The sequence below is a fragment of the Callospermophilus lateralis genome, chromosome 4, assembly GCF_048772815.1.
Source record: "Callospermophilus lateralis isolate mCalLat2 chromosome 4, mCalLat2.hap1, whole genome shotgun sequence".
Classification (NCBI taxonomy): Eukaryota; Metazoa; Chordata; class Mammalia; order Rodentia; family Sciuridae; genus Callospermophilus; species Callospermophilus lateralis.
In genome coordinates this window covers 150657699-150796372 of record NC_135308.1, presented here as the reverse complement: position 1 = coordinate 150796372, position 138674 = coordinate 150657699, and the positions used below count along the sequence as shown (strand labels likewise).

Sequence of the window (138674 nt, the reverse complement as noted above, 5' to 3'; positions counted from 1 at the left end):
GCCAAAGCAATAGGAAGAAAGGCCACATGGATGAGGAGAGCTGAAGAGCATACGCTAGCTCTCCTTCTAGGAAGGAACTTGTGCTAAAGCCTCATTGGCAGAACTTCGTCTCCTGACTGTGCCATTGAACCGTAAGAGAGGCTGGGAAATGAGGTCTTTATCCCAGGCACCATGTAAAAGTTGGGGACTTTACACTATGGAAGGACAGACCAGATACAGGGGGGTGTGAACAGCAATTTCTGCTTGTAAACCCTGGTGTTGCCCCTCCTCCTCTGTGACCTCTCGCTGACCTTGCTCAACACAGGGCCACAGGACTGGCCTTTTCTAACGTTCTGTGACTGCCCTGTGCCGGCCCATTGCTCCCCTGGGACGTGTCCTCTGTGAAGAGCAAGACTATTTTTTCAGCCTCTGCTAGTGCCCCCTGACCACCCTTTCTACGGCAGTGTCCCCCACCAGCCACTGTCAATCACATGCCCCTATTTTATCTTCTTCAAAGCAGTTGTCACCCCGACAATGTCTCACTTATTGTTCCCTGTGCGTCTCCCGCCTCCCCAGGGCAGGGCTCTGGAGCGTCTGAGTTCATGGGCACACAGGAGATCGGCCGCTAATATTTGTTCAATGAATGGATGAACTTATCCATTCATTTTATCACCCGCAAATGTGAACTTGAATTTATCAATTCAATTTATCATCAATATTCTCTGAGCTCGGCGCGCAGATGAGCTGCTGCTGTCTTTGGACAGTTGTTCCTTTGCTGCCGAGATAAGGAAATAATTCATTTTCCCTGAGGCCCCATCGGGAGAGACAGAGAATAGAATCTGGACTTCAAAGGAAGCTGAGTTTGGCTTTGACTTTCTACCGGAAGCAGGAACTAGCCCTCAAGGAGCGGCGGGGGAGGAAGATGAGCCGGGGCTTTGCAGCCCAAGGGGAAGTCTCCTGTCCCGACCTCCAGGGTGGCTGTGGTCCCCCCGGGGCAGGTTGCGGGGAGTGGTCAAGAGCAGACCCCTCTCTAGTTCTGCCACAGACGGGCTGTGCCAGGGGTGCCTTAGGCGGGTTCCTTAAACCCAAGGGGCCTCAGTTTCCCCATCTGTACGCTGGTGATAAGAACAGCCCTCCCTCCTGGGGTGTTGTGAGGATTCATTTAGTTAAAATAGGAAAGTCCCTTTAAAACTGGACACAGAGTAAGCATGTGATGTGGCATTGTTATTAGAGGCGGTGCACTTCACAGGTTTTTTCTTTTATTCTTTTTTTCCAAAGCCTTCTAAATAATCCTGGGGAGGCAGTTATTGCTGTTCCTGTTTAACTGATGAGAAAACAGTCTTGGAGCCGGGCTCGATGGTACAGGCCTGGAACCCCAGCTCATCGGGAGGCTGAGGCAGGAGGATGGTAGATTTGAAAACCAGCCTGGGCATTTAAAGACGGTCTCAAAAATAAAGTGAAAAAGGCTCGGGATGTGGCTCAGCAACAAGCCCTGGGTTCAGTCCCAGGTCTGCAAGGAGGAAAGAAAATTGAGGCTCGGGGAGGGCCAGGCGGCTCCGGGCGCTTTCTTTCTCAAAACCCCCATCATGTGGCCGAGCCCCTGGCAAACCAGGTGGGACAAGGACGGGCTTCAAGGCAGGGCTGACCTCTGCAGACGTGGCCTGAGTGGCCGTCACAGCAGCTTATTTGGTCACGTGCACTACCCAAGCTCTCTTGAACTGTTTGTTGAGAATCTACCCCGAGCTGAGCCCAGAGACAGGTGCTGAGCCCAGAGACAGGCGCTGAGGATTCGGGGATTCGAGGCAGGAAACGGGGCCCTTGCTCCAGGCTGCTCACAGGGAGGGAGGGAGGCAGGTGTGCAGACAGGGCCCCCAGCGCGTCTGTGAACCAAGCCCCTCTCCACGGGAGCCATGGAAGGTTCCCTTGAGATTAGCAGGACAAGCAGGCACAGCCAAGCGTGGGTGAGGTGAGGAGGACGAGGAGGAGGGGCTGGGTGGAAAGAGCTTCCCAAAGGGAGGGAGAGGACGAGACAAGAAGACAACAAGTGGGGCCGGGATCCCTGTGCTGGTCGCTGCTGACCCCTCTGGAAAACGTCTGGCACACAGTAGGTGCTTAGGAAACACTTGCTCATCGAGTGGGAAACAGGGAGGTGGGCATTGTTACTTCTAGGGATGAGGAGCCCTGGAGAGGCTAAGTCGCTTCCCAGAGTCCAAGCAGTGTGCTCAGGACCGGGCTCCAGCATGTCAGATGGTGAGTTGAACAGGGACATGAGGTAATAGTCCCTGAACCCAGACTATAGAAAGTGGAGTCACCCAAACCGGGAAAAAAAAAATGACTAAAGCTGGGGGGCAATGCCTCTACCAATAGCAGAGTGGATCAATGAAATGTGGTATCATCACAGTGGAATAGCAGACAGCCCAGAACAGGGAGGAGACGCTGTCACATACAACCACGGATCCATCTCCCAAGCATTATGGCAAGGCGACGAGGCCAGCCACGCGTCTGCAGCGTGCTCAGTTCATGCACATCCTGGAATAAGCCCGTGGCAGAAGAGGTCCAGAGGGCAGTCAGCTTAGGGAAGGAGAAGGGGCTTCCTGGGGCCGGTCGCACACCTGTGTTCGCTTGTGGTAACTCCGCGGCCGACCTGTGCCTTGTGCATTTTGCTATGGTATATCTTGATTTAAAGGATTTGTTTTAAGTGGCGTTATCTGTTCTATGCTAAACATTCGCTTCAGCATCAGTATTCCAGAAAAATCCTGGGATCACCCAAGTTGAAATTAGACGAGCTAAGGCCCCCAAATCTCTCAGCCTGGAGTTGGAACAGAGGACCCTGCTCCGTCCACACATCTGATCATCACCACGTCACTCACTTTCCAAGGGGAAGTGGGGCACCTTGAAAGACGCCCCCTGACCAGGACCCGGGTGGAGTGCCAGGAGTCCCCTTTAAGAGGGGCCAAGGCCAAGGCCGGCCCCCCAACACGGCCAAGGGTGAGCCAAGCCGCCTGCCAAGCGCCCGCGCAGCCCAGCGCTCTCCCCCGTCCATATGGCTGCTGGTTGTCCTTTTCCTCGTTACCCACACACGACACCTTTTTATAAATCGAGGCTTCTGGACTCCGCCCGGGCACAGGCACATGTGTTCTGGGGGAAGCAGAGCAGCTGCTCCGAGCGGCGGGCCACAGAGTCAGGGTGTGTCCCACAATGCCCGCTGTGTCCCACACCCAAGCCCTGGCCAGCGGTGTGTCAGGGTGTGTCCCACAATGCCTGCTGTGTCCCACACCCAAGCCCTGGCCAGCGGTGTGTCAGGGTGTGTCCCACAATGCCCGCTGTGTCCCACACCCAAGCCCTGGCCAGCGGTGCCACTCTCCCCCCCTCCTCCTCACAGGGCACCTTCCCTGCGTGGGTCTTCCTCCAGTGCCACCCAACCCAGGGCCCTGCCCCAGGCCCAGCACCCACCCCTGCCCACAGACTTGCTGCTCACACTCATGGGCAACGACTCAGCTCCAGCCAATGCACCCGTCCACCTGGACAGGCTCATGCACCTGGGCAGCTTCTCAAGCCTGGCCCCATCATTGCCCTGCGTAACGATCATCTGCTGTGCAAAGCTCTGCGACCCCCTCACCTTGGACCCCTGGAGCAGTCTGTGGCAGCCTGGCAGGACCCTGCATTTGAACATGTCCCCACGGACTTTATTCCCAAGCCTGGGAGCCAGCGACCACTCAGGAGGAGTCAGGAAGGGGCGGCGTGTGGAGGGAAGCTGCCCCTGTGGGTGCGGGGCCCATGCGAGTCCTTACCCAGATTGCCCCTCACAGGCACGTTATCTGGACACAGAGGAGGTTGGGGACAAGTTTCTCCTCTTCAGTAATGGGGACACCACCACCAAAGACCAGAAGAGAGCAGATGCACACTCTGCCATCAGGTTCTTTCCAGTATCTGGGAGCTTCTGGAGGGCGTTGGTACTAGATTGCTGGATCATCTATTCCTCCATCCCAAAATTTAAGGTTAAACTGACAACCACTGTGTGTCGTCATCTTGCAGTTCTGCAGGTTGACCAGCTGGCTCACTTCCCTGGGTCGACCAGCTGGCTCACTTCTGCGGGTCTTTCTTAGAGTCTCTCCTGTGGCTTCAGTAAAATAGCAGCTGGGGTTGGAAGGTTCAAATTGGCTTCACTCACCTGTCTGTCCCGGCTGTGGGGAGGGCTGGGCGGCTGGGCTCTCTCTCCACCAGGTCTCTCCACACAGCTGGCTTGGGCTTCTTTACATAGCAACTGGTCTCAAGGGCAGGCACCCCACCAGAATAGAAGGTCGCCTTTTTACCCCAACACAAATGAACACATTCCGTAGGACTCCATTGTAAAAAATTCTAGAAAACGCAAACTCATCTACAGCAGCAGAAGGCAGATCAATGACTGCCTGGTACAGGGTGGGGAGAGGAGAGCCGTGGATCCTCAAGGGCATGAGGTACCTTTTGGAGGTGATGTGTGGATTCATTATCTTGATTGTGGTGATGATTTCACAAATGTACAGATATATCAAAACTATCAAATTAGGCAGGTATTGCACACCCATCATACCTCAATAAAGCCATAATGGAAAATAAAATAGTATGTAGAAAATATGTATTGACTTTGTTTGTTTGCGGCTGCTCTTTGCAGCAGAAAAAAAAAAAAATATATATATATATATATATATTATTAACTTCATTATTTACAAATCTTACAAATGCTCCATCATGACACGTATTGGCAAAATCTGTGACACACCAACCCAAAGAGAAGCTGTGGATTTCAGCTTATTTATTGCACAAGTGTCTTCAGCCTCAGGGGACAGGTCACCAATATGTGGCCACATTGTATTCTCTGGGAGTGAAACCTTTTCCATTGCTCACACCAAATCCTCCCCGTTTTCTTCAGTACAGTCTGACTGGCATGATTAGATCCTCACCCACTGGGTGACCTTTCCTTTTCCAGGTGACAAGTTCTGCTACTAGGTAACTTGCTTCCTGTGACTCTTTATTTTTCTTTTTTTGTTTGTTTTGAGACAGGGTCTTGCGAAGTTGCCCAGGCTGACCCCATCACAACCTCCCATAGCACCGGGATTTCAGTGTGCACCACAGAGCCTGGCTCTTCCTGTGACTTTTTAACAAATGCTTGATACCTTTTGAGCTTCCAATAGCCATTAAACAAACAAACAAACAACAAGAACAACCACCACCCAACAACTTTCCTTATCAAGTGACCGTGGCCTGTCCTCCCGTGTCTCTCAGTGGCTGGGCATCTGCGAGGTGTTTGCCATGGAGACCTGCAGCGGGGTAGGGCCGTGTGGATCACCAGCCGGGCGAAGCTCAGGGATGAGGGGCTTCATTACAAGGAACAGCGTCTGTGCCCTGCAGCTTGGGACCTTAGTTCAGGCTACTGTAACAAGGTAGACCAGATGACTTAAACAGCACCTATTTCTCACAGTCCTGGAGGCTAGCAATCCAAAATCGGGGGCCAGCTTGGTGGGTTCCTGGGGAGGGTCCTTCTCCTGGTTTGTAGATGGCCACCTTCTTGCTGCATCCTCACGTAAGAGAGCCAGAGACAGGGTCAGAGACCATCTCCCTCCTGTCTCTTCTCATGAGGACACTAACCTCATTCTGAGGACTCCACCCTCAGCCTCACCACCAAGATTGCTCCTCCAAACACCATGGCATGGGGCCAGGGCTCCAACACATCCATGCGGGTGGGGCCTAGGCACTGAGCTCATCCTTCACTTCTGGTTCCTGTCTGATTCTTCATCATGAATCTGTCAGCACGGCCCAGAGGTCTAGATCCAGAACCTTCCACTACATACTCATCTTCAAAATTCACCACGTGATCCCCAAAGAGTTCACACAACAGAAACGTTAATAAAACAGAGGGCACAAGCAGCTGAACAAGAAAACCGAACAAAGAGAAAACCTTGCAGTGTGCTTGTCTTCTAACCTCCATTTTGCACTATTGTATCACAATGGCGAAGGCAGCGGGGGGCAGCTGAGTCACAGTGGGAAAACACGCCTTTCTTAGTCTAACCCATTTCTCTGGTTTCATATTAGACTAGTCAACTTGCTACCGCAGCAGTGAGGGGAGGTTGGGCGGAAAAGCTTAAGTCATCACCTGATATCCTTCCCTCCGGTGGGTGAGAACACGAGTTATCTACGGCCACTACCCTGCGTCAGGGGACCAGCACAGGGGCCGTGATGCTGAGCTCTCTGTCAACCTAGCTACGTGCGGGTCCCCAGTCATTCATGCTAACACCAATCTAGTGACATCAAGAAGGTGATTGTCCCGGGGATTAACGTTTCTTAATCAGTTTACTTGAACGAAGCAAGATTATGGCAGACAATTTGGATGGGCCGGATTCAAAGGCTGAGAGCAGAACCGTGGCCTCCCCCGGGGGAACCAGCTTCCGCAGCTGCCCTGGCTCCCACCTGCCTCTCCCCGGGCCTCCTGTGTGGACTTCAGGCTGCCTGGCAGGCCCCACCTCCAGGCTCAGCCAAGTCCTCACAATGAGTCTCTTGATAACCTGCTGGTTCTGCCTCTCCAGGGCTACAGGACCTTAACAAAACTGCAACCAAGGCTTCTCTGTCACAGTCCTTTACTGCCGGTGCTCGCCAGGCCCAGCCCCTAACATGTAAAATATGACATGGGCTTTTCTCCAGTTACAAATGTCCTGTTGAACGGGGTTCTATAGAACACTTGTTGACACTCTGGCCCCAGGTGGGTTCTAAACACTCCCTGACCTCTCTCCTGTGGGCGCCTGTTCTCCCTGCATGCCCACCCTTCTCCGCCTTAGTCCTTGATCTGAGCCCTGGTTGGCAGACTGTCTTAAAGGAGCCTCCCTCCCCGTTCTATGGGTTCCGGGGGCCCACCTCCCCCTCACCCCGCCCTGCTCCCCCACCCTTGAAAGTCATCCCCTGCAAAGCCACCCACACGCCCAAGTAGAAAATCCTTTCCTTGTGTGGAAAATGAAGATAATGATCCTTCTCCTCTCCAACTTCATAAAACTATTATGAGCCAAATGTGATAAAGAATGACTTTGGAACTTAAAGTCATAAAGATAGATGGAGCCTCATTGGATTTGCAATTATCTTAATTATTATTATTACTGTCCTAAACCCACCAATTATTCTCTTCCTGTTCACATCCCTCTTCTAAGAGAATCTGCCTTTCCACAAACCAAAGTGGTGTTCAGTCAACTCCATTTGGATCAAGCGGTATAGACAAGATAGATGACTGAAAATTTGAATTCCTTCAAGAACTGGCTGTAGTTCCACACTTGGAATCTTCAAAGAAGTTGCTACGTTTATATATAAGGGTTCTATGAAATTTCAGAAAAACCCAACCACATTGACTTAAAAAAAAAATAACTGTCCACAAAGAAAGTTCAAGTTGACTCTCACCACTAATGTTCACATAGTATTAGGGGTCATAGCCAAGAAGGGGAAAAAATTGGAAGGGAAGAAACTAACCTGCCATCATTTACCTATGAGAACTAAGAGCCAACAAACCAGATACAAGATTAGCCCATACAGATCAATAGTGTTTCTCTTAACCAGCAATAAATCCACAGGAAAAAAAAATAGCTGTAAGACACACATTGTTTGCAAATTTTTTTTAAATTTTATTTTTCAGTTTTCGGTGGACATAACATCTTTATTTCTTTATTTTATTTTTATGTGGTGCTGAGGATCGAAACCAAGCGCCCCACGCATGCCAGGCGAGCGCGTTACCGCTTGAGCCACATCCCCAGCCCTGTTTGCAAATTTTAATGTCTCTAAAATTAGGACACGTCTTACATTGATGGCATCCTAGATTTGAATAAATACAGGGAGAAAAAAAAATACGGTTCACAATAGTCACAGATACTTGAAAATAACAAAAGAATATATAAACCCCTCTGTGGAGGGAATTTTAAAACTCCAATAAAGACAGCAGAAGATGATTCCAACCAGTGATGTGACTTTCTCTGTTTTTGATGGGATGACTATATTAATATTTATATTAATATTATAAAGTTCTCAATTCTTTTCAAGTCAGCCTATAAATCCAATGCAATCTCAATTTTTAAAAAAATTCATAAAGGGCTGGGGATGTGGCTCAAGTGGTAGCACGCTCGCCTGGCATGCGTGCGGCCCGGGTTCGATTCTCAGCACCACGTACAAAGATGTTGTGTCCGCCGATAACTAAAAAATAAATATCAAAAAATTCTCTCTCTCTCTCTCTCTCTCTCTCTCTCTCCTCTCTCACTCTCTCTTTAAAAAAAAATTCATATGGATTTTTTAGGGGACCTTAATAAACTAAAATTCTATATAGATTTAAAACTTCCATATGAAAGACAAAATGTAAAATTAATCAAAGAAAAATACAGAAGAATATCATTGTGATCTGGGCCAGTGTTTTGTGACTTTTTAAAAAATTATCAGTATCACCTCCTAAGATTTTTAGGGTTTTTTTTTTTTTTTTTTTTCCTAATTGTAACCAGCCCGGGAGAGAGGTCACAATTAGAATCAACGTCCTAAAACTCTTAGGAGGTGAGAGTAATAGTTGCAGCCAGTTGTACACCATCGTAATTGCAGACTGTAACACCAGCTGTGCTGATTTTCTTTCTGTATACTGTATGTAGATCTGAACTGGATCCATAAAAACAGATGAGTTTTTGTCCCTTGCCAAGACTCCATTTCACCCTCTTGGGGGTGACATCCCCTCCCCACCCACCAGCAGAAAACGCCTGCAGCACGGAGTGAAAGGAGAAGTTTAAAAGCATCCTAAAGGGTCAACCAAGGGCAGAGGCCTGACAGATGGGATCCCTGACCGTCTCCTTTTGCTGTGGTGACATCCGTGGGTCATCAGTGCACGTCCACTGCCTGGTGTCCTAGGTCACGAGTCTCCTGGGTGTAGCAGGGTCTCTGCTTCCATCTCACTAGGTCAGATTGGGGGTTAGTTGGCCTGGGCTCTTCTCTGGAGGATTTGGGGGAGAACTGCTTTAGGCTCAAGTTGTGGCCCAAATCAGTCCAAGGCACAGTTGTGGGAGGGAGGTCCCCATTTCCTGGCTGGCTGCCTGCCTAGGGGTCCTCAATGCTTTCAAGGCTGCACCTATTCCTTGGTCCATGGGCTCCTTCTTCAGTCTCTCTCTCTCTCTCTCTCTCTCTCTTTTTTTTTTTTTTTGTACTGAGGATTGAACCCAGGGATGCCTGACCACTGAGCCACATCCCAGTCCTTTGTTTAGATTCTATTAGAGACAGGGTCTTGCTGAGTTGCTAAGAGCTTCACTAAATTGCTGAGGCTGGCTTTGAACTCATGATCCTCCTGCCTCAGCCCCGCAAGCCGCTGGGATTACAGGCACGCACCACTGAGCCTGGCCTTTCCTCGGTCTTTTAAGCAAGAAAGATCCGGTCCAGGCCTCCTCATGATTGCAGTCTCTGGGTCCTTTTCTTTCTTGTTTCCTCCTTCATTTCTCTGATGCCAGCCGCAGAAATCTGTCTGCTTTTAAAGACTCCAGTGATGAAATTGGGCCCACCCAGATAATCCACGAGAATCTCCCGTTTCAAAGACCAGAGCCTGACTTATGTCTGCAAAGCCCCTAAGGTTTGGTTGGATCACCAGGAGATGGGAGTCCCCAGATGTCTTCAGAACGCTACAGACCAGAAGTGCATCACATTAAGGATCTTTGATCCACAAAGGCCACTGTGGACAAACGTAGAGCTGAAGGGGACACATTTTCAATATCTCAGACCTGCAAGGGGTTAACTCTCATTCTACATAGAAACCCTTACAAACCACCAAGAAGAAAGCACCCAGCAGGAAAATGGTGAGAAATATGAACAAGCGGTTTATGAAAGTGGTAGCTCAAAAATACAGGTGTAGGGACTGGATGGTGGCTCAGAGGAAGAGCGCTCGCCTAGCATGCGTGGGGCACTGGGTTTGATCCTCAGCACCACATAAAAATAAAATAAATGTATTGTGTCCACCTACAACTGAAAGATAAATGTTTAAAAAATACAGGTGTAGGAAAAAAGGTTCGAACCATAAGTCATGAGAAAACACCAGTTTTATTTTATTTTGTTATTTAAAAAAATTTTTTTTTAGTTGTTGATGGACCTTTATTTTATTTATTTATTTATCTGTAGTGCTGAGACTCGAACCCAGTCCCTCACACATGCTAGGCGCTCAAGCACTCTACTACGGAGCTACGACCCCAGCCCTAAATGTCAGTTTTAAAAACACAAGCTTTTACCTTATTCTTATTTGATTGGGATAAATTAAAAAGTGGGATAATGCTAGATGCTGGTGGGGAAATACAGAGAGGAGACCCCAGGGTGCTGTGGCTGGAGCACAGACTGGGTCGTCTGCTACCTGGAGAGAGCAGTCACCTCTCGGACCATCCAAGTACCCCTGGGGCTTGGCACCTTCAACAGCGGTGGTCACTCTTCTCAAAACCAATAGTGCACATGCTAAAGCCCATGCCACGAGAGACCCCCTGCCTGCGGTCACACTTCGTGGACAGACCTGAGCAACTGTTTTGGAGAAGCACAGGACGAAGGTGGGCGACACGGGGCTGGAGCTTCGTCAGATTCAAGCTCTAACCACGGCTTTGCTCCACGGTGGGGTTTACTATGGGGGAGTCTGGAGAAACGGCTTCTCCTGTGAATGAGCTGCTTTCCACCTCCCTCCTGGCCCCTGCAGAAGGGAGCGGGTCCCCAGGGAGTTGGGCGAGGACAAGGTCATCCCCACATCTGTCCTTCCCTGTGTCTTTCACTCGGTAGATGCTCACGTCACCATTGTTCTCGATGATTCATCAGGGCCTGGAGCTCCAAAAAAATGACCACAAAGTAGGTGACTTGAAACAGCAGACATGTTCCTCTCACTGTCCTGGAGCCCGACGGCCACAGCCAGGGTGGTTGGCAGCGATGGCTCCTCCCAGGGAGAATTGTCCCCTGCCTCCCGGCAGCTTCTGGTGGCTGCTGGCCACCTTGGCTTTGCTCAGCTTGTCGATGCCATCCCAACCCCCGCATCTGCTTCTGTCTCCACCTGGCCTCCCTGTCTGTCTGTCTGTCTGTGTCACTCCTCTTCCTGCAAGGACCCGGTCATTGAACTTGAGGCCCGTCTGGATCCAAACTGACCACATCTCAACTAATAATCGCTACAAAGATTGTGTTTCCAAATAAAGCCACCCTTGGAGGTCCTGGGTGGGCATGAATTGGGGGCCAGGGGTCTACACCCCAAGACCGCAGTCTCCCCCAGGCCTGGGCAGGTGGGTGGGCCTCTTGCAGAACAAGGCCAGGCCCACGGAGACAGCGAGCCGTCTGGTCAGATCTAGGCCACGGCCACGTCTCCATCAGTAAGAAAAGTGTGAAGAGGACCCTGGGAGCTGCCTCCTGCACCCAGCAAGCCCCTGGGCTCTGGTGGGAAGGAACTCAAAGGCCAGAGGCCCGCTCTGAGCCTCTTTAGGCCCCGAGACTCTCGGGCGTCTCCCCAGCCAACCTGCTATGGTCCCCAGCCTCCCTGGTGGCTGTTGCTGTTTAATTCTGCAGCTTCCAGGCCTGACGTGAGCAGAATCCAGACCAAAGCCCCACACTGCCATGGCGAGGCGTATCTAAGGCGACGGCAGGTACGCAGGTGCGTGTGAGCCTTACAAACCAGGGTCTTCTTGCTGCATTCTTAATGCCTTTCTCCTCCGGAGGGGATTCTGTGTTCTCCTCTCTGCAGACATCCCCCTTGTTAGGGATGTCATTGACCTGGGTGGCACCTGAATGAGAATGTCACTTCATGTGACTCCAGAATTGGGTGGGAAATAATCCTCACTCTGGAAACCCAAATGCAGCTGCCTGGCTGGGCCGGGCTGGGCCGGGCTGGCGACCGATGCTGCTGTGGCTCTGTCTGGAATCTTCCTTTCTATGCAGTTCACAGTCAATACCTGCAGGCAACCGGGCCGTCCAACGTGAAGCGGCCATTCCATCTGGAATATCTTACTTTCCAACTGGTTGTTGCAACATCATGCAAAGGCAGCTTAGGTGGCACATAGACCTTCATAGTTTGACCCGCTACTCGGCCTGTGAAGCTGCTTCGTAGGCTCTAGCGTGATCCCCGAGTGACAGGTTCCAGGCTCCCAGTGGGGCGTCCTCTGTCCCTCAAGAGGTGTTTGTGTTGTGGGTTTTTGACCTGGGGATTGAACCCTGGGGCACTCTACCACTGAGCTACATCCTCAGCCTTTTCTATTTTTTAATTGGAAACAGGGTCTCACTAAGTTGCTGCCCTTGAACTTATGATCCTCCTGCCTCAGCTTTCCCAGTAGCTGGAATTACAGGCACATGTCACCTCACCAGGTGTCCTAATGGCATCCTTACTTTTGTCATACTGGGCCCCCCGGCTGGGCTCTGCTCCTCTCAGTACCGACCAGGTTGGCTCTCCCAGGGCCAGGGGCCACCTCTCACTGTCCAGTCAGTGAGAGTCTCCCTCGCCAGGTCGGCCTCTCCGCGGGACAGCTGGGTTCAAGAGCAGTAGCCACACAGAGAGGAGGCAGAGCCTGCCAGGTTCCTAAGGCCTGGGTTAGGGTTAGGGTTAGGGTTAGGGTTAGGGTTAGGGTTAGGGTTAGGGTTAGTACACTGTTTGGACGGTGTACTGTCCCGTCTTATTAGCTGCATACACCCACCTAGTTCATTTCTCTTCCTTCTGAGCTACCTGAAGGAACGGGGTGTAATCAGTTTTGTTTTTTTTTTTTCTGGGTATTAAAGAGAAAAACCATAAGGGATGTTTTCCAAGTCTTGTAGGGTATTTCTTTTCAACTCATGCAAAGCAAAAAGTATTTTTTTTTAAGAGGATGAAGTCACGAAAGCCCAACCATACACACAGGACCCTGTGGAAGCAGTTACAGAATCATCTTTTGCTAAATGGAAATGAATACAACCCTAGACGTGGCCCACCTTTCTGACAACCTGTGGGTTTCGACGTCACAGGAGGCTGAGCGTGGCTTTGTTTGCTGGGGTGTCGTTCTTTAAATCATCACTCGGGGCTTCTTCACTCCTAACAGCCATCGTGAGAAGGATGTGCGGGGTGGCTGGGGCTTCCAACGCCTCACCCTGTTGGACATTCACACACATCCTGGGAGATGGCTGTCATTGTGAGCCCCGAGCCCAGATGGAGGAGGCAGCCTGAAGACACTAAGTAACTTGACCAAGGTCACACGGCTCCTGAGGACAGATGGGGGACGATTGTTAAGAGTTCAGGAATTTTCTGGGTCCTTTTATAAGCAGGGAGAGCTTGAAATCAGGGTGTTGGTAATATTAATGCTGCAGAAACAGGTGATTGCTACAGATCGGGGCTCCCCACCCCACTGACCAGCTCACCCCTCGCATAGCAAATAACTGGCACAATTGATGAGCTCGCAGTCAACCAAAACAATTAATTATAGGAGGCTGTTGATGGGAAAGGGTAAACCAGACGGGTTATTGATAGAAGGGAAACTCAATGGGGTTAGGGAATATTCTAGAAAGAATAAATGCCCAGACAGCTCGGGGTAAGGTAGTAGTCTGTAACAGGGGGATTTTCAAGAGACAACCAGAATCGCCTGAGTTTCCTGCCATCTCCAAATAGAAAAATGTAAATTCCTCAAAGTTTAATCAGTGTCGTGGTCCCCAGCTCAGACTTCTGAGCTATGTAAATATCAGACACCTCGGGATTGGGTAGCGCAGAAGGCATTTGCAAGAATATAACTGTTTTGAAGATATTTGCACATGCACGGCCTCGCTTCAGGGTCATTGAAAAGTTTCCACCCAGCCAAGCGCAAGAATTTAGTCTAATTGCAAACCCGGAAAACACTTGGGATGGCAATATTTTTACAGTGTTTAAAGTCAGAAGATTGGAGCTGAGTGTGTCTGTAATGCAGAGGAAATCCACACTTGAACGAACAGTAAAATAAATAAAAGCCGAACATCCTCGTCTCTCAGCTCGCTCTGTGGGTCTCGGATCACCCCTCCTCTGGCTCGGACACCAAGACTGTCACGGTTTCTCTCTCTTTGAGTTCCCACCTGGCCCTGGCACTGAAGTGTGGTGCAGGAGGGGATCCTTACAATGTACCACTGCTCTGCTGCTGGGAGTTGGTCCTGCTGGCCTTTGTGGAAGTGAAGAACCAGGATTCCCAGGGTGCGCTCTGACCCTCCCAGGGGACCACAGGCTGGTGTCTTGAGTCATGAAAACCCGTAATAGGACAATATTGCTAGTTCTATTGGAATTAGATTATTTTTCCCAGGTGTCTTAAAACAAAAAAACAAAGCAGCCTTGGCTGGTATCTAATGAAAATCAGTCTGCCTGCTGTGCGTTCTGGAGAATTCTACGGAGAAGAAATGCAAGAGCACGTCCATGGCATGGGATCCAGGCTCAGTCAACACAACCGGCCCTCTCACTGGGGAAAATGACAAATCTCAGTGAACACCGTGGCGAGCCCTGGAACTGAGGGCTGGCTCTACAGCCCAAGCCTGGGGGTGGGCGGGATCAAAATCACCTTGAAACTCCCTATTAAACGCTCACTGAATACTGTCCACACAGCATTGGGTATTAAAGTCCTCACTCCATACGAGGGGCCAGGATTTCCCGCTCGTTTAGGGACAGACTCCTGAAGCAGCAGCGCCCTCCGTTGTGCACCATGAAGCCTCTGCGGGCACCTGGGGTGCAGGGCCAGGGCGCGAACACTGTGCCAGTGTGTGGAAGGGAGACCCGGGGAGAGGAGCGCCCTCTGTCTGCAGGATGCTGCGTCCAGGGCTGCTCAGGTCCACCTGGAGCGGACTGCTTCTTCACGTGTCAGCTGGATCCAGGAGACCTTCCTCCACCTCTTCACCGTCTCCCTCTCCTCCGCCCTCCACCGACCCTCCCAGCCAACCCACCTGGTAATAGCACCCCCTCCCTGATGCGCAGGAGCCCGGGGTTCCTCCTCGTGTGTCCTATCTCAGCCGAGTTTACGCCTCTGTCCCCTTAGACGGTGAGCCCCTGAGGACATGCTGTGACTGACTCCACCCCGTGTTGCCACGTGTGTTGACCCCTAGCAAGTGCAGAGTGAATACTTGTCTCTACATAATCACTTCTCAACAACGCAGCTAAAATGATCCTTTTAAGACCTAGCAGATCACATTTCTCCTCTGCACAAAATCCTCTACGTCTTTCCAATTCAGAGGAAGATCCCGGGTCTTCACGCTGGTCTACAGGTTCTGGGATTAAGCCCTCACCTCACTGTACCTACTTCCCAGTGTTCACACGGCCAACAGATGGCTGGGTCAACGGGTGGCAGAGCCCACTCAGGCTGGTAGGGACAGGTGGGCATCTGGGGGCCCTGGCGACGTTGCATACCTTGGTTGGAGTGGTGCTTCTGGGTTGCATACATTTATCACAGCTTGCTGAAGTGTGAGCCCATAGGGTGCATTTTGTGGTGTGTAAGTTGAACATCAATAAAGCTGATTTTAAAAAAAACTTAAAACACAAAAAGGTCGTAGGCTCCCCCCAATTTGGTGGACCTGGGGCAAGGCCCAGGAGAAAAACTTCCTTCTGAACTAAGCACCCTGGGACGCTCACGCAGATGGCCGCAGTCCCCACTTAGAGATCATGACCTTGGAAGGTCAAAGGAAAACCAGCTGCAGAGTCCTCAGGGAGAGAGTCGTGCCCCGTTGACAACCTTTCCCTTCTCACAGCCGCCACAAGGAGTTCTTGACTGTTGAGAGGCCCAGGGACATGCTCAACTCCGTGGGCAGAAAGACAGACAAGAGACAGACCAGCTAAGAGGCACGGCACCTCGTGGAGAGAGCAATGAGAATTCCAGCCCCTGTCCTAGTTGCTAATTTTGTTTTTTCCTCCACTTCGAGGGCCCAGAGTCTTTTGTGTATGACACCCTGTCAACATTGATCCGTGCCAGGGCCTTTTTTATTTATTTTAGTATTAAGACTTTGAATGTAAAAAAAAAAAAAAAAAAGACTTGGAAACTTTTAGGGAAAAATAATAGGCTAACAACTTCCTAATTTCAGGATCAGAGAACATTTTTCTTTTTTTAATTTAAAAAAATATACCGATTCTTAGTTGTTGACGGACATTTATTTTATTCATTCATTTATGTGTGGTGCTGAGAATCCAACCCAGTGCCTCACACATGCTGGGCGGGTGCTCTGCCCCTGAGCCACCATCCCAGCCCAGAAAAGATTTTTCTTAAACAAGAAAGCATGGAACATAAATGAGAAGTGCCGCAGTCTGGCTGGGCACAAATCACAAGCCACTGAAGCAGGAACAAACTTTATTTCTGAACTCCACCAGCACACTCCACATACGCTCCCCGGGAATTCTCCCGAACCACGCGGCTCGTCCAGGAACCAGCAACCGGAAATATCCCTCCTCTGGCTCTTCCCCAACCAATGGGAGCTCTCCGGGAATCCTCGCGAGAGCTCAACTGGAACTCAACGGGAACTCCGCCAGAACTCGCTGGCGTCACCTCTCAACCACTACTTCTGGCAAAAATGCCATGCGTCATCCCGACTCGGCTGTGGCCCTCAGCAGAGAAGGTTGATAATTTTGATCACATTAGAATGAAGAGATTCTAGAGTTTAAAGAAAGGGAAAGCACTCCCTACGGACTGGTGGAGACAGTGTGTGCATCTGACAGAGGGGACTAGTCCTAAGAGCACACAGAGAACTCCTGTGTATGACGGTTCCATCTATACATCAGCTGTCCACTTGCCGTCTTCATTTGACATCTTAAAATTCTTTTTTTTATTAGTTGCTCAAGACAATACAATGATCCTGACATATCATACATTTGATTCAAATGGGGTATCCTGCTAGACTCTATTTTTGAAATATATTCAAATACTTCTCACCATCTTTAAAGATGCATCGAGTCAACCCTCGCCTCTGCCTCGGATTACTGCGATAGATGCCCTGGTGCCCTTCTGCTTCTGTCCTGTCTCAACAAAGCAGCTAAAACCATCCTTTTAAGACCTAACAGGTCTCATTTCTCCTCTGCACAAAATCCTCTACATCTTTCCAATTCAGAGGAAGATCCCAGGTCTTAACGCTGGTCTACAGGTTCTCCAGAATTAAGCCCCCACCTCACTGTACCTACTTCCTAGTGTTCACACTGGTTACCCTGCACCAACCACATGGACCTTCTTGTTGTCTTGAACAGTTTAGACATTTTCCCACCTCAGGACCTTTGCACTTGCCATTCCCTTTGTTTGAAGGCTCTTCCCTCAAATATCTGCTTACATCTCCCTTACCTCCTTCAGATCTTTACTCCAAATTCTACTTCTCAGTAAATCTTCCCTGACCGTTCAAATATCACATTGGAAATGTTCCTACATGGCCGTACTTCTGTCCCTATTTCCAACTTTACTGGTCTTTTTAGAGCTTAACTATTATTTGGAATATATATATATATATATATATATATATATATATATATATATATATATATATTGTACTTAAAAATATATATATATATGCTGAACAGAGGTTGCGGCTCCGTGGCAGAGCACTTGCCTAGCATGTGTGAGGCACTGGGTTCAATTCTCAGCACCACAGATATATTAATAAATAAATAAAGGTCCTTCAACAACTAAAAAAAATATTTTAAAAATATTTGACTCTCCCCCGCCTGAGTAGAATGTGAGCTGTATGTGGGCAGCAAACTCTGTCTTGCTGATGGCTGTGTCGAGTGCCTAAGATAGAGCAAGCTCTCAGATGGCGATGGATGGATGAACTCATTAGAACACCACTACCCACCTCGGCTCCCCTCAATTCCCCGTGATCCCCAGAGCACCCAGTCCACTTCATTCACTCTTATTGCTCACATGGCTTCACCTAAGCTTTTCCCGCTTTTTTTCAGCTTAACAATCTCCTGTGCAGCCTTCAAGACCCAGCTCAAACGTCACCTCCTCTGGACAGCCTCCCCTGCTGGCTCCAGGCAGATCAGCCACTCTGTCCTCTGAGGTCCCTCAGGCCCCTCCTGGGAGACGCCTCTATTTGGCTGTTTCACGCAGTCACTTGTTGGGGAGCCCCCAAAGACGGCAGTTGTGTCTATTCACTCTGCCTCTCCTGTCAGTCTGCCCTGAGCCTCACCCCAGCCGCACGGCATGCTGTTTCTCCAACTTGACTGGCCTCTTCCTACCTGAAGGCTTCTCGTGAGCCGTGTGCAGCAGGCCCTGGATGCCCCTGCCCGCCCTGGCCTCCCCTGGCCTCCCCTGGCCTCCCCTGGCCTCCCCTGCCCACCCCTGGCCTCCCCTGGCCTCCCCTGGCCTCCCCTGGCCTCCATGGCCTCCCCTGGCCTCCCCTGGCCTCCCCTGGCCTCCCCTGGCCTCCATGGCCTCCCCTGGCCTCCCCTGGCCTCCCCTGTTGGGGGCCAGGTCTGATGTTTGACCCAGTCCTCAGGCCTCAGCTCAAACATCAGCCCCTGGGGGGCCGTCCCTGGTCCCCCAGGCTGGGTTGCATCCCCTCCCTCATTTCCTATTCTTCTATAACCCCACCTTCTTCCTTACTGCTTCTTATCATGACAGTGATTAGAAGTCTATGCTAGTTTGTGGAGGTCTGACGTCCCTCCCTCCTACCAGTCCCACGTCCGACCCTCACTCTGCCCACGCCAGGTGGACTGGAGCGAGGCGGGCGCTCAGGACCAGCGAGTGCCATGGATCCTCTTGGAGGGACCTTCCCGGGCCGGTGAGAGGCGGTCCAGGGTGGGCGGGCTGGGTTCCTGCTCCCTCCTCTCCTTCCTGTAGCTCAACAGTGAACCTGGGTTTGGTTCCTTCCTCCGGTTTTGGGATTGCCCACTTGATCTTCCATAAAGGGATCCCGGGCAAAGGGAAGGACTAGTGGGACTGGGCTGCGTCCTGGTACCCCCTGCGTTTTTTCCAAACGTGAGATTTTTCTTCTTCTCCTGTCAACATGAGGGGCTCAGCATGCAGCCGACGACATGGGGAGCACTCCCCTCCCTCCTCAGGATCCGTGTCTTTTGGGGGCCGTTTGCAGGGCCCTGTGGGCCGTCCAGGCTGGAACGCCCGTGAAGCAGGAAGCACTGTCCACTTCAGCCAGAGACAAGGCTCAGAGTCACAGACACCCTCCCAGGGGCCACGGGAGTGAGCATCGTTGGCCTCCTTTGATCCCCTGAAGGCTAATGAGCCAAACGTTCATTAGGCAATTAACTGGCAAATCTCCACCCACTTTTTAGAGGATATGATAGTAAGTCCTTTTTTTAATTAATATTTCTTTTCTATTATCATTTTAAAAATTTTTAGTGTTTTATTTTAATGAGTTATACATGACAGTAGAATGCATCTATGCATTTTGGTATATCATACACAGATGGGACATAATTTCTCATTTTTTGGAGTGTACATGTTGCAGAATCACATTGGTCATATAGTCACATAATCCATACAGTCATAATGTCTGTTTCATACTACTGTCTTTCCTATCCTCACATCCCCTCCCCTCCCCTCCCATCACTTCTCTCTACCTAATCTAAGGCAACACTATTCTTCTCTAGTGCCCCCCGCCTTATTGTGAATTAGCACCCGCATATTAGAGAAAACATCTGGCCTTTTGTTTTGTGGGATTGGCTTATTTCATTTGGTATGATATTCTCCAGCTCCAGCCATTTATCAGCAAATACCATAATTTCACTCTTCTTTAAAGTTAATATTCCATTGAAAAATATATATATATATATATACACACACACACACCATATTTTCTTTATCCATCATCTATTGAAGGACACCTAGGTTGGTTCCATAGTTTAACTATTGTGAATTGAGCTGCTATAAACACTGATGTGATTGTGTCCCTGTAATATGCTGTTTTGAAGTCCTTTGAGTATAACCTGAGGAGTGGGATAGCTGGGTCAAATGGTGGTTCCATTCCCAGTTTTCTGAGGTATCTCCATACTGCTTTCCATAGTGATTGCACCAATTTGCAGTCGAACCAGCAATGAATGAGTGTACCCATTTCCCCTCATCCTCACCAACATTTATTGTTGCTTGTATTCTTTTTTATATATTTTTTAAGAGAGAAAGAGAGAGAAAAGAGAGAGAGAGAGAGAGAGAGAGAGAGAGAGAGAGAGAGAGAGAGAATGTTTTAGTATTTATTTTTCAGTTTTCAGGGGACACAACATCTTTATTTTATTTTTATGTGGTGCTGAGGATTGAACCCAGTGCCCAGCGCATGCCAGGCGAGCGCGCTACCACTTAAGCCGCATCCCCACCCCTGCTGCCTGTATTCTTGATGATCACCATTCTGACTGAAATGGGATGAAATCTTAGAGTAGTTTTGATTTGCATTTCTCTAATTGCTAGAGATGTTGAACACTTTTTCGTTTATTTGTTGATTGATTATATTTCTTTTGTAAAGTGTCTGTTCATTTCCTTGACCCATTTATTGATTGGGTTATTTGTTTTTTTGGTGTTAAATTTTTTGAGTTCTTTATATATCCCGAAGATTAATGCTTTTTTGGAGGTGCATGTGGTAAAGATTTTCTCCCAATCTGTAGGCTCTCTCCTCACCTTATTGATCGTTTCCATTGCTGAGAAGAAGCTTTTCAATTTGAATCCATCCCATTTATTGATAGATTTAGGGGAGAGAAGGAGACAGAATATCTTTCCTAAATTATAGGTGATAATACAGATGATTTTGGATTGACAGAAGTGTTTTGGAAATTTAACTGTCATTCTTACCAACTGCCCTAAGCCAATATGGTCAGGCACAATCTCCTGGTTGTTCCCACCATCACCACCCAGGTGAAAGAAGTTTCCAGAATGTTGGAGGTGGGCGAGGGCTAGCTCCTTTTCTGCAACCTACTATCATTATGTGGAGAGCAAGCCTCAGACCAGAGCTGCTGCACCTACAGACTTCCATTTATTGACAAGCACGCAGTTAATTAATGGTTCCCAACGTATAATTACAAACTTGGTAAAGTTTCAGTTCCCTAAGTTTTTAGGTGACCTGCTCCCACATTTCTTGAGGACTAGACAGAAATATTTCAGAGGCAGGATTTGTTTTGCATGGGGTTGATGTTAGGCCCTCAGATTTCCTCCAACCCCCCGGGCTGGTCCCAGGCAGAAGGGGTACCCCCTGGCACCAGTCAGCGGGAGGAGGTCAAGCCTTGGATTCTCACACCCGTCATCCAAGCACACAGCCCCTCGGCTGGAATATCATTTCTGTGATGTGTTTATTTATTTATTTATCTGTCTATCTATCTATCTGTTTTTTGTGCTGGGAATTAAAGCCAGGGGTGCTTTACCATTGAGTTACCGTCACAGCCCTTTTTATTTTTTATCTTGTTTTATTATTTATTTATTTATTTGGATTGGGGGGGCGGGCGGGTACCAGGGATTGAGTTAAGGACACCTGGCCACTGAGCCACATCCCCAGCCCTATTTTGTATTTTATTTAGAGCCAGGGTCTCACTGAGTTTCTTAGCACCTCGCTTTTGCTGAGGCTGGCTTTGAACTCACCATCCTCCTGCCTCCGCCTCCAGAGCTGCGGGAATTACGGGCATTCACAGTTTCTTATTTGCTGAGACTGACCTCAAACTTTCCATCCTCCTGCCTCAGCCTCCTGAGTAGCTGAGAAAGCGTGCACCGCAAGAATCCATTTCTGACACCCGCTAGGTCATCAGCCACCAATTCGCCGACAAAACACACACCTCTGCCATTCTCTGTGCTAACCAGACACCTGGTGCTAGCAGATCGGCACGTGGAAGAGGAACGGCCCGCAGTGTCTTCAGGTGTGGCCCCTCTGGTCTGATGTTAATCAGTCGCCCCTGGAGTGTGGGTTCCCAACTGGCTTAGTTCAGCCACCATAGCAGAGACCGTGAGCTGGTGGCTTACACAACAAACATGGATCACTCACAGTTCTGGAGGCTGGAAGTCCAAGATCAGGGCGCGGACAGATCCTGTGTCACGTGAAAGCTGCTTTCTGCCTTTCTCTCCTATTCCCCTGAAAGAGAGTGAAGGAGCTCTGGGGTCTCTCCTGAGGAAGGCACTAACCCCACCCGCAAGGCCCCACCCTTGTAACCTACCACCTCACAAGGGCCCCATCTCCTGGCAGTGTCACACTGGGGATTGCGTCAATTGGGGATTTCAGAGGGACGCTCGGTTCCTTTTATAGCACCAGCTCATTTACCCCATCTAGAACCAGTGCCTCACAGCAGCTCATAGGTCCCATGACCCCCTACCCTGGAGACCATGCCTAGAATCCAGGGCCCAGGGTTTCCAGTGGGGAAAACGAGATCTTTTCTCTTCATTGACCTCAGTATTTGCAAAACCCCTGACTTGATCATCAGCAGAAATCATGTTTCCCTATCACATGGCAGCTGCTGTGTATCTGGAAATATCATTACTATTCGTTGCTTCTAGATTATTAGACCCACAGATCCATCTTTCATTAACTATATTAATGTGTCACAACGATTTCTGTATTCCTGTGTCATAAATTACTGTGTCATAGTTTGCTTTACAATAGCTCCATAACTGGGCTGGGGTTGCATCTCGGCCTTCGAGCACTCGCCTAGCACATTCAAGACCCTGGGTTCCAGCCTCAGCACCACATAAAAATAAATAAATAGCATAATAGCTCCATAACTGTGCTTCAATAGACTTGGCTTCCTTTACAGTCCCACATATTTTATTTGGGGCAGGGACGCAGCCTCTGAGCCAGAGATTCGTGTGCAGGAAGTGTACTGGGGACCTGTCCTGCAGGGGACCAAGGATGCAGGACTGGACAGGGGAAGTTGGGCTTCCGTGTGGTCACAGCAGAGTTCTTGGCTGACCCCAGGGGAGAAGGTGTTCTGGGCAAAGCTCTGCGGGGATTCAGCGCTCAGCTACCAAGGAGCCCAACAACAGGGACAAGTGCTTGGGCCTGGAGGGGACTGGACGGCAAAACACACGGCGACACCACCTCTCCACAGCCTGCCACGAATCCCCCACGTGCACTAGCTCTCCAACCCCCGGGCTCTTCAAGGGACACCGTCACCCATTGCCTGACAGAGAAGCTGCAGCTGGGAATGCAGAGACACTCAGCTAAGCCAGCTGGGCGGGGCTCCGGGGGGCGCTGGGCTCTGGGGACTCCTGGGTGGCCTTCCCCTCCCCCACGCTGCCCACTGCTGAGCGCTGTGGACCTGAGTCTGAGATTTGGGCTTCCACGGCCCCAGCAGCCCTCCTAATGGGAACCAGAGAACCAGAATCCCCACCCCACTCCCAGTTCCTCTGAACCTGCTCCCTGCTCTCTCCACCCCTCTCTGCTGGGAGCATCTCCCTGTTTGGGGCCACACCCCTGGTCCCCTGCACCCACTGTCACCAAATCATGTTCCCCCATCCCCCCTGTCACTGCCCTTTCACCTGCCATCACATCTGCTCTTCCTTTCCACTGCCACCTCCACTTCACCAGTGTCCCATTCTCAGCCCACCCTGTCCCTGCTGGCCAGGCGGGTCCCTCCACCCTGCACTCGGCTCCTACCTCCCGTCACCTGCCAACCCTCTGTGCCATCTCCCAGCTCCAACACACACAGCAATCCCCTCCTGTTCACAGTTTCATTTTCTGGACTTTCAGTTATCTGCGGTCAGCTATGGTCTGAAAATATTAAATGAAAATTCCAGAAATAAACAATTTATGGATTCTGAATTGGCCACTGCTCTGAGTGTTCTGTTGAAACCTCGAGCCAGCCTGCTGCATTCCACACAGGATGGGACTCCTCCCTTGGTCTAGTGGATCCACACTGTATATGCTACCTTCCCGTCAGTCATTAGTAGCCACCTCTTTCATCAGATTGCTATCCAGCATCATGTGCATGTGCTCCAGTGACCCTCACACAGTCACTTACACACGTCACAGTGTCTGTGTCACCCCACTCCATCTCATCACACAGACATTGTGTCATCCCACATCACCAAAGGGTGAGTACAGTATGGTGAGATACTTTGAGGGCGAGAGACCACATTCAGAGGACTTTCATTGCAGTATGTTGTTGTTATTGTTCTGTTTTATTACTAGTTACTATGGTTAACCTCTTAGTGTGACTAACTTATAAATTAAGCTTAATCAGAAGTGTGTAAGCACAGGGACAAGACGGCATTGTAGGGTTCAGCACCACTGGGATCCCGGGATGTTCTCAGGGGGAGGAGGGGACGGCTATATCAGGTGCCAGCTGAGCAGAGTGCCTCCCTTTGTTCCCCTCGTTCTGTCATGATCTTTCCTTTGCAGAAAGTCCCCTCCTGCTCTCTACTCGCTGCACCCCCACCCGTGCAGAGGGGTCCATTCTGTCCACACCAGGAATGGTTGCTGAGCACCTGCCGTCAGCCGGACGCTGCTGAGGCAAAGCAGTGGCCCAGATGAGCAGGCTCTGCTTCAGGGCTTTGCACCTTGTCCTGGGAGAGGAGCGACCACGTGCTGGAGGGAGACCAAGACGGCGCGCTCTGGAGCCCGGGCGTCTCCCCGCCACCTCTGCCTCCCTGGTCAGTCCTGCGAGTGCCCTTTCCTGTCTCGGCCAAGACCAGAGAAAACCTTGAGGATAATGAGTGCTGGGAGGTCCCGTGGGAAGCAGGGGTGTCCGTGGCCCCCCTGAGTTTTGCCATTGGAGCTGAGATGGGGGGAGCCCTGCAGGAGCAGCCCTCCTTCAGCCAGGCCGGGAAGGACTGTCCACTCAGAGTCCTGCAGGTTCCAGGACCTCGAGGCCAGGGCTGCAGGTGCTGTGGGACACTGAGGGTGAGCCGCGGGACCAGGAGGGGAGAGGGTGGGGCAAGCAGCAGAGGGCAAGGGCCCCCTCCCGCTCACAGGTGGCCCCCCACCTCTGTCCGGTCGCCTGGGAACTCACTCTCACCGTGACCTAGGGAACCCGGAGATGTCTTTAATAAGATCCCCAGGCACTTCAGTGGCCTGTAAATCCGTGGCTTAGGACCAGGCCAAAGAGGACCTTGCAGAACATGGAAAGGAATTTGGAACTGGTTTCTCTCTCCATCAGGGTCAATGTCAAGGGCTCATTCTGCCTTGAACCCCAGATGCTGCTGGAATGTGTACCCTTGAGGATAACTAAAGTACGCTTGGCTCTAATTACTGAATCCCAGACGCCTTGAGGTCAGGGAATATGTCTTAGTTATCGGTGGAATCTCCAAATCCTCTTGCAATTTGCCACCTAGTTACCCATCAGAAAACAAAACAGCAGCAGTTATAAACTGGTGTTTATTAAATGGAAGGATGGTTATATCAGATAGAAATCTGGACTCTCTTAGGAGAAAGTAACAAAATCTAACTCTACTGGCTGAAGCAAAAAAAGAGGGGATTTATTACATATATATTATATATATTACTTATTATTATATAGGAGGGTAGCTTCAGGCATGACTGGATCCAGGTGTTCCAATCCAATCAGGAATCCACTTCTCTCCATTTCTCTCCTAGCTTTCCTCTGTACTGGTATCATTTTTTAAATCAAGTCCAGGTATTAACAAAAATGACCTCCAGCAGTCCCTGACCTATGGAGTACAACACCATCAACCTGGAGAAAGGAAAACCCCTTTCCTGTTATCCACAGCTTTGGTCCCAAGTCAATCCTTTGGGTCAAAAGGAAGCCCCAGCAGCCCCTAAGCCAAACAGACTGGAAGTGGGGAGGGGAAGGTCTCATCAGAGAGCTCTGTGCCAACGAAACATCAGGATGTAGAAGAATATTACTAACCTGGGGAGAAATTCTTAGTCTTGCTAAGTGAAAAAAAAAAAAAAAAACAGACTGCAAAGCATTATTGTGAAATGGTACCATTTGGGGTGTGGAAATATACTCCTAGGGTGTTTATATGCCTAGAATTAAGATAATAAGGATGGTAATGGAATTTTCTAATGTCTCTATTGCATTTACTATTATTTAGAAAGCATTTTTAAATTAACATGCATGTAGTGGTTAATCTGATGTGTCAACCTGGCTGGGCCATGTTGCCTAGATATTACTCTGGATGTTTCTGTGAAGGTGTATTTTGTATGAAATCAATTATTTATTTATCTATCTATTTATTTATATGCAGGACCAGGGATCGAACCCAGGATCCTGAGCATGCTAGGGGTGCACTTTCCCACTGAGCCATACCCCCAACCTGAGATACTTAAATATTTAAATTGGTGAACTCAGGAAAGCAATTGCCTTCCAAAATGTGGGTGGCCGCATCCAGTCTCTGGAGGCCTGAGGAGAACAAAGACTGATTCCTCTGAGCGCGGAGGCATTCTGCTGCCTTTGAACTTCACACGGTAATCCTCCCCTGAGCCTCCATCAGATTTTGGGCTTGCCAAGCGCCACAGTCACATAAGCCAGTTCTTAATCTCTCCCCGTCTTCCTCTACCGCCACCCCTCTGTCTGTGTGTCTGTCTGTCTGTCTCTCTCTCTCTCTCCACACACCCAGGCACACACACGCCCTGTCAGCTCTGTGTCTCCGGACAGGCCTGTGGAGCCCAGTACCTCCCCCATCACAGGTTCAGCAACCTTGGAGCCAGAAGGCCTGGGTTCGAGCCCCAGGCTGCCCCTAACCAAAGGCTCACCTCAGGCAAACCCATCACCCCCCCAAGCCTGGCTCCCTTGTCTCTGACACGGGGACCTCGGCCACCATCTCAGGAAGTAGCTGAAGGAGCCAATGACGTCCGATGGGACAGTCCCCGGGATGATTCCCCACCGCCATTCCTGAAGATAGGCACTGCCGTGAGTTTCTGGAGAGGAGCTGTCGGGGTGAAGAGATCAGACAAGGCTGCTGCCTTCCAGAGCTGGGAGGCTGTCCTCACTGGGGTCTTTACGGGACCCTCACTCCAGTTGCCTCTGGCTCTGCACTTTCTTGGCGCTGAACATCAAAGAGGCCACGCAGCCAGGAACGGGCCCCAACGTCCACTCTCGGACCCGCTGAACAGGTTCTAAAAACCCGGCAGACCAAACACCGTCTCTCCTGACTCAGCCTGAGCTCCTTGGGCACCTTGGAGAGATAGCCCACCTCTGAGCTTCCTGTCCCCAGCGCTGCCCGTGGCCAGCTGCCCACGTCCTCTCTAGCAGCCTCAGAGATGCCCACGGAGACCCAAGGGCCTGTTGGACCAGGAGAGAACCTGAGAGCCACCCTGCCCACCCACAGGCCTCACACCTCTGGGTCTTGGCATTCTCTCTATAAAACAAGAGACGAGAGGCTTCTTCATGGTGTTGACGTGAAGTTCATGGCGATCTCACCTCCCTGAACACACAATTTAAAAACTAAGAGTGGAAGCTCCTCTCTGTAATAAAGGGGAGGAAGAAAACTCATCTAGGGTGAAAACCACAGTGATTTAGAATAAAACGATATCCAGACTTCAAATCACCCCACCAGTGTCGATGTGCACCCCGGGGGCTGCTGTGGGTGCTGAACTGCCAACAGGACCAGCAGGAAGAGGGGTGTGGCTGCGGGGGTCCTGGGCTAACAGCTCAAGACCTTTCCAGAAGTCCTGATGAAATAACCAGGAGCTCGCCTCTCCTGAGTGGACGAGCTCAACAGGCAGGAACTGGCGTCGACCCAGCCGGTCCCTGATCTAGGGTGGGGGTCAGGAGCCAGCGATCCCTGTGGAGTGGCCTCCCCCAGCTGCCCAGAAGTGTGAATGGGCACAGGAGCAACAGCGGGGTTTCACATCCCCACACTAGTGGAGAGGGAGAGTGTGGTGGCCTCGTTGGGGCCTGGGTGCTCCCCTGGTGCAGGACCAGACGCTCCTGTGTCCTAACAGACACCCCACTCGATGCTGATCTTTCCGAAACCAAGATGGAAAACAGCCCCTGGCATTGGCAACTTCCATGTCCTGTGCTAGAATGTTCTTTGCCCAGGCACCCTCATGGGCTCACTCCTTCACTGCAATCACCTGGTGCCCAGGGTGGCCCTCAGAGATGCCAGCCTGCCCCCACCCTGACGCCACGCCCTCCTCCTCCCCCATCCAGTCACCTCGATTGGTCGCTGTCTGTCCACTACTAAAGCTAAACACCAGTAGCGAGGGGCCCTATGTGCTTGGTTTTCACTGCTGTGATTGGGACAGTGTCGGCACATAGTAGGCCTTCAATAGTGTTTAAGATAAAAATTTCTATCGGGTGATGGGCTGCTGGAGCCAGGTCGTGAGAAGCGGCAGCACGTGTCTGGCCCCACGTGTGTGCTCCATGCTGTGGTGTTGGAGTCTGCACATCTCCCAGGACCCAGTATTTACACCTCAGGAATGGGCCACGGCTCTTCCAGGGTGCTCGTCCGCCCTGGGGAGTCGGATTTAAATATTTACCAGCAACTCACGGGATATAGATGAGCTACTCTGTGTCTCCTTTGTTAACACAGGTGGTTCCTACACAGCTCTGAGGAAAATGAACTCACCTGAGGAATCCAGAGACAGGCTGTTTGAACTCCAAGTGGCTCCTCCTGGGTAGGCCTGGCAGATGGCTGCACGGCACCCGGCCCAACCACACACCTTCTGTGTATTCTCGGCACACTCAGTCCTGATATTAATATGCAAGCGCTTTCCTAATGACACTAGAGTCATCTCATCTAAGGGATACCAATTTTTTTGGCCCTGGTAATTAAAAAATGGCAATTGCTAGTCATTAAAACAGGGAAGTAGATAAATCGCTATGATAATTGCCCCATTTTTCTCTTCAGAGAAAACAGCAATACTGTATGGAGTCATTTCCGATAAATATAGAAAATAAGCAATTATTGCCAGAGCTACTCATTATGAATCTATTCCCAGTCCCTCTTCTGCAAACACCACTCATTGTTTAAAATAATCATTCAAAAGGGCAAGCTCAACCCACTGCCGGCCAGCAGGCACCCTGGGATGGAGAGGCGCAGACACACGGGTCTGGCCGGGGAGCTGGTCATCTTGGTGCCAATTTGTGAAAACAAGTCTGAAAAGATTATCTTCCTCAACATGGAAAAAGCCAGAAAGAGCAGGAGAAAGCTAGCTGGTCTGTCTGCGCGCCAGCCAAGGGCGGCTGTAGCTTTGGAGATCTAATTAAGAAATGTCCAGCGGGTGAGAGCAGGGGGTGCGCTCTGTCCACTGGGCCACAGTGCTTCTTTCATGTCTAACCTTGATTGAACCACGCTTCTCTGGAAGTCCAGCCCTAATGGAAAATAAATTCCACTGGATTCCAATGGAGCCATTAACGTCTCCCTTCTCGGGTCCTGAAACATTTATTTGCTTTAAAATACAGACACTCATCTCAGTTCTATTAGGAGTCAGAGCCAGCTCTGGCCTGGGACGCAGATTTATTCTGCTCACGCCCTCCCTCTCCTGAACTGCTCTCCCCCTCTCCCCCTGCAAGCAGGGCTGAGCTGCTGGGGAGAAGGGATGGGGAACAGGAGATGGGCACTCACAAGGGCTGCTTCATGGACTAGTGGGAGAAGACTTACCACCGTCTTGGGGTGCTAAGACTGACCAGCCCCAAACTCCTGCTCCCTGCTGGACCCATCCCCCAACCAAAATGTTTGGGACCAGAGGCACTTCCCATTTGGGATTTTTTCCGAATCTTGCAATATTTGCATATGCATATGAGCTATCTTGGGGACGGAACCAAGTCGAAATGTGAAATTATATTTCATACACACTTTAAACCCATAGGATGCAATTTTTCAATTACAGTGGGCATGGAAGAAAGCTTTGGAGTGTGGAAGTTCTCACTGGTACCATCACATTTGCACTCAAAACTTTTGGATTTGGGAGCATTTCAGATTTTGGATCAGGGATGCGCCAGCTACATCAATAATTAGAGAGAGATTACTGTGACAATTTCAGAGATTTGTGCCTAAGCCCCGACTCTGGATGCAGGCAAATCTTCCTCCCACCCGGGTCTTGGTTTCTTAGCCCCTTTGGGAGGGTGGGTTGGGCCAGCTATTTCCAGATGGGTACCATTCCCCAGGGGATGTTGTGGATGCGAGCACATCTTTGATGACCACAGTGATTAGGGGCACTGCTGGCATCAGTGGGCACTGCTGGCATCGGTGGGCACTGGTAACACGCAGGACAGTCTTGCACAACAAATTATTTCGCTTCTCAGGAGAATTTCAAAGGTCCCACTGCCCATTCCTGTACCTGGGCCACCTTTTGAAGTCACCTTGCTTCTTTAGACTTAACTTGCTTCATCTTTAGCTGAAAGTACTGTTCTTGAGCTTCAAGCCAGTTTAGACGGTGTAGAAGCCTCTAAAGGACTAAAATAAACACGTTCATACACGTGCCAGGTTCCCAGATGGCCATGTGCCAGGTGCTGGGACTGGGGATGCCGCACAGAAGCCACACATCTCTTGCCTACAAGGGGCTGCACCTAGTGTGTTGGAATCTGTGGTCTAGCTGGGCACAGTGGTGCACGCGTGTAATTCCAGGTGCTCAGGAGGCTGAAACAGGAGGACCACGAGTTCAAAGCCAGCCTCAGCGACAGTGAGGTGCTAAGAAACTCAGTGAGACCCTGTCTCTAAATAAAATACAAAACAGGGCTGTGATGTGGCTTAGTGGTCGAGTACCCCTGAGTTCAATCCCTGGAATCTCCCCCCTCCAAAAAAGAAAAAGAAATCCGTGGCGCCTGGCCCCCACTAGAGGACCGACACTCAGCCTCCAGTATGGGAGCCTGAGGTGCCAGGCACGGAGCTATGACCAGAGACTCGGGAAGAAGGCAGCTCCCACCCCTGCAGCTCTCAGGGTCAGCCAGGGTGATAAGCAGGGAAAGAGCGGCAGTCGTGACGACAGACTGTGATAAATTCCATGATGCAGGATCCTGTACTGCAAGATGAGAGCCGCCATCCATCACAGGCTTCCAAGGTGCCAGGCCCAGAAGAGGTGTTTTGCATACATTATGTCCCTTCAACCTCACAGCCTCGTCGGCAAGCCAGCGCGTGTGCCACCGTTACATTTTTTGCCATTCCTGCCTAACACCTGTTCTTTTGTTTACTTGAAATCTTTGTTTCTCCAATTCATATCATTAAGGCGGTCTTTGCACTAGATAATAATCTCTCTGAAATCATAAGACTGAGGAGGTGGTCGTGTGTATGTGCACACATTTTAATGCCTCTTACTGGACTGAATGTTTGTGTGCCCCCAAACCTCATAAGTTGAAACCAGCATACTGCAGTGAAGCAGCCACATCAATGTTTATAGCAGCTCAGTTCATGATAGATAAACGATGGAACCAACCAGATGCCCTTCAATAGATGAACGGATTAAAAAAAATGTGGTATATAGACACAGTGGAATATTACTCAGCCTTTAAAAAGAATGATATTATGGCATATGCTGGATGCCATAATGGATGGAGCTGGAGATTATCATGCTAAGTGAAATAAGCCAGTCCCCCCAAAACCAAAGGCCCAGTGTTTTCTCTGATATGTGGATGCTAATTCACAATGGGTAAGGAAGGCCCTAGGGAAGAATAGAGGTACTTTGGACTAGACAGAGGTGAGCAAAGGGAGGGGAGGGGGCATGGGGAAGGAATTGGAGTAGAATGAACTGAACATCATCACCCTATGTGCATGTATGACCACACGACCAATGTCACTCTACACCACATACAACCAGAAGAATGAGAAGTCATACTCCATTTATGTATGATGTATCAAAGTGCATTCTACTGCCACGTATAACTAATTAGGACCAATAAAACAATTTCAAAAAATTTTAAAAAGTGGAATAGTAATCTGAGGAGAGGAAAAAAAAGAAAGAAAGAAAGAAAGAAATCCTAACCCCAATCTGCCGGTATTAGGTTGGGCCTTTTGGGTGGAGCCCTCATGAATGAGATTAGTGCCCTCATAAGTGAAGTTAGTCAATCCCCAAAAACCAAATACTGAATGTTTTCTCTGGAATAAGGAGGCTGATTCTTAGTGGGGTAGGGAGGGGAACATGGGAGGAAAGCGGAACTCTAGATAGGGCAGAGGGGTGGGGGAGGGAGGGGCATGAGATGGACCGCATCACCTTAAGCACATGTAGGAAGACACGAGTGGGGCGAACACACTTCGTATACAACTAGAGATACGAAAGATCATGCTATTTGTGTAATATGAATCGTAATGCATTCTGCTGTCGTATATTACAAATTAGAATAAACAATTTTAAAAATAGGAAAAAAAAAAAAAACAGGCACAGGAGACTTCTAGCTCTTTTTTCTTTACCAAAGAGAAGATGTCAGGGTGCTTCCTGGAAGAGGACCCTCAACAAACCCCACCATGCTGGCACCCTGACTTTAGACTTGTAGCCCCCAGACCGATGAGAAAAAAAAAAAAATCTGCTGTTTAAAGCACCCAGTCCTGGTACTGTGTCACGGCAGCTCAAGCTGACTAAGATGCCCTTATAAAACAACCAAGAAACAAGTCAAAATTGAAATCTGTGGGGACACTACCCAAGTCATTTTGTATACCAGACATCGTTAAATCCCGGTTAAAAGATTCAGGGTGAAGAATGCCAGCTACCAACACAAGGTCAAGGCTTATTTTTTGCCCACGTCAAACCTATAGTAGGTGATTGATTAGGAAGCACAGTTCTCCACCAAGTCAACCTGGACCAACTGCCGTCATCCCAAAGGTTCCTTCCGTCTGGAGCCTTAGAGGCTGTCTGGATTCACTGTGTCCAGCTGACATGTGAGGGAGGGGACAGCAGTGTAGCCCATTGGTCACACTCCATCCACCTGACCCCAGCTAAGAACAGGGACACTAGATGGGCACAGTGGGGCACGCCTATAATTCCAGTGGCTTAGGAGGCTGAGGCAGGAGGATCGTGAGTTCAAAGTCAGCCTCAGTGACAGTGAGGTGCTAAGCAACTCAGTGAGACCCTGTCTCTAAATAAAATACAAAATAGGGCTGGGATGTGGCTCAGTGGTCCAGCTCCCCCGAGTTTAATCCCTGGTTACAAAAAAACAAACAACCCAGAACAGGGACACTGACACTGTGGTGTGTCCATGGGCCCTGAGGAAGGAGAAGCAAGGCTTGGTGAGGACCAGCACTGGGGTGGGCTGGTCCTGGGGCAGAGCGCCTGCCTAGCACTCACTCACAGGGCTGCAGTTCAAGGCCCAGCATGTGGGGGACAAAAGCATTCCTACTCTGGTGACACTAGAACAAGAATTGCCACTTTATGGATGAGGAAAAGGAGACCTAAAAAAAGTTAAGAGTCCTGCCCCAGGTGACAGAGTACTAAGAGGTGAGGTTCAGATCAAGCCCAGGTCCAAGGCCAGACTGCAGCCCCCCCTCAGTGGGGACTCCCCCAGCTCCATTCCCAGCACTGTTCTCGCTTCTGGTCGCCAGGTCTCCACCTCAAACCTTCAACAGCCGCCCTCATGCAGGGGTCCTTCGGACACTACCTAAACCTGTCCTGAGCTGAGGTCATCATTTCGCCCCACTTTCCTAGATACATCACCTTCTCCTTTAGAATTTTGTTATAGAAAATGAGTCCACCGACTAAGTCAGAAAGCTAGACCCTCTCCTAGAATTTTCCTGTTTCACTTAGAATGTTTTTAGCTGCAAGTAAAGGAAAGTCCAACTCAAAACGGCTCGAGCCACTAGGAAACGTCCAGCTCCTGTACAAACACCCCCAGACACTCTGTGGCTGCTTCACGTGGTGGTTCAAGTGCAGCATCACAGACCAGGTCTTTCTGTCTTTCCTTGACCACCCTCAGCCCAGATGGACATCCTGGCTCCAGGTGACACATGTAGAAGGCAATGTCCAGAGGCAAAAAAGGAAGGTTTCCACCCAACAGTCTCCCTCCCAGAGTGGACAGTGGAGATCTCTTTCACGTCTCCTGGCCAGGGTGTCACATACCATTCCTAAACCAGCCGTGGGCAAGAACACCCCATGGAATTATCAGAGTGGTTGAGATTGATAATGACACTGTGCCTTCTAGAGTTGGTCGGGGACTTGGCTGTTCTTGTTACACTGGACACCAGGCATCAAAACCAAAATGGCGCTCTCTTGGCAGGAAAGATGGGAGATGTGCATCTCCTCGTTGTTCCTCTTCTCGGTGGCCTGCCAATGTGGTCTCCCTTCTCTTGGTTCCATGCATTACTTTTGATCCTTGTTAAACTTTAGGCTGCGATAATCCAAAACCTCAGTAGACTGGACAGGGAATGCCTCTCCCAACACAAGCCAATCTCTGTCAAGGGTAAAATTGAAACATTTTCCCTCTCAAATTGTTTGTATTATCGGGTTCTCCAAAGTCTTTTCCATATACATACATAAAGGTCTTTTTCATATAGATACATAAAGATCCATTGTATCCTGGTTTTGTTGCAACCTGTAAAACATAAAATTAAAAAATTCTAAAAGTGAGGCATCAGAATTCATGGGTTGGTACTGTATCTGATGATGTCCCTGGCTTCCAGAAACAATTATAACTCAAATTATTATAGAATCTGATTTCTGAAAATGCCTTAATTTGTTTTAAAGTGGTTCATAGGAGATACAGAGCACATAGTAGTTAAATGCCATTTGAAAAATTCATGAGAAGCATTATTGCAAAAACAGAAATATATGTGTGTTGTATATATATCAGAAACTAAACCTGAAATCTTCCTACAAAAAAAATAGAAAACCTTCTACTTGTAGATATAGGTGCTGATTTCATTCTTCCTGTTGCCCAAACCCCAAACTTGGTGTATTCGTTATGCTATAGCCGTGTAACAAATTATCCCCAAACTTAACAGCTTAAAACAAAACTGCCTTATATCCCAGTTTCTGGGGTAAAGAATCTGAACTGGCTTAGCTGCCCCTGTGCCCTGGGGTCCCTCTCAGGCTGCAGTCACGATGGGCTGGTTCTGCTCTCTCATATCAAGTCTTAAATGGGGGGGCGGGAACCTGCTCCAGGCTCTTGTGGCTGTTGGGGTGTTGGACTGAGAGCCTCCGTTCCTCCCCGGCTGCTGGCCAAGGGCCGCCCTCAGTTCCTGGCCACGTGGACCACTCCAACAGGCAGCTGGCTTCATTGAGGCGGGCGAGCCAAGAAACTAATAGACTCTCTTGGCAAGAACAAAGTCATAATCTTTTGTGTTAGAAACAAGATCCCATCCACCTCACCAGAATCAGTTCATTAGAAGCAAGTCACTAACTCAAGAGGAGGAGAGCTACCAAGGACGTGAGTACAGCAAGCCGGGACCACGCAGTGCCATGTCGACTAGGCCCGGGGTCACTCCTGCGTCCTCTCTTTCTCTCATACCCCACATCCAATCCACTGCCTCCAAGGCCACTGAGCCAGCGTCCCCCAGATGTCTGCTCCAATGTCACCTGTGGCATTTGGCCATCCTACCTAAAATCACAACACGCACACTAACATGCATACTCCCATTCCTTGTCCAGGTTCTCAGAGCACCGATCCCCATCAGCTAGTCTAGATATTTTAATCTTTTTTTTTGTACCAGGGTTTAGACCCAGGGGGCACTCAACCACTAAACCACATCCCAGGCCTCTTTGTTTTTTTATTATTTTATTTTATTTTTTAATATTTATTTTTTAGGTGTAGATGGACACAACACAATGCCTGTATTTTTTTATGTGGTGCTGAGGATCGAACCCGGATCCCGCCCGTGTCCCACTAAGTTGCTCAGGCCTCACCCAGTTGCTGAGACTGGCTGTGAGCTTGTGATCCTCCTGCCTCAGCCTCCTGAGCTGCTGGGATTATAGGTGTGCACCACCGCACCTGGCCTTGATCATCTTTTAAATGAGCTATCTCCCCACCTTAGTGTGCAAGCTCTATGACGACACAAATCCTTACCTGCTTTGTTTGTGGTTGTATTTCACACACACTGGAACAACCCCCAAAATATGGTTGAATGAATGAATAGGAAAACACATGGAAATGTACCTTCTTCTGAAAGCCTAATACAACATGGAAAATTTTATTCAAAGATTCGCACAGATTCCATCATCTATGTCCACAGGAGTATGGTCTCTGCTGGCTCCACTGGGCTCCGGAATGGAGCCCATCACGGCCCCGAACGCCTCCCCTACTCCCCTACTGTCCCTAGACCAGGTGAGATTGGGCGCAGGAAGGACTCCATTTCAACCTCAAAATTCTAGGGTGGTCCCTGATTTATCCTTGAAGACCACACTACATGGTCCTCCTTGGCTAAAACCACAGGGGACATTCTGCCCAGAAAACCTTCGGCTCCAAAGACCCTGCCCAGCCCAGGGCAGACCATGGTCATGGGTGGACAGCAATGGAAGGTAGCCAGGACAGAAGGCACTGCGCATATTTCTCTGCTTGATGACCAATGGCCAAGAGGCTCAAGGGACTCTTTGTCAAGTTGAGCTACTCAAACTTTTCCACATCAGTGTCTCTTGGAGCAGCTGAACATGACTGTCTCAACCCCAGGGGCTTGAAGGTTGGGACCGAAATTGACCTCGAAGCCATTTTATTTTAAAATTCACTTAGATTTCACATATCCTTGGTCATTTTGCTGCATTTGGTTTACTACAAAAATAATACTTTGAACTTCTTACAAAAGTTTTCTAAAAATTTCTACTTTATTTTTTCAATGACTACAACACTAAAAATACAAGAAATTCCAGAAAATTTTGGCTGAGTTGATGAGACTACGTGCTTTTTCATAGTAGATTCAGGGCCCGGACAATTTCTTTTCATGGTATTTCAAGAATTCAGATGCCAGAGAGGATATACCACGTACCTTTTTGAGTCTCCTGCTGTGGACATTCCCTAAGCATCTTTTTACCGAGAAAGCAGAAGCAGGTGTTAGATGGTGAATTGTAACCATCTCTGATCACCTCTTCCCATTCCCCCCTCCTCTCCCCTCCCCACTCCTCTCCTCTTTCTGTCTTAGAAAAAAAGTTTTCAAAGAAAGTCGGGTGTGGTAGCACATACTTGCAATCCCAGCGGCTCAGGAGGCTGAGGCAGGAGGCTAGCAAGTTCAAGGCCAGCCTCAGCAACTTAGTGAGCCCTAGGCAATTTACCAAGACCCTGTCTCTAAAATATAAAAAGGGCTGGGGATGTGGCTCAGTGGTTAAGTGCTCTTGGGTTCAATCCCTGGTACCAAAAAAAAAAAAAAAAACAGTTTCCAAAAAGGTATTTTCCTTGAACAAAGATGACCAATTCTTTTGTTCCTATTTCATCACTAAGGCTATAACTTTTGTCACCTATAAATGAGCTAAGCTCCAAAAGACAGCCTCCATAATCAACTTGAGCCACTGATACCTCAAATTCCATTTCAGGTCAATTTTATCATGCATGAAAAAGCGATAAAATAAAATCCACACAAATTTAGTCTTTTAGAAAAATCTGCTCCATAAGTACCTTCACCATTGAGTCAAACGCTGACCCTGCAGTTCTGCCCTTTGTCCTAACACCTGACAACAGACACTGGGCTCTTTCCCCAAGGAAGGCTGCAAACACGGCGTGGGTGTCATCCTTCCAAGTCCCTCTCTGGATCAAGATGAGGCCGGGGGAAGGTGCGGGTCCAAATCACTCTGGCTTCTCCTCTTCTCCCCTGAGCACAACAAGCACCCATAGACAAACCTGGTAGCACCTCTGGGGCGTTCTGAGTGAATGTGCCCACGCAGGCTGCCTCCCTCTGCTGCCAGTCTACAGTCACAAAACTCGTTGTCTTTATAACTTATTTGCACTTTTTCTAATCGACACTATGCTTGCTAACATGCAAATCTGGTTGCCAGCCCTTCCCCAGTTACCTAACGCACTGTGGCTTCACATGCCTCTGTGTGACACAGGACAGTAGAGAGACCTGCAGCTGGCTTCCTGGTTGGGATCCCATGCAGCCCCATCTCTCTGCCTGGGGACTTTGTCTCCTATGTGCCTGTTTCTTCATCTGTAAAATGGGGTTAATGATAATTCGGATTTGAATGAATTCATGTGCCCATGACTATAGGACAGATGTGCTACCTGTGTGAGCTGTTTCTGGGATCATTGTATCTAAGATGCCACTGATTGTAACATGCACCATTATTTGCCACTAAGAAGGAAAAAACGTCGCTAGTTAAATTATGATGTAATACTTCCTTATCACTTGAAATTTGTATTTCAGACAAACTGAAAGTACTCATTAAGATTTATTTAGACATGTCACTTTTGGGTACATCTAAAGAGGAAATTATGAATGAAATAAATTGATTAAGTGATTCCCAGAACTTCTTAATACAGTTCAAATTGTCTAGTGATTTTAACTCAGTCTTGTTAATGTTCATAGTTTTTAACACAAAGCTGTGCTCTGGACGTTTGTAGAACGATGAGGAAGTGTTTCTTACAACATTCTCCCAGGTTCCTGATGCTCATTCGAAAATTTTGTTGCTGGAGATTTCTGGAGTTCTTGAGAAATGCCAGGAAATGACAAATGCGTGATGACCTTGTGTCAATGACCATAAGACATGGATCCTCAGACATATCCTGGTGTTGGGACGTAGCTCAGTGGTAGAGGGTTTGGCTGACACTAGAGAGGCCCTGGGTTCCATCCGTGGGTGGCGGGGGGAGGGGGGCATATCCTCTCTATATCACTGCTATAAATGTGTGTGTCTCAGAATCAAGGGACTATGTTCCTATTGTCACGTTTTCCTTATGAATAGAGCAGACAAAGCTTTGCTGCTACAGAGTCGAAATCTTTGATGCCCGTGCCCAGCGCCAACTGTGAAGAACTTCAGTCTTGGTCAGCATCTGAAGCCGCTGTTCAAATGCATCTTTGGAGCATGTTCCACTCATCTCTCCACAAGGGCCCATTTTCAGTGTGATGCTTAATTTTGACCCAAATCAGGTTCATGTAAGTTTTCACCAAAGCCGCTCCTGGAGTCACCGTTGCAGCAGTTCAGGGAGGAAACCTGAGCCCATTTCCACCTGTGTGATCCGGCCCTTGAAGGAGGAGGGGGCAGGCGCAGTGCCACTCCCTCCTGTCCTTACCCTCTCTGGGCCGCCCTTGCCTCTGTCCATGATCCCAGGCACCCCTGCCTACATGGGCTGGCACCTGGTGGCCCGGGAATCAGGTGGCAGCACAGTCACCTGAAGAGCGCGGTGAAAAGGTGGAAAGGACCAGGCCAGGCTCTGGGAGTGAGCCCGGGGCTCTGCATTTTAAAGACCAGGCCCTTCCTATGATCGTGACAAAGTTCGGGAGTCACAGCCCTAGGGGACAAAAGGGTAGGAAAGATGGAATAAGGGACATGGAGGGGAGCAAAAGGACGGGTCGCGTCTACAGAAGACCTTCTCTAAAAGGGGCTCCTTCCCATCAGCCTTTAAAGGTAACGTGCTGAGCACGTGGCCGCTGCTCAAGTGCGATGGCAGCTGTGGCGGAAGCTGCCGGAAGGCCCGGGTGACAATGCTCGGCCAGATGTCCGGTCCCTGCCCATGCAGAGATGGCCAGCACCTTCCAGATCACGAGAGACCTTGTCCCTTTCTGTCCCTCTGCCCTGCTGCCCGCTCAGCATCAGCTTTACGGTTAGACTGGAGCCCTCAGGACCGGGGGTAACTGCCCAGGAAAAGGGACCAATGGCTCCAAGGGGACCGTGGAAATGGAGACCGTGGTTCACCTGCTCAGGGTCACCGAGGTCCGCAGAAGAAAAGAACCGTAGAGGCCGCTGTGAGATCCTGTAAAGGTGTTTTTACCTACCCGGAATCCCAGCGGTCCTACTAGTCACTGTTTCACTTATTGATTATGGCCTTCCAGTTTTAATTTTTATAAACCCACATAACGTTTACAGAGTCATAATCACTACATATATATAGTCCTATGAACATTTTTTCCTCTTAGTATTATTCTACAACCTTTCTTCACATTTTACGGTCGCTATATTATTTTAAATAACAGCACAGCGCAGCTTTTTATTGATGGAGCGCAGCTCACCGACAAGACTCTACGATGTCTTCCAGTTACTCGCTGCTGTGGGCAATGCTGCAGTGAGCCTTTTGCATACGGCATTTTTACTTATCTGCCCTTAAAACTAGCTTTTCTTTTCTTTGCTGCCCTGTGGAAGAACTTTTCCAAGAGCCTCCAGCAACACTTGCTCAGGAGCATCAGGCCACACGTCCATTCCTGAGCCAATCAGAGAAGGGGGCGGGAGTGTCCTCCAGCCAACCAGCACCCCCACCCCCAGAGCTGTGCTGAACAATGCAGGGCCCTTAGCAGGGGCTCCTTAGATACCGGGTGGGTGAGTGAGGGAATGAATGAATTAATGAATGAATGAATGAACGAACGAACGAATGCCCACCCAGCCCCAGTGAGCAAGTACATCAGAGACGCCTCCTCTTGGCATCCCAAAACTGTCACCTGGATTTCTGACATGCTCATTGTATTTATGGGCTAAAATCATGACAGAGAAGCCAGTCTTTCAGGAAAATCACTGAACTCACCCAAGAAAGAATTCCAGCCAGACACAAATCTAAAGAGGTAGAAGGAGGAGAGGAGGATGAAGAGGAGGAGGAGGAGGAGAAGAAAATCTTGCTGATTCCAGGGGAAGAAACGGTCACTCTTCAAATTAATTTCTACTGGCTTCCTTCATTACCACGAGATTGCTATTATAGCATTTATCTTTATCAAACTGGATCAATCAGTTCTCCAGTTTGCACACTGGATTTCTCCCTTCTTCTGCTGAGGAGGAGGAGGAGGATGGGCAGCAGACACTTGGAGACTTACCTTGGAGACACTTGGAGATAGACCCAAACCCTTTATATGCACGGACTCAATCTCCCACAACCTTATCAGGTAGGAATTGCTCTTCTCCTGATTTTGCAGATAAGGAAACTGATCTTGGAGAGGCTACACACATTTAGACGTTGAACAAGACCTTGAAGCAGAGGGAACCGTCCACCCGCTTGGGCATGCCAGAGACCACTGGCCAGGCGTGTGGTATAATTCTTCTACACATAACCTAGTTTGGGTTTGGACCTCTAAGAGTGGTACTTCCAGGAGCCAGGTGGCTAGGCTATGCCGCCGGGACAAGCATTCCCCCAGACTTGCCAGCTTCTTTGTTGCTCTAACAGTAGGTGGTTCCAGGTGACATCCGGGGCAGCTTCCTCCATGGGTGACTCACAACCCAGGCTACTTCCATCCATCACAAAGGGAAAGACAGGGGCTGACGCTCACAGGGGCCTCCCGCCTCCACCAATAAGTAACACTCCCAGCTTCTGCTCACTCCTCATTGGTCAGCACTGGTTACTAGTCCTGTCCCCGACTCAAAGTACGGAAGAACTGGGGACTTATAGGCACCAGTAAAGTCTATGTGTTAGACCCATCTGTTCATTCAAAAGTCCCTCTAGGCAAAAAAAAAAAAGGTAATATTTTAGACACTGGGTGTCTTAGGTCCACTTGGGCTGCCATAAAAATCCCACAGACTACATGGCTTTTAAAAAACAGAAATTTATTGCTCCCAGTTTGCAAGGTGGAAGTCCTAAATCAACACGACAGCCTATCTGGTGTCTGGTGAGGACCTGTTTTGGGTTCATGTGGCACTTTAATTGCAGGGTCCTCACACAACCCAAGGTGTGAGGGTCTCTCTGGGGCTGCTTTTACAAGGGCACACATTCCACCCATGGTCCACCTGTGACTTCACCTAAACTAATGTCCCCCTGAGGTCCCCCCTGCAAATGCCACTGTCTTGGAGGTTAGGATCTCCACATGTGAATGGGGGTGGGGAAGGGACAAACACTCAGATGCTAGGGAAAGAAAGATAAAAGCCCTTCCCCAATCCTTCTCCTTTATAAAAATCACCTTTTCCCCAGCTGTAGGCTGAATAATGGCCCCTGACAATGTCCAGGTGGGAATCTTTGAAACCTGTGGCTAGGTCACCTTGTATGGTAAAAGGGAATTTGCAGATGCTGTTAAGGATATTGAGATGGGAACGTAATCCTGGATTATGTGGATGGGCCAAGCTGACCGTGAGGATCCTTAGAGAAGGCCAGGGGTAGAGCTGGCTGTAGGAGAGGTGAGAGGAGCCACAGCTGGGTGAGCTTGGGAGGGGAGGCAAGGCCAGGAAATGGATCCCCGCCCTGCGTCTCCTGGAAGAGCACAGCTCTGCCCACACCTTGATGCTCCACTCCTGACCTCTGGGACGGTAAGAGAACACACTGGTGCTGTTTTAATTTGTTACAGCAGCAACAGGAGACAGATACAGCTACTGCCAGGGCTGGGAGAGAAGAGAACAAACAGCGATAACAGGGGGGGTCATGTGACTGCACCACCCTCAGCTGCCTCCCTGGATTGCAACCGCTCAGCACCCGGAGATGAGCTCCATTCCTATCTTCCTCTGACAGATGGGAACCTAAGGCTTCACCAAGGTTAAGGCTTGGCACTGAGAGGCACTGCAGTGTCAGGAGTTGGACTCAGGTCAGACCAGCGAGGATGCTGTACAAATCTGGTCCAAGGCACACTGAGTGGCAGAGGCTGGAAAGCCTGAAAGGATACCCAGTGGGGGAGGTCACTGGGGCTGGAGCTGGTGGACAGTGTGGCTTTGAGGAGCCAGGCCCGGAGAAGATTGCAGCCCCGGATTGATTCTTCAGGATTCCACTCCAGGCCTGGCAGGGGGTGTGGCTGCTTCCTGGCCAGAGCCAGTGTGGGCATTCGCATCTGAGCAGCGCCCTTTGGTGCTTCTGACATCTTGCAGGAGTCTCCAGGTGGCATGGCCTCTACAGCCTCCTTGCCTCTATCTACAGGGAAGTCTGAGAAAATATTTCCAAGTCCACCATCTCAGAACCCAGGGGTCCTTGCAAAATCCAAACTCCAAAGAGCAACTAAGAATTTAAGAATGAGATGCTCCCCAGGCCCATCTCACTGAACTGAACCTCTGGGAGCAAATGTTTGTCCTGAGTGCCACCTAGTGGTACCCAAGCCCCCGGCATTTTTGACTTCTTGAGGAAGGTGGTCCTACCACTCTTACTTTGAGGTCTCTCCAGGGACATATTGGTGACTTAGAGGGCCACTAGCCCTCTCTGGTTTCAAGATACCTCCGAGGGACCCCCGTTGATTGTTAACCCCAAACTCCATGAACTTACACTGGGACTCTGCCATCCAGGATGCTGCCCGAGAGTTCAGGATCTTCCTCTGGGTTAAGGCACAGATGAATGTCTTTTGTCATTTATCAGCCGAGGGAGGGCAGGAAGGCAGGTTGGGGAATCGGCATCACACTGCAGCATGAGAGGAGCTGATACAGGAAGGGAATTTAAAAAGCTTCCTGAGAACACACATGTGTTGACAACTCGTATAAAACAGATCAATTCCTTGAAAAATACAAGTGACTACAACTCACCCAATATGAACTAGATGATTTGAATATAGCTACAACTGTTAAGAAAATGGAATTTGTAATTTTAAAATTCACAAAAGAGAAATCTCCAGACCAGATGGTTTCACTGGAGAATTCCACCAAGTGTTTAGAGAAGAATTAACACCATCTCTGTACACTCTCTTTCAGAAGAGGAGGAAATGCTTCTCAATTCGTTTTATAAAACCAGCATTACCCTGTTAACAAAACCAAAGACGGCACAGAAAAGAAACATACAGCTCAATACTCCTCTCAAATGTGGGCATGGACATCCTTAATAAGACATTAGCAAATAGGATTCAGCAATATATGCAAAGAATCATACACCATGACCAAGTGGAGTTTATTCCATGGATTCGAGGTTGGATAAATACCCCGGAATCAATGCAAATACCATATTGACAGGCTAAAAAAGAAATCACACCATCATATAAATTAATGCAGCAACAGCATTTGGCAAAATGCAATGCCCATTCGTGACAAAAACTCTTAGAAAAATGAGAACAGAGGAGCACTTTCTTAATTTAATAAAGAACATCTACAAAAACTACAGCTAACATACTGAAGGGTGAGAGGCTGAATGCTTTCCCCACAAAATTGTACACATGGCCAAAATGTCCACTCTCCCCACTCTTACTCAGCATGGTGCTGCAGTCCCATCAGTGAAACAAGTCAAGAAAGGAACGGAAAAGATACAAGCAAATATATATATATATATATTTTAATTTTTAAAAAAGTATACAGAGTGAAAGGTGTGTTTGCAAATGAGATGCTTGCAGATGACATGAGAGTCACTGTTGAAAATCACCAGTGAATCTACACACACACACACACACACACACACACACACAGTCCTCAAACTAATAAGTAATTTTAGCAAGGACCCGGGAGACAAGATAAATACACAAAAATAAATTATGTTTCTATATTTAATCAGTGAATACAATGAACACCAAAAATTTTAAATATAACTGTAGTTACTCACAAAAGATAAAATACTTAGGTGTAAACTATGAAAATATCTACAGATCTTTTTTAAATGCTGAAAGCTGGGGCTGGGGTTGCAGCTCAGTGGTGAGTGCTTGCCTAGCCTGTGTGAGGCACTGGGTTCGATTCTCAGCACACATACAAATAAATAAAATAAAGGTCCATCAACCACTAAAAATATTTTTTTAATGCTGAAAACTACAAAATATTTATGAAAGGAATCCAAGATCTAAGTACCTAAAGAGACCTACCATGTTCGTGAGTCAGCAGATTCAACATAGTAAAGATGTCAGTTCAAGGCTAAATTGATATATGGGTTTAATCTTGTTCCCATCAAGATTTTTTATAGATAAAGATTATTCTAAATTTTACATGGAAAGAAAAAGGAATAAAGATAGCTTAAACAACTTTGAAAGAGAAAAAATAAGTAGAAGGAATGACTCTACTCAGGGGCACCCCACCACTGAGCTTTATTTTGTATTTTATGTAGAGACAGGGTCTCACTCAGTTGTTTAATGCCTCACTTTTGCTGAGGCAGGTTTTGAACTCCCGATCCTCCTGCGTCAGCCTCCCAAGCCTCTGGGATTACAGGTGTGCACCATGGCACCCAACTAAATTTATTATGAAGGCAAAGTAACCAAGAATGTGTGGTATTAGCAGAGGAAAAGACACACAGGTCAGTGTAACAGAGAAGAGAACCCAAAGAGACTCATACAAATAATCTACTGATTTATGAAAGGTTCAAAAGTAACTCAATGCATAAATAAATAAATATATGTATAATATGGACTATTTGAATTTGTATAAATAAAAAATAGATAGATAAATAAATAAATAAAAATTTTTAAAAAGTCACTCAATGGCGCTGGGGTTGTGGCTCAGCGGTAGAGCACTTGCCTTGCATGCGTGAGGCACTGGGTTCAACCCTCAGCACCATATAAAAATAAATAAATAAATAAATAAAATATATTATGTCCATCTACAACTAAAGAAATTTTTTTTAAGTAATTCAATGGAGGAAAGACAGTCTTTTCAAGAAATGGTGCTATCAAAATTGGATGTTCATAGTCACAAAGTAAACAAATACCTAAAACTCTCAACCTAAACCACATATTGTGTTCAAGCATTAACTAAATGAGTCATGGGCTTAAACACAAAAATGCAAAACTTTTAGCAAAAGAGAAGAGAGAAATCTTTGGGATCTAGAGCTAGGCAAAGAGTTCTTAGACTTGACTCCAAAAGGAAGTCGCTTGACTTGACTTCCTTTTATGTCTATAAAAGGAAAAACTAATACATTGGACTTCATCAAAATGAAAAGCTTTTTCTCTGCAAAGGATCCTGTTAAGAGGATGAAGAGTCAGCTGGGGAGTGGTGGAGAACCCCCGCGGGCTGCCTGTACAACCAAGGACTAGTGTCCACGCTGTATCAAGAATCTCAGCGCCCAGTGAAAAGACAATCCAACCAGAAAGTGAGCCAAAGACACCGAAGATTCATCAGAGAAAATATGAATAACCAGCCCATAAAAAGGTATTCAAATGGTTAGCCATTTGGGAAATGTCACTGGAAACCACATTGAGATATCATTACACCGCCCCCTATCCAGATGACTAAAGTAAAAAATGGTGACACTAAATGCAGACAAGGAGCAGAGGAATTCAACCACTTGTACGTTGCTGGTGGAAATGGAAAGCGGTAGAGCCACCCTGGAAAAGGGCTCGGCAGTCACTTTTAAAAGACAGCTTTCTTGAAATAAATTAAACGTGCAGCAACCACACGACCCAGACCAATGCACACCAGAGCATTTATCTCAGAGAAGCAAGAACTTTGGTTCACACAAAAAATTATATGTGACTATTTGCATCAACTTTATTGGTACAAGTGGAAACATCCAGATGTCGACCTTCAACAGGGGAAGCTAAGCAGCTGTGGTTCTGTACACCGCCAAAGTAATAACGGATCCCCAGAGAAGTATGCTGGAGGATGGAAAAGACCAGTCCCCCAAACTTACCGTGCTTTCTGACTGCGTTTGTATAACACGCTTGAAATGCAAACTTTCAGAAATGAAGACCCCATCGGTGGCACCTTGATTGAAGGGGCTGGGTTTGGTTACAGGACTGGGCATCCTTGCGGGGATGGAAATGCCCTGGATCCTGACTGCGTCAATGTCATAGGTCACGACATAGGGTTCCCACAGCTTCGCGCTGCGCTATGATCGTGGGCGAGGACCAGGTGCAGGGGACGTGGGGTGTTCCTATGTTATTTCATACAACTGTATTCGAATCTGTAATCATCTCGAGATCAGAAGCTTACAGAATGACAGCGTACACACCCCCTAAGTTACGTGGGCAGAAGAGGGAGGAAGCGTGTCTCTCCTTCACCTCCCCATTTACTGCCCATTCCTTCTGGCAAAAAAAGTAAACTGAGGCACAGCGTCTACTTGAGCCGACAGTGACTCCTGACTCGGGCAGTGCCAAGTCAGAAGTGGCTGGGGAAGGCCCAAGTGCAGGGCGTTACAGGATGCTCACAGACGGAAAGCAAAGAAAATAGTGGATCTGCCGCAGTGACACTTTCTATTATTTATTTATTGGTAACCAGGGATGGAACTCAGGGGCTCTCGACCACTGAGCCACATCTCCGGCTTTTTCTGTATTTTATTTAGAGACAGAGTCTCACTGAGTTGCTTAGTGACTCGCTTTTGCTGAGGCTGGCTTTGAAATTGGGATCCTCCTGCCTCAGCCTCCTGAGCTGCTGGGGTGACAGGCGTGCGCCACTGCGCCTGGCTCATACAGTTTTCTTACTTGGTCTGGGTCACTGGGAATTCCCTAGCTCTGTAATCATACTCTAGTGAGCCCGCTCTGGTTGGTTAAACGGTCGATCCTTTGAGTTCGGTTTTCTTTCATACAGGCATATGGAAGAAAGAGCTCAGGTTAGGTTTTGTCTAGGCTTGATTGTCACTTATGAGGCCTAACTGGCTTTGTCTGCTCGGGGTCCTGTATGTTGGTCTCCGTTTTAATTCAACATGACAGAGGTGGTGAGTCCTCTGGGAAACTTTTAAAAAAATGAACTATCAAAACCCAAGTTCTGCTCTCGAGGGTTGACTCACGTGGCCGGGGAGGGATCTGCATGTCTGTCTGTGTCGTGTGGCCCCCAGGGGGCTCCTGATGACCAGCTGGGTGCAGAACCACCCTGCCAAATGAAGAGCCCCCCCAGAACACCTCCGTGCCGTGCTTTTCCAAGTGTGGCCCCCAACCCACCAGCAACCCCAGCCTCCTCCAGGAACTCACTAGAAAGCCCATCCCCAGGTCCCACCCGCATCTCTGAGTCAGACCCTGGGGTGGACCCAGTGGCCTCGCTGTGACCAGCCTTCCTTCTGCTCGGGATTGTGAACAGTCCTCAGTAAACAACAGCGGCCGATTCACGGACTAGGAAACACATCTGGTTAGAAAGCATCACGAACACCGTTCAGCCTCCCTAGTGATGTAAAAAGAAAAAAAAAAAAGCCTCATAAAAACAGAAGTAAAATCCCGTTTGACATCTGTCAAACCAGCAAACTAAAACATAATGCAAACAAAAGTCACCCTCTGTGCCGCCCTCGCCAGCTCACTAGGTTAACCACACGTCCAATTCACCAGGGTCGGGCCTTCCTGGAATTCAGGATTCTGTGCCAAAGCCAGGAAATCCTCAGGCAGGTCAGGCAGCGGGTCCCCCTGCCCTGCTCACAGACGGGGGTCACTATGGCTCGCTCCGTTTCCCCACTAGACTGTGTTGTGTATGATGCCTTATCTAGAGTCTTGTATATAATAGGTGCTCAATAAATACGTGGAAACAGAAAGAAGGGAGCAGGCGGGAGGAAGCCGGGCTAGTGCGGCTGTCAGCCTCTCTTTCCTGGTTCTGCTCAACTTCATCCCCATCCTCACTGGGACCCCTTTGTCCTGGCTCCTCTGACTGCTCCGTGGGACAGACCCTTGCATACAGGCATTGACCCCCAGCGCACCGCGGGCCTGTGCCGTGTGGGCCGTGTCCTGCTCCCCACGTGGAATCCCAGCGGGCAGAGCCTGGAGGTGAAGAGAACGGTGCCGAGTTCAAGTTCAAGTCTTCCCGGTTCAGGTCCTAACTCTGTGGAATATCCCCACACGACCCTGGACAAGAAATTTCCACTTCCTCTGTGTCCTCGTCTGGAAATTGGTACAGGAATAGCACAGGGCCTTCCCCGTGGGGTCGCCGTGAGAACGAGTCCCTGGATGTAAGTCACTTAGAAGGCGCCAGTAACAGACAGAGTGCTGGGGACGTGAGCTTGACGTGCTACAGGAGGGGACCGACAGACCCCGTTCAGGGATTGGAAGTGACGGCCTGGTGACCTGGGAGCTGCGGTGCCTGAGTCTTCTGGAGGGTGGATGGGCCCCCGTCTCTGGCTGCCTCCAAAGGATCCAGGGGAGCCTTCAGGGTCAGGAGGTGTCACAGGGAGGCTACGGGCTGCCACGGGTTTCCCTTACCCTGTGCCTCCTTCTACTCGCTCCCCGTGGAGACCGGAGGCCCTGGTCCTCTGGGTCCAGCCCACTGTCCTTCCACAGGCGTTGTGGCCTGAGCGGGCCTCTCAGAGGCCATCCGGATCCCTGCTGAGCCCTGGGGCCCCACCTGCGGCACAGGACCCGCCTCGGCTCTCTAACGAGGTTCAAGGACTCATTTTAATGAGTCTAAACATCGATTCAATCCCTAGTGTCTTTCGGGGCTCAGACCTGCCTCCTCTCTGGGCCTGGCCTTCAACGAGGCCCTCCTGGCTGCCTCCTTCCTGTTGGGTCGTGAACCAGGAAGCAGAAGGGCCAGTCACAATGTGGCGCCTCCCGGGACTCCCCCTGTCCCCACAGCCCCTGACCTGAGAGAGCAGCTGGACTCAGTACTCAAAAGTCTCAACGGCCTCCTTCAGCCGTGTCCTTTATCAGGGACCAACACAGGGCCCTTTGTCCTGTGCCTCAGGTACCCACAGACGCTCCTTCTCCCGGCTCTGAGCCCCCGCCGGCCGGCTTGTTCACATGTGGAGTCAACCACCAGGAACTGAGCCCCGTCCGGAGAGAGTGCTTCTCAGGCCCACAGAGGCTGCAGTAGCCCCGGCTTCCCCTCCCTGCCTCGGAAGGGGTCATCCCCCTCTATGTCCCCCTGGGCCATGCCACCAGCAGTACTTCCTCAAGCTCACTGACTTCTCAGTGTCCCTTTCTGGGACTGAGAGTGCTTCAAGGGCAGGGACCTAGGTCCTTCATCGTTTGTTGGGTGAGCCCCCACCTGTGACGTCCCCTGAACTGAGCCACACAGGGGGGACCAGGGCACCACAACCACCGAGGGTCACAATCCAGGAGCCCCATGTCCTGCTCGCCTTGTGCCCTGTCCCCACTGGAGGAGTGGAAGAGAATCCCCAAATGTCCCCAAATCAGATGGCAGAAGGTGCTGCCACTAAAGTCCATGCTAGGCCTGCTGCACGAGTGACCTGGGGACAGGTGGCCTCGGGGCACACAGAGTGGCAGCCGGCGACTCGTGCCTTCAGGGGAGACCTCAGAACTGGGACGTCCCTCCAGCAGTGAGACTGTGAACCGCGGTCTTTGATGTCATTTCTTTCTTCTTTTTAACGAGAATGGCATCGGACAGTCTGAACCCCCTGGTAACTCTGGGTTTTCTCCTCCCGACTCACAGCAGCTGGCGGACATCTTTCCATATGGATGAACGTTCAAGTTAAGCGCTGGCTTTAGGGGTCCGCGGTGTCCGCTGTCCCAGCAGGCAGCCCCCCAGCGTGGGCAGTCCCAGGAACGGCGGGACCCCAGCACGCCCTGCCGAGGGTCCACACGTGGTCCAGGACAGGGAGGGGGTTGAGGATGGACGGGAGCGGGAGCCCTGGGCGGGCCCGAGCAGGGTGCAGGGCAGGAGCGTGAGCAGCGGGCGGCCAGCTCACGGATCTGCAGGGACACAGGCTTGGAGAGGGGCCCCTGCTACCCCTCCACACAGACGGGGAGCCAGGACGCCCCTAGGTTGTCGGTGACACTGAGGCTAAAGGGGCGGGGAAGGGAAGGAGCAGGATTAGGAGCCCAGGTCGCCTGTCCTGGATCCCTGCTGACCAGTGTCGCCCACACAGACTTCAGCAGGTGCCCACTGCGGTTCCCTGCCCTGAGAACCCTCTCTGGACCAGAAAACCCTGCAGGTCTGGGGGCTCTGCACCCCGCAGCGGGGGAAGGTCCGGGAGCCCCAGCGTGGCCTTTCCCAGCCCAGACCCGGGGACAGCAAGCCGGAGGCCGTTCAGAAAAGTGCTGCGGAGGCTTCTGGACCGATCAGGAATCCCTGCAGGACAGCACCAAGGGAGGTTCCTGTGGCTCAGAAGCCTGTTGGATGCATCCACCTATTACTGAAGCATTAACCCGTATTGCTGGGACGACTAGTGGCTCCACGTGACGTTTCTGTACATGTACATACAGTGCTTGAGCCACCTCCTGCCACTCTCCCACCCTCCCAGCCCCTTCTCCTTCCCCAATAGTCCCTCTTCCATTGTCTGGTCATCTTTTTTTTTTTTCTTTCTTCCACATATGAGAGAAAGCATGTGATATTTGGGTTTCTGTGTCTGGCTTATTTTGCTTAACATGATGTCCTCTAATTCCACCTGTCCTGCAAATGACAGATTTCATTCTTCTTCATGGCTGAGTAATATTTCATCGGGTATATATATATATATATACATATATATATATCACATTTTCACTCTCCATTTATCTGTTCATGGGTGCCTAGGCGGGTTCTATAACTTGGCCATTGTGAACAGGGTACGCAATAAAGATAGGCACACAGGCATCTTACTGACTTGCTGACTTGGACTCCTTCCTATGCATATATCCAGGAGCGAGACAGCTGGATCAGGGTAGTTTTGTCCATACCGCTTTCCACAGTCGCTGTACCAATCTGCATCCCCACCAACAGTATTCCAGTGTCCCTTTATCCCCACATCCCCATCAGCATCTGTTATCTTATCTGCTTATTTATGTATTTATATTAGGATTCCAGCCCCCCCTGCTGGTGTGAGGCGGAATCTCAATGCAGTTTTGATTTGCATTTCCCTGATGGCTAAAGATGTGAGCCTTTTTTTTCATTTATTTATTGACCATCTGTAATTTCCTCTTTTGAGCAGTGTCTGTTCAGATTTATTTGCCCATTTTTTATTGGATTACTTGTTCTTTTGATCTCGAGTTTTCTGAACATCCTGGGGATCAGGCCCTGTCGGATGAGCAGCTGCAGAGCCGCCCTCCTCCCGGGCTGGCTCTCCACCGGTCTCCTGCGCTGCTCAGAGGCTGTTTACCTGGCTGTCCCCCCATTGATCACGCCCTGCCTTTGTGTCCCGAGCTGCTGGGGTCCTGTTTGGAGGGGGTTGCTGTGCCGGGTCTTGAAGTCCTTTCTCTGCCGTTTCCTCTGGTCGTTTCAAAGTCGAGGTTTCTCACGAAGCTCTTTGATGCGTTTGGAGCTGGTGGGGCCCAGGGCGAGATATCAGGGTCCACTTTCGGTCTGCCACCTGTGGATCCGGCTTCCCAGCACCATCTGTGGGAGAGCCGGCTCCTCTTCAGCGTGTGTTCCTGGCACCTTGGGAGCGTCAGATGGCTGAAGACGCGTGGGTTTATTTCTGGGTCTTCATTCTTCTCCGCGGGTCTGTGTCTGCTTTGATGCCAACACAAGGCTGAGTTTGTTACTATCAACCTGATTTCTACAGCAAAAACTGCTTCTGAATGTGCTGTCCAAACCCATGGTGAAGGTCTTAGGGACCTTAAGAGGTGGCCTTTGAGAGGTGGCTTACCAGGGAGTGGCTTTGTTGTAACAGCGGCTCTCCCTGACATGTCTTGCCATGTGAGTCCCTGGCTGCCTCCAGCCTCTGCAGCGTCCCCACCAGGAAGGCCTTCCCTAGATGTGGCCCCTTCAACCTGGGGCCTCCCAACCTCCAGAACCAAGGGATGAATAAACCTTTATCCATTATAAATAAGCCAGCCTGTGGTGTTCTGTTATAGCAAAAAAAAAAAAAAAAAAAATTGACTAAAACGTACTTTCCATCTTTAGCTACATAGATTCACATTCCATTGTTTAGATCATGGTATTATTAAATTTCAACTGTGACCTTTCATTTTAACAATATACGGACATTTTTCTGAGTCCTCGTGGTCACTTAACATTACAAGCCATTTTCTTGCATGCGTGTGCCTCAGATCTCTTAACCAGTTGTTCTATTATAAGGAATGCGGCAACTGACACCTTCATTTGCATACGTCATTTCCACAGTTGTTAAATCCGTCTTGGTCATGCTCACTGGGTACTTCCATGTATGCTGGGCCTGGAGGTGAGTCACAAGGCCAGTCTCTTCTCCAAAGTCTAAACATTCTGTATTTTAATAATCTTCAGATCTTCCTGAGTGACACTAGGACATTTTTGAAGTCCTCTGAGTTACCCTGGGCCTGCCTGCTTCAGCTGCGGACGTGACACAGTCACAGGAGGCTGTTAGATTTGGGGGCTGGCACACAGCACCCCCATCCTGCCCACTCAGGAGCACGCAGGGGGCTGGAGACTGGACAGGGCGCAGGGTTCCTGGGACTCACTGCTGGGCCCTTCCCAACCCCGTCCACCCTGGGCCTGCCCAGCGGCGGCTCATGGAGAAGGCTGCTGCCCGTGGACAGCCGGTCCCGAAGCCGAGGACCCCTTCCTTGCAGGAGCCCCAGCGCTGGCCCTGAGGGGGCTGCAGAGGCCGTGGGGGGCCTGTCCAGTTGCTGCAGCTGACCCCCTGGCCCCCCCACCGGCCCTGACACCAGCACTGGGACTCCTGCCGGGCTCCAGGGCCCTGGCCACGTCCTACCCTGTGGCCAGTGCGTGGGCGCAGACCCCTGGGAAAGCCCCATCCCCCAGACGTTTCCATGGTTCAGAGAGGTGGTGGGGGCGGGACAGACAGGCACATCCCGCTCCTCTGCACATGGGCCCTTCTCCAGGATCACTCCGTGAGCTGCAGCCACGCGCTCAGGTCAAGATGCGCCTGATTCCAACGGCAGGTCCCAGCCGGGAGCAGCTGTCCTCACAGGGCTCCCCCCCCACCTTCCCCATCCTTCCTTCAGCGCACGGATGGCATCTGCCGTCCCCTGTAGGTTACTAAGAGGACAGAAAGAGGGAAGGTGTCTAGGTGTCTCTCTGCATAAGTCATCCCATCTCCCCGCCTCCTCCAGCCTGGTGCAGCCTCCTCCTTGCAGACCCAGCAGAGCGTCCCCTGCTGATGCTGAACGCGCACCCGGCCCAGCAGACCCCGCTCCTGCCTGCACCTCCAAGTGCTCCCCAAGGGTGTCCTGAGTTCATGAGCAGAAAGAACTGACCGGCCCCGCTGGACGCAGAACAGAGGGAAGGGAACAAGCAGGAGTCCTCAGAAGGGAGGTTTTCAGAGCCGACGCTCACACAGCTTCACCACGGTTCAGTCCAACCTAAGCCTCGGGAACACCGGGTGGGCGCCCACTGCCTGAGAGGACTCACGCTGATTCCTGGGCTCCGATGTTCTGAATGGTGGCTGGACTTGGTGTGAGCACCTGACGGAGCCCTCTCACGTGCACAATCTTCTTTAAGCCCAACAACAACTATGGGGGAGACTCTTCTCCCAGGCCCTTGCAGGTGGGAATGGACATGAAACACAGATTTAGCCCATGGAGTAAGAGCAAAAGTCTGGCAGGGAGTGTTGGGATGGCTGTCTAAAGGGTAAAGGGAGAGTTCTTCTCTTGACCCCTTTCTTACAGCCTTGAATATAGACTTAATGCCTGGAGCTGCAGTAGCCATCTTGCGACCCTGAGGAAAGAGAGAATTGCAAAGAAGCAGAAACCTGATGTCACTGACCAGCTGCTCCAATGGCCTCAAGGAACTTGCCAGGGACTTCCATTTTAGTCATCTTTTTCACTGCTGTGACTTAAAGACCTGATCAGAACAACTGCAGAGGAGGAAAAGTTTATTTGGGGACTCACAGTTTCAGAGGTCTTAGTCCCCAGACAGCCGACTCCATTCCTCAGGGCTCAAGGTGAGGCAGGACATCATGGAGGAAGACATTGCAGAGGGAAGCAGCTCACATGACAATCAGGAAGCAGAGAGAGACTCCACTGGCCAGATACAAAATAAGTACCCCATAGCCACCTCCTCCAGCCACACCCACCTGCCTCCAGGCACCACTCAGCCAGTCCCACCTGGGATCCATTCACTGATTAGGTTAAGGCGATGACCCAATCGTCTCTCGTCCAAGCCTCTGGCATCGCCTCACATGGGAGCTTCGGGGGCACCGCATCTCTCTCTATAGGCGAGAAAAAGAAACGCCCTCATTTAAGCCCTGTTAGTGGACATGCTACCACCGCCAGAGGCGCTTCTAAGTTCCATAGGTGAGGTCACCTCCTATATCTAGGTGCAGAACCGAGGCAGAGGCGCTGGGTGGCAAGGTCTCCTGCTGGTCCACAGAACTTAGCTCCAGGCGTCTCGCCTCGTCCTGCCCCTCCCTCCTCCACAGCCGCCCCAGGAACTCCATGCACAGAGTTGGCCCCAGTGACGAGTCCTTCATGCAGGGAGTTCCTGCGCCTTCCTGGGCCAGCGGCCCCAGTTTCTGTGCGCCATCACGAGGCCCCCTGAAGACGAAGGCCCGGCTGGACCTGGGCCACAGAAGGACAGTGCATGCTCAGGGCTGGGCGGAGCTGCAGGGCTCTGTGTGTCGGGCTTCGGTCACACCCGGGAGCGGTTGAGAGCACCTGCTAGCACCACCAGGCCCTGCCCACCCTCTGACTCGGATGACAGGGACAGGGGTGACCCATTTTGTGACCAAGAGGGATGCAGTGGCCTTGGCCTCTGTGGGGTCTGCTGAGCCAGCAGCCCGGCCCTCTGCTCCCACACGGAGCAGTTCCCGGATCTTAGTCCACCTCCTGTGTCCCCAGCTCCCAGCCCCAAGCTGTGGCCATTCCTCTGTCAAAGTGCCCTGAAGACTCTATTGAACATGGCATCACTTGTCACAGTTGCAATTAATAATCAGGTGTGCAGCTGCCTACCCCAGGCCCGTTTCTCCCGCCAGACTGGGAGCTCTGTGCGGGAGGGGACATGTGGGTTCTGTTCTTGGCCACGATCCTCAAGTTGGCACAGAGCCAGGCCCTCTATGGTGGCCTCTGACTAAATGGGTGGGCAACTGGTGGCTTTGGTGGCTCTCGCCCTCCTGCTGACAGAACCGCCAGCCTCTGCCTCCAGCTCTGGAGACTGCAGGCTCTCCTGGATTTTGTCCTTGGGAGGACAGAGGTGAGGCATAGCCACGTGCTGGTGGCACTGAGCGTTTGCTGAACATTCTACGTGGGCCAAGCCCTGTGCCAAGGGCTTCCTTAGATAGTATCCCCTCTGACCCACACGCCAACCCTCTCCCTTCCATTTTATGGAGCAGGAATTCAAGGCACAGAGACGTTTGGTCATGTTTTCAAGGTCACACAGCTGGTGAGCGGCAGACCCAGCCCTCAATCTGGGCCGCACCTTCTGCACATTCTCCACACCTCCCTGCCAGGCCGGGGAGAAACACGGACTCCTCAGAGTTCTCCCAAGAAGCAGCACCAAGAGGAGGGACGTATTTATAGACAGACAGCTACGGAAACGAGGAGGGGGCTGACTGGGGAAATCTGCTCGTCTGATTATGGAAGCTGAGAACCCCGCCATCTGCTGCCTGCAGGCCCGAGAGCCAGGGGAGTGGGCCGTGTCCTTCAGCCGAGTCCCCAGATCAGGAGCGCGGGTCTGCAGGGAGGAGGGTGTGCCAGCTCCAGAAGAGGGGGCTGTCCCGCCCTCGGTAAATGCTCCCCCTGGGTGCCCGTCCGCAGGTGGGTGAGCTGCAACTTCTCTGCGCAGCCTCCTGAGTCAGCGCTAACCCCTCCCAGGTCCCGGCACAGACACACCCAGCTACCTGGGCAGCCCCCAGGCCAGTCAGGGTGACATCAGCCCCGCCATGATCAGCGCCATGGAGGGAGAGTCTTAGGACTGGCGCTGATGACTGTCAAGCTTCTGGGACATGGGAGGACCCTGCCGAGCACCAGGGTGGCTCCCCGGGGGCTCCTCTGGGACCCTCCTGGTGGAGGCCACAGTGGACATGCGAAGAAGCCCCTCCAGAGCCGCTCAGCTCGCATCCTTGAGCACCTGCCGTGGGCGCGCTGGACACCCCAACCCCAGGCTGCCCAGCGCCTCCTGCCTCCCACCCCAACTGAAGCCCTGGAGCGCTGGCGTCTCCGCAGGCCCTGTCCCCCTCGTCCTTTACTCGGGTCTCCATGACAGCTCTAAATAACACTTGGCCCCTGCCCACAGCCCTGCTCCTGGAATCTCCCTGGGGACCTGTCCCCCACAAAGTAAAGGGGACCGTCAGGTGTCGGCTGTGCCGGACGTGGTCGATGTCCAGATCAGCCCCACGTGCCTCGGGGACATCAGAGACTTCACCAGCGTCCACACTCCCGAGGGCCCTGGCCGCCTGTCTCGTCTCTGATCCAGAATGGGAATTTTCTGCTTAGAAGAAGAAATGTTGGAGTGGCTTTGGTTGATCAGATTAGTGGCTGTTGAGTGGGCACAGCAGGAAGGAGGCGTGGGTCGTCCTTGCTGAACTGTGTGGTCCCCAGAGACGCGGCTTCTGGAGGACAGCTCCACCCCTGCGTGGGTGAGGGGGGCCCTGCCCCTTCCGCTGTAACACGGTGCTGGCTCCTAAGGACTATGTCAGCTGCAGAGGGGTCCGAGGACTGGGGACACCGCCCCAGTGGCCTTTCATCCACGGCTCAGGGACAGCACCTAAGAGGACTAATAATTGGGACTTTGCTGGGTTTACCAAGAAGGTTGCTTGCTTTGTGTCTTTTTGCTAATATCTGCTACTGTGCGTGATGGCATTTTAACCAGGCAGCAAGGGCTGGCAGGAGAGACACACCCTTACGACCTCTAGCAACTAGCAGTGGCCTCTGAAACTTACCAAAGATCACCTGATGGCTTGCCAGACCAAACTGGCTTACGTCAGTTCACAGTGCCTGCTGCTGTACCTACTACGTAAGCCAAAGCTGTTGGCGTGGGTCTTTAGAATTGTGTGTGTGTGTGTGTGTGTGTGTAGAGTTTTGGAAATAGCTTTGAAAGACACTGAATAACTGCAGAGCAGGGCTTCTCCACCTCAGCACGTTCATTTGGACCATCAGGAACTGAACGACGTTTAGCCAACACCCTGGCTTCTATCCACGGGGTGTCAATAGCAACACTCCACCTGGTAACCAGTGTGATGACCAAAAATGCTTCGAGATCTGCAAAATATCCCCAGGGGGTGACATCCTCTGGTTTAGAACCTCTGTTCTGAAATTACAGGGTTAGAAAGTCCAGCACAGTCAACGCATCAGTTAATCAAAGGCAGGATCCTTCTCCCTCCCACAAGCATCAAGGTTGCAAACAATCCTGCCACCGAAACACCGTCCCAGGCTTCCACACTCTAGAGGAAAATGAGGGAGAAATCAGTCTGATGCACATTCTCATCTTTAAATCACCTAAACATCTGGGAAAGACCCGATGGAAGAAGATACCCCAAACTGGAGCCGTCAGCCCTGTCCTGCTACCCCAGGAGGGAGGGGGTTGGTGAGCTCAGAATCCCCAGGACAACCTCCACCCCAGGCTGCTTTGCTCTGCGGGAGTGAGACCTGGGGCCTGTATCCATGCTGCAGTCATTAGCATCCTTCATCACTTCGCTTCTCTGGATTTCCAGACCTTTCCGGAAGTCAAGGCTGGGAAGCCTTCTCCTTTTGTGTGGACCAACCAAACAGGTCCTCAAGTTTCCTCCCTCCAGCTCAGAGACACGTGATCCTCCTCACACATCCTGCAAGACGCCAAGACCTGTGCGTCTGACACTGGTGCCAGGCAGGGGCTGCGGGTCCTGGGAGGAGTTTCTCCTGCGACCACAGGACTCTCACGGCCGGATGCCTCTGCAAACTGAGGGAGCTCCTGGGCGGGGCTTTTGGGGTCCCAGACTTCTTTGGGGAACCTGACAGACCAGACACCGGCTCCCTAGGAAAATACACATGAGCACGAGATGCTCACAGAGTGTCAGGGAGTTTGCTGGCCCTTTGAGGATGTAGGAACCAGGTCAGGAACATTCAGGGGAGGCCCCGAGGGCTGCCTTGGCTCTAAGGTCTGTTCTGCTGCCCTGTGGCCCGTGGAAGGCCCAACCTCAAAGGCCTGGGAGCAGGGCTGAGGCCGAGTGAAGGGGGGACGGCATGAGTGACACCACCACAGGGTGGGAGGGGCTGGCCTTCTCCTTGGACGTCCCTTCTTTTACTACATCAAAGAGAGAGGCCCTGCTGGACACCAGTTTCTGGACCTTCTCGGTCTAGGAGAGGTCCAGGCCTTGTCACGCCAGCAGGCCACAGAACCTCCCAGGACTGAGGCCTGACTTTGGTTCCCATGCCCTCCCCCACCAAATTATTCCTAAAAGCAACTGAGTTTTTACTCAATTCCAAGCAAACGAATGGCCACACAGGGAATGAAGGCACCTCCTCACATTCAACCCAGTCATGGCGGAGTCCAGGCTCCTCGGCCCATCCCTGCCCCCACCTCCCCACAGCTGGCCTCCCGTGCACCTTCCAGAAACATTTTATGGGTAAGCAAATCCGTGTTCTCGTATTCATTTTAAAAACTAGTTTCCATTTATGGCAAAGGAAACTGGTTTCCATTTATGATTCTTAGATACCGTTTTCGAGTGTGTTCACACTGAGCAGGGGGCTCACTTCAAAGCACAGTGCTGAGTAAACACACAGAGGTGACAGAAAGTGGGGCCAGGGTCTGAGATGACAGCAACAGTGTGAAGCCAGGGGACTGCTCCTGGCTCCACTCTCCTCAGTGAGGAAGGCTGGGTGGGGAGGGGCTGTGCTTGTGGTCACCTGGGAAGGCCAGGGAGCCAGGTGGAGGGCACAGACCTGCCCATGGAGGCTCCCAGCCAGGGAGGGCCCTGGAGCTGGGGCCTGAGACTCTGCTACATCCAGAGGGCAGCGGGTTTAGGTAGTCGCCTGCCATGCATGTGCTTCTGAAAAGAACTCGTTCCCTGGACGCCACCCCTCTCCCTGCTGCGTGAGGTCACCAGCAGCTGTGGACACACGTGAGTGGCTGGGAATTGGTGTGTGAGTTGGAGTCCGGAGCAGAGAAGCTTCAGAAACAGAGCAAAGACCCCAACGTCCCTGTACCCAGCACAGCGCAGGAGCGTCCGGCAGCCCTGAACAGTTACGGATGAACCGGGATCGCGTTCCATTCACGCACTAACGCATCTCATTATAAATACAACCCATGATCTCATCTCAGATGCACCACCTCAAGAATCTAATAAACCGAGTTTCGAGAGAGCCGCGTTGTCACCGGTCACAACTAACTTCAGTCTGCAGAGGTGCAGGCCCTGGCCATCGGCCCTGGTAACTCAGAAAGCACTCTAAGTCCGAATTTCAAATCAAAAGAGAGTTTATTTACCTGGCCTGGGACTGTCACCCACCACAGAGACTCAAGCTCTGTGGGAGGACAGCAGCTTCCTGGTCCATCCAAAGAGAATATAAGCACAAACCCACAACCAGAGACTTGCTCATCGCCATGTGAGCTAGCCAATCACAGAAATTAAGACTCTGATAACTGGGACCTGTGGGCTCTGGGCAGGACTGGAACTTTCCAGTCAGCAAGCAGGCGAGAAACAGAAGCTAACATAGCATTAGCTCTGCAGTTCAGCTGACCACAGTCCCGGGTTCGAGCAGGTGCTAGACACTGGCACCCTGAACTTGGGCTGGGGGTCAGCGGGGCGAGAACCACAGTTCTGTGGACCCACAAGGGCATCCACACCCAGGATGCAGCTCACCATGGCCACCGCTGCGTCCGGAGTAGGGCACAATTTTGGGGGTACAAAGTACAGAAAGACGATTTTTTAAAATAAGAAAACAGCTTTCATTTCAATTTCTCAGAAACAGCTTTTGTAAACTTTTTTTTTTTTTAATAAAAGGCAGCAAATTGGAGTCTTAGGCCTGTCTATGACAGTTCTTGTTTATAATTGTCTTATCTCACGTATCAAAATCTTATATATATATAATCTATATTTTTTACTAATGTATACCCTATAACTTACACTTACTGACTGTATTTGTCAGTTCACACAACAAGAAACACATGCCATCCTTACCAAGTTTTAGGAGCTGTGTTGATTTTCAAAGAGGTGGGTCATTTGTGCCACGAGATAAGAAAAGTTCTGAGATTAATTTCAAAAAAGATCCAATAAAAACATGCTCAGGATGTGCCCAGCTGCCATTAATAATGACTCTGCCTACACCACTGGTGGTCGCTGAGTCATAGGTGGGATTTTCCGGAAATCTCTGGGTTCTCCCTCATTCATTGGCTGGTGGTACCATGTGACACACTCCCCACCCCCACCTTCTCCCTCATTCATTGGTTGGCAGAACCACGTGACTCTCTCACCCAGCAGAACTGTGGGACACCTTCCTGAGCATCTCACTGAGAGATGACTGGCAGGCCCAGGCCCTGCCTTCAAGTAAATGAGTGGGCCTTTCAGCCAGCCCTGAGAAGGCCAAGGCCACAGCATAGAAAATGTGAGGGTCTTATACACTTATGCACACGTATGTAGGTTTTATTTTTTAATAGACTTTATTTTGTAGAAGTTTTAGGTTCACAGCAATATCAAGCAGAAAATGCAGAGATTGCTCCTATCCCCGTCCTTCCCACCCCCCTACTCTCAACATCTTTCAACAGCATAGGTCATGTTCTGCATCCAGTGACCAGCACGAGCACCCTGGTTTCACCCCAAGTCCACAGTTTACATTAGGGACAGGTCTTGGGGTTGCACATTCTATGGGTTTGAGCAAATGCATAATGACAAGTCTCCACCATTTCAGCATCATCCAGAGTAGTAGAGCATCATTCATTGCTCTAAAAAATCTAGTTTTTACATGAAGTCATAAACTAGAAGCTTTTTCTCATATCATTAAATATTTCCAGAAAATAAAACAGACGTGGATGACCCTATTAGCTGGAGTACAGGCTGAGCCACTATATTTAAGACAGCGGTGACAGGCAGCCCTGGGATGCCTTTACCCTATGGTTTGTGCTTTGAGGCATGATTGAAGAAGCCCTTCCCCTATCTAGATCACAGATGCTTTCCTATGTTTGCCATATAAACTTGGGATTGCCATGCACATTTAGACTTTAATCTGGTTCAAGTCTCTTTGTTGGGCTAAAGATCCAGTTTTATAGTTATATGTGCAGTGAATACGTTTACCTAGAATTACCAGCTGAATGGTTGGTCCTTCCCTCTTCATTTGTAAGCCCTGAAATTTTTTTGGCTCTGGGTCTTGTTCATTCAAGGACCCAGTGGGTATTCTCAGAAAATTAAGTATGGAGCCCTGCAGAAGCTGGAGCCTGCTGTTCACAGGGACAGACACCAGGGGGCACACCTTCTCTTGGGCTTCAGAGTCTCCAGTGCTACATGCAAATAAACCACACTTGTGAGCTTAGGCAAGGGATCAAGTGACCTCAAACCTCACTTTTCTTGCTTGAAAAAATGTTCTGGAGGTTCTTAGAAGATCAAAAGAAACCCTGCATGGAAGACGCCTGGCCGTGCAGTACTGGCCTACACCATCGCGGGCCTCTGCCTCTCCCCTGGGGTCCATTTGAAGGTCTTCACTCTCCTGTGCTTCCAGAGCTGTCACCCCCACATCATCAAACACAATCCCACATTAAATATAATTTATTTACAGACATATGGAAATTAGATCCAGTTGCATTTGGTTGAAATGATATTAGGTAGGTGTTAAAGAGATGTCCATCACAAGTTTCTTGTGTTGCCCCCCAACTCCCGTCATATCCTGATGCTTTTTAAAAGTTCTCAAATGTTTTTCTAAACCCTGGCCTTTTGCTCTTGGCACTGCTAGGGTGAACAGACCCAGGCTTCTCTATATCAACTCTTCTCCTTGGTGACTCTGAGCCTGTCACTCTCCTCCCTCCGGAGCCCCACCCTCCCATCTTCTCTTTGGTGGCCCCTGCTGAGCGCCTGGCCAGGCCTCCAACTGAGGACCAGCAGGATCCTCTTCCAGTGGCTGTGCAGCTGTGCAGGTTGCACTAGAGCATGCCTCACGGGCAGACTTGAACAAGCATGGGACGAAGTCCAACTTATCATTACATGATTTGGAGGGAACGAAGAGTGGAAAGGAAGGCTGGAGGGGCGACTTACTAGGCAACTGTAAGTCAGAACAAGAGATACAAGAAAACTGAAAAAAGGCAGTTGCCATGGAAACAATGAGAGAGAAGAGCAATAAAATCTATGGGATGCCGCAGTGTGTTTCATGCCAAATGATGTATAAGGTCCCTACAATATACTGAGAGCTGGGTCAACTGGAAAGCAAAAAAAAATCCCAGGGCCAGAGGAGGGAGGAAGACCCCCAACTTCCACCTGGATATGCAACAAAACAAGCCTAAAAAGTGGCTCATCTGTTGGCTTGAAGGTTACCTTACAGATGAGGAGACTCAGACAGATTGAAATTAAGCACAGATAACTTAGCCAAGACTGTCCAGCCACAGGGAGGCAGAGCTGGGATTCAAACCTGAGCTGCCCAGGTCAGGAGTGAGCTGGGAAATTAATCTGCCCAAAGCCAGCTCCTGTCAATTCTGCAGAGCTGGGACTGGGTGAGGCAAGGGGACAACTTTACCCTCAGCTTTGCTCAAGGGCTGATCCTGCTCTTGGAGAGAGGGTGCCTCCCTCATGTGATCTCACTGGGCCTGCAGTCCTGCACCTTCTCTGTTCCCACCGCCTCAGTGTGACACCCAGTGGCCCCGGCCTGCCACTGGGGGCCACCAAAGGCTGAACTGCTCATCTCTCCTCCTTCTCCCTCTCTCCCCTTCTAATCCACTGCCTCGAGCCCAGTGCTAGACCACACCCACCCGTGGGTCCCCCTTGTGCGCACATCTAAACCCCCATCCTAGGCTGGGTAAGAGCTTAGTGGTAAGAGCACCTGCCTGGCTCGCAGAGGCCCTGGGTTCAAGCCCAGTACTACAAAAAGGAGGGGCAGAAAAAGAATAAAACCGCCACCCTTCACCAAGGGAGGGTCCCCAGGAAGCCCCTAGGCGAGGTCCTCCTAGCAAGATCCTCCCTTTGGGACAGCAGAGCATTTCTCTCCTGTCTGCGCTCGTGCCCAGGGGACCTGTCATTCTTGCAACTGTAAACACCCTCTCTGGCTGAAGCTCTGGCATTTATTTGAAGTTGCCATCCTGCACCTCCTTCTGTGACTCCAGACTGGGGCCCACAGCAACTCAACGCCTCTACATAGGTGGCCAACAGGCATCTCAAACAGCCCCAAGAGGGCATCCCTGGTGCCTCCAGCCACTCCCCTGCCCACAGCACTCCTGTCTCTGTGAAGGGCGTCCGTCATTGGGCACTCTATTCTACCCTTGCTCACTTGACTCCACTAGAGTTATTTCTCCCTCCTCTCAGCCATCCTCTGCCTCAAGGCCTTTGCACTCGTTGATCTGTCTAGAATGTACCTTCTTCCACACCTCCACCGAGGCTTCAGCCACATGTCACCTCATTGAGGTCCCAATGTAACTTGGCAGTGAGGAGCATTCTACTGGCCTAGCAAACAACCTGGATGGCGTTTGCTTTTGCGATTATTAAACCAGCTCTTCCTTGTTTTCCAGATGGAGTCAGAGGGTGTGGTCACCACACAGCCAGGGAAGCCAATACTGAAGCTTTGGATGCCTCACTTCCAGTCAGCACCTGTGCTGCCTGCATATCTACTGAGTGCAGGCCACAGGGCCAATGCTGAGAGCCATAGCCAAGTAAGAATGACGCATGGCATTTTGGGTTGAAAGGTGACCCTGCTCAGGGATTAGGGTGGCTCCGGGTTTAGGGTGGATCCTGCTGGGAATAGGGTGGCTCCAGGTTTAGGGTGGATCCTGCTGGGAATAGGGCGGCTCCAGGATTAGGGCGTATCCTGCTGCCTCAGGCGCCCACTCCTTTGGAGTTCCCGTTGAGTTCTCGAGGGGTTCTGAGAGAATTGGTACGCAGAGCCCGGAGGAGGGAGTGCATTTCCCAGGTAGTGTGGGTAGAGTGTCTGTGAGAGTTCGGGAATTAAGAGTTGCTGTTTGAATCTACAAGGCTTTGTGGTGGCTCGGTTATTTTGTGCCCAGGCAAACTGGGGAAAATGGTTGACTCAAGGTTTGAAGTTGTTTGCCCCCGAGGAAGAGAAATTGTTAGAGGAAGGAGGCACCCCAGTAAGACCAAGAACAATTAGAGTATATGTTGATACAATACAAAAATGTAGCCCATGGCTTTGTAAAGAGAAGTTGTTGAATATATCACAATGGGACCATCATGGTATCCTGTAGAAGAATTTTTCTTCAACAAGAAAGAGACGGCTAGTTCTGTTTACTACACTTGTCTAAGATCTTGGTTTTTACAGACATCTGATTAATTTACAAAGCTAAAGTGTTAAAATATCAACCACTAAATATAAAAGCAAGTACTCTTACTTATTAAGTTCCATAAGGCAATATATTTAAACATTATGTGTGTTTTCATAAATTGGTAAATGGAAAAAAGTTTAATATTGCTTTGTATCTGTGTCTTTGCTGAAACAAGGTTACTAAGAGTTAAGATTCTATCATGTGTAATTTATATACAAAGAGTATAAGAAGTTTCAGCTGGGTTTCAATTATAGTATTATAGTACCATAAAAAAAAAAACATGAAAGTATTTCATCTTTAAAGTGTAATTTGTCTAAATTCAAAAATTTTATAAGGGTTGTTTCAGAATGTGAATTTATAAAAAGGGTTAACAGCTAAAACAGAGATTTAAAATGATTCAAGATGTGGAAATATGTTTTAATATGAAAGCTGAAGAAAAAAGAAATGTTTTTAGATGAGATAATCTTTGTGTGATAAAGTAAAGAGTTGTAAAATGTCTAAGTTGCAAAAGGCTTTAAAAGGTTAAATTAAAGGTGGTTAAGATGTCTTCGTGGCGGAGGAAAGATTGCGTCATTCGAAGCCTAGTTAATCTTAAAAACATTACTTAAAAAAAACCCATGAAAATGGAAAGATAATAGGATAAAAGCAATTTGGATAAAGAAGATTAAAAATTTAAAGTGGAAAACTTTAAAGATAAAAGTTCAGAAAGGTTAAAAAAGATAGAGAAGATGTAGGAAGATAAAAAAGATATAGGAAGACAAGAATTTTAAACCTACAAAATAGGAAAAAAAAAAACTAGGAGGAAAAAAAGCAACTAAGGGTAAATATAAAAACCTTAGAAGAAAACTAGAAGACAGAAACAAGATAAAAAATGGTTTAAAATGTCAAATAAAGGTATTTCAGATAAAAAATGCAAAAAGCTAAGACAACTATTAGATACAGACATTCAAGTAGAAAAAGGTAGAAGAGAGAAGTTTAAAGTCAAATGTTGGATAAAATAGAAGAACAAGGAGATTATTAGTAATTTTTTCAAAAAGCCCATCAACTTTAATTTCTGGTGGTGCAGAAATTAGAAATCTCAGATGAGGGTGTTAAAGTTTATAGACAAGAGCCAATTTAGAAAATGTTAAACTAAAAGAAAATTGGTTTAAAGCCACATCAAAAAATTAAAAGGACTAAAGTAATTCTAAAAACTAAGGCAAAATGCTTTTGGAAGACTTAAATTTAAAAGGATCTTTAAATTTCCAAAGGATGCATATAGGATATTTTGGAACATCATCCCTGAAGAAAAATCAGTTAATTTTTTACTTAACAGGAATCCCATACAATCCACAGTGACAAGGCATAGTTGAAAGAGCTCATTAAACTATTAAAATGTACTTATATTCTAACAGGACAATGGAAAGGTCCTGACCCAGTGATTGTCTGGAGTCGGGGTTCTGTTTGTGTGTTTCCACAGGGAGAACAGCAGCCAATTTGGATTCCAGAGAGACTAACCAAAGCAATTTCTACACACCAAAAAGAAGATGATTTGACTCAAATCCATAACAGCTGATATCCAGAGCTCCAGCTTGGCTATTCTTACATCTGCGACTGTGATTAACCAGGATGCTTTTTTCAATATCTATTTTATTATTGCCTTTTCCCACATCATAAAGTCCTATTTTATTTTTTGAGCTCATACAGACCTAGGTTAATGTTTTTCTGATCAGTTTTATTTTTTGACTGTGGAATTTTTAAACATTGCAATGGAGATTTCACCTGTGTAAAGCTACAAGGCCTTTACTATTGTCTTATGTGTTGTACGTTTGTGTGCACACTTGTGTTTTGTGTTGTATGTCTGTGTATGCGTATGTCCATATATCATATATGAGGAGCGCTCATGAAAAAATGGATCCGAATTTTTTTTTTATTCACATGATTTTAATGGTTTAATTTAAATTGGGTAAACAGCTGTTGAGGATTGTTTTAATATGTGTACAAATAAGGAGGTTAACAGATCTGTTTGTTTACTTTCACCTTTCCTTTTCATTATATTTAATAATTCTGTTCAGGATAATGTAAATTGTTCAGAAAATTGTTTTCTTAGTACCTGTTGGAATGTTACATAATTTTTTTTTTTAGCATCATTGCCAGAATTCCTATCTTCATCCCAGTGCCGGTGAAGACAAAGATAAAACCAAACTACGGCTTCTTCGATAGTTATCACAACAAACTGTATAAACTGATGCATCAATGAATAATAACTCAACAAGTAATGCTCAATCAAGGAGTTGATTTACTTTGGGAGGAAATGGACATACTGATAGACTCCTCTGCTTTGAACTGCTTGCAGAACTTGCCTGGACTATGTATCACTTGTATACATTGTGAACTATCTGTTGGTGCAGTGAATTGTGGTAGTGCTGGCGTATCTTTGCTGATGGTGTCACCGGTGATACAATTTTTCCAAAGGAGCCGTCAATTGGCTTGGTGTCGTGGCATTTCTGTATCCTCCTCCCTTCTGCTAGTGATGGTCTAAAATTTGGGGACCAACAGAGGTGAGGCAAAGAACCTCACCCCCCCACTGGCACCAAGGCCAAGTTTGGGGGCCAACAGAGGTGAGGCAAAGAACCTCACCCCCCAACTGGTGCATAGGCCTATCCACAAGTATGGCTATATGCTGGACCGGTAGTCAGTGACGGGTATGATCCAATTGCAGTGGTACCAACCTAAGACAGGAGGCTGACGCCTAGAGGTCAGCTCATCTGATGACAGGTAAGGACCATATGTTGAAATGGACAACCTAACAGGCACAGTCCCTAAGCCACATTGCTTGTTGTTTAATTAAACAGAAGGGGGGAGATGCTGAGAGCCATAGCCAAGTAGGAATGACGCATGACATTTTGGGTTGAAAGGTGAGCCCGGAGGAGGGAGTGCATTTCCCAGGTAGTGTGGGTAGAGTGTCGGTGAGAGTTCGGGAATAAAGAGTTGCTGTTTGAATCTACAAGGCTTTGTGGTGGCTCGGTTATTTTGTGTCCAGCCAGACTAAGGCAGGCCAAGGACCCATCTGGGCCTTTTTCCAAATCAACATAGGCTTTCAAAGTTTCTCGACTGCATTGCCTTCAAGGGTGTGCTTCTACAGCAGGGTGTGTTTGAGCATGTACAAGAATCTACCAAGAGAGCTGCCTCCTGGTCCCAGCTGCTTTGCTTTGACCTTGATGTTGCACAGGCAGCTTCATGAAGTCAGCCCTCAGTTGCTGCTTCTGCAAGTGGACTTGAAGGAGCTGACTTCCCTTTGCAATCTCAAGTAGCATGAAAGAGTGCTGGGCAGGTGGATGGTGGAGTGAAAGGATTTCACTCAGTGGTGAGGCTGCGCGCAATGATCCAAGTCTGGCTCCTCCTGGGATGCCCAGAGGCCGACGTGGCCACGCACACACCAAATGCATCAGCAGGAAGCATGCTGCAGCAAAAGCTTCCTTGTAGAATTTCCAGTTTAAAAAGTTAAAAATAAAAATAAAGCCCTTTTCAATTCTCTTAAATATGACTTTATGAAATGTTGAAAGCCAAATGCCCAGATTTAAAGGGAGTGTAAGAGAAGAGGCCCTGACTGGCTGTGCTCTCTCCAATGCCCAAGGATCAATTCTCTACTGCTGTCACCACTGACTCCAACCTTGGTGCACCTTTAGTCCATTCTTAGATTTCCTAATGAGGACCTGATCCTGAGTGCTATGGTATGAATGTGACCCTCAAAATTTCACACTCTGGAAGTATGGTCTTGGTGTAGCAGCAAGAGGTGGTAGAACCTTTAAGAAGTCCTGAGGTTACTGGAGGCTTTATCCAAAGGGACAGACACAGTTGGTGGGGGGCTCTGATAGAGTCAGAGCGTCTGGGCCAGAACTGGCACCACATAGTTGGAATAGAGCTAAATAAACCTCTTCACCTAATTAAAATTTACCTAGCCTCAGGTATTTCACTATGGCCATGAACACACATATAGGTCAAGAAAGACCAGACTGTGCGTGCAAACGAATATTCGTGAGGAATTGGCTCAACATCATGGAGCTTGAAGCCTGTCCTACTTGCAAGGTGCAGCAGGAAAGCCGGTGGTGTAGTTCTGCCCAGGTACAAATGCTGGAGAACCAGAAGCAGAAGGAAAGTCAATTCCCCTCTGCCTTGTTTTACTTGGACCACCAAGGATGGGATGATGCCCACCCACACAGGTGGGGGCTCACTTTACTTGGCCTAATTCAAATGCTGGTCATCTAGGCACACCTAGAAACGTGTCAGCAGCTTCCTGGGCAACACTTCAGATCCAGTCAAGTGGACATAAAATTAACCACCAATATGAAACGGTGTCCCCCATCCTTTATTCTGCATCTGTCACTGGTAAGGCAGACCGTTTTTCTGTTTCTGTGCTTTCAGTAACATTTCAATTTCCTGTCCAAAAGAGATGTTTGGGGATCCCGCATGGCCATCTCTGATGGCTCCTGATTCATGTGGCAGGACTCCACCAGCCAAGTCAATTACACCAACCTCTCAAATGCCAGGCTTTGTAGACGTGGGGCAGCGGTGAAGACCCTCAGCAGGTTCTGGTGGAGAAGACACACTCATGTCTCCACAGGAAAACTCAGTGTGCTCAAGACGACAAAGTGACTGGGAACAGAGGATGGAGGTGGAGGCTTTCAGAGCAGGTGGCCCTTGGGAGAAGCCAGCAGTGCACAGTGCATCCGGGACAGAGTGGGTATGGTCAGACATGCAGGGACAGATCCAGCATCTGATGAGGGATGATGGACCTAGTGTCTCAAGACCTCAGGGGCTTGAAGCAGGCAAGACCGGGCCACAAAATCCTGTATATCAGAAGTCAACTGGCAGAGGGAAGACCAGCTAGAAGTTCTGGTTTAGATGTTAGGTGTCCCCCAAAAGTTCATGATAATGCAAGAAAATTCAGAGGTGAAATGGTTGGGCTATGAGAGCATTAACCTCATCAGTGCATTAACCCACGGATGGGGATTAAATGGAGTTGGCTGTCTAGGGACAGATTCTTTGAAACCGTGCGCACCAAATAGACTTTTCCTTCTCTAATGTTGTCATCAGGTCTTGGTCACAGCAGTGACAGGTGTTGGAACATCTCATACGAGGCTGCAGTGCAGACAGCACTGTGGCAGGTGGAAAATGACAACCCAGGAATGGTCCCTGAAGACTCCCACCTGGTAGGGAAACGGGGCTCGGTACAGTAGGGGGCTGGGGTGGTGGTGACACCCCATGTGGAAAGGAAACAACACACCTTGAAAAGATTTGTTAAGCATTGGCATAAAATGGGGGTTTCTGGAGTTGACTGACGCATATGAGTGAATGATCTGAGCACACAATCCACAGCTTTGTAAACTTTATTGAATACTTACATGCCTGGGCACTGCCAGGGGCTGGGGAATGGTGACGAGTCTACTTATGCCCAAAATAGGTATCTGCTCAGTCCAGAAAGGAGGCAAAGGTCACACGCCACCTCCTGGCACTACGTAGGGGGGGCAAGTAAGCGTCACAGTCCTGGAGTCCAAGGCACTGGGATAGCAGAGCAGGCCTCGGCAGGTGGGGCAGCTTCGACTCCCTCAAGACCAAGGCTGGTGGGTCAGATCGGGACAAGTGGACCACGGGAATTGGCAGTCACCAGTGCCATCACCAGTGGTGAACTGCGGCTCACGGCTGGCCTTGCCGGAGCTTCTGCTCAGCAGCTCGTTTCTAACTGTCTTCAACACAGAGCCAGAGAGGTGTGCCCCAGAGTCCCAAGAAAATCACTCAACAAGAGGAGTGGGTTATTAACACCTTTTAATGTTTCACATTGTTTTGGTTTTTTTTTCCCAGAAGATTTGTAACAAAAATACGTGGAATTCAGTGAGTCACAGTACTCATGGGCCATGAACTCAATCTAAACAAGTCTATGAAATGTATCCTTGTGGGGCGGAGCGCTCCGATCCCCTGGAAGAATCAACATGATTAGGTGCCCTCACCTCACCTGCCTGCTCCTTCATCTCAGGTTGGCAGCCTTGGGGGGATTTAAAAATGTAAATAAATAAAATTGAACACACACCTCGGCTCCCCTCCCCCTGCTGCCTCCCCATTTTCTTCATACAGAGGCACGAGGCAGGGCCAGGGCCCGGTGTTCTGCTGACCAGATGCCAGGCAGACACAGGGGTTCCCTGAGGTGGCCAGAAATGTGCATGAAGCAACCACTCAGTGCTACAGGTAAGGACAGGCAGGGCTCCGAGGGGATGCAACGGGAGCTGCAAGAACTGCCGGCAGGAGCCTTGATGTCCCCAGCACACGCCCTCCGCCCACCGTGGAGAAGTGCCGCTCAGCCGCAGCACAGAGCTGGCAGCAGAGTCGGCTGCTCCCAGGACTCGCCAGGTTCAGTTCACAACACAAATCAAAATCACATGGTTTTTAAATGAAATCCTTCACATCCACCTGTGTTCAAAAATTAAATAACTTATGTTATTAACACCTTCCTTAAAAAATCAATTATCACAGACTTAAATCCAAAGTGTGGAAAGACCTACTTTCCTGTGAATGTAGTTCTTCCAAAGGGACAGATATGCGCACACTCAACAAACAGCTGTGGGGTTTTGTGTTTTTAGCTAAAAGCTAAACCCACCAGACAGTTTTAAGCAAGTGAAGCCTTTTTCTTGCAAATGACCTCAGCTCACTTAGACCAACACACACAAGCAAAAGCAAGGAAGACAGTGACTGTTCTCTGCAGGGCGTGCGACCATGGTGGGAACCACCACCCAGTTCCACACAGCGCAGCATTCCTTCAAGTGGGCCGTTCCTCTTCCTACACAGAACTTAACAGTGACGTAGCCCATGAGAGCCAATCTGGGAAGGGGCGGTCACAGCTGTACTTGTTTAAAGGAGACACAGCTAAACAAGCCAGTTTGGCATTCAGACAGACACATCTTGGTCATAGGGACGTTCTCTTCCATGGGACAAACCTATGTAGTTTCCAAGCAAGCCAGCTCATCCCTTTCAGGCAGCAGGACACTGGATATTCTAGTCAGGGCTTGCTTTGGACAAAAACTGATATCTAATATTTTTCATCTCTAGTATCATTAACCCTATGGAGAAAAAAAACATATAATCAATGCTAGACAGCTGAGAATGTGTAAGAAAACCACGCAGTAAAGGCAACGTTGAACTCATCTGACAGCTGTTCCATCACCGCCCACCACTCGGGCTTGAGGCTGGTGACTTCATGGACGCATCACTCCGATGCACTGCCAGTTTAGTTTCGAGTCTGTGATGGTGGCCCCAGTGTGACGCTGCCTGCCTCCACTCACCGCCTCCTACCCCTGAGGTCCAAGGGCCTTGGGTGATGGTGAGCACAGCACCTTGATGAATAGGTGCCAAGAGCCCAAGAAGCTTTCTGAAAACTGCCTTGGATTTGGGCAAAGAAACAAGTCAGTGGCTTGGAGTCCTGGCAGGCGCGTCCACACTGGGAGCTTAACCTCAGCAGCCAGCCTGAAGGATGTCGCCCCCAGAGCGCTTGGTCACCGACAGCGTTGTGAACACCTGCAGGAGAAAAGACACAGCCGTGTTCAGACCCCTGAGCAAGGGACTTGACAGGTAACACCACATGCACTGGAAATGACTCGTGACTACTTAATGCAACAGAGAAGCACTGTGACCTCTCTTCTCTAGAGGGGAGAAGGGAATCCATGTTAAAACCCAGGTGAAAACAACACAGGTTACATCAAATGGGGAATTTTGGCAGCACGAGTGTGAGGAAAACAAATCCGCTACCCAGCTGCCCTCAACTCTGAAAGAAACCCATCACCAATGCTGGGGCCCAGGAACAGGAGTGAAGAACATGATCACCAGCACCCCTGGGCCCAGGCTGTTGGGCAGCCCCACATCTGCCTCTCCCAGAGGACCGCAGCCCTCTTCTCTTTCCCTAATCCATGCTCATCACTCCTGTGCACTTCTTTTGTAGTTAAAAAACAAACAACAACAAAAAAAAAAACCTCACACATGTGGCAAGATACTGTACATACTACTCTGCTACTTTCTCGGCTCTGTATTTCTGAAACTCACCCATATCACAAATAGCTCTAACTCTATTTTCCACTAAATGGAAATTCAATTCAATTACTGTAGCATGCTACAAGCAACCTACATATTTAAGTCGGTTACTTAAATAGGAAAGACATCATAAGTCACCCCCCAAACTCCTCCTGGCCATCCAAGCGGTGGCCACTGTGCTCTTTGCAACATGCTGTGGAGATATTTTGGTAGTCTCCTTGCACAAAGAGCTCAGAGGGCAGGTGACTTCAACTTGGCTGGACTTCTGAGGTGCTTAAACCAACTAACCTGTCCCATGCAATAACCAATGAGCTCTTTTGTTTCAGATCTTGGCAAACAGTGGGTGGTTGTGGGCTTAGAGCCTTAACGACTGCAGTCAACTTTGACCTGCTACTGCTCATGACTGCCTGCACAGAACTACTGTCCCCAAATGTGAGCGAATGAATCCTTCTGCTCATACTTTGTCTGGAACGTGGGAAAATTACACTGACTCTAATTATACTAATCATAGAATTATACAAATTCTGATTTCTCAGGGCAGGGTTCAGGAACCTCATTTTTAGCAGAAGCCCCAAGTGGTTTCATATAGTGGGATTTCTGTGGCACACCAGAGCAGGAAACGCACTGAAGGTTCCCAGCCTAGAAATCAAGCCACAGCAGACCATCAACAGCATCTTTCTGCAGTTTCACTAACTGTAGGAAATTTCCCTGCAGCCAAGATTTTTAAGAATATAATGCTTCAACATCTAAAAATAGATTTTCATTCCTAGTCTAATGGAGTGTTGGTACCAGATCAGCGCTCTCTCTTAAGCAACCCCAAAACTATATGCAACTGACATTTTAGACACTGGACAATGGTTGGCAGACTGTGATCCCTGAAGAAAGAACAAGGTAAACCTCCAACCTGTCTACCTGCTTGGCTTCCTACCTGCAGCCAACCTAACCCTGGCAAAAGGAAGGGGGTTGGGGGCAAGAACAGCAGAAGCTCAAGTGCTTGAAGAGACAAGACAGACTAGATCCTGGGAGGATGCAGTGGCCAGAAAGCTGTGAGGCACAGTTCCCAAGAGAAGGGAGCCACCCACCTCCAGAAATCTGCACATAGGACCCACATGGCCAGGAACGCCGCCACCCAGAAACTGTAACCCCACGGCCACCCAAGCTCACGTGGGGTTAGTAGAGGTTCCAGTTGTCTTCCTGCAGGCAAGAAGGTCACTGAGCCCCTGGGCCACTCAGAGATCTCAGGAAGCCACCCCTTAGGAGAAAGGCTACTTACTACTAGCCCTGGAGTAAAAGTTGCTCTAGACCACAACTTGAAAACAGGTTCCCATTACAGCTGCCTAACATAAGAAAACCCATCTGTCATTCTTCAAAGAAAGACAATATAACCCAGGTGCCCAAAACAGATTCAAAGAGCTGGGAGGAAATGTCAACCTAGAATTTCAAAGTCAATAACAATATCCTTCCAAGAAGAAAGTCAAATAAAAGACATTTTGAGACAAATAAAACTTGAGTGACTTTGTCCCTCACAGAGCTATACTACAAAAACCCCTTTAAGACAAAGAGAGGGCGTAGCAAAGAGGTGCCGATGCCCTTCCCGCCAAGACCCGCCTGCAATGTGCCCCTTCTGGTGACACTTCCTTCCTCCCTTCACCACAGCAGCCAGAAGTGGCCTTGCTGCGTGATCACCAGCCCCGACCCCCTTATCCACAGAGTCTTGACCCCCTTATCCACACAGTCTTACGGAGAGCAGGCCGTGCCAGTTTTAGCCAGCTTTCCCACTGCTGTGACAGAAGACCTGACAAGAACAATTTTAAGCAGGAAAAGTTTATTTAGGGGCTCATGGTTTCAGAGGTCTCAGTGCAGACAGCCAGCTCCACTCCTCAGGCCTCGAGGGGAAGCAAGGCATCATGGTGGAGAGTGTGGAGGAGGCAAGCAGCTCAAGACATCTCATCAGGAATGGGGGGGCAGTTTCCCACTTGACAGATACAAAATACATACCAATGCCACACCCCCAGTGCCCACCGGCTCTGCTCCAGCCACACCCTGCCTGCCTTTAGTTACCCCTGTTTACCCCCATGAGGGTATTAAATCACTGATTGGGATAAGACTCTCGTGACCCAATCGCTTCACCTCTGAACCTGCCTGCATTGTCTGACACGTGAGCTTTTGGGGACACTTAGATACGTCTAACACCACGGCAGCCCAAACCTCTGTTACTCTATTTTGCAGAACAGTAGCCTGCCATAGCTACTCCATTCTGAGTTCAATGCTGAGGTGGGATGGCACCACACCTTGTTTGGACAAGTAAACAACACCATCTGCCTGGCACAACCACAAGGCATAACCGATAAATAAACTGGCTAATAAGATGACCCCCTGTGAGCTTACCACATTAATCAGGAGCACATGGATGCATGGGAATATCAAACACATCAGAAATACCAGGCCCAAGTTTACTGAACAACCAGACCACCAAATGAGGCAACCCCCTCACTCAAGACCCATAAGAGGAGGAGTACCCCATGATGCGACATGGTGGCACCCTGACCCCATCACCTGGTCACTCCTGACAAGCCTTGCCCAAGGAAATCGCCAGTGAACCTCTGATCTCTGCCCTCAGGTTTTAGAAGACTATAGTTTCTCCCACCGGTAACAACCATGTGTCCCCCGAAAGCTGACACCTCAAGCTAACACTATGAACCTGCTGCTGTCTGGACCTTGTCCGAGAGTAAGCTCCTGTGCTCTGACAGCTCTGTGCCCAAACAAGTTCTTCTGGTGGTTCCTACTCCTGTCTGACCACCTGGAGCGACTCTGCCTCATGTCTGCTCTCCCTTGCTCAGTTCAGCCTCCTGAACCCCCGTGGCCACTGTAACCCTTTCTGAGCCTTTCTGTAACCTACACGTGCAATTGTGTTAAGTGTTCGACTTGAATGTTACAGGTGTCAGAAATTAAGATTGGGATAAAAGAACCTCTGATTGCCCAGCTAATGACTACCAGGTGACCCACAAGTATTCGGTGACCGCCACCGGTGAAAAGTAGTGTGGGCTTATTATTGTTACTTATAATTATTGTTACTTATTGTTACTCATTAATCCCGACACTGGGATTATGCATATTGGTCTACGTTAATGGCATGACTTGCTCAGGACACCTCTTTCCCAGCACTTCTCCTGGGCTTTCAAAAGGGCTCAGCTGCCGCCTTCTCACCACAGCCCTCCTCCAACCTGCAGGTTTCCACCCTCCTCTCAGCGATCTCAGCTGCTGTCACCTGGTCTCTACCGCCACTCCCTTTCTTTGGAGTCTGGTTGCACCCTCAAGTCCCCCTCTCCCACATTTCACTGCCAAATGCAGGGGACAACTCCTGAGCCTCACTTTATGCAGTCCCTCTGCAGCACGGCAGCGTTTCCCGTTGGCCTCACACACCTTTTAACCATCCAGTCCTCCTCTTGTTCCCATGACAGCGCTCCTCTGTGTCCTCCTCTTGCAGCCACTTTCAGTCAAAGCCCAGGTGTGTGGAAAGGCCCACTGCACTCAGGTGGTCAGAACCTCTGGCTATCTGGCTGCAGATCCCAGCTGCCTGGTCTGTCCACCCCAATGTGCTACACAACTGTCACCATCATCCACGTATGTGTGACATGAAAAGAGCCAGGAGGCAGTGCCTGGGCCCTGCTCAGCTCTTCCCATTGGGTGTTTGCAGTAAGCTCGGTCACTCTGATGGGCACATGATCTGCAAGTTCCAGCCATCTCCTCTCAGCTGAGACGTAGCAAACACCTCTTCCTGGATGGTACATGTCCAATACGGAAGCCATGATCTGGTTCCTCTCAGGCAAAACCATCCCCTGGCAGTTCAGATCATGTATCTGAGATTCCTAATTCTTCTATCTCCACTACTGCTGATGTGTAATCAACTATTTTATTTATTTTACCTCTTTTCTGTCAAATTTGAACTCTTAATGCTGACATCTGGTTCAGATTCCTATAATTCTGATTAAATGTTTCTATCTGATTTTCATTAGTTCACAAAATAGATATATAGTGCCTTCCACCATTTATAGTCCCACACTGTCGAAAGGCAAGGTGGGGGCCGGGGTCTGCTGTAGCCAAGGACACATCACTTCTGAGTAGCCACTGGCTCCTTCACTGAGCCAACAAGGATCAGGAAGACTGCGCCATCAGCCTGGCCCTGAGTCACACCTGACCAATGATGGCCACAGAGTACCAAAAAGAAATTTGTCTTGGCTTCTGGGAACAAACCAATCTAACAAGCAAAAACAAGAACTCACCATTCAAGCTCATATCTATAGTACCCAGGCATGAAAATTTAAAAATGCTTTGCACTCAAATCAAATTTAGAAATGTATTTTGTTTTGAAGTACAATTCAGACTTCAAGCCAGATCTTTCTGATCTCACTGAGCAAACTGGTTTGAGAAAAAAACACATAAGCAAAATTCAACTAGAGGGGAAACTATATTAGTTATTCATTCCTATAATCAAATGCCTGAGGCATGCTAACTTTATAAAGAAAAGAGGTTTATTTAGCTCAAACTTCTGGAGGTTCAAGGGCTAACATTTGGTGATGGCCTTTGTTCTAGAAGAGTCCCAATAAGGCACAGAGCATCATATGGCAAGAGACACGAGCATGTGTGTATGTGTCTACATAGTCTCTCCACCTATCCCCCTTTTACTTTTTGGGCACCAGGGATTGAACCCAGAAGCACTTAAGCACTGAGCCATATCTCCAGCCCTTTATTTTTTATTTTGAGATAGGGTCTCACTAAGTTGCTTAGGGCAGTGCTAAGTTGCTGAGGCTGGCTTTGAACCCACAATCCTCCCGCCTCGGCCTCCTGAGCTGCTGGGATTATAGGAGTGCACAGCCATGCGCCCTCTTCTTATAAAAGTCCTCAGGATGCAAATGTGGATGCTTGATCATGCTGACTTTTTCCTAATTCTAATCACTTTTCAAGGTTTCATTTCTAAAGATCAAAGCCAGATCATGTTTCCACTCTCTTCATATCTCACAATGAGGATTAAATTTCAAGACTTGAGGCCTTGGGGGACCCGCAAATCGTATTTAAACTATAACATTAACACTGTTCAGACTCTGCAGGGTTCGTCTGTCCTGCCAAGTGGGCTTTCCCAAGACTGAAGGCCATGGCTTCCTTGGGAAAAGGCCTGTGTTATTTTTTTTTTTTAATTGGTTCTTTTTTGTTCTACATAATAACAGAACTTATTTTGACATTATTATAGAAGCATGGAACATAATTCGCCCTGATTCGGTCCCTGGTACTTCCCCTTCCTCTCCCTCCCACTCACTCCATTTCCTTCCCTCTACTCCACTGATCTTTCTGGTATTTTACTTACAGCTTGTTTTCCTCAGTGTCTCCTGGATGCGGTGTGTTCATGTGTGTGCACAGGAACACGAGGTCAAGTGCACTCCCTGCCTCCCCCTCCCCGTCCCTCCTTCTTGTCCCCCTTTGTCTACTGATCTTCATCCTTTTTTTTTTTTAATCTTCCCCATTTCATTTGGATTAGCTTCTGCATATCAGAGAAAACACTCAGCCTTTGACGTTTGGGGGCTGGTTTATTTCAACTGTCTGTTCTTTTGGTTTTTAATATTTTTTAGTTGTAGATGGACATGGACATAATACCTTTATTTTACTTATTTATTTGTTTTTGTGGTGCTGAGGATCGAGCCCAGTGCCTCGCAGGGGCCAGGTAAGTGCTCCACCACTGAGCCCCAGCCCCAGCCCAGTGCCTGCCTTCTTGATGGCACACCTGGGCAAACTTTTTGACCAACTGCCCCTTTTACTAATTCCTGAAAAACAACTGGTTTCTTAAGTTTTCAGGACAAAGAGGAAACAGCACAGGAAATTAAGGGCATCAGAACAACTGGTATCGGCATCAAAGACACTTCTGAAAGAGGCTAACACTTTTATATACAGGAAAAACAGCACTGAGAAATGCTCTTGGCTTCTTTTAGCTTTAGAGCAGAGACAAAGTCTTTTTTTTTCTTCCAATATACTAATATACCATCAGCACTGCCAAAAATTCAGACCTTAGTATTTAAGGCTATTATCTTAAAATACTTACAATATGAACCCTAAAGAAAATATGGACAATTTGCATCCAAAATAATGATATTATAATAAAAGGCTCTCCCTTGTTTGCAAAGGTACGTAAAAATCCTTAAACAGCTATTCCCCTTTCATACAAAAAACAGACTGAATTCTGGAGCATTCTCTTCAGTGCTCTTACACTGAATGCCAGTGACACCGTAAAGGAGTGCGACTCTTCTGAAAATCAATAGAATCCTTTTGTTTAAAACAAGTGTGACTATGGATGAGGACTAGGAGACAATACGTGATAATGAAAATAGCTGTGCTAGCAAGGTCGCATTATGCACAATTTAAAATAGGATCTAAAATGTGTTCTTTTCAATTTTTACAAAGGGCAAGGGAATACATTTAAACAAATTTCAGACTTGAGAATTTGCAACCTAATGTTCTATTTTTCAGGAATTGATTTAGAAATAAAAATAGATTTGCAAACAAAACTAAACCCATCAGAAAATGGGAGCAGATGACAAAAGAGCTATATTTATTTTTCTTTCTGATGATACACTTACATTAAGATGGAAGCCAAGCTGTCATCATTGATCCCTCTAAATGAAAAGATTCGGTCTTTTAAAATTTTCCTTAAAAAAAAAAACAAAAAAAAAACAAGCAGCAGCAGCCTCCCCACACGCAGGAGCCTCACAGGTCAAGTGCTGCTGGACGCTGAGCCCATACTCCCAAGGCCTCAGAAGGCTCCCCAGGAGGCCCCCTCTTGTACAAAGGGATCAAGCTATTAAAACCCTAGAACTTTTGATGTTCAGCACTAAAATTCACTTTAAGACATTTCAAAAGAGTCTTTTAAAAACTCTTCCTCCTGAGCTGCTGTCTCCCGTGAGGGAAACTTTATTAGCTGAATTACCACTTAAAATTACAAGGAATCAGTTTCCTATTCAAGGATTGCTGCTTAAAGTCCAGAATAAATCACCCCCGCCCTGCTGTCCCCAGATTCATGCTCTGGCAGAGCCACTGCAGGCACAGACTCTTCCTCCAGAAAGACTCCAGTGGAAACAAGGAGCTTCTCCACCTCCTTCCTCCTCCATCCCAAGAGAACCGTGGGCAGATGGCCTTGTGGAAATTATCTTTCTCTAAGAGCGAAGTCTCAACTGAGGGATGTGCCAACTTCCGAAAGTAAGTACTCCTCAGAGCCAAAGGCACTCCAGTTCCCCAGGTGAGTCATCAGAGTGGCAGGGAGGAGTTCGTTCAATACCAAGCTGCCAAGCTGGCCTGAGGGCTGTGCCTATTCTGAACAGTGCTCAGGACGAGTTGGCTCAGGACAAGTTCTTAATTCTTAAAGGTAGCACTCCTACTACATCAATGAACTAACATTTGTGAAATTCAATAAAAACTTACTAGGAAAATGAAATTTTACAAGGTATATAAAATCAAACCCCCAACTTCTTCTGATTAGATCAGACACTGTCTAACTGCTCTTTAAGTTTCTAAGCCTTTCCTCTTCATTTCACCTTCTTATGTGGACAGTAGCACCCAGAGCGGCATTCCCCACCCAGACACGCCTGGACTCCATCCAGTTACTACCCGAATTGGAATCCTGCATTTAACAGAGAAAAAGTCCCTAAGAATCAGCTAACTATCAAATTCATTTCCCTAGATCAAGAAGCTTTAAAAAAGATTTCCAAAGTTAGGATCTAAAAGCTTGGTTTTTCAAATTCTAATTTCTAAGCAAGTAGAATTCACAGCCAAGGGTGAAAAAGGAACACACCACCAGGAGCTTCTTCAAAACAGCAGTCCTCCCACCTTCCACACCAACGCTGTGCGGCCTCTCAGTCAAGCCCCACCGCCCACAGTGAAGTTCCCTGGGAAAGAAACACCTCACAGATGCAGCTACAGCCATGGCCAAATGCCAGGACTCTCCTGGACACCTGGCCCACAGGGCTTAAAGCAAACTCTGTAAATCAGTCTCTATTTTACTTCATGTGGAAGCTAATAAAAGCTGAGAGACGCGGCCAGGTCTTAAAGAGAAGAATTTGCTGAGTGGGACCACAACTCAGGTCTGTGTCCTGACAGTATGCTCATGTGGCCACCAAGAAATCATTCTAGTTTTTCAATTCAGTGTCAAACAAACACTTCAGGACAGTCCAGGGAGGCAGACTATCACTGCTCAGCATGGGGCCTGGAGCTGAGACCGCCTGGGTGGGATCCCAGCTGTGCCACTGCTGGGCAAGGTGACCACGGGTAAGGTCCTGTCTTTAGTTTTCTTGTCTGTCAGGCAGAGCTGGCACCCTCCCCATCTCGTGAAAGGCCAAAGGACACACGGAGAACACAGTGTGTGCCTGGGGCACCCTCACAGGCGCCGGTGCCATAGTGGTTACCCCCAAAGCCCACTCTTGCTACTTCAAGACACCAACCTAAGTCCCTCTCAGCTCCTCCCTCGTCACATTTCCAACTAGCTGGCGGTGCTGTCCACCCAATCCCAGCACACCAGAGCCGTTCAATGCCCTCGGCCACCTCCCTAGTCTGGCCAGGCTCCTTTCTCATCTGCCCCTTTAACAGTACTTAACTGGATTGGCTACTACATGGGCCTCTTCCAGCCCACTGTCCACAGTAGCCCAAAAGGACTGGAGACCTTCCAGGTTGAACATAAGGTGCCAGGTGGTGGCACATTCAAAGAGGGCAGGAAGCTCCACATTCCCCCAGCCTGCCTTGCTTACACCACTCTTCCATGTGGCTCTTCCTAAGTTACATCCCTTATAATAAACCAGTAATGTTAAGTTAATTGTCTTCCTGGGTCCCTTGAGCCTAGCAATTTATTAGGAGAGGATCATGGGAACCCCTGAGACTGGAAAGCTGGACAGTCAGAAACACCAGAAGCCTAGACTTGAGACTGGCATCTGAAGTTGGGACAGTCTTGTGAAACAAAGTCCTTAACTTGTGGGGCCTGATGCCAATTCCAGGTAGTTAGCCTCAAACTGAATTACACTGTAGGATCCAGCTGTTGTCTGGAGAACTGGCCTTTGGTGTGAGAAACCCTACCCCACCCCACTCACAAACATCTTGTGTTAGAAGTGTTGTGAGTGGAAAGCAGATGGCCCACTCGGGTGCCCTGCATTGTTCACCCTGATCCTGGAGCCTTACTGTAGATTACAATGGAAACTTCACTCTCATGCCTCACCTGCTCTTAAGCTCGTCACAAATCCCTGACAGTTCCCAGAGCCAACAGGGTGCTCCACATGTGGCTTCACACAAAGGTGCACAGAGTGAGTATCACCCAACATTTTTTATCTTATCAATCAGTCATGAACTTGGAAAAAATAAATCCAAGTGCTAGCAGAGTATCAGAACATTCAGCCTTCGGGCTTCAAAGTCTTGAGAGCACTGACAGATGGAGGTGTCCAGCGGCAAATGTGCTGGGTACCAAGAAGGACAGGCCTTTGGCTGACCTCCTGCCTCTTCACTGAGTCTTTCTCCTGGCTGGCAGTCAACTGCCAGATGATACTGTGCATGCTGCTGCAGGTCAAGAACAACACAAGAAGGCAGTCAAGTCCAGTGCCAGCAGCCCTTCAACCAGCCCACTGGGAGCTGAATTCAAACAGGAATCAGACACTCTTATATGCAAGCTGGGAAATCTCTTCATTCATCCATACTGGGGATGAATGTTGCAACTCACAACGATCTTGGACTGGCAACTAATTTTTAGATTTCCTCACAGTTTCAGGTTAAATTTTGTCCTCTAAAAGATATGAGATCACCCCTGTACCAGTGAATGTAACCTTATTTAAAAACAGGGTCTTGCCAGGCACGGCGGCACATGCCTGTAATCCCAGAAGCTTGGGAGGCTGAGGCAGGAGGATCACAAGTTCAAAGCCAGCCTCAGCAAAAAGTAAGGTGCTAAGCAACTCAATGAGACCTTGTCTCCAAATAAAATACAACACAGGGCTGGGAATGTGGCTCAGAGGTCAAGTGTCCCTGTGTTCAATCTACCAAACAAACAGAAAACAAAACAAAAACACCAGGGTCTTGGCAATATAACGTGAGGCCATTTTGGATTAGGGTAGCCTTAATTCAATGACTGTGTCCTTGTAAGAGGAAAGAAATTGAGACACGGCACAAAGAGATAAGGCCACGCAGAGTTGGAGGCAGAGACTAAAGTAATGCACCTGCAAGCCAAGTAACGCCAAGCCAACTCCTGGAAGCTAACAGAAGCAAGGAAGGATCTGATTGTTCCCTAGATGCTTTAGAGGGAGCACAGACCTGCTGACACCTTGATTCAAGATTTCCAGTCTCCCAAACTGTGATCGTGTAAGTGTCAGTTGTTTCAAGCAACCAGTTAGTTGCACTGTGTCACAATAGCCTTAGGAAACTAGCGTGCACTCAAAAATGCAAAGTTAACTGGTTCCTTCCCCATGTGCCTACTCTGAGTCAACACTGAATAAAAGATATATCACACATTCTTACAGAGCATTAATCCAGACTCTTCCGTTTTTATGTTTTTTGAAAGCTTAGGGTTTTTTTTTCTTTGTAGCAATAACAGCTTTCTACAAATCATGTCCTAATCTCTAAATATGTTAATATTTTGTTTCCAATCAAGCCAAGTGCTTATTAATCTAGAGTAGGACACCATTCCCAACTGGAAGGCGAAGCCAAGATACTTTTCCATGTCTGAAAACTGACATTTCACATACTCAGCAAAAAGTTCAGCTGTGCGAGTACAATCAGGAATGGAAACCGGCCAGTCCTCCAGCTGCTGAATGAAATCTGGTACTAATGCACACACACACACCATTGTGTATGTTTGTACACACAATTCACACCCTGGATACCACTGGCTAGGGTATACAGACAACAGCTGCGATTTTAAACTCCAGAGCTACATTGCCACCTCCCAGCCAGTTCCTGTGAAGTATCACTCACTATATTCAACTCGTGGATGATCACTCACTTACAGTGAAGAAACACTGACACCCAGAGGCCTAGGTGGTCAATTTCTAGTTCCATCACTTTCTAATCTCATTGTTTTGAAAACAAAAGCAAAAGGCATAGACAATATTAGTTTAGCCTTGAAGTAACCCCAGATCACTAAGATAGAGGGTCTTTGGAGTTTGAATGGCATTATTAACTGATTGCCATGAAAAAAACTAAGGAGATTTTATAAGTAAGTGCTTAAAAGCCCATATTTATCAGCTGTTCTCTTAAAATTTTTACACTGAAAGGCATGACAGACATTTCCAGTTTGGTAATAAATATCTGAAAAAAAATTATTTTGAGAGAAAGGCCTTCTTTTGAGGTACTCTCAAACATTATCAAAGGTCAGGAGATATAGAAGTAGGTCAGGTGCAGCAGAGAACAGCAATGTTCAGAGTCCCAGGCCTGCTCCTCACGCTGGCAACGATGTACACTTCTAAACAGCTCAGAGTGTACTTGACCCACCTCTGCACAGACGGGGTGGATTCCAATCGTGCTGTCCAGCTGCCTCTTGGTCAGTCCACACTTGAGCGCAGCTGCAAAGCCCTGCGTGACTTCTCCAGCATTTGGGCCCAGCACATGAAAGCCCACAACACGTTCCTAAGATAAAAAAAATAAATAAATAAAGTAAAAAAAGCATGCTAATTTTTATCCCCTTCCTTTCCTATCTGGCCTTGAATACTTCCCTGGCCTAGTCTAAAAACCCCATGTCAGAAACGGCCACAGACTCATGCTGAAGTTGGGCACTACAAACTGATTAGGAACAAGACTCCCTCGTGTGGGCCGCCAAGGGGAGCATGATGTGCATGTTGAGCAGGAAGAAGAGAAAAGACGGCCTGACAAGGACCTGAGGAGGAGGATGGAAACTAAAAAGCAAAGACATCTGCAGTTCCTGAACCACTGAACACTTAGAGGATGTTACACAGGCGGTGGGGACCCCGTGTTCCCTATTTGGTTTCTCAGTGTCACATAAACTATCTCTGGTAACCATGAGGCTCAAGAACAGTCACTTAAACTAAAAAAAAAAAAAAAAATCATTTAAGGTTTTAAAAAGTAGAAAGAGCAATTAGATACTGAAAGACCCTTCCAGTATGAAAATACTTTTGAAAGCAAAAGGAAAAGGTCTAGCAACTCTGAGCTACCTGTTTGGGAATTACTTTGGATAAATTCTAAATCCTAAACTCAGGCTACCTCTGCCAAGAGCAGAGAAACCTGGTGCATTCTACTGCTGTACTCAGTTTTTCAAGAGCCAACCCTGAATAAGCTAAACTACCTAGTCCCATTTCCTCACAACACTTGAAGCCATTCAACTGGGTGCTGAACTATTCAGCCAGTCTCTGGCAACAATCAGAAAGGTCACTTTAGTGCCAAAGTACTATGACACATTCTGTGTTGGACAATCAGGAGTTCAAAGTTGAATAAAGAAGATCTGTGTTGTGAGTTATTAAAAAAAACTTAAAATACACTAGATTTACATGTAATAACATGGGAAGATTTCAAAAAATAAAGATAAATTTAAAAAACAAGGTGCAGGCCAAAATTGTAGCTCAGTGGTAGAGTCTCGCTTGGCACATGTGAAGCACTGGGTTCGATCCTCAGCACCACATAAAAATAAAATGAAGGCAATGTGTCCACATACAACTAAAAAAAACATTAAAAAAAAAAATGAACAATGCACCAGGTTGTATTTACTGAAGATAACATTCTAAAACCACAAAACACTGTGTGACATTTATAAAAACATAACATTATGAACCAACAAGGAGAGACCCTCTGACTTCAGAGTTGTGCCTCTGGGGGAGTTTTGAAAAGACTACAGGAAGAGGAGATGGCTTAAAAGGGACTCTACCTTGCCTGGAATTAAATTCCAACTCTGTTATTAATGAGATAAATACTTAAATTTTATGTGCTTCAGTTTCCTCTAGTAGAAAATGAAGGAAATAACAGCGCATACGCCATAGGATTATATAAGGATTAAAAAGCTAATACTTATTAAACATATTAATAAATTAATACCCATTAATGCAGATCTTTTAGTATCTGATACAGTTAAGTGTTCAATAAATCTACGCTATTTATAAACAATACCTGTTATTATGGCAAATACTGCAAAAATGTTCAATGATTCTGAACTGTGGGCACTTTCCCTGTCTTTACATATATTTATACATATTCTATGTTAAAATACGTAAAAACTAGCAGATTTAAAAATCAAGGACATGGCATGAACATACTTCATATACAGAGATACGAAAAATTGTGCTCTATATGTGTAATAAGAATTGTAATACATTCCAGTTGTATTTTAAAAAATGATTGTATTTTAAAAAATGATAAAATCAATAAAAAAAAGTGATACATTAAAAAAAAAAATCAAGGACATTTAGACACTAAAGTCAGATGACTGACTTTATGAGTAAAGCATGCCCCAAGGACAGTCAGAAGTTCTAGAAGCATGCTTTTGCATCAGCTTGCTCATGACAGAAGAGCAACAACATAGATCTTCTTTGTTACTATCTTTGTCCATGAAAATATTATGACCTCAATTGCTTTAGGTAAGGAAGGTTTATTGGCAGTGAAACTTATTTTTCATATTACACAAGCAAGCTACCAGAATAAATAACAATAGGGGGAAAAAACAACTGCACATAATTAAAATGGATTTGCTTGGCATGAAGGAAACTTGATGTTGCTCCATGCAACTGAAGTCTCGCTCACCCAAGAGAGGTGACATTGCCAAGAAGAATACCTCATGTTTTTTCCATATCTTTTCTCTGCAATAGAATGGATATCTAATGTATGCACACATAAACAAACTTTTAATAAAATGTCTAAAAAAGAAAACTACATACAATCATTTTTATGCCAACGGCATATTCATTATGGATTATTCTAATATTTTTTTTATTAAATGCCTCAATGATGACCTCTTTTGTGGAGAATCTAAGAAGTATCTCCTAAAACTCTAGGTTAGGTTCTGCAAAAAAATAAAGAAAGAACAAAAAATCTGTAATTGTGGGCTGGGCTTGTAGCTCAGCAGTGCTTGCACAGCACAAGTGAGGCCCTGGGTTCGATCCTCAGCACCACATGAAAATAAGTAACTAAGATAAAGGTATTGTGTCCAACTACAACTAAAAAATACATATTAAAAAAAATCTGGGGCTGGGGATGTGGCTCAAGCAGTAGTGCACTCGCCTGGCATGCGTGCGGCCCGGGTTCGATCCTCAGCACCACATACAAAGATGTTGTGTCCGCCAAAAAAAACTGAAAAATAAATATTGAAAGAGATTCTCTCTCTCTCCCCCCCTCTCTCTCTCACTCTCTCTTTAAAAAAAAAAAAAAAAAATCTGCAATTATGTCCCTGTCTGGAGCAGTAGTTTCTATATAAGACACATGGTTTAAATCTATTCAAAACTCAAGATTAAAAATAGAGCTTATTAGGCTTTTTAATGAATAGATTCTTCAGCATTATTTATATTTTTACTGAGGGAATTTTGTTTAAAGGCAATGTGCCAGGTAAGTTAAAATTATCCATTTTCTATGATTTAGTACAATACTTAAAAGAGTATGTGTATGAACATACACGTGTCCTGGTTTATCATGTAAAATACATTTCTTACTGTGTGGCAGCAGTCAAGAGTTTGAAGAACACTGATGCTTTCAGTCCCTCATTCTGTAAAGACACAAACTCTTCGAGGCCTGGGAGTATGCCAACAGGCTTAGCTACCAGAGGCTCCAGGCAGAGCTCGAATCGGACCTCAGTTAAGGGCTCTTCCCAAGGCAGGTTTCTCTGGTGCCAGCTGCTGGGGCTCAAATCTGCATTATTTCTATTCTTTTTTGTTCATTATTTCTAGATAGTCAGTGACTTCATTGCTACTCACTTATAAACACAAACACAGAAGTTGTTCCTTGGGCTCCTTCCTGCCCTGAACTGATTGCCTGCTACTTATGTATAGGGCCCTGCACCAGTGCAGCCGAGGGGAATGACGGGGAATGCAGGCAGTGGAGCCAAGGCCTCTGCCAGTGGAGGGTGAGCACACAGCTGGGGGACTGCAGGTGAGACACTAGAGTAGTGCCCTACACAGCATGTGGTCAAAATCAAGCACAGCAACTTTAAAAGTAAAAGCAACTTTTTCATAGCTGCTCTTCTGCATCTCCTGCTGAGAGTGCAAACTGAGAACCCCCTGACTTGGGCCAGGTGACAGGGAAATGAATTGTAACATCCTGGGTTAGCACAGCCTAGTTAAGTCTCCGCATGTACAGTTCCTGCCTGTTGTCTCAGTGTATCACCTTCCCCTCTTATAAAACCTGTTTCTCTGAGCTCCACAAAGATGGAAACTTAAGACAAAAAGGTCTCCTCTATCTTCCTCAAGCTTTGAATAAACTTGTTTTTCTTCATCAACCTTTGTCTCCTGAATTTTAGAGGTGCCAAGCAGTAAAATCTCAGTTTCCCAGTAATAAAAATAGAGCTATATGGGCTGGTGTTGTGGCTCAGTGATAGAACTCTCACTTAGCATGTTTGAGGCACTGAGTTCAATCCTCAGCACCAGATAAGAATAGTTATTGTGTCCATTTACAACTAAAATATATATAGAGACTTAAAAAAATCAACCATATATTAAAAGCTAAATGAGATTATTAGAAGGATTCAGAATTGTACTTACATTGTCTTTCAGATTACAGACTATTTTTGCATAACATTTGTTGTTATCTCTTGATGGAACTGTCCATTCCAGTGGCCAAAAGAAACTATGGTAAACCTAAAAGGATATAGGCACAATTTAAACTTTCTTAAGTAGCAAGTTTGCAGACTTCAGATCTGGTGAAAGAAAAAGCTCTTTAATAATTAAGAGTTTAATTAAATGATAAAATCCACGAATTCACAGGAGATGGTATAAAGCAAATGACTTGATACACCCTACTCAGGGATTTTTTGAAATAAATTCATCCCTTAATAATAATCCAACCTCAAAGTAAACCTTAAGTAATAGTAACAAAGAAAAATAGGAAATGATGGGCTGGCGTTGTGGCTCAGTGGTAGAGTGCTTGCCTAGCATGTGCAAGGCACTGGGTTCGATCCCCAGCAACACACACACAAAAAAAAAAAAAAACTAGATAAACAAAATAAATTAAACTAAAAACAAAAATAAATTAAAATAAAGAAAATAGGAAATGGAAGAAGTCATGTAACTACTGTCCTATATTAAAAACTAACCAATATACCTGATTAAAATCAATCAATTAATTAATTTTTTAAAAACTAACTCAAACTAACTCAAAAAAACTCAACATCGTTTGTTTACCTCATAAGAATGACAACTTTGGACAAGAAACAAATAAGGAGCCAGAAATAATCATCACAATCATCTAGATCCCTTGTTTATATTTCCAAAAGACATTTCCTCTTATGGCATTATCACTAACAGCACCTGAGGGTGCAGGGAGGATAGATATACTCGCTGAGATTAACTCACAGATAACTCAAAGATAGATTTTTCTCCTGCAACTGTTAAGGCCTCAGTTCAAAACACACAGTTAGTGATCCTTGTAAAAGCACATTGGTTATGATGACATGATTAATTTTTTTAAATAAATGTAGGTTGCAAAATTAAATGTACAGTATCACAACAATTACGAAGGGAAAAGATTAAGAACATTACCCCAAACTGCTAACAATTGCTATGTTACAGACAATCTATGATGAATTTCCTATTTTCCTTATATTTTTCAAAATTTCAACTCAAACATCTTACTTTTGACACAAAAATATTTGTTTTTCTTCATAAAAGTCTATGAAGAAATAAAAATATTTATTAAGAACCTCAAAATTTAAATATCTTTGATAGGTAATCTATCCTTAAAAAAAAAGAACAATAAACAATGAATTATAAAGATATTCATTAATCTATAGTTGTGAAAACTATAACAACCTAAACAAAAGGAACTTCACGAATTAAAGTATGACATCTCTTAAAAATTCAAATTATTACACATTTCTAAAAATGGTATTTTTAGAAAATTGAAGGACAGACAAAAATGTCCATGATATATATTATTATTATTATATTACAGAAAACAGTTAATCATACTTTGAAAAACTTAACATGCGCCCACCCACACAAAATTAATACATATATACACACATACACGCAATAGAGGTTGAGCATCCCTAATCTTCATCTAAAATTTGAAATGCTCTAAAATCGGAGGATGTGAGTGCTGATAGGATGCTCAAGAGGAAAATATTCCACACCTTCAACTATGTGTATAAATTGAAACAAGTGGATTTCATATTTCTTGGGTCCAATCCCAGCCACATCTCATTATATATGTGCAAAAGAAAAAAAAATCTGGTCCCAACCATTTCAAATTAGGGATATTCAATCTGTATAAATATTTATAGTCTAGATGGAAATATGCAAAAATATTAATAGCATTCATTTCTTCATGAATTAAAATATAGTCTTTTTGCTGTTTCAAACTTTCTATAAATGAAGTTATACTATTTTTAAAATCAGAAAAAAATGTTAATAATGTGTTCCTAATAAACCAAGATATTACATGCTACTATCCATGCATAAAATAAAAGATTGTCAGGTAGTTAAAAGAAGCTTTTATGGGCTGGGGTTGTGGCTCAGTGGTAGAGTGCTTGCCTCACATACGTGGGGCTCTAGGTTCAATTCTCAGTACCACATTATATAAATAAATGAATAAAATAAAGATCCATCAACATCTTTAAAAGTATTTAAGAAAAAAAAGAGGGTTTTATATCATAAGGTTGACTTTTATTCACAAATCTGTGCTTTTAGAATGTTTTACTGGAAAGATTTTCCCCTGTGATTTAAATGCATGCTGCAGTCCTTTTAAGTAGTATTATTTGTGTATATTAAAAAGTCATATACAGGGACTGGGGTTGTGGCTCAGTGGTAAAGCCCTTGTCTGGCATGTGTGAGGCCCTGGGTTCGATCCTCAGCACCACATATAACCAAACAAATAAAGTGAAAAATCCATTGGCAACTAAAAAATATTTTTTAAAAATTTATATTTAATATACAATGTCTTTACTACATGATAAAAGGTGAGTGCTGCAGTTAATATAGATCAGACAGTAATGCTAAAATAGCAATCATTACATAGGTCAAAGCAAGAAAACTTTTTTTTGTTTTCACTTTGCTGTATTTCTCATATTTCAGTAATTAAAAATAAATAAATGTGGTTCACCCTTGTTCATTACAAATACACTGAAATATCAAAGGATAAAAAGTAGCATTCAATTTACTCCGAAATGGCTCAGAGGAAATAATACATATACACAAAGAGCAAGAGAATATGAAAGTTTATAAAATAAATGAACAAAATATAATAATAATTGAGTCTAGACAATGGCTATAAGGAAGTTCTTTGCATTATTTTTAAACTTTTGTGTGTACTTGAAATTACTTTAAAATTTTGATGAAAAAAAGTAGTATAGCTTAGTCCAAGATAAAGAAAAAAAGAAGCGCTTACCTCAATGTTCTCCTCCCCAAATTTCTCTACAGCCTTCTCTTCTGAAAGGCCGCAAGCACCATATTCCAAAGGAGTAAATACGGTTGTTGGAACATTTTCATAGTCACACTGTTTCAAAATGAGGGAAGAGAATTATGATAGGCAAATCCTAAAACAGGTATTCTTAAAAATGATTCAAAAGTACACTTCCAAACTCATTCTATGAGGCAAATAACACCCTGATTCCAAAACCAGACAAAGACACATCAAAGAAAACTTCAGACCAATGTCTCTAATAAACACAGATACAAAAATCCTCAATAAAATTCTGGCAAATCAAACACAAAATCATATCAAAAAGATAGTGCACCATGGTCAAGTGGGGTTCATCCCAGGAATGCAAGGTTGGATCAACATATGGAAATCTATAAATGTAATTCATCACATCAACAGACTTAAAAATAAGAATGATATGATCATTTCAATAGACGCAGAAAAAGCATTTGACAAATACAGCATCCCTTCATGTTCAAAACACTAGGAAAAACTAGGGATAACAGGAACATACCTCAACAGTATAAAAGCTATCTATGCTAAGCCCCAGGCCAACATTATTCTATATGAAGAAAACCTGAAAGCATTCCTTCTAAAAAATGGAATAAGACAGGGATGCCCTCTTTCATCACTCCTATTTAATACAGTTCTTGAAACTCTAGCCAGAGCAATTAGACAAAATAAATTAAAGGGATACAGATAGGAAAAAGAATTCAAATTATCACTATTTGCTGATGATATGATTGTATACCTAGAAGACCCAAAAAATTCCACCAGAAAACAACTAGAATAAATGAATTCAGCCAAGTAGCAGGAAATAAAATCAACACCCATAAACCAAAAGCATTTCTGTACATCAATGACAAATCCTCTGAAAGAGAAACTAGGAAAACTACCCATTTTACAATAGTCACAAAAAAATAAACAAAATACCTGGGAATCAATTTAACGAAAGAGGTGAAAGACCTCTACAATCAAAATTACAAAATGCTAAAGAGGACTCGGGATGTGGCTCAAGTGGTAGTGTGCTTGCCTGGCATGCATGAGGCACTGGGTTCGATCCTCAGCACCACATAAAGGAAAATAAACATATTGTGTCACATAAAAAACTATAGTATAAATATTTTTTAAAAATGCTAAAGAATGAAATTAAAGAAGACCTTAGAAGATGGAAAGATCTACCTTGTTCCTGGATAGGCAGAATAAATATTTTCAAAATGACCATACTACCAAAAGCACTATATAGATTTAATGCAATTCCAATCAAAATCCCAATGACATTCCTCATGGAAATAGAAAAAGCAGTCATGAAATTCATCTGGAAAAATAAGAGACCCAGAATAACTAAAGCAATCCTTAGCAGGAAGGGTGAAGTAGGTGGCATCACTATACTGTACTACAGAGCAATAGTAACAAAAACAGCATGATACTGGCACCAAAACAGACTTGTAGACCAATGGTGCAAAACAGAGAACACAGAGACAAACACACATAATTACAGTTATTTTATATTAGACAAAGGTGCCAAAAACATATATTAAAGAAAAGATAGCCTCTTCAACAAATGGTGCTAGGAAAACTGGAAATCCATACACACAAAATGAAATTAAACCCCTATCTCTCACCATGGACAAAACTCAACTCATAGTGGATCAAGGACTTAGGAATTAAAGCAGAGACCCTGTGCCTAACAGAAGATAAAGTAGGATAAAATGGATAATGGATAGAATCCATTTTGTCACATTAGGCCTGACTTCCTTAAAAAGACTTCTATAGCATTAAGAAATAAAATCAAGAATCAATAAATGGGATGGATTCAAACTAAAAAGCTTCTTCTTGCCAAAAGACAAAGTGAGATAATAGAGTGAGGTGAATAAAGAGGTGAATAGAGAGCTTACGGTGAGGTGAACAGAGAGCCTACAGGATGGGAGCAAATTTTTACCACATGAACATCAGATAGAACACTAATCTCTGGGATATATAAAGCACTCAAAATCTTAACACCACCCCCCCAAAAAAATCAATAAATGGGCCAAGGAACTGAACAGATATGACAAAATGTTCAACATCACCAGCAATTAGAGAAATGCAAATCAAAAATACTCTAAGATTTCATCTCACTCCAGTCAGAATGGCAGCTATCAAGAATACAAACAACAATAAGTGTTGGTAGGATGTGGGCAAAAAGACACACTCATACATTGCTGGTGGGACTGCAAATTGCAGCCAATCTGAAAAGCAGTATAGAGACTCCTTGGAAAACTTGGAATGGAACCACCATTTGACCCAGCTATCCCACTCCTTGGTTTATACCCAAAGGACTTTAAAAAGCTTATTATAGGGACACAGCCATATCAATGTATAAGAGCAACACAATTCACAATAGCAAAATTGGGAAACCAACCTAGATGCCCTTCAGTAGGTGAATGGATAAAGGAAATGTGGCATATATACACAATGAAATATTACTCAGCATTAAAAGAGAATAAAATCATGGTATTTGCAGGTAAATGGATGGAGTTGGAGAATATTATGCTAACTGAAGTAAGCCAATCCCAAATAAACAAATGCCAAATGTTTTCTCCAATATGAGGATGCTGATCCATAATGGGAATTGGGGTGGGGAGCATGGGAGGAATGGAGGAACTTTAGATAGGGCAAAGGGGAGACAGGGGAAGGGAGGGGGTCTAGGGGTAAGGAAGATGGTGGAATGAGATGAACATCAATACCCTAAGTTCATGTATGATGACACAAATAGTGTGTCTCTACTTTGTGAACAACCAAAGACAGGAAAAGTCGTGCTCTATATGTGTAATATGAATCGAAGATGCATTCTGCTGTCATATATAACAAATTAGAAAAATTTTTTAAATAGTTCAAAAGTGGGAAAGGAAAGCAGAAATAAATTTCTATCAAAAGCATGTGAAATCCCAATCCCAGACACTAACTACACTGAGAATCACCCACTCATGTGAAAAGCCTATGTAGAGGCTTGAAGTCTGGCAAGAATGATTATAAAGAAAAGATCAGCATCCTCATATTGTGGCAGCTACCAGCTTATGTTACCTTCAATTACCACTCTCTCTCCTCTAAATAAAGTAGCAAAAAACAATATATAGGAAATTATCAGACCTGATAATCTCAGATTAGAGACAAAAATTAACAGAATTCTTTGAAATCAATTAGGTAATACACATAGGAGTCATAAAAGTATTTTACACCTTTGGATCAATAATCCTACTTTTAAAAAATTTATAAGATTATGTTATTACAATAGCATGCTACTATAATTATAATGGCATGATAATTTCATACATAGAAAAGGCTACATATACTGATTTGAGTTTTGCTGCAGTCCTCTTCAACAGTGGCAATATTAAAAGTGGCTTTAAAATAACCCCCAAGAATTAGAATGTAACACATACATACTGTCAGTGTACTATTATGGAGCCACTAAAATGGGAATGAAGGCCACCAGAAGACAATAAGCCTAAGCAACATTCTACATTTAAAATATGAAAAATGCAATTCTCATTCTCTAAAATAGAGTGTAAAATCTTTAAAATATGCCAGAAACAATAAATATAATTCTTATTCTCTAAAAAGACCATAAACATCCTTGGATTTCTCTAATACAAAAGGCAGATATCCACTTCAAGTTATTGGTATGCCATGAGCCAGAGCTACCCTCCTACATTAAATAAGAACAAACCAGACAAAAATGGACACTGGACAAGCAGCAGCACCTGTGGCCCTTAAAGAGAAGAGAAACAGAAGGAGGTGGGCCCTCTGCTGGCTCGGGGTACTGCCCAGAGGGACTCCTGGACCTCCATGCCGTGAGGGGAAACTTGAAGAGCCTGGCAGTCTTTCCCAGTTAGAGACAGTGATGACAGCTCAGGGCAGCCAGGGTGGCTTGCAGCTACAAGGCAGACTACCAAAGAGGAGTTCTCAAAGAGAGTTCTCAGACCTCCAGAGATTCACTTGAGACTATCAACAAGATGTAGAAGGACTGTCCACAAGGAAACGAAAATATCCAGATTTTAAGAAATTCTGTTGCCACATGATTTCAAATTTAGTGCAATCTTTTTCATGTTCACCCTTTGGTTATTGCTGTTATATAAAAATATTTCTTTTTTACTTCAGGAATCTGCAAGATATAAATTAAAAAACCAAATACATCTCAAGCTATATTTCTGAATGTCCTTTCTTAACTTACTAGATACTCATTAACTCCGATAATGGATATAAGATTTAACTCAAAGAGGTGATCTTGTTATCTTTGTTCCAATAGGAATATGAACCCTATTCTAGCCACTCTGACAGAACCCTTCTACCCCTAATCTCATCATTTCAAATTACCAGATTTTATTATGCTACAAATCCAGAATAACTCCAGGCCACAAATAAACTTTACTAGCATCATTCCATGAGATTTCCATTACTGTAGCCAACCCATGATGATTTATATTCAAGGAAAATGGGTAGTAACTAAATTCTTCACAGTTCATTTTCCCAGAATTCCTTTTTAAAAAATAATTAGGGTATATTATTCTTTCTGGCCATCTGGTTCTATACTACAAAAGGAAGCATTCAATTTTCTACTGTGACTTTAAACAAAATCACTCTAAAGCATTAACATTAGCATAAAACATATTTAATATCCTAAGAACAAAAGACATTTTCTTTGAAAGGACTGGGGAACAAAGTCTGAACAGTAGTTTAAACAACTCTGCACACTGAAACTTTTGCCTAAATCCCCAAATCCTTTTATAGCTTAGATGGGTACAAAAAAAGACTTAGAAAATTATACTTTCAGTGGTAATAATGAAACTGATGGAAAATGCAACTATTGTAAGTATATGAAACACAACTAGCTCCTCTTTATTCTAAGTGTGATTCCAAAAGTGACAATTTTCATAATAAAGTCACAAATGTATAGCAGACCTAACAATGTATCATTTGGAATACACTTAATAAAGCAGATCTAGAATGTCATTACCAAAGTACTAAATTACTCAAACCTGGTACATTTCCCAACTGCACCACTAAACGGGACAGAGAGGATTATTAAAAAGAGTGTCTCAGTGGACGACAGCACTTGCCTTGACAGTGGAGCCAGCATAAAGCCTCTGGGCCAGCAATCTTCCTGCCTGGATGGCCACTGGGGTAAGTTCCAGCTTTCCCTCCAATATATCACCAATGGCATAGATGTAAGGCACATTGGTCTGTTCTTCATCCGTGACAGGTATTTTGCCAGTTCTGTAAATTCGTTTAATTAAAAATTACCGTCCATTACCAATATCAACTAAATAGAACTAAATCCCCTTTCTCCCCATGAAGCCCAAAACTGACTCTGAGAACGATGTTCTAGTGTATTATTAAAAAGCTTAGAGGAACCAAAACGATTAGTGACAATCCTGTCCACTATTGTGAAAATCAAAGAAATAAGAAAACTATAGGAAACCTCTGTCCAGGCACACTACATTGTGTACACCTATAGACCCAGCTACTTGGGAGGCTGAGGCACGAGGATCACAAGTTCAATGCCAGCCCAGGCAACTTAGCAAGACCCTTTATCAAATATAAAATTATTATAGGAGGCTACAGATGTAGCTCAGAGATAGAGTGCTGGGTTTGAGCCTATTAGTATGGCCAAAAAAAGAAAGAAACCTTACAGAGACAATTCTAAATTAAAATAACCAACAAAACAAAATAAATGCAGGAAACACTAGTATGAGTGGCACTGAAGAGTGTTCTATTTTCTAAACCAAAAAAGGGAACTCTCCAACTATGTTAAAAATAACTTTAAAATACTCTAGAATTGATCAATGTTATGAATAAGTGAAATAGCACTGAATGACAATGTTTTTTCTTACTTTTCATTTATCTTCACCCCCACAGTTTCTAAGCCAATATTTCTTGTACAAGAATCTCTTCCTATTGCCAGCAGTACCTGAAAAATTAATACACTTTTTAAAAACCTTTGCATGAATTAAACATTTTTCAGATTATTAAGCTAATATAGTTTCATTTCCCACTAATAAATACTTACTAATACAAGTTAAAACAAATTAAAACCCTCAATTAAAAAAAAACCTCTCCAACACGATATAGCAGAAATAGCTCTTCATTTCTTATTAATGAGAAAGAATTAATGCCTTAATAAACTCAGCCAAGTTTACAAACACAACACACTCTATGACTGATAAGTTATTTTCCAAGTGGCAGGTTGGGAGGTAAAAGGGACAGAGAAATTCTAACTCATTCAAAAACATCTGATACCTTTTTTAGCCGTTTGATAAAACAATATTTTAAGTTACAGTAGAGAAAATATGAAGCCACCCTTTGTCAAAACAAATTATAATATCAGAAGTACTGAAGATATCTTAGAAGGGGCTCAGAATAAGTGATTTTAGAAGAAGTCACTGTAAGTACACAACAGAGAACCAAGAAGCATGTTACTTGCTTTCTGTTGGAATAGTGCCCTGGGCATCTCCTTACCGTATTATACTCTCCTTCAATGATTTCCTCACTATTGGTGGACTGAGCTGTCACCCTGAGTCGGCCTGGTGTCCCTGCTTCAATTTGTTCAATCTGCAAAAGTGATAAAGTTTTGATAAACGTTTATTAAGGAAAATAATTGTCTTCCCTGTCAATCTGGCTAACCCAAAGTTGAAATATAAAATCTGGCTTAAAAAGCATTTTATATCCCAATTACCTCACCTTCACATCATTAGGATGATATGAGATTCTTTTATTTAGCCCCTTCTTTGTCACAGCTTAACACTGCTTCTTAGAGAGGCTGTTTTCAAATAGTAAAGTTCAGAGGGAAAAACAGATTTAAAAAAAAAAAAAAGCCAGAGAATGTACATGCCAGTCCCTAAAAATCAGACCAATATCTCAACTGCTTTTCCCATTTCCTATCTCATAATTCACCCAGAAGCTTTCACCATGGGAAAGTCACTACTGCTCAAATTCAGAGATTCCCTTCTGACTTCAGATAGTCACATCACTGACAACAAAGAACAGGTATTGAAGTAGATTATTAATAATTTTAATGACAGCTAGCAAGCTGTAAAAACCATAGTGGCAAAGAGATGTATGTATTTCAATGGCTGTTAAGGAGGCAGAAAGGAATACATCTGTGCTACAGCAAGAGAATGAACATACCAACTTATTACAGGAAGGTGTCAAGGCTAATCCATTCTGGGTAACAATGACATAGAGGCACTGCCACCTGGAAACTTCCTCAAGTCTGTAGTTAACCTACTGTCTCTGAGTAACAGCCAATCATGGGCTTTTATAAAATATTTCCTGGAAGAAAACAATAAAACCACCTGCAATTTCTGCCCTATTAGTTAAATCTCTTTTGAGTGCACTGGAAGTCTCTCCTGTTTAAATTAAAATGTTCTCATCTTTGGAGAGGAATTCAATTGGTTCATAGCTTATATTTGTTTCAAAATGGTAGGTAAAGAACCTCATCCTATCGTTACCCTTATTCACTTTGTACTCTAGCCAGGCTTTCTCTGTATCTAGACCAATTTTCCTCCCCAGAGCTTTTTTGTATACATTATAACCTCTGACCAAAATGTCCTGTTCTCCCACCTCTTTACAAAAGGCTCCTTCCACTCAGCACTTTACAGTACAGCAATAATTCACTACCAAGGCACTTTGATAATACTATTTAAGGAGGCACAGTCCACCAGGTTTTCAAAAGGATCCACAAACTCTCCAAATATTAAGAGATTACACAGGAAGATTAACTTTTCTACCAGCAAAACCCACACATTCAGTTGTTTCTTACTCACAGTCTTAATGCAAATGTGGCCATCTACTTCCTAGAAACAGCAGACTTGCGATCCCCACAACAGTACTATGAAATGGATTCCCTTAGACTTCTTTTATGCCAGGTACTGTTCCAATGGCTTAAAAGTTAGCTAATGTAATCCTCACCCAGAACTCGGAGATAATCATTATCTTTCTCACTTTACAAAAGAAACTGAGGCTCACAGACATTAAATGAACGAGTCATGTGGAAACTGACAAGATTTGAATATGGGTCATTCTTATCCCAAAGCTCATACTTTTACCCATCAGCAAAGAGACCCATGGCCATACAAAGAACTCAAATCAAGTCACTGAAAGAGGAAACAAATAGCTAAAATTTCTAAACTTGACCATGATAGTCTATCCTGCATTAAAGGAAAGTCACTAATCAATTTTGTCACTCTCATATAAAACATTGTGGTAATGTTAACAAGGTCTCAGGTATAATTTGGCATATTTTAGGCCTTTGGAAATAAAGATCAAATTACCAAAAAAGAGCCCATAAAATGAAATGAAGTTAACTGTTTCCTGGAAAGCCAGAGTGACATAGTACATAATTTAATATATCACATACCCAGGGAAAATGTCTCACAAAGAAAAACAAAGTCAGCCTACTCTTGAACCCTTATTTTTAAATCTCTAGTACATATGATGAAATAAAATACAGCAGACCAACATTATAAAAGAATGCAAAAACAGAAAGTTTTAATCAAGAAAGTACCAAAAGAGTAAGTTGACAAAGGAAGGTATTATTAATCCTTAAATAAGAGCAGAGTTATTTAAGCAGTGGGCAGGTACAAGCTTATTTCAATATATAAAAGGTGAGGAATCAGGACTCCTGATGGTTTATAATGCCCAAACGATGTCTCTACTACCCAACCCTAACCCTCCTTCATCATGAGTACAAAATCAGTAAACCCATGGTCAACCCCACTTACTTTAATTGGTACAAACTGCTTTATAAACTTGATACCATGTTCTTCCATGTGTTCACCAATTTTATTGGCCATGTCCTGGTCAAATCCTCTCAGTAGAATGGACCGCACCATAACAGTGACATCCAAACCAATACCAGCAAGAAATCCAGCACATTCCAAAGCGACATAGGATGCTCCAACCACCAGGGTCTTACCCGGGCAGTAAGGTAGGGAAAATAGATCATCACTGAAAAGAATTTAAAGGGATAGGGAAAGAAGAAAGAAAATATAGAAAAAGGTTCATATATGAATAGTGACTAAACCAAATAAGAACAAGAAATTTTTAATATTATAAACATTGAATTAGCTAAACATGAGAAGTTTTTATAAAATCTTAAGATATTCTCCCTTTCTTGCTAGTTTCTTTCAGAGTAGCTCAAGCCCAGTTGCTAAACAGAGCAAACCATTTACTTCCTGACAACATTCCAACCTACAGCCACATGATCTAACTGCGTGAAACATATAATACAGTTGCAAACCCAAACCCCACCTTCAGCTTCTGTCAAAGGTAAAAAGCCTATGTTATTTCTCTCTTGGAATATTGATTATTAAGAGCAGAGAAAACAGGGTGTGGTGGCACAAGCCTGTAATCCCAGCTGCTAAGGATGCTGAAGCAAGAGGATCGTGAGTTCAAAGCCAGCCGCAGCAAAAGCGAGGCCCTAAGCAATTCAGTGAGACCCCATCTCTAAATAAAATATAAAACAGGGCTGGGGATGTGGCTCAGTGGCTGAGCGCCCCTGAGTTCAATCCCTGGTACCAAAAAAAAAAAAAAAAAAGTGAAGAGAAAGGTGAGAAAATTTTTCAAAATCTTGTTTTTATAATATTAAAATAAGTATAAAGAGTAAAACATGATGAAAATCTTATAGTTAAGAGAATACATAAGTCATATAAGATATCACTAAAGCATTGTTAAAAATGAGTTTTTAACCAGGCGCATTAGTGCACACCTGTAATCCCAGCAGCTCGGGAAACAGAGGCAGGAGGACAGAAAGTTCAAAGCCAGCCTCATCAATTTAGCAAGGCCCCAAGCAACTCACTGAGAATAAAAAAAAAAGGCTAGGCATGTGGCTCAGTGGCTAAGGCCCCTGGGTTCAATTCCTGGTACCAAAAAAAAAAAAAAAAAAAAAGTTTTTAAAATATGAAAATCAGCAGTAGAATGACAGACTTCATTACTCTATATACCTGTGTGATTGTGTTACTGGTGTGACTCAGCACCATGCACAGCCACAGGAATGAGAAGGTGTGCTCCATTTGTGTACAATGTGTCAAAATGCATTCTACTGTCATGTACAACTAATTAGAACAAATTAAAAATATACATAAAAAGCAAGTTGGGCAAGTAGCATGGGCCTATAATCCAGGTACTCAGGAGCCTGAGGGAAGAGGAACACATGAACCCAGGGAGTTTGAGACCAGCCTGGGCAACATAGTGAGACCATGTCAAAAAAGACAGGAAGGGAGGGAGGACAGGAGGAAGAGGAATGCTGGAGGGAAGCGGAGGGAAGAGTAGGGTAGGGTATCAGTTGAGACTAACGTTTGTGCCCATTCCCCCCCCAAAATTCACATGTTGAAGTCCTAGCCCCCAAGAGAAGATGGTGTTAAGAGGCGGTGGCCTTCATAGGTGATCAGGTCATGAAGGCAGAGCTCTAGTGTCTTGATGAAAGACAGAGAGCTGCCTGTGCAGCCTCTACCAGGTAAGAACACAGAGAGAAGATGCCACCTACAAACAAAGCAACAGACCCTCGGCAGACACAGAATCTGCCCACACCTTGATCACCTGACCTTGGTCTTCCCAACCTCCAGAACTATGAGAAACGAATTTCTGGTATTTCAGCTACCCAGGTTAAGTTAGTTGTTACAGCAGCCCAAACAGACTGTGACAGCACTTCCAAGAGAGCCGTGACAACATGTGCCACCTGGGCTGCTCTGGATGAGGCAGAGACAATTTCAAACACAAACAAGTATGTATCTATATACAAGTATGTTAGCAGTGATGTTAATATTGACTTTAAGTGGCAGAATGACCAATGCTTGTAGTTTTCAATTTTAAAAACATTTGTATTTAACCTTACCTGCTGATGCAGTACTCCTTGTCCCCGGGGATGCCCAAGTAACGTGGCCTTTCACCAGTGGCAATGAGAAATCGCTCTGCTGAATAAAATTTTTCTTTGCCTTTGTTATTTGTTGCCTACAAAAGAACCCAATACATCAACTCTAATAAGTAATTAGTTCTTAAAATTAACTTAAAAGTTAACAAAGACTTGTTCTTCGGTGTTTCATTTGAGCCACATAAAAATTTGATGATTCATTAAGAAAGAGATATTAAGGTCACAATGCTAGCAAATCACAGAGCCAAGCCTGAAATCCAGGTAATCTGGCCCAGTATGCTGACACTCCACCACATCCCCCCCCCCAGACGTCAAAATCACCAAACTGGACAGTCTGGGTCACAGTGACTTGCACTTTTATTGTAACACTTTTAATATTAAAACTCTTTTTCTCCCCAGCACCAACCAAAGCTTAAAAAAAAAAAAAAGTTACAGAGGATGCTGCTTTTACAATTACCTTAATCCTATGAGGTCCGATAAATTGCCCAAAAGCGTTCTCATAGACCACCTTTTTCTCCCGTAGAGCTACACGGTAGCCCCAGTTCAGAGAGCCAATGTGATTCTGTACAGCTTCTGTCATTTTTTCCCAGTCATGTTTAACTGTGTAAGAAAGTAAGACATTTAGCTTTCAACTGCCCAACAAACATGAGTTTCTCAGTAACTACAAACACAGAATAAAGAGAGTAGAGCTTGTAGTCTACAAGAAGAGGTTCTTCATTTTGAGCACATGAACTACCTTTTCATTTTCAATATTCTTTCCCTTTTAGAAGACCACCATACATTTAATATAATTAATGCAAGACTTCCTGCCAAGAGGACTATGTGCTTGGGGTGGAGGACGCTGCAGGGAACCTGGACCAGCCTGCCTGCCTGTCCACGAGGAATGGACAATAGCATACCTCACCCCATCTAACTGCAACAATTACCAAACTCTTTTTATGTTCCTCTTTCTTTCTTCTTAACTAGAGTACTGTATCCAAAGTTAATCCCAGACATATACCATTGGTGGTCACAGTGAATGAGGAATGCCCCTAACATTTAATGCCCAGCCAGCCAATGATGCTAACTATTCTTCTTCATCTACCACAGAGCTGTCCAGCCCAAAGTGCCAGTAACATCACCACCACAGAGAAACAATAAGCTAGGTCAAAGGGAAAAATCATGTCTGAAATTTTATAAGTATAAAACTACTAAGTGGATTGTACTCTGCTAATCCTATAGGAAATACCATATTCTAAAATAAGACATAGTTAGAATTAGGTAATAGCACCAATAAATTTCATGATTTTAATGACCGAAATTCAAATTCAATGATTAGACTCAACACTTCTGTTAAAGCCTTCCTTTTGTGGCTTAGGCCCAGTCTGATTTCCAAACTCCTCAAATCTCTTTTCCCTACAGAGGTTCCTTCACCTTGTGGCACAGCAGATAGACACCCTTAGCCTCAGTGTCTAGTATGATTGTACTCAAACAGAAGGAATTTCAAAAAGTTTGGGCTACCAGTTTTGGATTCAGCGTTAAAGCACTTGATCTGCTCCTATGGTCTTGGTCTTGTGGTCCCTTCTGAGTGTCTTGTAACATTCAGATTCCCACCTTATATGCTACTAGTGGTACCTGAACTCTGGGACATACATGGAACTCCAGTTCGCTAGGGTGCCCTGCCTTCTGATAATACCCCAAACCCACCACCTATCAGTGTTCTCAAACACTACCAGGACCCTACACACCCACACTCTGTCCACCTACTGGCATAGCCTCAGCATCTCTCCTAGGCCTCCTGATACCATTGGCTGTTCTACTAGCCGAAATGTGTTGCTAAACCTCTAGAATGCAGATTCCAGCAGGCAGGGAGAATACATTTGCACCTAAGTGTGCCCTTCTGCACACAGCAGTGGATCTTAGTCAAATCTCCTAGTCTACTCTCTTCCACTACAGAGAGCCAGGCCACACCTTAGATTGAACTACAGTAACCAGACTAACAGAACTGCGTCATCACTTTTAACATGTCGGGCACATCTTCTCACTTAAGCCTCAAAGCACCCCAGGGAGCAGGAATTACTCCTGTTATATATCCAGGAAAACAAAGACAGGAATACCAAGGTCACACACCCATCAGTGGCAGTCACATGCCATGTAAAACACCAGGTATATGATGAAGATATATCCCCAAATTCTGCAAGCCCGACTGTGAACAATGATCTTACTTTCTACATAATGACAATGGGATCCTAAACCTTTTCAAATACTTCAATTTTAAAAGACACATTTCATTCTTGAGCATAAAAGTACTCAAATGGATAACCCTAAGTAATATAAAGCCAACCAATCTTCCAGAAAGGACCAATTCATCCAGCTTGAATTACTGAGCTCAAAATATTTTTTTAGAATCTATGACTTTCTCTGTGTATCAGTTTGAAACTTTAGGAAAAAGGCAGATCTCAGGTCTAGACCTGCCAGCTGTGGGGTGACTGTCACTCTCCTGGTCATTAGATTTAGCTGTTGGCTTGGTTCAGGTCCCTGTCCTCTCTCAGCATGCTGGGTGCTATCTGCAGTGTCAGACACAGTGTTTCTAGAAAACAAAAGAGCTGTTGTTTGATCAAGGACATGAGATTAGATGTGTTCCTATTCTAAAAATATAAAATAACACTTCAAAATTCATTTAGTAGGAAGCACCAATCAGTAGCCTCTCTAAAGGTTTTGGTCTCATTTGAAAAATATACCTCCAAGTTTCTTTCTAGCTCTAAGACCTAGTGAAATAAAGTAATGTTTATCTGCATCTCTTTATTCCTTGCCACAATTATTTTATCACCAAAAGGAGGGAGGATAAGCACTATTCCCTCAGTGGTAGATCCTGACAGGCACAGTATGCCATTTTATTTCAGAACGAAGGTTTGATGAGAACGGCTGAAGCAGCAAGCATTCTCTACTGAAAAGTGCAAGAATTGAGTGCAGTTTTTCAGCTGTGCTCAAAGACTCTGGAGTTGCTGCTGCTGACAAGCACAGGAATCGAGAGGTTAAAACAGAAAATCACTTATTTCTATCTTAAAAAGACCTTAAGGAGGAAGAAACACAAAGGAGGTAAGATAGTTAAATCAGTTGGATAAATAATGTATAAAGGATAGACAAATTTGATTTGATTCAAGTTTTCAAACCCCAGGAAATTCAAGGAGTCTGAACTGTGCTAGTATTGGCTCCTTATTATCTTATTTGTTGTACGTTTATTAGTTTTTGATTCTATAACTAGAAATAAATAAAAAATATGCATGGCTATTTCATATTGTTGTTACATTACAGCCACAGAAACATTCTTTTGCTGTAAAGATCTTACAATCTGCTAAGTTATACATCATTCCCTACCTGATTGCTTAATTTATTACAATTATTTTTAGTTGGTCCCACTAATAGAATCCACATTCAGCAGTGGCCTATTCTTTTCTTTTTCAAATGAGTAACCAGTATCCTTTAAAGATTCTAAAGTCACATTCCATAAATTTTCCTACATTCTTAACTACATTAAGCAATCCTGTTCCACTGACTACATTTTTTTTTCTTAAGAGTTGATAGCTAAAAACTAACATCAACAAGTACTACACACAAATCTGAATGCTGGACACTATATAGATGATTAATACTCCTGTTATATAACTTTCATCAGAACAATTTCTGGAATTAAAAAAAAAAAAAAAAAAGAAAGAAATCCAGTCAAGAAAAGGAAGAAAAACCATGTTGCTAACTGGATGTGTTCACAGCAGTGTCCAGGAGGGGAAGGGCGCTACCTGGCAGGCCAGGCAGGAATGACCGCCTCCAGACAGGAGAGTGAGCAACTTAGAGAGGAGAGGGAGAGGGCAGAGTATGGCAATTAGGTATCAAACTCATGCTTCCTAGGTCAGCTGAGTTTACTCAATTCTCTTTTCTTCAGGCAAAAAAAATTAAAATGGGGTTCAGAACAAAAAAATGAAAAACTCTCAAGTACAGCCTCAGGTCTCCAAAAGCTGTGGACAGAAAGCAGACAGAAAGGGTCCCAGGAAACAGGTGATACTGATCTAAGAAAACCTGAATAATTCATATAACTGTACCAGGCCTCACTTTATTCTTCCACCAAAGAATGCAATCTACTTTCTAAAGTCATAGATTCCTTCCTCAATTTGTCTAGGGTTTCTAGAGAATTCTAAGTCTTTTTAATGCAACAAAGTCTAAATGTTCCCTCCAAAACAAACAATACCTCTCCTAAGATCTGCTTTGGAGAAAAATTCAATAGCTTCAAAACAAAGCCCATCAGATACGATCTGCACTTCCTTCACATTACAAACACTGTGTGACCTCTTTCACACACTGGGAGATTCATTTGAAAGAATTCTAGGTTTCTAAGCAGAAATGCTATATTAAATATCTGTTCTTACTATACTATGTAGCTATCTGACAAAGGATAATTGCAGTGACTTTGTCAACAAACAAATGTAAACAATAAGAACAACTTCCAGGGTGTTTGCTAGCTTCACATTTCCAGATAGCAGTTCAAACCCCCAAAAGCACAAACAGAAAAGGAGCTTTCTCACTCCCATACCATTGTCCTCGAAGTTCCAGCCATAGTTGCGAGAGTCTTTCAGGGCTTGTCCTAACAAAGCTGCTTGGTGCATTAGTTTTTTAGGTATGCAACCCACATTCACACACGTTCCTCCAAGACCTGCAACAACATTAAAAATTAAAATTTTACTATGTGCACACACACCCCATCCTTACCATCAAACCCATATGCAGAAATGACAAAGAGTGGTTATGCTAAGCATGGCTTAACTGCAGTGGTTCTGAAACTACACACAAAAAACTGTTAACTTATGTGCATTTTATTTTCTTAAGGAGGCTTTCACTGGATTCTCCAAAGGACTCATGTCCCATCTCCCTCATCCCTACCCCTTCAAAATAGCACAATATCTCTAAGCTTAAACCATTAAAATAAGATGCAGGCAGGTGGAGACGGTGCCAAAATAAAATCAATCAGCATGCAAGACAACATTGGACCTCGAAGCTCAAAGCTATGTCCTCTAAGAACACTACCAAGAGTTCTGTGGAGGTAGGGCACTGCAGGGTAGGGGACATACCTAGTACCAAGAACAGTGCCCAACACAGGATTGACATTTAAGTTTTTGCTAAATGGATAAATGAGAAATTGTGATATTGCTGTACCTAGATTTCTGCTTCTTGCCTCCTTCTTATGCAAGCAGCCAAGTAATCTTCATAGAATTTACCTACCACACTACTCTCCTGCCTTAAACTCCTCAAAGGTTTCCCACTATGCTTTTATTAGTTCAAAGTTCTCATCTTGGCCTGCAAAGCCCTCATGCTACCTCCAGCTCCTACTACTCATGCTAGAAGCATGAAGGGCTCTTATGTACCTCAGGGCCTTTGAATGTACCACTATGAAACAGAGAAAAGCGGCCGGGAGGGTATGCCTCAGCTTCTGGTATAGGGAGTTCATTCTTACTTTTTAAGGCTTTGCCTAACTACCATCTCTTCAGTAGCCTTCCTTGATAATTTTCTCAAAGTCAAAACTCTCCTTTACCCAGTTCTTCTCTATCCCGTTATTAAAAAAAAAAAAAAAAATTTCAGAACCACTTATCACAATTTGTGAAGTCCTTGCTTGTTTTTAATTCCACACCAAAATGTAGATGCCACCGGGGGCAGAAACTTCTTTCATACTGTGACAGTCTAAGCTATATTCCCCAGGACACTGGTTCTTAAATCATCAGAATTTATTTAATCAATGAATAATAAAAATAAAATTCCTCAAGACAGAAGCAGCAAGGCTGCCCATTCTGATTCTAGTTTTTATTTGAATGTAGAAAGTGGATTTAAAACAGGAAGTTTTAAAAGGTTTACATTTTTTACTTATTAACCCCCTAAATACATTAAACTGCACGAATGTTTACCATAATGCATAGCTTGTGCAAAAGCAAAAGGTTTCTATCTTGGCTGTGCTAAAGAACCTGGATTTTTAGCATTTAACCCAAGTCAACTTTAACTTGGCTCAAATGAAAGAGATATGCTGTTGGTTTTTGTTTGTCTCAGTGGGTTTTAGGAGCTACTTAGATCATTGCTAGGGAAAAACTGACTTCTACAAAACCACTTCTGAACTACTTTAGGAGCTTACCCCATCTAGTTCCAAGAGGGGTTGGAGTGACAAAATCCAAGACCATAACCTTCTTGTCATATTTGGCTGCCTCCTGGAAAACAAAATTACTAAAATGAGTTGAAAGAGTTAATATAATAAATGGGCAATGGGCTGCTAACATCCATGCTGTTTTATTAAGCTATAATGCCTAAGGCATAACCAATTATTTATACAAGGGAATTTCATGTACCATGACTTTTCAACTCCAAGATAAAAACTAAGATCCTCAGATAGGCCAGGTATGGGGCTCATGCCTGTAACTCTAGCGGCTCGGGAGACTGAGACAGGAAGATCTTCCAAGTTCAAAGTCAGCCTCAGCAACAACTTAGCAAGGCCTTAAGCAACTTAGTGAGACCTTGTCTCTAAATAAAATACAAAAAAAGGACTGGAGATATGGCTCAGTGGTTAAGTACCCCTGAGTTCAATCCCCAGTACCTTAAACACACACACACACACACACACAAAAAAAAAAAAAAAAAACACTCAGTTGTGAGGGCAGCTTTAAAGATTAAGCAGATTCCAGTTATAAAATCGTTGGAACTGGATAGAAACCCTAGAATCCTCTTACATAATTCTACTCAAACAATAGTAGATTAAGCAATAATCTGAAAAAAAAAAAAATGTGGCCATTCAAGTGCTACAGAGCTGGTACAGCCAATTTATTGACAGCTACAGCCCTTCAAACAACTTGTAACCTTAATGGTAAGACATTTGAAAGCATTTGTAAGTTCTACCTAATTCAGTTTATAAGGCAAGATACTGAATAATTTTTTTTCCCCTCAAAATTGTCAGATTTCCTACAATTCTCATGTGAGGAATGCACGAAAAAGCTGATGGTATCTATAAAGTCTCCAAATATATTTTTTGGGGAATGAAGACAACAGTCGGGTTCATTTGAGTACCTTTTGCCTTTCCCGGGGACTAAGCTTTATACGCTGGCAACTAAACCTCTAATGGTTAAGAGGACAGAGTCCCTGCGCACCACTTCCAGGGTAAATTACATCAGGTACTACTCCTGAATTGGACATGAGATTAGATGTTGCTTTCAGCGAAGTGTCACTTCATGCTAGACACTGCCCTTTTCCTAATTTGGTCAGCTTCATGTGAATCTACCACCTTTCCTACATGATCACAAACTATACATTAAGGGAGTATAAACCATGTCATCTTTGAAAGAACCTGGTAGAAAGGATGACAGGGCTAAGGTCCTCACATGGGCAGTGGATCTAGGTTCAGGCCCAGGAGCCCCACTCCTAACCTGGACCTATACATCCTCTTTCCAGTCACATCCAGGCCTCGGTGAGAGGTTATTCTCTTGGATCACCCTCATCTACGCTGGAGGCAAATACTTAAGTTTTAAAAATCTAGCTTTTCCTCATCTTTCTCCTGGGGACACAAGGGATTGAGAACAAGAAAATCATCAAAGTGAAAAAAAAACTAATAAAAGTATTAATGATAAATATATTTGTTTAATTTCAAACCATTTCCACAAAACACTCTTATTATCTTTGAAAGAAAAAAAAAATCAACCAAACTTAAATGAAAATGTGTTCTAAGCATGGGCCCAGTATTATATCAAGAACACGTATTTCAATTTGGAAAGGCAATTTATAATAATGGTCCCTTAACATGTACCACTCAAAGTTAATGTGAAAAATACAAAAGGGCCTCAAACCAATTCCATAGAGGACGGGGGAACTGTCATAGACAGGAACACTCCAAACGTAACCCAGATGATACACAACACAAGGAGCCTTGCCTTGGCAGCAGCCAGTCCTCCTGAGCCACCTCCAATGATGATAAGGTCGAAGTCATAGGACTCAGGAAGATCCTCAGAGCCATTCATTTTCAGTTGCTGTTGAAGACTGTCCTCACAAGCCTAAAGAAAAACAATGGAAAATAATAAACAACAATGTCTAAAAAGTTTGTAAGACATTCTTCCTTTTGGAAAGCAAAAGGAATTTTCAAAGAAAAAAATGTTATTTGACTTCTGCTATAGTTTATGAAGAGAAATATTCCCCCTTCCTTCAAGCGGGGGTCAGTGCTTGCTTGCTTTTGGGTTCCGATCCTGGAGGACTGGCTCCAGTCAGTGCACTCTTGTGCCACACTCTCTTCTTTCAAGTGTTCATGGAATACTTCTACATGGGCAAGTCCTGGCAGCACAACCAAAGCAACTTTGACCTAAACTTAGTTTGAGCATCCTAGAATTTTGAAACTAAATTTTAAATTAGTTTTTTAAAAACGTTTGTACAGTATGTTTTTAATGGAGCCATCAATATAGTTTAGTAATCATCTTTACTTTCTAAGTCAAACGTGCAATGAGTGGGTTAAAGTCTCAGACCAAGATAGGGGCCTGGTAAAGTGTGGGTAAAATTATTTCAATGTAGCAATTTTAAAGTCAGTCAAATATTTAAGATTTTTCTATAATTTTAGCTGAAGCATTAAAAATCTGGAAATTCAGATTAATCAAGTTATATATACATGCATGAATATGATATAATGAACCCCACTCTAAACACAATTATAAAAAACTGTTTAAAAAGTTTAAAAGAAAAAAAACTAAAAATCCAGAAAAATTGATTGACATTGACCTGCATGAAAAATATAAGAAGTCTCTGCTTTTCAAAGTATCTTATGGTTGTTTTTACAGTATTTGGCATAGAAACTAGTGCCTCATGTATGCTAGGCAAGTACTCAACCACTGCCAGGCATTTTAAATAAATATGGCTCTGTCTAGTTCATTCCTTTCATCTGCATATACTTGCAGTCTCCTATATTTATTTATGCTAGAGAAGCGCTCTACCACTGAGCCACAACCCCAGCCCTGAAGTCTCCTATATTATTTCGTTTTCATATTCTATGCAATAGGCTTTATAAATTTAGGTTTTTGACTCTCGATTCTCAAAAATCCAATCATTCCACTATCATTTCATATTACCTTTTATTAAAATAAAAATCTGTGCTAAGGAGAGGACTGAAAAAGCTGAAGAACACAAACAAAAAGTTTTTTTAAACAAAGTTTTAACCTTAATAGCCAAAAAGTTCCCAAACTTACCAGCCCAGACTGCATATTTTTCTCCTGCCTACAATCAGCTGTAGCGGATGAAGGGCAGGACTTGGGGCCAGCAAAACAGGGTGCTTGGGATGTGGAAGGGGGTGCAGTTGAGGAATGTGGAAGAGGAGGCTCAGCCCTGCAGGTGTCCCCAGGCAGCATGCCAGGTGCACATGGTAACTCAGGGGCCAGAGGGACAGTCCAGCAACAGTGGGGACAAGACCATATCACCCTGATAGTCTGCACAAAAGGTCTAATGCCAGAAGCTGGTAGGCACAGCCAGTATTCATCAACTGGCATCATGGCTGAGGCTGCTCCTTCAATGCAGGGCACTGTGGGGGAAAACAAGTTGGTAATGACAGCCATTCAGAGCAAAGGACCAGAATGAGCTTCATGTAACAAGTGTTACTCCCTCAGTCTAACAGAGCAGGAGAATGATTTGCAAATAGACATAGCTGGATGTTTTTGAAAAATAACCTCATTTTATCTGCATAGACTGTTGAACAATCGCTGTCTAAATGAAACCACCAATTCTGGGAAAGCCCTGCTTCCAACATACCTAGTTTCAACAAATGAAAGAAAATGTATCCTTGTGCTGAAAAGCTGAAAGTAGCCCTCACCAACTTAATCATCAGTGCTAGAAAAAATTCGGTTGCTGACCTGGGTTCTTGTATTTCAAGCTCAAAATCAAATTCTATCAACCAATGCACAGATTTTATAAAGGCGGCACTGAGCAAGCAAGAACATTTTTAGCTCTTGTAAAGTAAAATCAGTAACATAGGCCTTCTGTTGACCCTAGAATCAAACATTACGTTTTTAAATTTTAAACCAATTTAAAATTAAAATTGTTGTCATTCAGTTCAAGGTAAATCTCACCTGAAAGATAAATAGGATAGAGGGCAGAGGGCAAGTTCTTCCAGGCAGCACAAGAGGAGGGTAAGGAGTGGCACGAATGAGTGCCCCACTCTCCTCCAGCTACAACTGCTAGAAACAATGGCTGCTGACTGAGGGGGTGCATTCTCAAAACTGTCCGGCTCAGGACCCTTTTACAATCTGAAATTATTTAGGACATCCAAGAATTTTTGTTTATGTGGATTCTATCTATTAACATTTACTACATTAGAGATTAAAACTAAGAAAATTTAAATTTATTAATTAATTTAAAATTAATATACCCACTGTGTGCTAAAAGGAACATTATTTTTGTTTAAATTTGTGAGTGACATTTTTCAATATCTTTCCAATTCCCTTTAATGTCTGGATTAACAACATTCATTATCTGCTTCCTTCCTCTACTGATTTACTGCAACATCACCTGTCGTGTAGTCTCTGGAAAACTCCACAGCACACTTGAGTAAAAAGGCAAATAGCATCCTAGTATTATGAAAACAATTTTGACCTCAAAGTCAAGGGACATGTATGACGTGATGTTCAAAGTTCAAAACAACTTAGAACAAAACACTTGAGTACTACCTTCTAACTTGGTTACGTACCACCCAAGAGGCTGCCGTTTTCTCACACATAAAATTAAAAACATGAAAAAAATTTTGAAAAATATAAGGAGTCTGGCATAATGGTTTAAGAGATTAGATTTTGTTCAAATCCAAACCTGACTTGCAACTTAAGTATGATCTTATGCTAGATGCTTAAATCCTCCTGCCTTGCTTTTCCTGTTTGCAAAAACAAGGGACTACTTCATAGGGGTTTGGGTGAATCAGACAATCCATGTAAATGCAGTACAGTGCCCAGAACACAGAAAGTCTTTAACATGGTAGCTAAATAGCAAGGGACAGTGGAAGTATTTTGTCGAAGTGGCACAGTTGGGTAAAAGAGCTAAACAATTTAGAGCAACATCCCAAATGTTCTAAATTGCTTAAATTGCATGTTTTATACCTCATATGCAAAATAAGCAGCCTGACTTTTCTTAATGCCATAGATGCTCATGTCTAGTCTATTAAAAACCCAAACAACAAACTCAGTAGTGATTATAGAACCTATACCAGATCCAGCCGCTTATCTTCTTTGAAACCTGATGGCTGTCGGACTTATACTGTAGCAGCCACTGGGATGTACCTCAGGCCTTTCTTGCTTTGGATTATGAACTAGGAAAGCAATAAAGGGAAACTGCAAGTTAAATGCTACAGATTCTCTAGAAAAGACTAGGTCTATGACAGGGCCAAGGCAACAGATCTGTTTTTCCAAAGCCTTGACGTTAAGAATGGTTCTTAGCTCCTAGATACAGTGTGTAAATAAAAATTTCGTTCACAAGAAAAAAAAAAAAAAGAATGGTTCTTATATTTTTAAATGGTTGGAGAGGAAAAGAGTAATAATTCATAATAAAAATTACATTAAATTCAAATTTTACTATCCACGAATAAGATTTTATTGGAAAATAACCATACCCATTTATTTCCAAATTGTCTATACTTTTCTTTTTCAATAGCAGAATTGATTATAGATTGCAACAGAGGCCACACAGCCCACAAAGCTTAAAATACTATCTGGCTTTTCACAGAAAAAAACTTGCCAAGCCCTGGTCTGGGGAAATTTTGAGTTTGTCAGTGGGTGGTAGTGGATAGAAAATAACAGTAACACTGAAGTGAATGCAAATCAAAAAATCACCTCATTGTTCAGGGAAGGAGAGATGCTTCCTCTAAGGAGAAATTAGAAAGTTGGCTCTCCATGACCAATTATCTAGATATTCAGCTAGCATACGACTACAATGTCTAGAACAATGGTAATGTTTCACCTGTACTCTGTGTCAAGTATTCTGGTAAATGACCGCAGGTACCACGTTGATTACCTCCTTCCGGAGCTTTTCTATCCTATCTGAAAGTCAACTCAACCAATATCCCAGCAGTGTTTCTTTGGTACAACGGTCATTCACAAAAATGTTGCTGTCTTTTCCTCAGTGACTCCCCCGACATAAGAGCATGAATCTCTATAACCTGTGAATGTTACCTTTAAAGGGACTTTGGAGATGTGGCTAAGAATCTGGAGATGAATTTTCTAGAATTATCCCAGCAGGCTCAATGTAATCACAAAAGTCCTTGTAAGAGGGAGGCAGAGAAATGACTACAGTAGCTGGAGATGTGTTCACAGGAGAGATGGCACTGCCAGTTTTGAAAGTGTTCTGTGCAGGTGGCCTCCAGAAATTAAAAAGACAAAGAATGAGATTCTCCCTCAGAGCTTCCAGAAAGAACCAGACTTGCTGATGCCTTGATTTTGGCTCAGCCAACCCATTCTGGCTGGACATCCAATCTCCAGAACCATAAGATAGTTAGTATTGCTTCCACTCACTGTTTGGTTACAGCAATGATAAATGAATATACCCTCTAAAATAGAAACACAATTTTCTGGCACCACTTTTTCTCCAGGCCTAGAGCTGTGTCTGGCAAAATTTGTGCAGATTCCAGTTACTTGGCAATGAATTCTCCAGAAGACAGACAAGGGATCTAGAAGTATAAGGAGGACTGGGTTGTGCCTCCTTGGTAGAGCGTTTGCCTAGCATGTGTGAGGCACTGGATTCTATCTTCAGCACCACATAAAAACGAAATTTAAAAAAAGGTATTGTGTCCATCTACAACAACAACAAAAAAATTTTAAAAAAAGCATAAGGAAACTACAGTGAGTGGTGGTACCCCAGAATTTGTTGACCCTGATATCTGGAGAATGGGGCGACTAACATGAGTGTCCACAATGAGACAGACACCATGCTGAAAGTTTTACACACATTACATCTAATCTAATCCTTACAGTAGTCCTTTAACTATTGTTAGATATCATTCCCATTTCATACCTAAGGGAGACCTTGAAAAATGAAGAAAACTGCCCACTAGCCAAGAATTAAACCGAGGTTACAAATTACAAATCTATTACTTTTCTCACTGCACCTCCATACATAGTAGTTCTTATTTCAAAGTATTTATCATAAATTTTTCTAATCTAAACCTATTATTCTCACTTAGAAAATAAAAAACCTCAACTTTACAGTTAGACAATTTGCCCAAAGTGGATAACAAAAATGTTAGTACTGATGCAGGACATTTGATCACAAAGTGGTCCTATTATCCAATGAAGTTTTACTTTAAAATAAATTCACAACATTCAAAGTTCAATTTATTTGAACCTTCAAAAGTTAAAGTGCTCAGGGCTGGGGTTGTAGCTCAATGGCAGAGCACATGCCTAACAGGTGTGATGCACTGGGTTTGATCCTCGGACCACATAAGAATAAGGTGTTGTATCCATCTACAACTAAAAAACAAACAAACAAAAAATTTAAAGGTGCTCAGAAAACAATATAAAGTTAAGGTGTTCTATCTATTAGTGGGAAAACAGCATTTTTTCAATATGATTCTTAATCTTTATAAAGGAACTCATCTTTCCATTGGTCAAGTCTTTTCTTCAATATAAGCATGTGCTTTAATTTCAAAATAATGAGATAACTCACATGTCATGACAACTAGTAAAAACAAAAATGAGTGGATAACTCTTAAGTTTAAAGAGACCCAAAAAAATTACCTACATTTTCTATTATCACTCTGTGTCAAATCCTCCCAGTAAAGAAATGAATCTGATAGTGAGTGAAGAACTCAGGATCTCTCCACTATCCAAAACAATTACCTTTTCGCTCCAACAACAGATCTCCGGAAAACCCAAGCAAGGTTGGCAGATATACCAGAAGTGAGGATCAGCAAGACCACCCTAAATCAAAGAGTGACAGAAACTGACAAGGACTGGAATTCCTTGAGAATTCTAATGAGAAAGAGGTAAGAATAGCTACTTCAGAAAATAATTTGCCAATAAGAAATATCTATTTTTTTAAAAAATTCTCCAGTATATTATTAGTGAAAAACTTCCCCAAATATCAGCTCTGGCCTCTCTTTGTATCATTTGTTTAGCCTTTGGATTTCCCTTCCCTGTACCAACTAGACTTCCTACTAACAGTCACTTACCCCACTTACCAATTAGTTGCCAAATTCCTCCACTACCAAAGATTAAGTTCCTAAAGATAGAAGGCAACTTATGGGTATATGCTTATTGTACATTCTAAAGCTTTTTAATTTTCAGCAGTAATTTCTAAATCAGGTTGTAATTTATACTCTTTAAAACAACTAGAAGCATCAAAAAAGAAAAAAACAGTTCACACTAAGAATATGTGAATAAACACAGTTTAAACAGAGACAGTTCTAGCCCTATTGACATATGTAAAATTAGTTGGGACAAATATCTGAAGTTATTACACGATATCACTGATTCTGAAGGACATTTTTTATTAGCAGATACATAAAGAGAACGTATGGGCCAGAGAAGACATTAACCTAGCACAAAAAGCTTACAAATAAGCATGTAAGAGGGATTTTTTAATGTTTTTTTTTTTTAGTTGTAGATGGACACAATACCCTTTATTTATTTTTATGTGGTGCTGAGAATCGAACCCAGTGCCCCATACATGCGAGGCAACTGCTCTGACGCTGAACCACAATCCCATCCCAATCCATATTAGAGGAATTTGTGGGACAAAAAACTTCTAAGGATACTAACAGATGAAGTCATGCAATTCTCACATAGCTTCACATTCAAGCAGAATTGTTTCCCCTAAATCTAAAGGTTCTCTTATGCCATGACTTATGCATTTGCCCTTATTACTTCCCTGCCTAGAATGCTGTTCCCATCTCCCAATTCCTACTCCCCTTTCAGCCCTTATTTGACGGTTTGTCTACTGAGCAGTAGTCACACAAATTTGCTGAGTCAGCTTACAGGAGAAATCATTTAGAAATTATTCTCTGCAGCGAAGCACAGCATTTAACTTTTTTTAAGTTGTAATAGTGCATATTTACTACCTTAACACTTTTCTTGAGCAACTTTTTACCCACTCTCACCTCAACTTAATGGGATTCTCCTTGGTTCACTACCAGAGAGGAAGCAAAACAGTATCACATACCATTCTGATTTTTTTTTTTTTTGCAAGTTGGCCAATGTATTTAGTTTATAAAATTCAAAATTTAAAATTTTTTTTATTAATGTAGATTTTATAAAGCATTCAAAAAAATATTTCCCATAAGTATGCCAGTGAAAATTTTTAATAACAGATCACAACCTCATAAATTACCAAAACACATTACACAGAAAAACAATTTTCAATATTCTTGAAAATATTTTGCTTTACAAGAAATATAATGTGTGCATTTCTGTTCAGATTTTGCTGTTTTGAGATACTTCAGAAAAACAAAACTGATTCTTATACTAGGAACAAAAATCTAATATGAGTTTGTAATCATAGCCTCTGAAATTTCAAAAGTTGCCACAATATTTTTCCAATCCTGTAAACTCAGAGATATAACTCCTTGCTTCCTACCAAAAGAACTGGGATCACTTCCTTCACCCATTTGGTTAATATTAATTGGCTCTAATATTGGCAGCCTGTCTTGGTCAAGCCTTATTCTTGCAAAGCCATCTCTTATAATAAAAGAAACGTAGAATATATTCTCCACTGTACGAGAGAAAGAGTTTGGATCAATCACAAACTCAAAATAGGACACAGGAGTATCAGGATACTTTCGAAAGTAGGTTTGCAACAATCCCAAGATTCTTTCTACTTCTTTTTCTGTTGCTTCTTGGTTGGTACTCAGGTCCAACTTCCTCAACTTTGTAGGCATATCCCCATTTCCTTCCATTTTGCGAAATTTTTTGTGATGTTCAAGTCGGGGCTTTCGTACAAAAGGCTCAGACTTGAATGAACCAAAAATAAAGTGGAATGTTTCAGCTTGCAATATCCAGGATGTTGCTTCCTTCTGTACTGTCTCCCAAAAGGAAAGAGAGATATTGTCATCACAACCACTCAACTCATCACATTCGTCTTCCATCCAATTGAGGCCCACAAATATAAACAGAAAGTCACAAAACGCTACTTGATTAAAAAAGCTCATATCAGAATTTAACTGCTTTGCTTTTTCTTTACCCAAATCAGAAGCCAAAACAAGAAACTGGGCATCGAGGGCAGCCTCTCTCGTTCGGCTCACTCCATCAAATAGGACGTTGGCTTCCTCGAGGGCCTCGGTTAAGGAGTCGCTGGCCGTGTTCACTATGTCCTCTCGGTTCTGCTGGACACTGTAGATGAGCTGCCGGTATTGCTTGCGGATGTTCCGACACTTCTCCTCGTCCTCGGTCTGACCCAGGAGGTGACAGTCTAGCTCGGGGTCCCCGGAGCTAAGGTCGTCAGAGCAGCTGTCCACCCCCACCACCACTTCCATCTTCGGCGGCTCCTCCTCCTCCTCCACCTGCTTCATGGAGCACGCACGGCAGGTGCCTGTCGCCACTGGCTCCTCGCCTCCCTTCAGGGAACCTTGCTTATCAGACATGTCGGTAACCGGCAGCACGCAGCCAACCGCCTTCAGAATGTTCCCGACGCTGGCGGAAATCCAGGGGGCAGTCGGAGAAGAGGAGGGATGCCAGCCCATGCGCAGTGCAGTGCGGACCTCTGCTGAGCTCGCCCCGCCCCGCCCAGCTCCGCCCCGCCCCGCCCCCAGCTCCTCCGTGGCTGCAGCTCGCTCTGCGCAGACCACCCCAGCGTCAGCCACCTGGCCTGCGCAATGCGAAGAACCGACGCAACAATGGACCCCCAGCCCCTTACGGAAATAATTCCCACTCAAGAGGCAGCTATTGTAATTTTCAGCAATGACAAAACAACCTAAGTTTCAAAGAAACACTTGGACAACAACTAAAGGTTCTACGCTTTAATTAAAACTTCCCTGCCATACATTGAAATGAGGTCCACATACTTCGTGCTCTGATTTAAAGCTTTTATTTAATGCTTGTTTTTAATAACTAGTGTGGCTAAACTGCTGGTAAGGACAAGTTAAGGTCGAGGGCCCTGAAATTTTAACTCTCATTAAAATTAGGCGAAATAAAGTTCCCAGGTGCAAGGTGACTGGAAATCACACAAATTTAATCGAGTTAATTAACCTTTGCTAGCCCTCAAAAAGCCAAATCCCTGCTCAGGTTATAAATGAGTGATAGAATGCTCACTTGGGTTCATTCCCATTCCTGGGGAGAGGGGGACGGATGGGGGAAGGGGGGGCGTGCACACAAAATCCTCTGCAATTTACCAATTCACCTCACGGGGTAGGATCTTTCAAGAGAACATGCGCAAGATGCACTTGTGACCTTCGGTTTTCCACTGCCTCAGAGAGGAAAAAGAAAATGGGTAGGTAGGGCTTTTCCACAAAACATATTTGGAAGTCTATCAAAGGTTAACAGTCACCTAAAAAGTGAACAAAGCTATGAGGATTTTAAACATGTTATAAGGATATGCAAGTGAAGTCTGTAAATTGGGTAAGTATGTGTTGGAAAATTCACCCCCTTGCTCACTGGAAATTCAAGTGCCAGGTCATGAAGCTACTCAGGTTATCAGTCACACATGTAGAAATATGTAACTGACAATGGAAGGACTACACAGTGGACCCATGTGCTGCATCTGGCAATCACAAATTTCAACTAACAAGGAAACAAATTGGCCCTACTTTCTCTTCCTGTGCATCTAGACCAGTTTTTCTTTTGGTCTAGTTTCCTGCATGTGAATAAACAGTAAAACCTATATTAACTCTAAAATTTTTACCTTACCATTCATCCATAATTTTTTTAAAGTAGGGGCAATTCAGGAAAAAACATGCACTTTTCAGAAACATCCATTATGGTTATTTGTGTGTGGATGTACTGTATTATCCTGCCCTATTAGATTGTGAGGTTTGCAAAAACAAAAACTTGACTTTAAATATTCCAAACACCTGATCTTATATGGATGCACTTGGGTATGTACTGACTGAATAAGTAATATACTTTAAGAGCTTTGTTCCAGTACTGTTACAAAAGTTATTTGGTGGCAAAGATTAATTTCACAAGATTAGTAGAATAGATTCCACACAATGAAGACAAAAATCAATTGTCTTTCAGAAAGTATCTTATCCCTCCTCTGAAACAAAGAAAAAACAAAGACCCAGCATCATCAAAGGGCTATCCTCTTCCCATCTGGCCAATCACAAATTAATACTCAAACCTCTCTTAAATCTCAGGTCAAAATGTAGTTAAGAACTCCAAGATCCAAATCCAAAAAAAGTCTACTTTTACAATAAACCATATTTTGAGGAGTGTATTTCAATCCACTTTAAATTCAATAAAAGCAATTTATAATTAAAAAATACTCCAAAAGATATGACAATCTCTCATTCTAACCTTTTCTTTTTTTTAGAAAAATCTGGTAATTCTCCCAAACTACTCAGAAAGTATCATGAATATCATTTACAGGGATTTCTCAGAAGATAACAGCTCAGACAACTTGCTCAAAGTTAACACTACATCAAAATGAGCATGATGTTATTAAAAACTGTCACTTCTAGTACTAAATTCATTCTATGCTGTATCAGGTCCTCAGGAACCTCATAATATGTAATTTAGGTCATCTGCAGAAAGGTAAACTTGTATAATTATATTCAGCCTTTAAGTCTGCCTTGAGATGCACACAATTTTAGTGTTTCTATCAAGTAAAACCATCTCAAGTTCAATGTTTTTTCCTCAGTCACTTAAATGGGATTTCTACACTTATGAATCCTTAAATCATTAAAACTGATTTTCTAACCTAAGATCCAACTACTGCTAATTATTATAAATGTAACTTAAAGGGGAAGAAATGGCAACACATAATTTCAAGTGATATTGGTGAACTTTTCCAGGACTTGGAACAGAAAGCACAGTGCAGTTTTCCTCTGGTTTTTCCTTTCCTCTCCTGTCTGAAGAACTCCTACCCAAGGCTCAACTGACCCTCCATTTTTTTTCTTCCATCTTTTCTTCCATATTTTTTTGTTCCTGTCCCAGAAGTTCAGACTGATTTACGGAAAGACCATTACAACAAATAGATTTTGTGACTTTTTCCAGCCAACACGAGAATCAGACTGGAGTTCCACAGTCTGACAGCTGGTTACACATGTCCCACTATCAGCTTCCTCCCAAAGCTTTTCTGTACTCTCTCATAGCAGCTTCTGTCCTCTCGACCCACCATCAGGGAATCTGTTTAATAGTGAGTTGTGAAGACAGGTGATAAAATTTCTGGTTTCATTTACAACAGACAGTAGATAGGGTGTGAGGTACATTTTCTCTTTCACCTTAATTTCCTTTAAATTTATATTTGTATAAAATTTTTGCTTTGTCTTTTGTAGTATATATTAAAGTTAAAACTTTGTTATGATCAAGGGATCTGGTTTTTGTTTTGTTTTGGTACCAAGGATTGACCCCAGGGTCACTTAACCACTGAGCCACATCCCCAGTCCTTCTTATTTTTAGACAAGGTCTTAATAAATTGCTTAATGCCTCACAAATTTGCTGAGGCTGACCTTGAACTTGTGATCCTCCTGCCTCAGCCTCCCAGGTCACTGAGATTATAAGCATGCACCACCATGCTCAATAAGAGATCTGTTTTTAAAAGGAGTTTCTAAGTGGGAGGAAAAAAACAACCAACCATGCATAGTGGCAGGAGACAACAAACCTGAGTTCTGGTCTTGATTTGTCAGCTAACGGTATTACCTTTAAGCAGACTGCTTAACTCTCATCCTCCAGTGACCTCATGCATAAGATGGGAATACTTAACTATTTATATCATACAATTACTAAGTACTGAATGAGGATTATATAACAGATCAGGCAATATTTTCAACTATTGAGTAGGTACTTAATAAACTATCCCCAAAATAGCTGATGTTTAATAAATATCAGACACTAATAAGAAAAAAATTTATATGCAAACCAGAAGCTTCACTCCTTATTGTTGCTCTAGAAACAACAACAACAAAAAGGTCTTAAAGCTTAAAATCAGTAAAAAGTAATAAAGGAATATATTCCACTACAACAAAGATATCTGCCATACAACAAAAAGTTAAAACCTACTAAGTTTCAACTACTGAAAATATGCATACGACTTTGAAGGTTAAATTTCTCCACAGGTATTTTTACGCAGATCCACAAAGAATCTGAGTTTACATGCAAAATTACTTAATAATTACTTATTATCATTAATAATTGTTTATCTCATGAAGAGCTCCTTAAATTCTAAACTTTTTTAAAAGTACAGTATCCAAAAATGGCTTTGAATAACTACTCTGTTCAAATAAAATAACATTATTATTGTTATAGTAAGGCTGGGGATAGAACCCAGGCAAGAGCTCTGTCACTGAGCTACACCCCATCCCAAGATGGCATTACTATGTGTAAAGTAAAAGTTAAAATGAAAGCCAGGTCACACTAAATAATATGGACTGCCACACACGGAAATTTAAAAAACCACCACCCTTGACTTGTGGTCAAGGCACACACTTACTGACATTTAAAACTCGGCACTAGTGACATGCCAAGCTCCAATAGCATAAACAAGGGTGTTGAGATAGTTCCAACCACACCTCAGAAGTCAGCAATGAGCATCATTCTGACAGACTGAGGGAGGGGCACTAGGTGTGTGGCTATTAAAGGTGGCAATGTTGAAGGAGCTCAGCTCTGGAGGCCTGGGTTCAAATAAAAAACATGTTTTCTCATTTTCTTCAGCCTTTGAGTTTCCTCACTTGTACAATCTGTCTCTGTCTCTCTCCAATTTTTTGTAGTGCGGGGGATTGAACCCAGGGCCTTGTGCATGCTAGACAAGCATTCTCAGCACTGATCTACTCCCCCTACCCACCACAAATGTATTTTATTTAAATATTTCATCCTACAGTTTGGTTATTAAGGGATAACAAACTCGTTACCAAGCTCCTCTGACAACACAGGTGCCTGATGAAGAGTAGCTAAAGAGACCTGATATGGCTTCTTCCCAACTGACCTGGACACTTCTGTATAAAATGCTCAAAGCTGACAATGCTACTGTCACACAGCTTTTTAAAAATTCTAAACTGCTTCCCCATGTGCTACCAAGAATCTTCTGAACAACTCAGAGCCCATCTTCAATGAAATCAGAACCTGAGAGCTAAGTTCTTCCCTGAGTGAGTCTCTGTTCCTACCTCCATCCATTCACTCAATAAATATTTTGCTAAAATGTACATGTGGTGTTAAAAAATGCATAGAAAATAGGAAAATGTATCATTGTCTCCTAACTTAATAGGCACCGTGTTTCATTCAACAAGCCTCTAACGAATGAACACCTCCTGTATACCAGAACTATGCCAGGAATATCAAGATGAATCAGGAGCACCACCGCACCAAGGAGGCAGGCATGTGGCTCAAAAGTAATAACAAAAACTGAATGCTAGAGGTGTGAGCGAACCAGAGCGAGCTCTGCGGATAGGAGGCCTTTCTTTGGGTCCCAGTCCTAGCTCTGCCACCTCACCAGCCTCGCGATTAGGACATGCTCCTCTAACTCTGAAGGTCTTCATTCCTGTTTCTGACACTACCACCTGCTTCAGAGGACTGCTGGGAGGACCTAGAATCTAATGTCTAACAGCATTCCACACAGCAGGCATGTCCACTTAGACATGAGCACCACACAGTTGCAACCACAAGCACAGAATATGCCTAGCTCTCCACCCTTGATGTGTAAGCCAAAAAATTATCATTGGCAGGATTCCTCCTTTCCAGAGATAAGGATTTGTGGGAAATGATGTGGGAACACAGCAGAGGAAAAGACCAGCCAAATCTGGTCTTGTACTGTGGACTAGGAGATGCTTGGAAAAGTGGATTTGAGTAAAAAGAGACATCAGGAAGTAAAACAGAGTACAGGGCAAGCAGGGGATACTTTAGGGAGAACAGTATTCCAGAAGTCTTCAGTAGGTGAGGGAGTACAGCCGGAGATAACCAGAAAAGCTGGTTGGGGCCAGGGCCCAGAAGGCACAGGATACCCAGCTAAGGAGTGTACTCTTTATCCTAGATGCAGATTGGGCTATGGGGAAGTGGCAGTCAGGAAGGTGACTCTGGCAGCAGACAGGCTGGGGAGGAGTGGAGAGTGGGAGGCCAGTTAGAGATGGTTGAGATGGTGTAGGCAAGAGGAAATGAGTACCTTGACCCAAGCAGAACTCAACAGTAGCAAGAGGCAGATGCATGTGGGAAGAGTCAGGCCTGGTGAGTGAACAGACCAGAAAGGCAAGAGGAGCTCTGAAGCCTGGACCACAGCACAATGATACTGCTGTTGAAAGATGGACAGCAAAAAGAAGTTCACACTGTCACCTGGCCTAAGTGGTCAAAGGGCACGTAGGGTTTGAACATGGAATCACAATCAGTAAAATTTATTATCAGCATGAAATACATTTCTTTATGATAACAATCTATGCTTCTTTCAAATGTCAGTAGTCCTTATCCTTATTTCCTTCTAAGGTAAACGAGAGATCTGCTCATTTCCCTCACCTTCAAGGCAATCCTCCAACCCTCTTTCAGGCCTCAGCCTTAAGCAGGCTAAAAACAGTTCCACTACTCCCAGTGCTCCAAAGAGATGACCTCTATCAAAGGAAGTAATCAAAGAAATTGAGTTTTCTGTCAGTTTTGGTAGAATAGCAAGAAAGAGAGGGAATGGAGAGTCAATCAATTACTACTCGTCTCCTTATGTCCATTCAGCTAAGAGGCTGGTTTCTGAGTCTTTGTTTCAGCATCTACCTCCCAAGGAAAGACTATGGACCACCACAACCAACTGCAACATGATCACATCCTGGCTCCCACTGCAACTGTCCACACAATTCACTAGGACGTTAAGGTCCTCTGTTGCTTTGTGTCCCTCATCTCTTCTATTACTACCCTAAAGGAATAAAGTCCCATGTTGTCAGTGTCGGTCCCATCACCCTAGATTATCATGTCAAACTACTGAAGACTTACCTACGTTTAACTCTTAGTGTTCCATCAAGTAAGTTTTCACTCACTTTGCTTCTCCTCTCAGAACCACCAAGACGCATTTACACAAGTGATTTCAAAACTCTGGAATTCTGGAAACACTGATTCACAAACAAGGAGGTTCCCTACAGGAATACTTGTAATCCTGCCTTAAAAACGAAGATGTTTATGAAAACCAGATGTTTACATCTGAGCACCAAGAACTCTATTCATAGTTCTTAGGTAGTCTCTTAACTCCAATTTCACACACAAAGAGCTTACTTCCAGACTTCTGTTCAATGACACAGTGTTCAACAGAAAGCTTACTTCCTTGTTGAGTTCCCATTTGCTGTCTTCTAATTAATATTTTGAGAGTATCAAAAAGCAGTCCTTCATTTTCCCCAATTATAATGATTATGTCAACTGATCTTGATCAAACTGCCTTATACATTAAAGTAGCCTCAAGCTTATTTCCCACAAGAATTAACAGGAAGAGGCTTATTTAAAATAAACAGAACAAAAAAGCCAGCTCCCTGCCCACTTCCAGAAGGTCTACTTCTGAACCGGGCAAAGCCCCAGCCTGCGAGTTTCCCAGGCACTGCAGAGGACTCTGTGTAGGTGGTCCACAGGCTGAACTTTCAGACACACACTTCTAGAAGCCTTCATCCTTTAGGCTCATCAGAACCTCCCAGAAGGATTCTTCTCTATAGTACACTCACTATGAAAAGCAAGGTAGGTTTTGCTGCTGTTGGGGGAGGATGGGGGACAAGGGAAGAAGCTATATAAAAAAGAGAAAACAAAAGCAGTCGTCATGATTACTTTCTTATCCATTATTCACACTGCGATTAAACTATGAAATCTTAATTTTTTAAAAAAGTTATGAACTTTAGGATCATCACACTAACCCCATAAACCTTTCTCCACTCAAACCCAATGTTCCCTAAATATGTTTAAAACCCAGCAGTTAGGCCCAATGTAAGCAACAACACACTAGAAGTTCACAAACCTTTCAAGCCAGTAACCCCTATCTCCTTGTGTCTCAGCAAAAATAAAATAAGCAGAAACCAAAAATTAAATCAAATGATACAAAAAGTAGAATGGTAAGTTTACTTAAAACATTTGCTAAATGTAAAGTATGTATGGGTGGTATGTTTTTCATTAATGGTATCATACAACTCACCATATGTCTAAAATCAACAGATCATGTGGAGTTGAAAACATCAGATCACATCCATAGAGTTCCAAAACTTATAAAATGATTATTTTACTCCCACTGATGCTTAACCGGGAGCATCAAAAGGATTACATAAAAATCAAATGCCTATATAACTTTGTAAACTTATGACACAGATGAAGAGAAAATAATAAACTGACCAGGAGAAATATTAATAGACCTTTGACCTTTGTCTCACATTACTTGGAAATAAAAGTCTGAGTAACATAATTATTTTAACTGAAGTTAAAAGCCTTTTTATGTCCTTTAATTATTTTACATTAATTAGCTATTTGTCTTTGAAGTCTAGTTCCATTTTCTATACTCATTCATCAAAAAGGTAAATAAGTTTTAAAATATAGTAAAAAAAAAAAAATACAAATTAATTGTTAATGCTATTCCTAAGGGTGCAAATTACTAAATACATTTTTATGGTTAAGGCAGGCCTCAGGTTTACTTCAAAAAAGGAAATGTTCAAATATATGTTCCATTTCTTAAAAACTACATTGATAAAACACCTCCCAGCTACAAGGAAGACTGAGGTAGGAGGATGTAAGTTGGAGGTCAAGCCTGGACAACTTAGCAAGGCTTTGTCCAAAAATAAAAGTCAAAAAGGACTTGGGATGTAGCTCAGTGGTAGAGTGCTTGCCTAGCAAGCCCAAGGTTCGATTACCCCCTCCCACAAAAAAAAACCTACATAGATACAAATGTTTAAGGACAAAAAGGCAATCTCCAGAAATCAAAACGATGGCTGAAGGTGATGGAATACAGGAGGCTTTCTAACCTGGCAATCAACCACATAGGATGTGGAACATCCACCGGGCTGTCCTATCTGCTCAACCCAAAGAGAACATTTCTCTTTTCCTTTCTACCCACCCAATTATCAACTTCTGGGCTACAAAAGAGCCTCCTGAGGGGAAATGAAATCACCCCAGGGATTTCTTGGTTGCTGTCCCCGGAGCCTGGGGTTCTGGGTCCCCCCAGCCCTCAGAGAATTAAAGAGGAAGGCCATAGGGGCCAGTCTGAAGACGAAGATAGGCATTTCCTGATGGCCTTTTCTAAGGACTTCCCTAAACCATTTAAGACACTACACCACCAGTAAATTTTAAAATTATTTGCATTAACTGGAAGGGAGAGAGGAAGGAAGACAAAGGACACTTTGGAAGTCATCTCGTCCGGGGACGGGGGCGCTCACTGTAACCTCAGCTACTTGAGACTGAGGACCGCAAGCTGGAGGCCAGCCTGAGCAACGTCGTGAGACGCAATCGCAAAATAAAACGGGCTGGGGACGTGGCTCAGTGTAGGGCGCCCCCGGGTTCAATCCCAATACCGAAAGAAAACAAAAAAAAGCCATCTTAACAGAGAGCGGTTTCTCGTTTCCCCAGCGCCCCCGCGGCCCGGCCAGACCGGGCCACACGTGCGGCGGCTGGGCGCGGCTTGCCCTCGGGAGGCGCCGGCCCGGCCGCACGGCCTCGGGCTCGGGAAGGAGGCTGCGGCCGCCGGGGCTCGCGGCGCGCTCCTACCTTCAGGGTCGGGCCACGGCCGCGCGTCTGCTCCCGCTCCACGGCACCCGGGCCCTCGGGCCTGCCCCGCCAGTCGGCTAGCGCTCCTGGCCACCTCCCGCGGTCCTCCGAGGCACAAAAGCCCCGGCGAGCGTGAGCTCGGCGCCGCGGAGCAACGCGGCGGGGCGGGGCGGGGCGGGGCTTCCGGCGGCCGCAGCCGGCAACCAGCGCCCGGGGCTCCGCGCTGCGCGCCGAGCTCACCGGCGGGGAACCCCCTGGATGGAGGTTGCTGTGAACCTGAGGGTTCCCGCCAAAGCCGCGCAAGGCTAAGCTTAAGCTCAACGGCCTGCTTTTCCAGTAAGTCCGGAATTCAGAAAGCTTCAAAAAATCACTTTACGACACAATTATCTCAGCTTTCTCAACACCTCCGCGTGGATCTTGCTTTGAAGTTTGCGCCCACAGGGACTGCCAAAATCCAACTTCCAACTTCCCTTGCAATCTGAAACCACCGGGAGAAATTAGCATTCTGCCAACTTTGGGGTTTTTAAAAAGAATCCTGAAGCAATTCTAGGTGAGAACAGGAACTAACGATCCAATTTCCCAAAGGGGTGAACTCAGCAGAGATTCAGTCAGTGGCAGAATTCAAAGCCGTCTCCACTGACCCAGGCCTGGTGCTGCACGGGTTAACCTTTCATCCCCCCAGCTGTACTGCAGATGTGGGTTTTCACCAGCCCATCTAGCAAATCCGGAAACCGAAGGCAGAAAAGCGAAGGAGCCTGCCCGAGTTCCAGCAGCGTCCACAGCACGAGCAGGACTCCACCCAGCCCTGGTGGGCTGTGCTCCTAACGCTAGCCAGCACTGCCTCGCTGATAAGGTAAGAGCCAGGAGGCAGTCGAGGCTGCCCTGCTTCCTCATGTCTGGATGGGCAAGCCACTTGTCAAAACACGGAGTGTACACGAGCTTTGCCAGTTTCTCCAGATTCCTGAGGATTAAACGGTGTGAAAATTCCTGGAAAGGCGTGCTACCGTCAAGGATGTGCCAATCCACACCACAGTACACTGCCTTCTACATTTCAAGACTCGTGCTCCAGAAATGATACAAAACCCCATTTTCTCAGAGTCCGACAGAGGCTACCAAGAGAACGCGCGAGGAAACCACCGCCGACAGGGGGCCAACCTCACCCACCACAGGCAGCAGCTGGCGCGACCCGGCCCGCACTGCACGCTGCCGACAGGCTCGCTCTCGCTGGCCTTCCGAGAGCCGCGACCCTCTCGGACCTCACCCCCTTTCCCCCGATGCAGCGCCGGCGCTGGCTCAGCCGCCAGCAGCCGTCCCCGGCGTGCTCACCTGCCGGGTGCCTGGGCGCCGAGCGCGCTCTGCTTCCAGCGGCCGCGGAGCTCCCAGGAAGGGAGAAGCGCGGAGACGGCAAGCTCCCCGGGCACCGCACCTTCGGCCGGGACGCAGTGCCCGACTGAGGCTGGCCAAGGCGACTGGCCAGCTGGTTCCTAGTGGCTATGAGAAGCCACGCCCTGCTCTGAGCGGGAGGGTGAACCGCCAGAGTCAGAATGACGAAGCAGAAATGCACTCCTCGTGCCGCCCTGGCAGCCGCCGCCGCTCGGCTGGGCAAAGTGGGAGCTCCTAATTGGGCGACGGCGTTTCCTGCCTCCCGGTGGCCGCCCCCAGCGCGAGACGGGGTGGAAACAGAGGAACCAGAACTAAGTAAGAGCTGCGCTAGCTGGACTGTGCCCTCAGGCACTGGCTCGAGAACTGGCTGCCCGCTTGAGTCCCATGAGGATCTTTAGAAATGCTGAAGCTTGGCTCCCACACAGACAGCCTGTCATCTTTGGTATGGAGTGACCTGGGTATCTAGCTTTTAGAACTTTGTCTAGTTGACAGCAAAATCGGAACCCACTGCCCTAAGGTAATGCATTAGTCCTCTGGGTAATTCCCTAAAGGAAGTTAAGCATCCATTTCATCCTGACTAATCCTGCCGTGACACATTCTCAATAGCACAAAACTTCCCCGTCGCGCACTTCCTCCCACCACACTCAGGTTTGGGTTTGTCTCGTTTGTTTTAAGGAAAGCTCAGCGTGCATTTAACGCAGGCGGTTCCAGGTACCTGCCTCCCCTGCCCGCAGCGAGCCCTGCCCTCTGCGCTTCCCAGTTCTTGCTCGGGTTCTCACTCAGCACCTTCACCAGTCGGTGGCCACGAATGCTTGCTGAATAAATAAACCACAGTACGTCTTTCCCACCTCTTTGGAAGACGCCACACTGAAGGACACAAGGTGAAAGGGCTGCAGGTTCCTAACTGCAGGGAGATGCCACGCCTCCTCCGAACTGGCTCCTCCTGCCAGCCCCTTCCCAGGTAGTCAGAGGCTGCTTTAGCTCACACACTACACACACCGCACACGCTCTACGCACACTAAACCACACTCCCTGTGTGTGGTGAGTGTGTGAGCACTTCACCTGAATCTGGGGATGGCCTAGTATATAGGTGTTCAGGAAACAATGTTATTAAGGGGTGGAAAATGGAAAACAAAGCTGGGGCAAGGGAAGACTCCATGTACTCCTCCTGAGTCAAGCTCCATACGAACCGTTTCTATGCCTTATCTCATTTAACTATAAAATAACAGCCCGTGAACTAGGAGCATAAGCTTCTCATTCTTAAAAATATATAGGAACTACAGCTTGTTGCAAAAGAATGACATAGGATGGGGGCGGATTTTTTTAAAAATCATTTAATTTGAAATAATGAAATAAACACTTTGATGAGACACCTGTTCGATTTCAGGAGCCTCCACACTGACTGCATCTTGTGTGGACAGACAGTTCAAGGTGATTATAGTTAATGTTTTCCAACTGCATGTGAGAAAAGGCTAGATGAGTCATTTTATCTTACATTGTTCTTAGGTAAGCAAATTATAGCACAAATTCCCAGATTAGTTCCATGTAGTTATTTTCTTTTTAAGTTAAAAAAAAATCACCATTTTAAACACACCTTCTTGGGAAGATTATAACTCATTGGTGCAGCACATGTTTAGCATGCTTTGAGCCCTGGGTTCCCACCCAGAGCCACAAAAATAAAAAAAATAAACCCCCTTCTATATAAAAATATTGTATCCAACTTCAACTAAAAAATAATAATAACAATAATAATAATAAAGAATACAGAGACCACTTAAGAAGCCACTGTGGCCATGCCACAGTGGCATAAACCTGTAATCCCAGGTGGCTGAGGCAGGAGGATTGCAAGTTCCAGACCAGCCTCAGCAACTTAGTGAGAAACTGTCTTAAAATATAAAAAAGGACTGGGGATGTAGCTCAGTGGTAAAGTGCCTCTGAGTTCAATACCTGGTTACCACCACCACCACCACCACCCCAAAAAAAGAAAGAAAAAGAAGTTTCTGTGGTGGCCCAAGCTAGAGGTGATAAAGGCTTGGATTGGGTTGGTTTAGGGAGGTGAGAAAATACATTTGAAAGTTTACTGCAATTTGCAGGTGGATGGAATGAGGAAACAAAAGAAAGAGAAGAATCTGTGATGATTCCAGACTTTTGGCCTTGACAACTGAGCAAATAGTGACATTCTTTAATGAAAGGGAGAACAGTCAGGGAAGAGGGGGAAAGCAATAGTATGGGACAATTAGTTTTAGAGATCTATTAGTTTTCAAAATAGAGGTGTTAAATAAGCAGTTGGATATACAAGTCTGGAGTTTCGGGGAGATTAGAATTAAAAATAAAAATGTAATAGTCAATAAAGATATTTAATGCAATGTGGATTACGGTTTTCCAGAAAAAAATCTGTAGAGTAGCAGGGTATGTGTGTATGTGTGTCTGTGTGTGTGTGTGTGTGTGTGTGTGTGCGTGCGTGCAAGTATGTGTGCAGAGAGAAAGAGATGTTTTGGTAAAGGAAATTGAACCCAGGAGTGCTTAACCACTGAGCCTACTTCCCCAGCCCTTTTTATTTTTTATTTTGAGACAGGGTACCACTAAGTTGGTCAGGACCTCTTTGAGTTGCTGAGGATGGCCTCCAATTTGCAATCCTCCTGCCTCAGCCTCCCAAGACATTGGGATTAGAGGTATGTGCCACCATGGCTGGCTGAGAGATTTTTAAAATTGGCACATGATTATGAAAGCTGACAAGTCTAAGATCTACAGGGCTGGCCCAGAGGCTAGTAATTCAGGCAGCAGGCTGGAGGCAGAACTATTTCCTTTCAGGAGCCTTCAGTCTTTTCTTTTCAGTCCCTCAACTAATGAGATGAAGCCCATCTGCTTTACTCAAAGTCTGCTGATTTCACTGTTGGTCACACTTTAAAAATGCCATCACAGCAACATCTAGACTAGTGTTTGACCAAACGTGGGCAACCATAGCCTGGCCAGGTTGACGTACAAAATTAATTCTCACCTATGTCTCTAGATGAAGTTACCAGCGAGTTAGGATAATGAAGAAAGCCAGGACAGAGCCCAGCATGTTGTAGGGACAGACAGGCAAGGCACCAAAGATTGCAGGAAACGGTTTTATTTGGCTGCAGCCAGATTCAGAGGGCACAGCTTTTGCTGTAATCAATCAATCCCCTGAACCACGAGTTCAGATAGTTTCAGAATTTTATAAACAGCATGTATTGGGAGGGCCTCAGAAGTTCACAGTCTGTAAAAGTTCACATAAAAGCAGCTTTTTCTTTCACTGTTCTGGGCAAGTTAACTCTTCAAGGACAACACCTGAGAAGGGGACAGCTTCTTCTCCCCTCTCTTTCCTCCCCCTCCAGCTGTTACCATGGAGCCCAATTGGTAACTTATCTTAAAAATGTAGACATCTCTGTGAAGCCCAGCTCACGGCCAGAGGCCTTGTTTGTACATTTCTACAAACTACTATACTGGATATGTTTGTGAAAACTAGTAAGGGGGTGTCCAGCACCTGGAGTGCTGGTATCTTCCCAGACAGCAGCCAAGTAAAACAGGGCGACACGAAAATAGGAAGTTTATCTACATTGAACTCTTTTGCAGAGACTCTGTTGCTGACAGTCCTAAAATCAGTCCTGGTGAAGACTTCTGGAGAAGCCCAGTTAAGACTTTTCTGTGGAGAAAGGGTGTGCCACTTCAAGCACACACAAACTACAAAGGAGAAGCACCCAGCAAATGAGCCCCAGGGTGAGGGGGAAAGACAGGAGGAGAGCTGAGAGTGTGGTCTCCCAAGCCAATGAAAAGAGCTCCAGAAAGGAGGGAGATCAATGCTGAGATCCTGGAAGAAACCCCCAGTCACTGTGGGTTTTTATGAAAATGAGGAGGGGAAAGAAATTCTAATCAGAGAGAGTTCAACAAGAAACAGAAAATAAGAAAATGGAGGTAGCACATAAAGCAAACTTCAAGGGTAAGTGGAAAAGGACTCGAGGAGGAGGGTACAGGATCCAGAAAGGTCTTTTTGTTAGGTCTTTGTCTAAGGAGGACATTATCATAGTGTGATTTTATACTGAGGGAATAATCCAGTAGAGGGATATGTGGCAAGTTCCAATGAGGACAGGAAGGAAAGGGGGTCACTGTAGAACGAAGTCCTTTGAAAATAATTTACGTGCAGCACAGACTGTGCAGCAAAGCCAGAGAACCAGAACTGAAGTACCTGGAGAGCCGGGTCACTCCGCCTCTCATCTTCTTTATCTGCTTTCAACAAGGGCCTCTGTGATCTTCCACCTCTTCATCTCACTGAAGCCTTCCCCCAGCCCGGAGCCCCATCATTAGCTTCTTCCAATCCCTTTAATTACTGGGCCCCCTCTCACCACAGGCCTTTGCTATCTCCCAGCATTCAGCAAATCTAGTTCCAACGTGTCTTCCTTGAGGAGGCTATCAAAGTCAACCCCCCATGAAATGTTCCCAAGTTCCCAGGCATTCTTTCTACTCAGCACATCACAACCGCAATTGTATTTTTCTTTAGCATTATTTGATCAATGTCAGCCTACCCCTCTAGAATAGCACAGTCCAGCAGAACTTTATGAGATGATGGCAGTGTCTACTAGTCACATGTGACTAAAGATAGCTAGTGCAAACACAGATCTGGAGTTATTTTAGTTAAGCTTAATTAATTTAAGTGTAAATAGCCACAGGTGAGCAGGGGCTACAATTATTATTTATGCTCACCATAGTGAGGGTCGGTCATGTTCCCGACCCTTAGTACAGTGCACACACATAGTAATCACTTAGTAAATATTTGTTCAGAGATCAAATATGTAAAATGAATACATTACATTAATTTGTAGATTCTATCTTTTTCCAGAGAAGAAAGGGAAAACGTTTTTATATAACACATATTGGGTGGTACTCAGATTTCCTATAAAGGTGTATTTGACCTTTAAGAATTTGATCTATCTCAGAAGGAAGCTGGGATAATAATGAGAACATAGTGATGGTCCCAATGAAATGACATCTGTAATATGCTTAGGAAAGTGCCTGGGATATAGCTGGTGCTCCAGGGTTGTGGTCCATAAACTTCAGGGGTACACAGTGGAGAAGCACATAATGGTAAGGGAAAATTGGAGAAGGCTTCTTAAAGCAAGTGATATTTGAACCATATCTGGAAGAGTAATTAAAATGGTAAAACTGGGAGGGAATAATGCCTAAGAAATTTTCAGTGGCTAGTATGTGCTGGGCATAAATCCAGGTCTTTCCATTTTTAATTTAATCCTCACAACCATTGTTTCCCCCATTTTACAGATGGAAAAAAACGGAGATATAAAGACGACCAGTATCTTGCTCACAGCCACCTAGCTAATAACTGGCAGAACTGAATCTGACGCCCCGCCCGTGGTTCTTGCCAACATGCTATTCCACCTCCCGAGCAGAACTTCTCCGGGCAGAGGAGGCGATATGTACAGATACACAGTGTGTCTCTGCCCCGGGGACTCGGGAGGATAAAGGGAGATGAAACAATACAGACACGCTGGATTTAGCCTGGGGTTCACAAGGCATGGGTTGTGTCTGACTCTTTCACATATATTCTCAATGAATCCTCAGAATAATGCAGGTATTACACCCATATTATGATATTAGAAACTGAGATTCCAAAAAGCTAAGAATCCTTCCAAAGCAGATGAGTTCTAGAGTTGGGTTAAAAATCCAGGGGTGCCAATCTCCAAATCCATTGTCTGTCACACAGTTAAACAACCTACAGGGAGGTATAGACTAAAAAGAGCAACATGCTGTAGGAAAAAAAAAAGCAATCACTTTCTGCAAGTACCAGGAAGAGTCACTCACCAAACACCCACCTGAAAACCTTGAAATCCTGCCTGGAGGATCACGACCCTGTGGAGGCTTCTCTCATTGAACACAGAATTCATCACTCCTTTTTCTTATATCAAGCTAAATTAAAGTCTTCTGTTTACATCTCTACTGCTCTTAGAACTGTCACTTATTGAGCACCTCCATGCCTCGGCTTCACATGTTCTCATTGATCCTCTCCCAAACCCCTTGTGATTGTACCATCAGCTCCATTTACAGATGATTAACCCCAGGGTAAACGACTAGCCCCAGTCTCACATCTGGCCAGGATTTACCTTTGCACTGTCTTCTCGCGACCACATATAATTTACTGAGGGGCTGGTCTCTGTTTCCCTGGTACCTGGCACAGTGCCTTCCCCAGTAAAGACTCACTCAAGGTTTGAATCCAAGTGGTCCTTCAGCAGGCTTCTGAATATTCATGAAGCAGAGCAGAGAAGAAAGCCTATGGTGTTGTGGTGAGCCAGAGCTGAATGATGGGGAGGAAGCCCAGATCTGTAGCACTCCAGTCTCTGTGGTATAAACACTCCCAACCTTGGCTGATTTCAAGCTATCATCTACTTGCAAAATTCCTGAATGTTTAATAATGTCAGTTCCAGCACACTGCCCCAAATCTCAAGGTCACATAGCCTGGCCTTTCTGTTGGCAAGCTTCTACTACCTCTCCATGCCTTGGTTTACTCATCTGTCGAGTGGTGATAAATATAGTATCTATACCTCGTGTGGTAGTTGTGGAAATTGGATGAGTAAAAAGCTGTGAAGGACTAAGAGTGTAAAGGATTTGTGCTATTCGCATCACCATGTCCTTCTGCGTGGTATAAGTCCATGAAGGCTTAGTGCAATTGTGATGCTGGATTTTCCCCTTTTATAAGTTAGTCATCCACAACTGTCAACAATGTGTTACACTAGACACTGCTGGAAACCTAACTTGAAGGAGAGCATTCATTTTCCTTCTAATTGCCAGTCCATAGCTAGCCATGCCATTTTCCACAGCGCATGTATTCTCACACTCTGGGCTTTATCTTTTCCTCGGAAAAGAAAAATATGATTTTCTTAAACAACTTGCTAAAAGAAGTGGAAGGAATATGAGGAATTTCTTTATAAATGAGTACAGGCACTTCGTATCATGTGTACATAGGTACAAAATGCACATACACTATTGCATGCACAAATATTTCCCTTCTGATGCATGGTGAGGCACGCCTATAATCCCAGAAGCTCAGGAGGAAAAGGCAGGAGGATCATGAGTTCAAAGCCAGCCTCAGCAACTTAGTGAGTCTTCTAAGCAACTCAGTGAGACACTGTCTCTAAATAAAATACAAAACAGAGCTGGGGATATGGCTTGGTGGTTAAGCACCCCTGGGTTCACCCCCCAATACCCAAAAAAAGAAGAAATATTCCCCCTTTGCACTCCATTTGTCTTACTTAGGTTTCTCGGTGTCCATTTCAATTCCAGAGGAAGAGAAAGTTTTTTTATAGGTTGCCCTTGACAGAAATGCCTCAGGAGGTGCAGGCTCCATCCCAGTCAACTCTCAGATATGTGTCTTATAATTCTGGAGACCAGCCACCCTCAACCTAGTCAAGAGGTTGTATAAGTATTAATTAATAATGGTGAACAGCTTTTAGATATGAAAGAACTATCACATAGCTTATTATTAACCTCTGAATTCTTAAATGTTATTAGGTAGTTGATATTAAGAGGAACATCCCCCCAGTAATTTCTCCCAGAGCTGAATGAAACTAGCCAGTTGATGACTATAGGTCATTGGTGGTGGGCTGGGGACACCTCCCAGAGCTGAGCCTGGCACAGTCCTGTATCCTCTGGTTGGTAGATAATACTGAATAAGATAGGATAGTTAGTGGGTCCCAGTGAAGGCTTTTTTTTTTTTTTTTTTTTTTTTAATGTAAAGGCCACTCCATGAGGTTAACCATTAGAAACATTTCAACCAACTCCTCTGTCCTGGGGTTATGGGACTAGGGAAGCACAACACATCTGAGTAGTAAAGGCTACAGACTCAAAGGCTAACCAATATCCAATACCCATTTAGCATGGGTTTTTGTTCAATGCCCCTAACTACAATCTATATAAGCCTCTAGACTAGAATATTTAAGTGGTAACCTGCTCTCAGGTCCCCTCGTACCTTGCAAGAGTTCTATCTTTTTTCTTCTCACTTCATAAATCCTATTTCTTTCACTCTTACTTTCCATTGTGGCCCATGGATTTCATTCTTCAAATTTATGAGACAAGAACCCAGAAAGTAATTGACAGTGAGCATTTAGATCCAACATTAGTAGCTGCAACACACCACTGGATGGTAGTGGAGAAGGATCCGGGTTTCCTGTAGCTATCTTTGGAGCTGACACTAGCAAGCATCTCCTGCTGTGATGAGCTGCTAACACTAAAATGGGATTTCTTAACTGCAGAGGCCTGCAGCCTACATGGATCTCACCTTCCAGCAGAAGCAGAGTTGAGTTTCATCTCAGACTCCAATTTCAATACTCTAGGCCCTGGATTGAGCTGAGAGAACTATGTCTCATTTAAATCTATTAAGACTAATTTTTCTACTAAAGACAGAGAGAACTTTGTAGTTTTCTGGGTTAGGGATATAGCTCAGTGGTATAATGCTTGCCTAGCATGTGAAGCTTAGGGTTTGATTCCCAGTATCATGTAATTTTCCACCAAATACTTCTGAATTCTTTCATCTACAGATTTTAAATGCTTATTTAATCTCTCAATAATCTCAGGAACTCTCTGAGACTCTATTGTAATGAAGGAGGTTGGACTACCTCCTGCTGTCCTTGATCTGGTTCAAGGTTAACCATTTAAATGGGTTTCTTTTTTCTCAGAAGTATAACATACATGAAGCTTCTAGTTCAGCGTTTTCTAGTCATTGAATCTTCTAAAAAGGTCAAGTATTTCCCATCTCATTATCATCTATGGTCTTTATATAGACTATATCATGGTTCCTTTATACTTAAGATTTTTAAAAAATAATTTCTTGAGACAGAGGTCTTGCTATGGAGCCTGGATAGCCTCAAACTCCTGCTCAAGTGACCCGCAGCAGCCTCTTGAGTACCTGGGTCTGTAGATGCACCCCCTTCCCCCTGGCTTATACTTATGGTTTAAATTAGAGACACATGTAATGTCTAATTGAATTATTGTGCTAATTTTTCAGATGAACCAATCTCAGCCGTTCCACAGGAAAAACAAAATGTAATTGGCATCACAAACTAAACTCTAGGCCATTGATTTCCTAAAATAAAGAAATGAAGATTTCATTTCCAAGTCTGCTTTCAGCATGTGTGTGTGTGTATACATATTCAGATACACACACACACACACACACACACACACACACACACACACACACAGCTGTGAATGAACTGTGGGCATGTCTAAGCCATCTCTAAGTGGAGGGGCACCCTTCAGAGAAATCTTGG

The 138674-nt window shown here is 45.3% G+C and overlaps 2 protein-coding genes across 3 annotated transcripts; both read right to left on the bottom strand.

Annotated features, from left to right (window-relative positions):
- Window positions 1-70073: 70073 nt before the first annotated feature.
- On the bottom strand, window positions 70074-129403 carry Txnrd1 (thioredoxin reductase 1). 2 transcript variants are annotated; one of them, XM_076855044.2, is made up of 14 exons: window positions 129322-129403; window positions 110140-110259; window positions 108360-108432; window positions 106776-106895; window positions 102669-102811; window positions 102176-102291; window positions 100065-100290; window positions 97801-97893; window positions 97176-97252; window positions 96402-96558; window positions 91267-91374; window positions 88425-88520; window positions 84226-84360; window positions 70074-72216 (listed from the first exon to the last, which is right to left on the bottom strand). In XM_076855044.2, exons 2-14 carry the CDS (start codon window positions 110224-110226, stop codon window positions 72154-72156), a joined length of 1494 nt encoding a protein of 497 aa, XP_076711159.2. In that variant the 5' UTR covers window positions 110227-110259; window positions 129322-129403; the 3' UTR covers window positions 70074-72153. The 2 variants fall into 2 exon arrangements, with proteins under 2 accessions (XP_076711159.2, XP_076711158.2); XM_076855043.2 differs by lacking the exon at window positions 129322-129403 and adding an exon at window positions 127996-128077.
- Window positions 117693-118793, bottom strand: Eid3 (EP300 interacting inhibitor of differentiation 3). Its single transcript, XM_076855422.2, has one exon. It carries the CDS (start codon window positions 118791-118793, stop codon window positions 117693-117695), a length of 1101 nt encoding a protein of 366 aa, XP_076711537.2.
- Window positions 129404-138674: the final 9271 nt, after the last annotated feature.

Excerpts from the sequence above, each read along its gene's own strand:
- Txnrd1 (XM_076855044.2), bottom strand. The coding sequence starts at position 110,226 with ATGAATGGCTCTGAGGATCTTCCTGAGTCCTATGACTTCGACCTTATC. Across the intron at positions 100,291-102,175 it reads AAGGAGTACTGCATCAGCAG|TGATGATCTATTTTCCCTAC; the intron begins GTAAGGTTAAAT and ends AATTCTTTTCAG. Across the intron at positions 97,894-100,064 it reads AGCAGTTTGTACCAATTAAA|ATTGAACAAATTGAAGCAGG; the intron begins GTAAGTGGGGTT and ends TCACTTTTGCAG.
- Eid3 (XM_076855422.2), bottom strand. The coding sequence starts at position 118,793 with ATGTCTGATAAGCAAGGTTCCCTGAAGGGAGGCGAGGAGCCAGTGGCG.